At 34.5% G+C, this 131,164-nt stretch overlaps 5 protein-coding genes and 1 long non-coding RNA gene across 11 annotated transcripts; 5 read left to right on the top strand and 1 right to left on the bottom strand.

Moving 5' to 3' along the window:
• Nucleotides 1-21,020: 21,020 nt before the first annotated feature.
• On the top strand, nt 21,021-23,999 carry LOC123557119 (uncharacterized). Its single transcript, XR_008370988.1, has 3 exons — nt 21,021-21,206; nt 21,859-21,995; nt 23,034-23,999. It is a non-coding gene; the product is annotated as an uncharacterized LOC123557119 (long non-coding RNA).
• Nucleotides 24,000-29,078: 5,079 nt separating this feature from the next.
• LOC123557120 (ganglioside GM2 activator-like) lies at nt 29,079-41,206 on the top strand. Of its 2 annotated transcripts, XM_053543450.1 has the most exons (6): nt 29,079-29,224; nt 32,150-32,323; nt 33,373-33,501; nt 38,594-38,764; nt 39,060-39,236; nt 40,249-41,206. In XM_053543450.1, exons 1-6 carry the CDS (start codon nt 29,144-29,146, stop codon nt 40,381-40,383), a joined length of 867 nt encoding a protein of 288 aa, XP_053399425.1. In that variant the 5' UTR covers nt 29,079-29,143; the 3' UTR covers nt 40,384-41,206. The 2 variants fall into 2 exon arrangements, with proteins under 2 accessions (XP_053399425.1, XP_053399426.1); XM_053543451.1 differs by lacking the exon at nt 32,150-32,323 and having other exon boundaries at nt 29,129-29,224.
• Nucleotides 41,207-42,883: 1,677 nt separating this feature from the next.
• LOC123557121 (ganglioside GM2 activator-like) lies at nt 42,884-47,274 on the top strand. The gene is made up of 5 exons (XM_045348391.2): nt 42,884-43,075; nt 43,869-44,072; nt 44,686-44,841; nt 45,422-45,558; nt 46,996-47,274. Exons 1-5 carry the CDS (start codon nt 43,004-43,006, stop codon nt 47,018-47,020), a joined length of 594 nt encoding a protein of 197 aa, XP_045204326.2. The 5' UTR covers nt 42,884-43,003; the 3' UTR covers nt 47,021-47,274.
• Nucleotides 47,275-50,988: 3,714 nt separating this feature from the next.
• LOC123557125 (ganglioside GM2 activator-like) lies at nt 50,989-56,440 on the top strand. 2 transcript variants are annotated; one of them, XM_045348397.2, is made up of 5 exons: nt 50,989-51,163; nt 52,746-52,913; nt 54,197-54,379; nt 55,027-55,163; nt 56,117-56,440. In XM_045348397.2, the coding sequence occupies exons 1-5, from the start codon at nt 51,083-51,085 to the stop codon at nt 56,139-56,141; spliced, it is 594 nt and encodes a 197-aa protein (XP_045204332.2). In that variant the 5' UTR covers nt 50,989-51,082; the 3' UTR covers nt 56,142-56,440. The 2 variants fall into 2 exon arrangements, with proteins under 2 accessions (XP_045204332.2, XP_045204331.2); XM_045348396.2 differs by having other exon boundaries at nt 50,990-51,163; nt 52,743-52,913.
• Nucleotides 56,441-56,947: 507 nt separating this feature from the next.
• LOC123558376 (uncharacterized) lies at nt 56,948-58,763 on the bottom strand. The gene is made up of 2 exons (XM_045350257.2): nt 58,378-58,763; nt 56,948-57,934 (listed from the first exon to the last, which is right to left on the bottom strand). Exons 1-2 carry the CDS (start codon nt 58,741-58,743, stop codon nt 56,948-56,950), a joined length of 1,353 nt encoding a protein of 450 aa, XP_045206192.2. The 5' UTR covers nt 58,744-58,763.
• Nucleotides 58,764-65,292: 6,529 nt separating this feature from the next.
• LOC123557122 (ganglioside GM2 activator-like) lies at nt 65,293-99,316 on the top strand. 4 transcript variants are annotated; one of them, XR_008370987.1, is made up of 7 exons: nt 65,293-65,451; nt 66,283-66,456; nt 66,917-67,099; nt 67,507-67,646; nt 69,323-74,373; nt 76,221-76,394; nt 82,000-83,533. XR_008370987.1 is itself a non-coding variant. In XM_045348394.2 (5 exons), the coding sequence occupies exons 1-5, from the start codon at nt 74,293-74,295 to the stop codon at nt 82,025-82,027; spliced, it is 597 nt and encodes a 198-aa protein (XP_045204329.2). In that variant the 5' UTR covers nt 74,217-74,292; the 3' UTR covers nt 82,028-83,533. The 4 variants fall into 4 exon arrangements, 3 of the variants coding, with proteins under 3 accessions (XP_045204329.2, XP_045204328.2, XP_045204327.2); XM_045348394.2 differs by lacking the exons at nt 65,293-65,451; nt 66,283-66,456; nt 66,917-67,099; nt 67,507-67,646 and adding exons at nt 79,294-79,470; nt 80,053-80,189 and having other exon boundaries at nt 74,217-74,373; XM_045348393.2 differs by lacking the exons at nt 65,293-65,451; nt 66,283-66,456; nt 66,917-67,099; ... (1 more) ...; nt 76,221-76,394; nt 82,000-83,533 and adding exons at nt 92,462-92,635; nt 95,236-95,412; nt 97,615-97,748; nt 98,536-99,316 and having other exon boundaries at nt 74,253-74,373.
• Nucleotides 99,317-131,164: the final 31,848 nt, after the last annotated feature.

Below are 131,164 nucleotides of genomic sequence, written 5' to 3'. Positions count from 1 at the left end.
AATCTGTTAGTGCACCACATTTTGGTTACACAAGTACACGGATCAAATCAAATATTAAACTTTCTATATTTAGTTCAGTATTAATTTTCAAGTGAGAATATCGTATTACTTGGTATACATGGCTGTAACGACTATTAAGTCTTTTTTCTGGTAGATTTTTCTGCTTCAATTGCCTCGGTATGTTTCTACCTGGCCATTATTTTGGTCTTCATCTTTCGATTTGCCTCAGCTGTATGAATTACCAGGTTTTCCAGTAGAATCTAATCTCGGTTTAGTAATTATGTCAATCATTTTCATTTTCAAATAAGTTTGTTATATAAAATATGAAGTAGACAACAGCGTTAATATAGAACGATACGACATTACAATTTTGTGATGTTTGTGAGATATTTCAGTATCCTATTTCAGTTGGTGCGCGCGTTTCTGATCTCTTAATGCAAGTCGTCCTTAAAAGACGTGGTCTTTCAAGCAAGTTTGACTGACTAGTATACTTAAAATTAAAAATCCTTTACAGCACTGAAGGCTACCTTCCACCCTCCTCCCCACTCACATTCTTAAATGAAGTTTATTAGTACAGTGAGTGATAAAAACATTTCTGTTGCATACGCATATTAGAAACTCCAGGATACGGTCAAAATTTAAAACAGATGTTTTACCAGTATTAAAATAAACGGATGTCAGGTTAATAAACTTGATATAATTTCATGATTCAGACATAAAAAGTAGTAAAGAAATTTACCAGATATAATACTGACTCTAGTTTTGCAGAAAAAAAAGTTATTCATTAAGTTACATCACTTGCATGTAATCTAAACACTGCTAAATGCAAAACAAAATATCTACAATACTGGGAAAAATAATCTTAAAATGTATGAAGCGTAATGAACGCCGCAAATCAAGTAAGTTCTATTTTTTGTCTACCGTACCTTTATCTTTTATGCCTTTTAAGTTGCTGGGATGCCATTACTTGGTAATATGGGCATAAGTTGCAGCGTCATTGAATTTGTAAAATAAAACAGGAACAAAAAAAAAAGCACTTGATAACTCTGTTCGAATAATAGAAACCTTATACTGTAAATGGAGTTATTTAATGGAAGTTTAACGTTTCAGATATTAAATTCAAAAGACTGCCGCAGAGAGCGACGTGTAGAAAAGGGAGACGCATTTAGATATTTTTATACCACGAAGAGTAGCAAAATAAGTTTCCAGTCAAAATTCTTCGATGAAAATTATAGACTTAAACTACACAAATTAACAAAAAAAAAAAAAAAAAAAACAACAAAAAAAACTCTTTCGGTCAGAGGTGTTGAGTACAATTATGACTTTTTTACGCGCTACCATTGCTACATTGCATAACATGTATTGTTCAAGAGTGTTCGATTATTCTCTACGAATACAGATTTGTAAATTTATTAAAAAGTATATACGTATATTGCACTTTAAATTTTCATAGATTTACTTGGATTCAGTGTTGTTATATTTTCTGGTCTGGGATCATGGAGTCCATTCAACATATGTGTTATTGAGTTCCGCATAAGCCGGTGCTAAGGGGCGTGAAAGATGTTACACATTTCATTACCTCTCGCGAACAGACCCAAACAAACCAAGTATGTTATTATTCTTCTTGGTGGCATTCTTTGCTTCGAAAGGATCTTTTTGCAGATTTTTTTTCAATATATCCATTATTGTCTGTGTCAAACAAATTAAGTAATTCATTCTAGATACCAAATTCAAACATTGATCTTCCCAATTCAGTTTCAAATAAGCTCCCGTATTGTAGTATCAGAGCCAAGGATGTTGCCAATATATATATTATATATTCATTTTATTTTAAACCGCAACAACACCCACCCCCACTCCCCAGTCACTCCCCAGCCTTCTCACCAGCACCGCCTTCGTTTTATTTATCGAATTTCTTCTCTTTTCGTTTTCTTATTTGTAGCAAAAGAAATGAATATATGCCTTTGTGTTTGTTCGTATGTCGAGGGACGTGCCTATAATGAGCATTGTAGATCTATGTAGGACATACTAGCCACTTACTGTGACTAACAACCACCAATTATATTCCCTTTAGGGAGGTTCCTCAGATCCAAATAAGCGGAGGAGAGGACTGACCTTTTCACATCTTCCCGCTGTGTAAATTCAGAATTTGTTACGCAATGACTCTGACTTTCCTATATGTGTTATGATAGGCCTGTTAGACACACCAAAATACTGTTTCCAAACATTTACATTTTTGTAGTGCAACATTCGGATCCCGAATTGGAAAATCTTACCCTCCGATCGTCATTCCGTACACTCGGGCCCATAATTACAACCATACATAATTTGACAAAGGCTGGAGATCGGGTGATGGGATTGGTTGCATGCTCTCCCAGAAAAGTTTTTATACCTACATTCAATTACGTATGTTTTCCGGCCTTTTTATGTGTAATTCCCTACAATATTAAAACGTTAATAATGCCCGCCCTTCTTTTATCAAATTTAACATAATTTCAAAGTATGCTTAAACTAAAACAAGAGGGCCATGATGGCCCTATATCGCTCACCTGAGTTAAGTTGCTTGCTTAAACAAATTTCTTTCCCTAAGTTTCACTAGCAAAAAATAGGTGAGTAGGTCATGGTAAAGATTTTTATTCAAGGTAACTACTAAAATCTGTTGAAAAATTAAACTGGTTGTCTATTTTTTTTTTGCTGTAGCTTCAAAAACAAGAAAGTAGGTCAGCAGTTCAGGGTTAGGAATATTAAAGATGAGTATTGAAATCAGTATCAAAAGTTTTAAACGTGGTCAAAATTTCTATGCTGTACCTTCAAAAAAACAAGAAAGTAGGTCAGTAGGTCATGATTTAGACAATTCTAGATGAATATTGAAATCTGTTTCAAACATTATGCTTGTGATGTAAATGTCTTTGCCATTGCTTCAAAAACAAGTACGTTTATGTAAAACAAGGGACCACCTTGGTGTGGCCTATATTGACCCCCAAGGTCATGATTTGAACTATTTTGGTAGGGAATCACTAGATCATAACACATACTAAATATGTAAGCTCTGAGCCTTATGGTTTAAGACATTTTTTAAAAAAAAGGTTTTTCCCTGTACAAGTCTATTTAAACTATGTGACCCCCGGAGCGGGGCTATATTTGACCCCAGGGGGAGAATGTTTACAATCTTGGTGGAAGACCACTAGATGATGCTACATACCACATATCAAAGTCCTAGGCCCTGTGGTTTTTGACAAGAAGATTTGCAGAGTTTTTCCCTATTTAAGTCTATATAAACGATGTGACCCCCGGGGCAGGGCCATATTTGATCCCAGCGGAATAATTTGAATAAACTTGGTAGAGGACCATTAGGTGATGCTACATACCAAATATCAAAGCCCTAGGCCCAGTGGTTTTGGACAAGAATATTTTCAAAGTTTTTCCCTTAGCTATATAAGTCTGTCTAAACCATGTGACCCCTGGGGCGGGGCCATATTTGACCCTAGGGGGATAATTTGAACAAATTTTGTAGAGGACCACTAGATGATACTACATACCAATATCATAGCCCTAGGACATGTGGTTAATGAGAAGATTTTCAAAATTTTCCCTATATAAGTCTATGTTAACCATGTGACCTCAGTGGGGATAATTTGAACAAACTGAGTAGAGCACCACTAGATGATGACACATACCAAATATCAAAGCCCTATGACATGGCAACCAGAGTTCTGTATGGAATTCAATTCTTTGAACATTTTTTAAAGAAGACCATCCAAGGAACATACCTGGGAAGTTTCATTAAAATTTATCCTGGTGGTTAAAGAGGAGATGTTGTTTAGATGAAAGTGTGGACGGACGGACGCCGGACGATGAGCGGTCTCAATAGCTCATCCCGAGCACTTTGTGCTCAGGTGAGCTAAAAACAAGAAAGTAGGTCAGTAGGCCACATTCAAGGTCACTGAAAATCAGTTTAAAGATTTGTGTGCAAAACTGTACATGTCATTCAAATTTCAAGGCTGAATCTTAAGAAACAGGAAAGGAGGTCAGTAGGTCAAGGGTACAGTAATGTGACCCCTAATTACTTGGGGTCATAAGGTAATTATAATTAAACAGTCTAGGAAATATGATCAGATAATTTTTGAAGTAATTTTACTATATAACCCATATAAGACAATGCTATATACTGAATATCGAAAGCGTAAGCCTTGAACTTTCAGTCAATAAGATTTTTAAATGTTTTCTCCTATCTAAGTCTATGTAAAACTTGAGACCCCCAGGGCAGGGCCTCTTTTTTACCCAAGAGGCATAATTTGAACAATCTTGGTAAAGGACCACTAGGCAATGCAAAATACCAAAAATCAAAAGCCTAGGCCTTGCAGTTTCAGACAAAAAGACTATATAAAATTTGGGACCCCCGGGACAGGGCCTCTCTTCACCCCAGGGGCATAATTTGAAGAATCTTGGTAAAGAACCACAAGGCAATGCTTCATACAAACCATCAAATGCCTAGATCTTTTGGTTTCAGACAAATGAAGCCACGTATTCTATCTGATCTTCAAGTGACTTCGTTAAAATGTAGGCCTTGCAGTTTCAGACAAAAAGACTATAAAAAATTTGGGACCCCCGGGACAGGGCCTCTCTTCACCCCAGGGGCATAATTTGAAGAATCTTGGTAAAGAACCACGAGGCAATGCTTCATACAAACTATCAAATGCCTAGATCTTTTGGTTTCAGACAAATGAAGCCACGTATTCTATCTGATCTTCAAGTGACTTCGTTAAAATGTAGGATGAATTTGTAACTGGTAAACAGTTCGAATAAAGCAAATGGGATACAGCTGTAAAAATAAGAAAGTTACCTCAAAGTTACACCTGTAGAAATATTACAGGTGTTGGAAAAGAGGACATTATTTTAAGGGACGAAAGCAAAGATACAAAAAGTTTAGGATGAATTGTAATTCTCTAGAAAGGGTAGCAATTACTGCAAAAAAGAAGCTAAATATATGATCTTGTAAGTAAATGAGCCGCACCATGAGAAATCAAACACAGTGCGTTCGCTAACGGTTTCTCCAACTGCAATAGGCTTTGAAAGCGACCAGCACGGATCTTGACCAGTCTGCGCAAACGCACTAGGCCTATGTTGGTTTTCTCATGGTGCGGCTCAAATATGTTTAGAGTATAGCGTTTGCAAAATTCAAGAGAATGATACAAAGTAGAAACTATACATCAGATCTTTTTCATGAAAACATATGACGATTTTATATTATTTCTAAACTTATCAGCTTCAAATATAGTGTAATAGTTAATGCATATACTTATACATGTCCTTTTACAATTATACTACGTAATAGAATAGTAACTGTTGCACTTACTCCATAACAGTTAACATTCGAATATTTTAGAAGATGTGGTGTCTATGTGAACTTCGGTTATATCCCGCCAAAATACATTAAAGATGGCTGACAGTACTCATTTTTCCCTCCGAAAAAGTTACAGCTGTAATTTTGAGACATGATTGTTGTAACAAAAAGCTGTAACTTTCAACAGTATTTTTTTACAGCTGTATTTTTGAGAATTGCCTGTTTCACACCTGTAAATGTCAACTGTATTTTTCTGGGCATTTTCCACTTACAGGTCTTTTACAGCTGTAATTTCAAAATAAGTTCATTTACTGGTGTTTTACAGCTGTAAAACAGTTCCTATTTCCGTACAGGTTAGTAACATATATGTTAGATATTGCCGTCAGTTAAATTTATGATTTAAATAAATTATTTTGTTTTTTACGAGTATGTTCAAGTTTAAGAGCTAGAGATAAAGTATTCTTACAAGGCTAAAAAATGCATGTAACACGAAGTTGATGATATGGTACCAAAAGCGTACGTAACAATCTGGTGTTTTGTACAACTCTCAGAAATAAAACAATGTAAGTGCGTAAAAGAACTTGTACTACTTTAGCAACTATTGCATAGAATGTTAGTTATTAACCTTTAGCCTGCTTGTGGCATGTGGTTTTTCCTTTGCGACCAGTGCAGACCAAGATCAGCCTGCACGGATGTGCACTATTCGCTATTCAGTCAGTAAATTTCCAGAGAACACCCCTTTGAATAATAATTGGTGCTGCCCAGATTGAATGATGGACCAGTCCATTTTAGAAATTCAGCAGGGTAAAGGTTAATGGAAGTGAACAAAAATTTATTAACATGCAAAATCCGGAAGATAAATCTTTATCAAATATACGGGGATTTTATAGGGAAATTTAATAGCTCGATGTACATTTCATTTGCCAACTATTAGTCATTTTACGCCGTCTTGCTAAACGGTGCATGGTGTACTTCATTTAAAGCTCAAAGCAACTTGCTAACAGGAAGGTACTGAATTGAATTGAACTGAAACAGAATTTCTATCTCCGTAATAGAACATTTACACCACAAGAGGGCCCGAATGTCTTGTCTCTCTCATCTGATCTAGTTCCTATCCCAGTAAACATTGTATCTAGAATGACATAGATTTCATTAAAACAAACAAACTGACCGCGTTTTATACAAATCTGATAGACCCTTTACCAAGTTTTTAAATGATTTGACTTAGTGGGCTTGTGTATTACGCAAGTGGTTCACAATTTAATCATAATTCTTAAACAGGTAAACATACAGTTTTTGCGAAGATCAGGTTGACAAGTTTACCTACTATTTGACATAGTGACCAAGCTTTTTAACCTATAAAACCCACTTTCAAAAACCTACGCACGTAAAATAGTTTAAAAATGAATGCATAAAATATGTCATTAAGATAACTTGTTATAGCATATGTTTTGATATTTATATGATTTATTCATGTGCTTGCGTGTATCTATGTATGTATATAATTTGAAAAAAGAGGTCGTAGAACACGTAATGCCCCCCCCCCCCCTCCCACACACACACACACACCTTGATGAATTCAGTAACTGCATAAGGAACAAAAAATATTTTGTCACTGTACACTGGACATTTGACGTACCGACCTCAAATCAATAGTTAGGGGCATTTACCAGTCACAAGTGACCTCCGTATCAAATGTGATCTTAAACCGAAGCATTCTCTAGTTATTCGGCACAAAGTTCTATTGTTCTGGGTCAATGTGGCCTTGACCTTTGACCTACTGACCTCAAAATTAATAGGGTTATCTGCTGGATCATGATCAAACTCCCTATTAAGTTTCGTGATTTTAGGCCCAAGCCTTCCTTCTCAAGTTATCGTCCTGAAACAGTTTAACTGTTCCGGGTAACTGTGACATTGACCTTTGATTTACTGACCCCAAAATCAATAGGGATCATCTACTGGTCATGATCAACATCCCTATTATTTTGGTGATCCTAAGCCCAAGCGTCCGGAAACCGTTTAACTATAAATTCCAGGTCACTGTGACATTGACCATTGACCTCAAAATCAAAAGTCATGTGCTGGTCATGACCAACCTCCCTTTTAGCTTCATGATCCTAGGTCTAAGCGTATAGCGTCGCAGATATGCAAACCAAAGAATATAAGAGGTAATGTCAAGCTGCATATAGACAGAAGAAAAAGCAGTTAGTTCAGAACAGAGAAAATGATAATGCAAAAGCATATAGTGTCGAAAATATGCAAACCAAAGAATATGAGAGGAAACGTCAAGCTGCATATAGACAGAAGAAAAAGCAGTTCAGAACAAAGAAAATGATAGTGCAAAAGCATATAGTGTCGAAGGTATGCAAACTAAAGAATATGAGAGGAAATGTCAAGCTGCATATAGACAGAAGAAAAAACAGTTAGTTCAGAACAAAGAAAATGATAATGCAAAAGCATATAGCGTCGCAGATTGCAAACCAAAGAATATGAGAGGAAATGTAAAGGTGCATATAGACAGAAGAAAAAGCAGTTAGTTCAAAACAAAGAAAAATATAATGCAAAAGCATATAGTGTATAATATGAGAGAAAACGTCAAGCTGCATATAGACAGAAGACTGCTTATAGACAGAAGAAAAAGCAGTTAGTTCAGAACAAAGAAAATGATAATGCAAAAGCATATAGTGTCATTGATATGCAAACCAAAGAATATAAGAGGAAATGTAAAAGTGCATATAGACAGAAGAAAAAACAGTTAGTTCAAAACAAACAAAAAGAATAATGCAAACGCATATAGTTTCGAAGATATGCAAACCAAAGAATATGAGAGGAAATGTCAAGCTGCATATAGACTGAAGAAAAAACATTTCAGAACAGAAAAAAATAATAATGCAAAAGCATATAGTGTCGAAAGTATGCAAACCAAAGAATATAAGAGGAAACGTCAAGCTGCATATAGACAGAAGAAATGCAGTTAGTTCAGAACAAATAAAATGATAATGCAAAAGCACATAGTGTCGAAGATATGCAAACCAAAGGATATGAGAGGAAACGTCAAGCTGCATATAGACAGAAGAAAAAGCAGTTCAGAACAAAGAAAATGATAGTGCAAAAGCATATAGCGTCGCAGATATGCAAACCAAAGAATATGAGAGGAAACGTAAAAGTGCATGTAGACAGAAGTAAAAGCAGTTAGTTCAGAACAAAGAAAATGATAATGCAAAAGCATATAGTGTCGCAGATATGCAAACTAAAGAATATATGAGGAAACATCAAGCTGCATATAGACAGAAGAAAAAGAAGTTAGTTCAGAACAAAGAAAATGATAATGCAAAGGCATATAGTGTCGAAGATATGCAAACCAAAGAATATGAGAGAAAACGTCAAGCTGCCTATAGACAGAAGAAAAAGCAGTTAGCTCAAAACAATGTTAATGATATGCAAAAAAGTATGATTGTCTCTATAATTGCAGAGTTCCACAAAAAAGTTAAAGAAGACCCAACATATATTTGCTGTTCATGTCACATGCTTCTGTACAAAGAATGTAAAATTGTTTGTTGACAATGCTTACAAAACGTGCAGTGATTCAGTTTTGAGAAGTTGTACATCTTCTATGGAGAGTTTTGACAACCTCATTTACATTTGCAGAAGCTGTTCTTGTAGCCTGACTAAAGATACGATCCTCCATTATCTATTGGAAACAATTTAAATTTAAGATTCCAGAGGTACTAAAGCATTTATCCTCTTTGGAAGTGACCTTGTTCAGTAAACGTGTCCCGTTCATGAAATTTTTGGGATTACCAGGTGGTAAACAAAAGGCAGTTCATGGATGTGTTGTGAATGTTCCAGTGGATCCAGATTAAACATGTGGAGTTCTGCCTAGACTGATGACGCTATTGTAGTTTCAGAAGAACTGCATGATGAAAGACGACAAACTGAAGAACTACAGAGAAATGAAACAAGAAGATTTAGTAATGCCAAGAGTCTGACAGGTGATGAATCATGCGATGAAAACAGTGATGATGGTGAAATGCAGCAAGATATAAGAACTAAGCTAGCTGGGTTACCATATGATTCTTGCCTACAACCAAAGGACCTCAGTAGTGACTCTGATTTCGTACTGTCAATGGCCCCTAGAAAGGAAGTTTTCACACGGATCAGTACAGTGAAGAATTGTCATTTCCAAACCCTTTTCCGAATGGTTCTTTTGGATTCAGTTGTAAACGACCTACAAGAATTTCTGTGAAGCAATACTTCAAAAGTAGGATACTAAATCATGACAACAGCTTTTCATCATCAATAGGGTACCTCCTCTTTGTGCAGTACGAATGTGAGGCAAAGAAGATTTCTGATTGTTTAAATATATCAATGCGTAAGTGTAAAGGGGAAGTACACTGTAACAAAGTGTCTGCTGGACAGGTCAAAGATGCTCAAAGTATCAGAGAAATTAACTCGCAATGACCTTAGTTATCACTTTCTTCAGAAAGTCAGAGGGTCACCTGCCAACTACAACAAAATGATGTATGATCTATTTAGAATGATCAGACACCTTGGTGCATGCACATGGTTCCTGAAGTTATCTGCAGCTGATATGAAGTGGACGGACACAATACAGATAATAGGTGCACAACACGGAGAATTTTTTACAGATGACTATGTAGACAATATGACGTGGGAACAAAAAGGTTTTGGCTTAGAAGTAACCCTGTTACTGCAGCTCGTAATTTTGACCACAGACTTCAAGTGTTCATGAATAATGTTGCATGCAGCAATGCACATCCTGTTGGAGAGGTCCTTGACTTTAAATATAGAATCGAGTTTCAACAGAGGGGATCACCCCATGCACACATGATCATATGGGTGAAAGGTGCACCATCAATATCAAACGAAACGGAAGATGTTGCAAGGGACTTTGTAGACAAATATGTGACCTGTTCTCTCCCAAAAGATAATGACACACTACGCCAAACTGTAGAAACTGTGCAGATGCATACACAATCTATTGCATGCATAAAAACAACGGAAAATCAAGTAGATATGGCTTTCCATTACCAGCTATGTTAGACTACAGTAATTGTTCCATTAGAAAACCAGCCACCGGAAAATGTGACAGAAGTTTAGGAAATGTTGCATACAGTGCAAACAAAAGTAGATGAAGTTAAATCCGACTCCACTATACAATTGACAGGTATCCTCGCAGACATGAACATACCTATTCAAGGTTATCTCTCGTAGAGAAATTAGTGCGCAGGAGGCAATCTATAGACTGCTGCCCCTGCCTTTGTCAAGGAGTTCACGTGAGGTTCAGTTTCTACCAACCAACCCACCTGATGAACGTACTTGCCTGTTAAAACCACTCAAGATCATACAGACGATGGATGAGATGATGATGATGGTGACGACCTGCTACAAAAGGGAGTTATTGACCGCTACCAAAGTAGACCAGAGGTTCTTGAAAATTTTTGCTTTGCTGATTTCTGTTCCCACTATAAGTGTGATTATAGAAAGCAACAACAAACTGATGAAACAGAATTGAATATTGACATTGAGATAGATGTTGAACAACAACCCAGAGAAAAACATCACGTTGCTTGACAATGCAGGAAGAATGTCCTTGCGTAAAAGACCTGTGATATTACGTACACACCAGTTCTCAAAAAGCAAAGAAGAGGAGAAATACTACCATTCAAAGCTCTTGATCTATTACCCATGGCGGAATGAGGACCGTGACCTAAAAGCTGAAGATGGGACTTAAAAAACCAAATTTGAAAACTGTTATCAGCAACTGGAACCAAACATTTTATACATGAACTGAATTACGCAGATGTTGAAAGTGCAGCATGGGCTACACTTGCATCTCAAGTTGAGCAGCAACAAGACGATGACAGAATAGAAGGTGCATCATTACACAAGGACTTCACCCATCTTGCTCGTGAAAACAGTTTCAATCCTCAGGATATAGACCTTATCCAGTATCAATATGAGCTGAACATTGATCAAATAAGCAGAGAAAAATGGTAAGAAATGACCTGTTCACTGAATGAAGATCAGAGGAAAGTACATCAATTGTCCAGTGGTGTATAGATATGCCAAAGACATACAGGACAAGAAATCCACCTAAACCATTCGATCTATTCCTTTTGGGTGGGGCTAGGGTGGGCAAGAGTCATCTGGTTCGAACAATTTTCTAAACAGCCATCAGACTTTTCAGTATTGGTCAGACGGAAGAAGAGATACTTGTACTAGTTGCTGCATTCACTGGAGTTGCAGCCTTCAACATTGGAGGCCAGACTTTGCACTCTGTTTTCCAGATACCAGTATTTGAATCAAAATATTCTGACTAGATCCCATTAGCCAGTGAACAGCTTGGAAGAATAAGAGGGAAGCTTGGCAATCTGTGTCTCCTTATTATAGATGAAATATCATTTGTGTCTGCAGATTTCCTTTTGACCATTCATCGGAGACTTACTGATGTAATGCCAAGGAATGAGCCTTTTGGTGGGATATCAGTACTAGCCGTAGGAGATCTTTTCCAGCTGCCACCGGTAGCCCGACGACCGATATACATGCCATACTCCTGTGACTCTTTGGCAAACCTATATGGCTGTCTTTGGTGTGAACACTTTCAGTTGGTTCGGTTGGATACAATCAGGAGACAAAAAGATGATGTTAAGTTTGCTCAGACACTGAATAGAGTTAGAACAAATGAAACATCAGAAGTAGACATTACGTAACTACAATCCAGAGAAATTGACAAAATGTCTCCAGTATATCCAGCATATGCACTGAATATCTTTCCGACAAACAAGGATGTAGACGGGCATAACCTTGACACACTTCAGACACTGACTACCACTATTCTCACTTTAAAATCTGAAGATACCAAAACAGATAAGGAAACCGGACAATCAAAGAAATAACTCTTGAACAAAAAGAGGGACAGTTATTAGGGGAACTTAAAATAGCAATTGGAACACGTGTCTCACTCACTGTCAACATTGATCAGACAGATGGCCTTGTCAACTCTGCAACTTTCACAATAACAGGTTTTTATCCAGAAATCAACGTGAATGACCCATCCTACAAACCTAAGTATGTCTTGGTGAAATCTGATGATGAAAGATGTGGTATCAACGCTAGAGCCGAACTAAAATATCTTTGGAGACGATGTCTCCACACCAATAAAATCAATAACAGTTGATGTAAGAAAAAAACAGAATAACAGTTCAAAGAACACGGTTTCCCCTTACACTAGCATGGGCCTCCACAATTCATAAGGCACAAGGACAAACTCTTGATCAGCTAGTGGTTTGTAACATCTGAACTTATCAAGCAGGACAGATGTACACAGCTCTCAGTAAAGTAAAACCCCTACAAGGACTATATACTCAATGGTTTCTGTAGAAACAGTATCAAGGTTAAGCCTGATGTAGTGAGAGAACTGCACCGCCTTTCATCTACAAGAATCTTCAAAATTCCGGAATCACATATTCAAAATCTAACAGAGGTTTACTTGAAACTGAGTTTGCTCAACGTTAACTCCCTTAGTCCACATTTTGAGTGCCTTAAAACTGATTGTGTTCCTCACTGAAACATGGCTACAATCTAAAGACTACCTACAGTCATATGAACTCAGTCAAGACTTCACGGTCTTCCGGTGTGAGAGGAAAACCCAGAAAACGTCTGTAAACCCGCATGGTGGTGTTGCTGTACAAGTTCATCACATGTCAGACACCAATTTGTTGTTGATATGTGTTTGTCGCCTATTTAGGCTCAGGAGACCCCTATGCGTAGGGGATCACAGCAACATACGTTACAAGTTATTACTTATTGTAATAATTGAATATTTGGTATCAAAGAATGTATATAGTGTATATGGAAACATGGAGTTTCGTATTATTGCACTCGCGACGCTGAACGCACAATTTTGAATATGCCTGATACGATGAGTGACATTTTAATGCACCGCGATAAAAATGTAGCACGTGGTATTATATATTCATAACCATTTCACACCCTACAAATTTAGTTTTATATGGTACTGAATTCATTCAGTTTTCTCGGTCACCCTATCGTGATATACATGATGGCTACATTATGAATTTTTAAATTAAATGTAGACCTTGAGTTTTCAGGAGTTTAAATCTTTTTTCAAGTTCCCTGAAGCAGAATAACTATACATAACATATATGCATATGTTCGAAATGGTACTCGACTAAAAAAGGCTTTGTCAATAATGATAGCTCCACTACTAAGCTGATTGTATCAGATGACCAAACAGAATTGCTCAAATGGTGTAATTGGAGTTGACTAAGTCAAAAATATAATTTTGTTGACATTCTATGCATGTACTGGCCATAAAACATTTTTGGAACATGATTGAAATTTTGACCTTGGACGCTTCCCAGACCCTTTGTTCACAAAATAATTGTCGGTCTCAGCTGTGTTTTAGATTGAAATTTTGACAGCTAGTTTAACGGTACTTAAAGATTAAATTCCAGTCGAGAAATGACAAAAATGACAATCCTTACTGAATAGTTACTTGAAAATAGTCATGAATTTAAAACTTAAATTTTAACATGCAATTTTGATAGCAATGGAAGTGTTTCTTTATCAAATTCAGCTGAGACTAAAATGTTCTGAAGCCCGCCCACTTAGCTCAATAGGGAGAGCGCAGATCTACGGATTTCGGGGTCGTGAGTTCGAGCCCATGGTATGTTCTCCATGACGATTGTGTCTGAAATCATTCGTTCTCTACCTCTGATTCATGTGGGGAAGTTGGCAGTTACTTGCGGAGAACAGGTTTGTACTGGTAGAGAATCCAGGAACACTGGTTAGGTTAACTGCCCGCCGTTACATAACTGAAATACTGTTGGAAAACGGCGTTAAACCCAAAAATAAACAAACAAACAAAATGTTTTGTAAACAGAAGTCCAGGAATCCAATCAGTCATCAAGACTGAGCTTGTCTTGATAATTTTTTTTTAATCTGATATCAAATTATGTTAATACGAAGTGGCTATTCTTTTTTATTATTTTCAAACATGCTGATACATAACTAATTCAGGATGTTGTCGCTAAATTATGGTAATGTATCAGATATGCTATTCTTTTTTTTTATTTTCAAATATGCTGATACATAACTAATTCAGGATGTTGTAGCTAAATTATGGCAATGTATCAGATCTCGTTTCATACAGGTATGAGAACTTCCTGTATGTTTAGACAAAATGTTGAACGAAGTCATTCAAGATATTGCATTTAAACTTCTGTTTCATGGAACATCCTACAATTATCAAAATTATGAACAACAATGACGTCTACTAGAACACTGTATTTATACTATGCAACAAAAATTAAACGGACGTTCATTTTATTCAGAATATTTAATTATCTTTAACAATAATATTTTGCACCGCATTTTTCTTATCTTGTTGCTAGGAAGAACAAGTCTAGGAATCGTATGGACAAACAAATTAAAACCAAACTGTTTTTTTAGGAAGCGCCGGTATCTTCAAATCCATGTTTCAAGTAGTACTTTTTGCATGAACATACTAAGGTGAAGTATTATCGCGGGACTGTGGGTTCGAATCTTCTCATGTCGTGTCGTTCGAGTCGCGCGGAAGATAGGTAACGACAGAAATGTCTCAATATCAAAACAAAATGTTAAAGCATACAGAAATTTGAAGAACATGCTAAAGGCAAGTAAAATGCGACAGAGTATTTAGATGACATCTGAAAATTGCGATTATGTGTGTTAAAGCAGCATGCCTCCAGATCGTTCGACAACAAAAATTTTTTTTAAGATATCTTGAAATAAATACTATATTTCTTAAGAAGGCTTTAAAACTTAATTACTTGTTACGGAAACACATGAGAATTTGTTGTTTTTTTCCCTACTTTTTACGATGAAAATCGAAAAGCGTTTGTCACGCTTTTACTCCAGGTAAACTGTCTCGATTATAAATATCTATATTTTGAAGTCATTATTCACTACTTCAGCTATAGCGCTATTGGTTACGACGACGGGAAAATGTCTTTATTGCCGCGGCGGTCCGCGGTTCGATTCCCGGCGCAGTCATATTTTTTTCTTGATTTGAAACTTTTGAAATATTTTAGAAACAAACATTCATATTCCAATGTTCATAATATGACCAAACTTCAATTTGAAAGAAAGATTATTTTTAGCCAAATCTGGAGGCATGCTGCTTTAATAGTAGATAATTATATCACAACAATGAAGGTCAAGGTTACTTAACATAATAGGTAAAAGAAACATATAAATGTATACCCTAGATATTTTTTCTTTCTCGCGAACCTTTGAGTATTTTAAGAAAACCCCTACTATAAGTACGCACTCCGCTGTCCGCAGTCCGCGTCGAAGTAAGTTGATAATCTCCACTACGTCTATGTTACACTTTCTCCTATTATGTTTTATTCGCTCATGCGCCTCGGGTAATCCAGGTCTATCATAATCCGTTGGAGCCTAACACAACATATATATTATACCGGATTTATACAATCAAGCTACTTTAATAATAACCGTATTATATATTTTAGTTGCATTATACTTATGTAGAGATAGTTATCACAAGTCACGTGCAAATTATGATACACGTGTGAGCATCGGGCGAAAAAAGATTTATCAGTCGGTCTCCATTAACTTATCAGCTATACTTTGTGCCAGATACAGTAATTAATCTGTGCTCGTTTAATCCGGAAGGTAACACTTGCGACGATTACTCACATACCCTATGAAATTTAAAAGCACACTCCAGACTGCAAATGTCAACAGAAATGTACGATATAAAAAAAATAGTTCAATGAACAGAAACAAAAAGAAAATACCAAACTTTTTGTAAAAATTCTGACTTGTCTGACTGGCAGTTTCAAGAGTAAAATAAGACTAAAGCATTTTACGGAAAGAAAGAAAAATAAAACGTTTCAGTTCGCATTACCGTAAACTATTCATGAATGATTTGAACATACTAGTATTTATGTTTTAACTTTGTTCCTGGACATCGCTGCTCTGATGCACAATAAAAGTTCAAACTTGATAAAATGATAAATCAGGGATTTTCTTATAACTGAAATCGGCGGTAACCGTTATAAATAACTAAAAATTCTACGCTCTATAACCGCTCTCTGGACTTCATACCAGTTATTTAAGTCAAATAGAAATCTGGTATAATAACAATCATCAAAACTTTAATATGGATATTTGAGCCTGGTATCCACCCTGGCTGAATTCCATATACCCCAACGAACATTTTGATGTATGATACCATATTGTACTAAAAATGCCTACGGATTTTTTTCTCGGGGCTTTCGCCGTCTATCTGGTGAAATCAAGGTTCCACAATGATCTGACCTAGTGGCCTAATTGCAAGACCTCGGAAAACAGTAACTTTAACTTGACTAGATTCCATATTGACAACTATTTTCTGGCAAAAGATTTATGATGATCAAGTAGCGAATATGATCGGTAGAGTGTTAGTGTGTGAACAAGGTGTTTCTATGAACTGACCAAGTTGCCTAGCTTTTGAACATAGAAAACCTAGTTTTGAACATAACCTAAAATCATAGTAACAAATATTCTGATAATAAGGAGGTCAGGTTAAAATTAAGATTTCTACGTTGTTTGCAAGTTTCCAAATGATTTTCATCAAAAATGGACACCTCTTGAGAACTCAAGAGTGTTAGCAGAAAAGATATAAATGACGGGCACGGATATCACAATAACTCATTTGGAGCATGTTTTACTCTAGTGAGCTTACAGGTAAGCATGCAATGGGCAAACGTTCAAAGTCTTATAGATCAGGCGACACTGTTAATCCGAAACACAGCTCCCTTCTCACAAAAAGAACTAGAGCACCGCCTTGCGGGTGCAGACTGATTTTTTTGTATCTGTATAACAAAACTAACTGCTCCAAGTTTTAAAGCAATAGCTTTGAAAGTTGACCTAAACATAAACCTTAACTAAGAAATCTGATATTTTCTAAGTCCAAAAGTGGCCATAATTCTTGCAAAAAGCAGGATGGAGTTATATTTCTTGCTGTACAGAGTCAGCTTTTGATGGTGAACAAGTGTTGCAAGTGTCAACATAAAACTTAACAAAGAAATCTGATATATTCTAAGTCCAATAGGGGCCATAGTTCTTGCAAAAAGCAGGATGGAGTGTTGCAAGTTTCAGAGCAATAGCTTTGACAGTTTAGGAAAAAAGTTGACCTTAACATAAAACTTAACCAAGAAATCTGATATTTTCTGAATCCAAAAGGGGCCATAGTTCTTGCAAAAAGCAGGATGGAGTTATGTTATGTTATGAGTCAGCTATTGATGGTGAACAAGTGTTGCAAGTTTTAAAGCAATTGCTTTGATAGTTTAGGAGAAAAGCTGACCCAAACATAAAACTTAACCAGGCAAGAAAAAAAAGAAACAAGAAATCTTAAAAATATATTTAATCTGATTGAATTTCAAGCAAAGCATGAGTTAAATAAAACAAGAGGGCCAAGTAGGCCCTAGGTCGCTCACCCGAGTAACCCACCATAACAATATAAACATGTTTGACCTAATGACCCAGCTTTTAAACCACATGGCCCAATGCCAAACTCGTTTTCAAAGAGATAAATATTACTGAAAAGTTTCAAGATGGAGCAAAGGACCAAAAATGCGGCCTCTAGAATGTAAACAGCATTTTTCTTCTATTTGGCCAACTGACCTAGTTTTTGTCAAACCGTCTAAGATTTCATGGCAAAAAATAATGTGGCCTCTAGTGTGTAAACAAAACTTTCCTTTTGATTTAACCTAATGACATAGTTTTTGACCCCACGTTGCCCAGAATCGAAATCAACCAAGACTTTATGATAATAAACATTCCGATTAATTTTATGAAGATTAAATAAAAATGTGGCCCCTAGAGTGTAGACAAGCTTTTTCTCTAATCTGACCTGGTGTCCTAGTTTTTCTGATTAAGTTTCATGTACATCGGATGCAAATGCAGCCCCTCTTGCACACAATGTTTTTCTTTGATTTAAGCAAGTGACCTAGTATTTAACCCTAGATGACCGATATTGAAACCTTACCTAGATTTGACTAAGACAAACAATCTGATCAAATTCCACGAATTTCAAGTGAAAAATGCAGCCCCTATTGCATACACAATTTTTTTCTCCGATTTTCCCGGGGTGACTTTGCTTTTGACCCCCAGAAGACCCATATTTGAACCTGACAGATTTTTTCAAGACAAATATTCTGATCAAATTCCACGAATATACAGCGAAAATGCAGCCCCTATTGCATACACAAAGTTTTTCTTCGATTTGACAGGGTGACCTAGTTTTTGAACCTTGATGACCCATATTCGAACTTGACCTAGATTTCATTAAAACAAACATTTCGATCAAATTTCATGAAGACAAAGTGAAAATGCAGCCCATATAGCATACACAAGGTTTTTCTTCGATTTCACCGGGTGACCTAGTTTTTGAGCCCTGATGACCCATTTCAAACTTGACCTAGATTTCATCAAGACAAACACTGTGATCACATTTCATGAATATCCAGTATAAAATGCAGCCCCAATAGCATACAAAATATTTTTCTTTGATTTCACCTAGCGGCCTTGTTCTTGACCCCAGATGACCAATATTCGAACCTGAACTAGGTTTCATCAAGGCAATCATTTCGATCAAATTACATGAAGATCAAGTAAAAAATGCAGCCTCTATTGCATACACAAGGTAAGTGTGGACAGACGGCGGACGATGGACATCGAGCGATCACAGCAACTCAGGTGAACTAAAAACCTGACCTGCTGAGAGGACACACGACTATTCAAAAATCCTTGCCCAAAGAGGAAAACAGTGAATACAACAGAAAACTTGTACAGCTTGTTTTTCTTCTTATGTGATGTGATGTTGGAATGGCGATGTACAAAGAAATATTAGGGTGAACACAGACGCAACTGATGATGAGGGAGTAACGTGAGAAAAGGATAGTAGCATGAAGTCAAAAATAAAATAAAAAAGTTTACACGGGTGGTAGGAGGTGGTGGTAGGGGCTACGAGGCTACTACGAGCTGTCAAGTATCTTCTGACAAAAGTTTAGGGCAAATTTTAAGGCGATTTTAAATAAAAATAGGGCTAAAATTAGGAATTTGTTACAATTTCTAAAGATATTTTCGGGCTAAAACTAAGAAATTTTACTAAAATGTAAATCTTCAGAATTCACACAATACCATCCAATTCCAGACTTAGTAGTTCAAAACGTTACTGGAAGTCTGAAGCTTGACATAAAACCTTAATCTTTTGCACCCTTAACCTCTTACCAAGATCAATCTATATGTGCGGTCTGATGATTACAGGGCAGTTATTAAAAGGATATGGTAAACTTGAGAAGCTAGCCATAAAGCCTTAACCTTAAAGCAACGGCGATGCCGGCACCGGGTGCAACAACCCTCCTTATTATTTGAATTGTCAAGCTAACAGCTAAATCACTGAATTTACAGAATTTACATAAATCATTGCAAAATTACAGAAGGCATAAGCGTCTATTGAAATATGCGTTTGGTAGTGAAATATTTCATCTTTGACTCATTTAATTTATCATGAGCTTGCGAGTTCGCTTCAAAACTAAAAACTAGACAATTTAAAACTGATGGTCAGATTCTTGATCGGACGATTGTAATGTTTTACAAAGTTTGTACAAAATTAATCATAATGAATTGAACAGATTCCATCATAAATTTCACTATCCACCATTAACGGTTTAGGTAAAAACACATACATGTATTCTTTAACAGTGAGTCTGTTTTAAAATGTTTATCTTAATATTAAGAAATAACGATTATGTGTTACAGTGAAAAATTCAGCATGAGGTTTATAAGTATATTCGCAGCATGTCTATTTCATCATTCTTTTCAAAAGCATCCAGGTATTTTTTATCCTTTAACAATTCATGGAAGGGGAAGCGTAAAAAGTTTTCAAAAAATAAAATGTTCTAATTAAAAAAATTTTAAATGCCAGTGATATGTTTTTGTGTTATGGGTAAGGGCAAGAGAGCACATTAATCCTTAGCCTGCTAAATTTCTAAAATGGACTGGTCCATCATTCAATTTGGACAATACCATTTATTATTCGAAGGTGTGTTTACTGACAGACTGAATAGCGAACAGTGCAAACCATTATCAGCCTGCACGGATGTGCAGGCTGGTCTTGGTCTGCACTGGTCGCAAAGGAAGAATCATTTTCCGCCAGCAGGCTAAAGGTTAATACATGGTAAAGTAAAATGGAAACAAATAGTATATCTACAATTTCTACGGTGTAAGTTAAACTGTGTGTTCAACAGACAGCTTTGCCAGTTAAATAGCTTTTCAAAACACATTTTATTAGACAGTGCAGTCCATTTCATTAAAAAAGTACATACACGTCTACAGATGTTCACACTCTATGTTTGTATGTCTAGGTTGACATCTAAATCACAGTCACTAAAATCTGTATCTTTTCACAAATTGAAACGAATTTGACACTGTTAAATTGTAATGTGACTACGACACGCATATGTACTCACGCACGTATGCACGCACACGGAGAGTCAGTTTAGTAGGAGAATCTTTCTACCTGATATTATCGTTCTATAGAGCAAAATGGAGTACTGCACTGACATGAACCTTTCAAATATTTTCTTTTTATTTTATATAGATTGATCTTGCCGCCAAACTAGATACACAAGGAACCACGATCGATGTATGCGACTATCTCACTTGTCACTTCCCGGACTTTTGCAACATATTGAAACAGTACAAAAGTAAATGTCCCGGTGTAATCAAGAAGCTTGTTCCACAATGCCAGTGTCCTTTGAAGAAGGTAAAGCTGCTTTTGTCTATTCATAGGTCGATGCAGTATTTGTAATTTTTCTTGACACTTAACATATGGTTATGTACTAATTGTTGCTAAACTATATCGCCGTGATTTCTGTTATAATAGTTAATGATAATATGATATTTTTTATATCCTTGTTTTATATAACATTGCCAGTCTTGAGGAATATAAAGGAAACATTTTTATGTGTTTTTGTATTCAGATGAAATGTTAAGGTAAATTATGTATCAATAAAAGCCATGACCCGCCCGCTTAGCTCAATAGGGAGAGCGCAGAACTACGGATCATGGGGTTACGAGTTCGATCCCCGGGCGGGCCGTATGTTGTCAGTGACGATTTTATAAAAGACATTGTGTCTGAAATCATTCGTCCTCCACCTCTGATTCATGTGGGGAAGTTGGAAGTTACTTGCGGAGAACAAGTTTGTACTGGTACAGAATCAAGGAGCACTGGTTAGGTTGACTGTCCGCCGTTACATAACTGAAATGTTGTTAAAAAACGGCGTTAAACCCAAAACAATAAAAAACATATCTTAAGGTGATTTTAAGTATTACTAATAGTTTGACATATTTAGTATATAACTTTTATTTCATGTTTAATATATATATATATATATATATATACATTGTGATTGAAGAACGAATATACCGTTACCAAAGCAACAATACCGCTTCCATCTCCACCAATAGCTGTAGATGGACTACTCCATGCAACGGTGAATGTAAAAGAGTCCGGCAAGCAGATGGGGTGCATAGACATGACAATTTGTATTGGGTAAGACTATTATACTTTTCTTACTATGATGTGAAATCACACCATTTTATGGTTTCCTTAAACACTTAACATATTGTCAACTGTCAGCATTTGTTGTACATGAGATGTTTCCATGCGAAACGGTTTTATGGAACACACTATTACAGAATACGTTAAACAGGGCCCGTATTGATGAACGTATAAAGTCCGAAACCTAAGCTCTAAGATGCTATTTTTCTTTTTGCTCTGTCATTGTCAAATTAGAACGAAGAATAACGGAAGTTTGCATGAATAAATGCATATTAACAATTAGATTACTTACTACTATATGTACACTTTTTGAAAATGTTACATTATCTTGTTAATAATATATTGTCATTCCTTGATATATATATATATATATATATATATATATATAATATATATATATATATAAAACAAGGATGAATAACAAAGTTTGCCTTTATCATGGCATTATGATTTTTAAGATGAATCTCTGTTACCTTTAAAACTTTTGTATTTGAATCTTCAATAATTAACTGTTATTTCCACCTCTTTGAATGTTATTTACTGGCCGAGTCTCTTTGGAAATTCAGGTATCATTTGATCCAGTTAATTAATGACGAGTTTATGTGTATTATCTTAATTATAACGTCTACAACTATTTACATTGAAAAATAGTGTAATAATGTATAGTATTGAACACACATAGACGTATTATTTTATGATGCACTTTTATCAGCCATTTGTGGCGTCTAAACGTCGACGTCCATTTGGCGCGTCGACAGCATTTCCGTATTTCATGTATCATTGTGTATTTTATTGTCAGCTGAAGAAGCTAAGCCTATTAAAGCGAAACATATTTTGACAAAACTGTGTTGGTTTATGAATTTACAAAATCATAAATAAACCGACAGCTCTTCAGTTTTTAGGTATAGATTTGCTATAAAGATAGTTATGACAACTTGAATATTTGACATTCTTACGTATAAGTTTAAGTTATTGCTCTATTCGGATCGTTCCAGCAGTCTAATTCATCTTGTTTTTTATTAATTTCAGCTCCTGTTAAAAAAACGACAAGAAGAAGAAGAAATATTGCAATTTTACAAAACAGACGTATGAAATCAATCGTAAAAAAATATATAGCTGGCTAAATGAGATGATCATTCTTGCGAAATAACCAGTTTCGTTTCTTCGCAATTTTGAAGTCATGATTGTCAAAAGGATTGTTACAAAGACTCTGACAATCACTACTGCATACACATGCCATTAAAAGGGTCATGAAATTGGCCTTATTTTTTTCAAACGTTTCTAACAGAGTTTTAACAGGTCACCATTAAAATTCACCCATTAGTTCTTACTATTTAATGGGATTTTCATGACCATAGTTTTAATGCCATACATTAAAAAGCCATGAAATATGTATATTAAAACCCTGGTAAAATATACCTTGTTAAAATGACTTTGATGGCCATGAAAAGCTGCCTAAAATAAACCATTAAAATAAGTTAAGAGGCTCCTTAAAACTCCGTGAAAAATTTTAATTGGCATGAAATTGATGTGCCATTAAAAAATATCCCTTAATTCCCCATTAATAAGTAAGAACTAATGGGGCCATTAATTCTTTTAATACTCTGTTAATACCTGTTAATTATTAAAAAATCGATTTATGGTCTCATTAAATATGCGAGATTCAATTTTAATGGGTTCGTAACTTCGTAATATTTTAATGGTATTTCAAATTAAGGGCCATGAAAATTTGCCATAGGAATTAGACATCTTAAGATAATCAGCTTCATATTTATTTTTGCCGTATTGATTTAAACTACGTATTTATACACGTATAATAATACCTATACATATGTACTGTTTTTTAAAATGCTAGAAGAATATTTGTTTCTTCTTTTTTCTCTCATTATTTTGTAATGTAAACACATGTAACAGCCTCGTACATATTGTCATATTGTATCCTTATTCTGTCATATGTTCATATGAAATGAGAAAATAAATGGATTTTGTATTGAATTGTTTTGTACTGAGAAAGGTTTACAGGTACCGGTTTAATAGATCAAGTGACCATGTGGGTAGTTTTAACTATTCAACATTATAATATTGACCAACATTCTGACCAAGTTTTTATTGGTACAGACATTAGGCATCAGGTGTATTCAAAAAGCAACTGTTGATGACAATGTCAGCGCACAATGGGCAATTACAACTTAGCTCTACTTCAGTACTTTGTGCTCTGGTGCATGCACTTAAACAGCTAAGAGCAAATATTTGAGGGATTGCATCACAAGCTCCCCCCTCCCCAATCAAGCGTACCACACTCTTTGATTTATCGGAACGAAGAAGCGATTGATCTGCCCATGCCCCAAATGAATTTAAGTCAGACTGTAAATCTTCACAATCATGTGTACTGTGCACTTCTCTATAAACCTTAGTTTCTACTCAAGGACTGGAAAATTAATTTGAAAATCTAAACGGGTCTGAGCACATTTTATAATGTAAATTCCTTACCCCACCCTTTTTCTTATACAAATGCTAATTATTTAGACAGGAAAAACAAATAAAACAGAAAAGTGGCATGCATCAGTACATATTTACCTTTACCAAAATAATGTAGACTAATGTTATCAAATAAATTAATATGTTTTCATCCGACTTTCATTGAAATAAATCCGATTTTTTGTACGAACACAATTTGGCAAACATTTGAAAAACAATGGCGTAACTGCATCAAGGGGAATTAACTTAAATGCAACTAAATATAACATCATGATAAATTATAGATAATGTGTGCACAGTATGTATTTATTGTGATTAAAGTCCATTTTAGAACAATATCGGACTGGAATTATTAGCATTCAATGGGAGTACAAGCCAAAAACCAAAAAAAGCAAATACAAGAATCACATTTGAAGGATTTAATGGGCATCACATTGCTGTTAAGGGCCATTAAGTTTACTGTTAAATGAAATCGTACAGAACCTAAACATTTAATGATCATTAAATCAATTTTTAAGGGCCATGAATAATCCTGTTAAATTCAAAATATACAGAATTTCACATTTTTTCAAAGCCATTAACTTTTTTAGCTACCAAACTTATTTTTAATGGCATGATTCATGGTAATAAATGGGTGTTTTAATGGTATTTTAACATGTAACCCATTAATATTGTGAAACCTGTTAAATAAAGTGATGCAAGAATTAATGGGGTTAATTAACGGTTTTTCCTATTTTAATGGGTATTTTACAGGGTTTTAAACCATGTTTAATGGTATGTGCATCCAGTAGTGAATATGCAAGGAAGTTGGCACATTTCTCGAGAAATCCTACAATGTATATTAAGCACTTCTTTTTCAGTTTTTAAGAAGCACTGTACATGTGTTTGACTGTAACTAGTGTTTTCCGTTGAATCTCTTAGACCTGGCCCCGTGTTCACAAAACATTTTTCGGTCTCAGCTGAGTTTGAGTTTAAAATTTTAATATCAGTTTTACGAAAACTTCAAGGTTAAATTCCAACTGAGACTGACCATCAATACCAAATAGCCACTTGAAAATAGTTATAAACTTAAAATTTAGTTTTAAACATGATATTTAGATACAAATGACAAATAAAGTTTCATTATCAAACTCAGCTGAGACTTAAAATGTTTGTGAACACGGGGCATGTGTATGAATTTCTGAGTTTAGTCAGAAAACATCTTTTTATTTCTTATCGTTTCGTATTTGTACTCGCCATTTTCTCTTTGGCCACTATCATAAATATTACTGACAATACTTTATTCAATTAAACATTTATTTAGGTCAAAATGTAGTTAATAACAAATCGAATTGTCAAGGGGTAGATTTTGACACTTTTTTAGAAAATGGCTAACAGTCATACAAATATCAAATTAAAGTTTTCAATAGGATATGACAACGATATTATGCTGTTTCTGGTGTCATTTTCAGGCGTCATAACCTTTATCACTAGTTCGTAGATTCGAGACATTTTAGTGTATTATTGTGACTTTTCAAAAAGGGGTTAAAGTATTAAAATTTAATAAACTTATACGAGGTGATTTCACATTTGGAATATTGTACTCTTTGGTACAACAGTAAATAAGGCTTTGACAGTGCTAAGCAGGCCTTTTACGACCTTTCTACGAGTTGCACTGTTTACCTTTCATAACCAAGGTCAGATTAGAATTACCGTTTTACTGTTGGAAATGCATCCAGTCTGTTTGACTGAGATTGTCCCAGTAGACAAGGTATGAGATCTGAGGGAACCACACACGGATGCTCTGTTGTTTCATTTAAAAATATAGGCCCTAGTCCTTAGATGTTTTAACATAAATCTATAAACAGTTCATTTTAGATATTTTATGCTTTATTTTAAAACACAACAATTGAGTAAATTGTGGTTCGTGGAACTCTGTCAGCTGTATATTTGTTCTTTCCTTTAATAAAAATTTGGATTTATATACACTTTTTACGTAATATACATATTTTTATTGTATTTTGTGAGTATCATGGTGATTTGTAGTGACATTTTTGTGTTTTGAAAATACTTGTATAACGCAATTGAATTGAATGTATACTTGTATAGAAATAGGCATTTAATCAAATAAACGAGTTACAGTTTCAGTTTTCAAACTGTTTTTGTTGAAAAGTTGAAATGTTATCAGCGACATATTGTTTTATAAATGCAATTGTTGAATGTCGAGAAAATATTTTCAGTCATTTCACAAGATATTGGAAAAATAACAAATGAATTCACTCTTTTTAGTTTTTGAAATTCGTCATTCTAGGAAGTTGTTGTCCCTTTGAGAAACGAAAAAGCACAATTCCCAAACAGAATTCACTATTCCCGACTTGTAACTCTTTCACGGGATCGATATGATACTTGACAATTCTGTCTGTTATATCTCCAACTTTTTAATACTTTACATACTTGTGTACATCTAAAAGTTTAGAAAAGTCACATGCACTTGGTCATTTGTGCATGTAAAGTTTCCGAACCATTTGCTTTTTATTTTGTCACGTGTTTATACAATTTTAAGCAAAAATGTTTCTGCACAATGAATGACCGAAACAAGTGGGAGCTGAATTGAAAAGAATATAAGGCTGAACATTGAGTGACCTTACTTACGTGAGATACATAACATCTCCAGCTTTGCATCATGGCTATGTTGGTGTTGTACATAAGGATATCAATCTTCGTGAAAGAAACCTACATTTAATTTAATAGTTCAGCCAGTAAATCAGGCTTGCTGCTTTATCCGTTAGACGTAAACAAACCAAAATAGCTTTTATATGCGACTGTTGTAATATATTTATTCCATTCCATTTATTATTTGAAGGTGTGTTCACTGAAAATTTACTGACCGAATAGCGAACAGTGCAGACCATGATCAGCTTGCACAGCTGATCTTGGTCTGCACTGGTCGCAAAGGCAGAATCACTTGCGAACCAAATAAAGCTAAATCTACCGCTGTTGATAGCGCAACGCTATTGATATTTATTATACTGAAATTTATCCTGTCACTTGCAGTATTTTCGACCCGATATCAGGGTACCGTATATCTTTCTTGATATACCGTCAGTTGATCATGTGACCAGTGATATACGGTCAGTTGATCATGTGACCTATTGATCGATATTGTTGTCATAAGAAATTTTGCAACGAAACCATCATCATTGTGTTGGAAATGTCCGAACTAAGAAAATGAATGGTCAAATAATGAGTTTTTATTCAAAAACAAAGAAGTTATTGCGATTTTTTAATTGTAACCACATTACTGTGTCGGTGATTACGTCATTATATAAGTGACGTCATTACGAATATGACGTCATTAAAACGGTTTTCGCACACTAATTTTGGTAAAATAAATTGCCAAATATCGGAAAATGAAGTAATGACAAGATAAATAGAATAATAGGTTAGTGCCTAAGATGGAGAAAGTTTATCTGGCTCGGTTCCGGACGTTATCAGGTTCGCCTTCGGCTCACCCGATAACCTCCTCCACCTCGCCAGATAAACTTTCTCATCTACGGCACTAACCTATTATTCTCTATATATGGGCCGTTCCGTCAGAAAACCTGTACATAAGTGGAATGATATAATGGTTGCGTAATAAATAGTTTCAAATACTAGAAAATCACTGATTTTCATGCTAGAAACTAGTTTCCTCCATTATATATAAATTATTCCTATGCCAAAAGATAGTAAAACAACATTTCAAAAGCATTATTAGAATAATAGTCTTACTGACTTATAAATGTGGGCGGCCGTAAACAAGTTTTGATCTCTACGAAGGATTATGCTAACATGTAGTTAGGATTCAGCAGTGACATCGAAAAATACAAAATCTCTGAAAAGATCTTCTGAAGGTATAGAACGTATAGAACTCAACCAAACCACATTTTAGAAGACTCTGCTTGATTGAATCTGACATAAAAGTATGACGTAATAAAGATAGGACATAAAATACAACTTAACACTGGATCAGATTTAAAAAAAAAAAAAGCTCTGCATTTCCTTTAGTTGAAACATCTACCCATGAATAGTTTACCAGATTACTAGCTTGTAGATACTTCAAAGAAGCAAATATCGGAAGATTCCGTTACTGATGCAAGGTTTACAAACCTGGATAAATTGTAACAGCATATGGCCCGAATAACCTACCGAGCTGAAAATTTAGTACTGTAAAATGCAAATTATAAGCGTTGCTAGAATTTTAGAAAATTAAAAATGTTCCAATAATTTTATCAGTTAATGAAATATGGACAGTCGTTCGAATGCGAACAATTAAATAACTCGTGCTATGCAGTCGGGATTTTTTTTAAATTATTACACATCCGAACTCCTGTCCATATTTTATCAACAGATAAAATATAGGCACATGTTTATTATTTTTAAAATAAACTTGTAGATTTCAAAATGGTTATACTTGACAAAACGTATTTTGTTAATCATTAGCACATTTACCAAATTGCCTTCTTGCGTGCTTGTTATGATAATTTTATTCGATGTAACAATACGTACTCGTACCCGTTCTTTAACAGCTATAAACTGGACACTGCAATAGAATTGTTTCCGTGATATAATGATAGCCGGACAGAAACCGCCGTGTTGAAGGTTTCGATTATCATATGTGAAAAGGTGCCTGTGAAAACAACATGGAGTCGTCTGCATTATGGTTTTGTTTTTTTCTTGTTGCATTCAGAATTGTGATAGGAGATCATGTCCATGAAATGATGGTATGTTGATTTTTCTCCTGTCTTTCGATCTATAGCAATTAGAGAAACTGTTAGCGAACAGCATGGATTCTCATGGCGCGGCTCATTTTTGGTTGCGTTTGACGTTTTTGAAGGTAGAGGAAACTGCTCCAGGTGCCTTGCCCAACATTGTTTCAGTCGCGGTTTGGCAACTGGGTATAACCACTGGCGCCAGACCAGAAAGAAAATGCCTTTGTACATATTATACTCTACCCATAGGTATTCTATAAGAACCATGGTCATGAACGGGAAAATATACTAACCCGTTTCAATCGTAAATTTCTCAACTTAAACGCGCAATTCGGTGAATGGGTACCTAGTATATTGAACATGCGATAATTTATCTTCCATCGTGCACCAGTCACATTGTCTCAATATTCCATATTGCTGAGATTATCAACATATTTTATGCTTTCGTCAACGTTACAGAAAAAACTTGCTTGACCTTCCCTAATGAACATCCGGTCTAGAGGTCACGGCAGTGTGCACATGTTTGGCGAAATGTAAACAAACAAAAACAGAATTTAAAAAAACAACACATTTTTACAATAAAACCCGAAATGATGAATGAAATTCATCTTGTATATGGTCTTCAATTTGAAATCGTACATTGGTCTATATCTGTTCTGTATATTTTATTCATTTTGCACATTTATGCTGCATTTTCACATTTTAGCGAACACGTGTAGTAAAATAACGATAGACAAATATTTTCACATTAGCCAATCAAAATGGTTTTGTAATCTAGAACGGAACTTCACCAGGGAAGTTCAAGCAAGTTTTTTGTGTAACGTTGAAATAACTATAAACTACGCGTTGTTTTTCTAAGATAAGATGTATTGAAGATATGTGACCGGTACTCAATGGAAGATAAATTACCACATGTTTGATATCCATAGTACACATTTACCGAAATGCGTGCTTTAGGTATGAAATGCGCGATTGAAACGGGTAAGTATATTTTCCCCTTCATGACCATGGTTCTTATAGAATACCTACGGGGTTGCTATTATGTAACAGAGGCATTTTCTTTCTGTTCTGGTGCCAGTGGGTAGAACCTCCAACCGCTTGATAACTTCCTCATATGATAGAATTCTAGACGAAAAGTGAGGTTTGGAACCTAGAACGTCGAGAGGCAAAAAAAGAGCAATGTCATACCCTTCGGATATAGACCCCATGTGCAAATCCGAATATGACCCCCTTTACATGGATTAAAATGCTATGACAGTGTGGTAAGAGTTTTATTTTGACCATGGAGAAGCCTGATATGCATACTGATTTGCTCTTTTCCGTCCGTGCATACGAATGAGTAAGAAAGAGAGCGTTCGCAGGTACGTACGTCCCGAAAATAGGCACCATTTGATTGACAGCCACCAAACTTTACAAAAATATAGCCATCAAGTAAAATAGGCACACTGGTTTTATCTTTTGCATCTTGTCCGGCAGTTGCGGTCCTTGACTGACATTACTTGATCATACTATAACAGCCCGCCCGCTTTAAATTAGCTCAATAGGGAGAGCGCATATCTACGCAGTCCTCCGTGACGATATGATAATAGACATTGTGTCGAAATCATTCGTCCTCTACCTCTGATTCATGTGGGGAAGTTGGCAGTTACTTGCGGAGAACAGGTTTGTACTGGTACAGAATCCAGGAACACTGGTTAGGTTAACTGCCCGCCGTAACATAACTGGGATACTGTTGAAAAACGGCGTTAAACCCAAAACAAACAAACAAACAAACAAACAAATACTATAACAGGCATGTACATGTATCTTCTGAACTATGTGAAAGGGTCACCAAATTTGAAACAGATGTTGAGTAAGCGTAAGTGACGAATTCATTTTTGTATCTGACCAGTAACTTCACAATTATAGCACTTGACGAAATAAAGTAATTACCTCAAGAGTACACAAGTACTGACTGGCAAATAGTGGTTAAGTTACAACCCTTACATTATATTTAAGCCATCATATGTGAAATACTGTGATACAAACTGGTCACCAGATTTAACACAAATTTCATGTAGTTTCAAAGAAGAATAAACATCAATGCTTTTATGAAAAAGCGTCAAATTGGGACATCCTTATCCTATCGGTTTAGTTTTAGTTTTTTATGTGTAGAAACATATACTTTCTCTGTAAATGCGAAAAAAATGTCTACGTGACACATTGAACATGATCTCAAGGTTTAGACAATCAAATGCCGACAGCCGAGCTCTTGCATTCTAGCTCCACATTCATTTATTACTATGAATTTCAGTTACCGAGCTCGGCATTCCAGCTCTGTATTCTTTTTGTTTTGTGAATGCCGATAGCCAATCTCAGAGCCAACTTCACACACTGAAAATATAGTGCGGATCCGGACTATTTTGTATTTCACTGTGCTTTTCATTATCTTAAATGAATTAGCAACTACGTGGTCTATGTTGTATAAAGAGATCGAGGAACTATTTGCGGAACAGAGCTACAGGTGTTCCGAGTATAGCTCCAATTTTAGTCAGGGAGCTACTTGTATATACGGAGAATATATCTCCAAAGACTCTATATACGAACACGTGCTCCGAATACAACTCCCAGAGGAGCTATATCCGAAGGGAGCCCTATAGGGTGTGACAGAGCTACCTTTACAATGTTTAGTTTGAAGAGATGGTAACGAGCTCTTCATTCCTAAATGTATTTGTTAACCTTTAAACAAATGGTAGTTATAATTTCGTTTTGTTTTCTGTTAACATACACGGGTTTTAGTAAGACATATGATGTACTTTAAAGCGTTCACATACGGACTCGGTCTAAAGATATATATGTTAACAGAAAACCTACGAGAATATTTGCAAGTGTGGAACGAACCCGCTGAATTAGAACACAGCGGCATATCATTCTTATGCATTTTATTTTGCATTTTAGATTGCTAAAAGGCCATCTAAGTTTTCATGGAATAATTGCAATACGACTACACCACTACCTTTGAACTTTACTTCGTTCTCATTGATTCCTGACCAGGTTCAATTGGGATCCAAAGTCCAAATATCATTCACAGCACAAGTGAGCAAAGACATTGGAACACCCGGCACTGTCCAGGTTTGAAATTAGATCTTTCCCTAGTACATTAACGTGCAGGAAGTACATCAGGTGTTAAATAACGAACTGCAAAGTGTGGGAGGGGGCAAAACAACTGAGCTAGCCATTAAGCGACATTTTCTCAAGTTATGCAGTTCAACAGAGTTAACGATGTTCCAAACATATAAACATTTTGTTATTTAACATTGGAAAACATTAACAGCGGTAATGATAAATGCAGCCCACAAACTACACAATTTCATCTTACAGCTTAAAGCTTAATTATTTCAAGCAAACAGCGGTTGTTTTATATTTATGATAAAAACACAACTCTACATTGCTAAAATATTTTACCAGAGTATGTTAGTATATATGTTAGCAATATCAGTTTACGATCTCAATTAACGATCTGAAGTAAAAGACAATAGCACAGATATGATTGTCATCGATGTTATATATACCCTGATGACAATACATCTTGTTGCCGAGGTAGAAATCTTAAAAAGGCATTTTCTTCATATAATAGTAAAAATAGTTTGCATATTTCTTCTGTGGGTAAAAAAAAATATAAAATCTGAAAAGTAGATCCCTCGGAAGCACCGAGAACAAACGTGGAGAGTTAGCTTTACAGATTGTTTATGCCTCGTTATGATTCCAGGAGAGAGACGAAGGCCTACATTTCATGAAAACCCTTTAGTAATTACTTTAGTTAAGTCTGTTATTTTGCTTAAGTCATTATTATTCAATGTCGACTTTTTGTCTGTAAAAATGTATTTAAAGCTAAAATATACTTTCGTTAGCAGTATGTGTCTGCAGTACTTATTCAGACTCGCAAATGTGACATTTCTATCTAAGCACGATGTAACGAACTTATGTATTTGTAAGTATTTATATAAGCATATTCCTTTACTTCGTTTTCTGTAAAATTCAGAATTGTTTTTTTTATCTATGAAAGAGTCATATGCGGTTCTGATATAGATGAAAAAAAGTCAACACTGAAGACACATAAAAGGCAAAAATAAGCATTTAAAACTGAAGCAGAAAATTCAGTTTTATTTGTATACCCGCAGGTTGATGTGGACGCTTTACTACATACACAAGGTACCACCCTAGATGTTTGTAAATTTACAAAGTATTGTCATATCAAGGATGTTTGCAGCATCGTTAGGACTACCAAATATAAATGTCCTTTGAAGAAGGTAAAGTTATTATCCTTGTCGTTAGACAATATTCCGATTCTTTAACGGTCATCTGTATTTACATTTTGTGAACTGACGACGAGCAGAACAATTTATGCTTTAATATCATAGCATATTGATTTCTAATCTAATTATGCTTGTTTCTGTTAAAACACGCTTAAATGCTAAAATGACGTCACGTTAACGTGCAGTGACGTCAATGTTTTTGTTTTGCAATTATAAAGTAACAAACACAACTATACCGGTTCCTCCATCACCAGTTATTATCAACGGTGTACTGCACGCAAAGGTTAATATGACGGAAGCCGGCAAAGAGATAGGCTGCCTGGAAATGCAAATATGTATTGGGTAAGATTGTAATATTTTACCATGATTTTAGAAAAGTTTATCGTAAGATGGGATCAGTAAAATCACACCACCTTTGCATACCATGACTTCCTTCCATATGAAACTTCTTGCTGCACGCGCCCTTCAATGCACATTCCTATCATTACTGTAGATAAAATGTTTTCATGCGAAGCGGGCAAAGAACGTAAGTCTGTTGCTAGACATTTTATTAAGAATACAGACAAGGCAGCAATTTAACAAGACACGTCAAATAACATCAGTACAAATACCATTATTTGATGAAATACTGCTTAAATCAAAGACCGACCAGACACTAAGAATAGCAGAGTTGTCACTTTTCTCATTAAATGGCCAGTTTGCTTTGTTTAATATACTGTGTTATTCATTTCAGTTCTTGTAAGACAAGAAGTCACTAAGAAACTACACGTCACAATACAGACGTACAAACGTTGTATAAAGGCATGATGCAAGTACAGAAACTGACTATATGAGACGGCTTTTGATGTGAAATAATTCTTTAAAAGATCAGAAATTATAAGTTGATTGTAACAATGACTGTTACCATACATTTTCACTATATACCACACAATAAAACAACTTCCATTTAAGTCTAGATTTTGACAAAAATGAAGTAAAGAAATTATCTTTGTTGTTTCTTTTATATTCCACATATCGCAAACATGTCTTTAGCAATATTGCTGTTATCGCCAATATTTCTCCCTAATACACCTGTTACATTTGTACTTCAATTTTAGAATGTAGACAGAACTTTAAAATAGTACTACTAGCAAACAATAAGGAGCAGGAAAAACCAAGAAAAACAATGAAATTGAAAAAAATAAATGACTAACATTGGTAAATTGCTAGATACCGGCGACTGTAAAGTAATTTAAACCAGAAGCATTGCCTTCAGTTTAAATCCAGAGAATACAAGAAATGTGCTTATAGGAAACATTCTCTTGTAAGATGATGAGAATATGTGTCGAAATAGTTATTCGGTTTTCATCGTTGTTGCATACATAGCCCGTATGTTTGCAATCCAGGTGCGGCATGCACTTGGTTATTCCTTCCAGCTTTTTTCCTATGTGCGTTTTACATTCGTCATTTCTGCTTTTCTAACACATCTATTTGCCTACATATCTGCTAATAGCTATAAAGCCATCAACATCGAGCAGCTTTAAGGATATAAAATGGATGGTATATTATTTTTTTGCAATAGGCTCGACCGCATTTTATGAAATTCCGATGCGATATATTTTTTTGCTGCTTCTTTTTCGATTTCCGTTTTCAGTTTGCTTTAAGTTTTGCGTTTTGTTGAGCCTGTTCATCAGGGATAATGAAATATTCAACTCTCCTCACCCCCTTGTCCCGTCTTAGGTGAAGTCTTCAATTTTAGAAGAGAACTTAATCGTATTCGAATAATTTACACTTATGACCGTCGGAAAAAAGCAAAATGCAAAAAAGTTAAAGATTATCAGCAAAACACGAAACGCAAGTAGCAGCAAAGCAACTTAGCAAAAAGCATTCCAAACCGGTATTCTATATCCGCGTACCTGTTCAATAAGTATAAAAGCCGATATTCACCAAGTGTGCATTGTGATACAAGCGATGTAAAACGAAGGTCATGTGCAAATGATTAAACTTCCTTGCTTAAACCCCGGTATAACTTAACTTCCTTATTTCACATAACCCATTCGTATCTATGAGGTCTCTGGATGAAAAAAAAATCCTATTGAGACATTGTGTCTTTATTGGATATATTTAACACGCAACAAATTAACATTGAACTTTGAAACTGCACGAACCATAACTTAAATCAAACTCATACAGAACACAAATAGTTTCATAATCTTTTTTATATTTATTTTATTCTCAATTAATCATATTTCTTTTCATTCGAATGAATAATGCAGAATTTAATGGACACAATCGACCCTTTTTCAATGCGTTCAATTAAAGAATATTCATGCAAACAAAAGTACATGTACTTGGTTAATGAAACAACAAAAAACGTTTGGTGAACGCAGGTACGATTTTACCTGCGTATGAGTACACCAGTTTATGAAATGCATATCAAAGGTGTTTTTATGCATATTTCCAAGAGTGGACCACCCAGTGGTCCAATGGTAACGCTGTCTAACTTAAATTTAAGTAAAATTACTAACATTGAAGTAAGAGTCCTCTGTATGGGTGCTTTGCACCTTACGCACAAAGAACCAGGGACGCTTCTGGAACTGGGGCGTATTCTGTATCATTCTCAAACTTAAATTACTAAAACAGTGTGATCTGGAGGAGTCACCCATTTTGGTTTCAAACAATATAACCAAATGTGGCTCGACACAGCGGGTGACGGCACTACTTTTGTCTGCATACCGTATTAGACGTATTACGCGACCCGTCTTTCTGAAATCGCTAATTAAAGCCAATTACGCGCACAATGTACCGAAACCACTCCTTTTCACGGAAAGAACTGATAAGAGCAATAGAAAGGGCAGCGCTTTTCATATTACGCATTCTAAAAAGACTGGTTTTAAAAACTCATACTTCCATTCGGGAAGCTTTTGAAGGTTTTTGGAGTTACAACCAGGTACAATATTTAATATTTAGGGTATATAACCATTTATTAAAGTAGAATGCATCAGAAAATAACATTAAAAGAAATAGTTCCATCTTTGTGCACAATCACTTTCCGTGAAATTAATCAATGCTGAAGTTAATATAATTGTCTATAAATAACTAATTAAAAATTGTAATTATCTGGAATAGTCAATGCATAATGCTAGTGTAAACGCATATTTTTCAGCCTCGTATGACATATACATGTACAATTTTGCTTGCAGATAACATGTAGTAACATGATAGGGGTTTAAGAGTGAACTTTGGCACCAATAACTCAGTTTACTCCCTCCTCCGCCCAGAATGATTGTTTTGCCGCGGACCGTTCCAACATTGTGCCTTGATCATTGACGTGTTCCGTATTTATGTTTGTACTTGTGTTTTACAGTCTTGTGTTTCTTTTTTATTTATCATTCATCTGTGTATATGTGTGTATGCAAGTGAATACAATGGAATGTAGAGTACTTTATGTGTGACTGTATTTTATGTGGCTTTTTCTGATGGAAAATGATGAACTGTAGATGAATTTACTCTAGATATGAAAACCCTTTGTATTTTGTTGATAGTTTCTTATTTATCTTATAACATGCAGCATATCATATATGTTTAGGAAGCAGACTTGCTCGGTTCACTGTATTGGATCATAAAAATGTAAATGTTAGAGTCTTGGAGCTAGTCTACTTTACCTACTAAAGTGTCATTTTTTTCAATTTACACACTAGTTGTGCAGATTTATGGAGAGCCGCAAATACATTTTAACAATAATCGTCTAAGACACATTGACCAGGTATAGCTTAAACATACCATACGCATTTGCTGAATTAATCCCCAGTGGTTATGATGTCCTATAAATTTTTTGAATACAATCGCCGGTAATCTCATGTTTGTCTTTTTTATTCAGTCAATCTTTAAATAACATTATAAAACTTCCGTGTTGAAAGTTTCAGTTGTTAGATCTTACTTATTAACGACTAAAACAGCATGTTATCTACGGATAATTACGTTTTGTTTTTATTTCTTGCTTCACCACTAGTATTTGGTAAAGATGCAGTAATAGAAATGGAGGTAATAGTTTATCATTCATAATTTACGATTTCAAACTATTATTGCATACAAGTTTGTATCGTATGATTAAATATCTGGTGTTAATATCGACTTCTTTTGAATAGCTTACATTATGTGTTAAACTTACGTTCAATATAACCGTTACAAAGAGCGTATGAGTATACTCGCTAATGTGTAATATATTTTGAATGAAATAGTTATGTGAATCAAATAAAGTATAGGCAAGAGGGTATAATTTAGTCAACAAATAATTCAGAACTTTAATTTATCACTGTGGTAAATCAAAGGTTGTAATAGTTGTAGTGCAGTACGCTGTGATTGTTTTCCCTTCTTTGATTAAAAACGAAACAAAAGTCATTAGGATAAGTATATGTTTCGTTTCATCGTAGTGTTTGTCCAGCATAATTATCCTATATGTTTGGACTCTTAACACTGATCCTTGCCTGTACTCGGCTCCCACGATTTTTTCATAGGAGATAACTACAGAGGCTATGCAAATTTTATACAATTATTATCAGTGTTAGAGGAACTACTCTCTTAAAATAGTAATTTACATTAGTTAAGAAGTTATACGGCAGGTATTTATTAGGTAGCCAGACTAGAATGAGACATGAAAAACCAATATGGTAATAATTATTTTTGTCTCAGAAGGGGACAAAGAATTAGTGATACTAAATCCTGGCGTAATATTGTGGCTTCGAAACATGGCGTGTTATCGCGATGAAAAATGTTTCGCTAATTTTACTGTTTATTAATTTGCAAAGCTTAATCATCGCTAAAATTTAATTTAGATTTAAACATTTTCATGAGAAAAAAAATGTAACGACTCGCGCGAAAAATAAACATCACTTCACTCAACTGTTTAAGATTTACAAAAATTGATATGATCACATTCTTGACAATCATGTCTGTCAGCATGCGTTTACATACTTTCTTTCAAACGATTCTGTACTAACTTGAACCGTTTTAAAAGAGTTTTATTTAAAATCGTATCGTATCATATTCACCCATACAATGAAATAAGCAATACAAGATTCATCCTTTACATACGTAATTTTTCCAGGTTGGTAAGGTGCACGGTGATTTCCAGTGGGAAAACTGCAATAAGACAGCCGTTCCTTATTTTTTTAGCTCATTTTCAGTTCAGCCGGATCCTGTTAAACCTGGAAGCAATGTGTATGTAGACTTCGATTCAGAGTTGACACAGGATATTGGAACGACAAATACACTTCGGGTAAATACTATCGTTAATAGTTTGTATTTCGTAGAATGCTTTCAAGATAAAAGGTATTCAGTAATGATAAACATGTACAAGTATGTATTTATTTGGCACTTTTAAAATATTTGGGAGTTTTTATTTGCTTTGCAATAAATATGCAGGAGAAAAACAGCTGATTCTTTTCTTCTTTCTTTTAACTACAAAGCCGGGCAGGAATTAGTAAAACCGAACAGTAGCTTCAATCGAAAATAAAGTTTCACTATCTTAAGACTAGTACTGCATTTTGAAGTTTTGTTTTTCATGTTGAAAGGCAGATCTTGAACTTACACTGACAACTCAAGGAACACCAATAGATCTTTGCAGCTATAAACCGTTTTCTGCATACTGTCACATAGAAAACTTATGCAAAGTGCTCGAACAACATAGAGAGAAATGTAAAAACCTGATCAAAATACTACACATGGACTGTAAATGCCCCTTTAAAAAGGTAAGGGTTAACATACGCTATGAAGAATTTATTTATTTTATTTTGCTAGGTTTAACGTCGCACAGACACAATTTTAGGTCATATGGCGAATTTCCAGCTTTGACGGTGGAGGAAGACTCCAGGTGCCTCTCCGTGCATTATTTCATCACGGGCGGGCACCTGGGTAAAACCACCGGCCTTCCGTTAGCCAGCTGGATGGCTTCCTCATATGAAGAATTCAACGCCCCGAGTGAGGCTCGAACCCACATCGATGACGGGCAAGTGATTTGAAGTCAGCGAACTACTCGACCACGGAGCCCCAACACTATGAAGAAAGTAATGTATCAAATATACAGCGAAATACATTTTTTGTTAGTTTTTATATTTCAAATTATGAACAATTAATGAATCATAATACAATAATTAAATAAAGCAAAATGAAATAGATAAATAGAAATAAAAAGAATTCAAAATTAAATTAATATATTTAATATAACCTGAACCACACTCGATTAATCCAACTGTCCGTAATATACAAATATGGAGTATTTTATAATAATCATGATTCAACATTTTTGTTGACAAACATGAATAATAATGACAGTCACTAACTGGAATGCTAATTTTTGTTGGGTTTTGGGTCCAGCGACTCAATTAAGATCCGATTACGACATTTCCTGATTATGATGGCGGCAGAAAATCCCAAGTGCCACTAGACACAGGCGGGAATCCGGGTAAAATCATCAACCATCCGCAGACAAGCTAGATAGCTACCTCACATGAAGAAGTCTACACACCAAGCGTGGTTTCGAATCCATATCGATGAGGGGCAGGTGATTGGATGTCAGCGACCATTTTAATACAGCCCCTTACCCCTCCCGAACACAAATGTTGAGAAAAACAAAATGTAATAACAGCCATCCAGGTTTAATTTTATTTTATACTTAATACTAGTACTGTTTAAGAAAATTTAAATATGAGTAATTTGGCAGTGTAAACAAATTTTACATGTATTTAATTTGTTGTCTTGCAGAACAAATACAATGTGCCCAAGTTGCCATATAATCTCCCCGAAGTACCAATAGATGGAATTTTCCATGTAAAAGCGAGTCTGACAGAATCTAATAACACTATTGGGTGTCTGGATGTAAAGATCTGCATTGGGTAATTGAATTTAGTCTCAAGATGGTGTAGACTATATAACTGAAATTGTGTTTGCTAAATTTAGCAGGTGTTTGCTTTTCATTATCTTTAAAAAGTAAACAGTATTCCCGATGTAGACGGAAAACTGTCACAGATTCATATTATTTATCTACAAACTATGTCCGTGAATGTTCAGAATCTTACACCATTTCAGTCATACATAATATTGAAAATAATAGTTTGAAATGGAACATGATTTCCTGTTAAATGCAGTAAAACAATTACCCCTGGTACACGTATTGTTAAAATACATAATTATGACGATGGTGTATTAGATAGGTTATTCTTTTGATACTGAGACAATTTATAAATATGAATGGGACATGGGGTAACCGATATTTCAACATATGCTACTTTTAGCGTTTAATTTAAAGAACATTTCAATATCCGACAGTTCTGAAAATTAATTATAATACACATCGTACTTCTAGATTTATTAGATTATTTATTATTGTATACGAATCATATATTCCAGGTCGTGCTGAGTTTCGTGTCACACCACTTCACTCTTGTACTGCTAAACGATGAATTCCTTCGTATTCTTGCCAACCAGGCGTCTGTTATATAGATCAGTCTCCCTTGAAGTCATACGTTTCACATGATAAAACATTTCAACGTTGGATGAACATTGTACCGCATTCAGATACGAAGTATCCGTTCAGATACGAAGTGTCCGAATTTTTGCAACATAAACAGTCATTATGCAGTGCACAATATATTTTAGATATTGAAGTGTATTTAAATGAAATTAATATTGCATTGACATTGATGATAAAACATATGATTGATCTGGAACTTCGTGTTATCTCTATCTGCCTAAAGGGAATTGGAGCATTTAATGTGCTTCTCACGTTAATACTTCAGATCTAGAGTCGTTACTCTATATCGACCATTTTGTTTTATGATGCTATGGAAACAAATTTCGGTCATTTTGATCAAATATATAAATGTATTAAGGTATTAGATCACTAATAGTAATGTTTACAAAATGGCCTTTGCATGGTATATTCTGAAAGGTAACCGTGTTTTTTGCACTATTTTGCAATTTTTAAACAACTTTTACCATGCCGTTTATTATGAATTTTGTATAACTTATGGTATCTCCTCAAGCTCAAGTAGAGACAAATTTCAAAGTGATAGCCATTATCCAAAACGTTTGCAGAGAACTCATTTTACCCTTAATTTTAATAAAAGAAACATCAAACTATTGGTAAACAATTATAAAACACAAAATAGAAATGTCAATATCATTTTTTTTCTATCATAATGGTGCCTCAAGTAAACAGATTTAATGAGACAGAATTCATACTTCAACATTGAAAAAATAAGGTCGAATGCTGTGTTTCTGTTTTGAATTTTGTTTTCCATTTAAAAATAACCTTAGGGCAGACATAAAACCTACCTAAATTTCATTCACAATATATAATCTAAGAGTAAAAGCAAATTAGAGAACTTTCACCGCGTGTAACTTAATATTTTTAAAGACGTGTAACTCTATCCCTTCTGTTTAGGTAGTAAATTCACTTTGAACATGAAGAAATCGCTTATAAGATTCATCTTTTTCCATTTTTGTACAAGAAATCAATGATAAGTCTTGAAGGAAGTAAAAACTTACTAGAAAAAAGGAAAATAAGGGGAAAAAATGGTCCCAGTAGGGCTTGAACCTACGCCCCAGTAAAAGTAGGTTTATGGTAGGAATTGAAAACTCTTCAAAAAGGAGGTTCTCTATTAGTGATCTAATACCTTAAACAATTTAAACTGGTGTTGGAAGTTCGATTAAAGAACACCTGTAATTATTTACGTCAGAACAATATTACTTTCCCACTGTGTCAGACACGCACATTTACCACAACAGGTCATTGCTATTCAATTATCATCTCTGTTTATTGAAAGGTATAAATACAACAAAAAGAGAACTTATCTAAGGCAAATAATAATTTGTATGTGCCGGAAAGAAATGAATAGGAAGATAAATCACTTAAGACATTGTTTATTTGTAATCAATTTTGTACAGGAAAAAAACTCTCAACGGTTTACCTGTAAATGAAACTTCCGCATGGCCACATGATTCACAAGAAGGAAATTATATCATATGACCAATCGTAATCATTATAAAAAGACTAAAAAAAGGACTAATGAAATATCTTCCTTGTATATGGCTAAGATACACAAATCTCCCTTTTCGTTTGCTAAGCCAAAATAAAACAGAATGAAGAATTGCGCAAAATGTACAGTCCAATGCAATTCATCCGCATAAATAAACCAATAAGCAGAGTAGAATCACTGGTACCGATCATTCTAATGCAAATCACTACTAATAAGAATATTTCGGATGAACTGTTCACTATCATCAACATATTCATAATCTTTATCATCATCATCACTACCATCCATTTCATAGTACAATGCAATACAATTTGCTACAAGTATGACACAAATGATAGTATCTGTGTTGTACTAAATAACAATGCGTTATATTTAATTTACATCTATACCTTTAACTTCCTTGTCTAATTCTACGGGGGCTTTCGTCATTTTCCTTCTATTGCTAGTTTAAATATGTTACCACGTATTATTCGGTCAACATGAATGTTCAATGGCTTTTTATCTTGGCTAGCTTCGGCCGATTGAATGCAAACGGAAATGTTGATTTAACAGTAAGTTATCGTTTGATTATTGTGTCGCATTTTTGCATTTCTGCCTTAACTTTTAGCAGCTCACATGTCATTTAAGGCGATATTATTTAATTCGTCATGCAGCAAACTTTACAAAAATTCCAGTTTTCAGGAATAACGAATCAAATTTTACGTTGGTGTTAATGTTCACGTTAAAGGTGGTTAATTACATGTCTTTGTATTAAGCAATATTTAATAACATTTTCCACTTAAATTTCATAGATGCCATTTGAAATTTACTCAAATTAAAATAAAGAACAAAAAAGGCTTGTTACATATAATTAGATTCCTTTAAGAAGGGTACGATATTTTATTAGTTTGGTAGATTTTGTTATTAGCGCCTCCAGCCCCAAGCAACATCCACTCCCACATACTTATACCTTTAACACCAAAGCATTCAGATACTTCTAATTTTCTCTGACTGTAATATTCGCAACAAGGATAAATATCAAACAGGAATGTCACGTTCCAAAAGCGCAGCCTCCCCGTAAGTTTAACATTCCGCGTTTACATAAGAATAGTACAGGAAGATGCATCTGAAATCTAATGATAATCGAATAAACATTTAAAGAAAACTTGTTTCGTGTTTATTTTAACCAAAACTCGAAACACTGAGTTTTACTAACTTGATACTTACGTTGTGATAGAATATAACTTCTCAACAGACATATTATTGAAGAGTAGACCTTTATTAAATGATGATTCATACTTGTATTGTTGCAAATATTCATAAACTGTGCAAGGTTTATTTCGTATGTTACCTTTATAATCAAAGGTTGAAAATGTCCTGAAATTCTACGGAGCTAGTGAAGACGAACCTTTTATGGCACGTAATTGTGACACAACAGACCAGAAAAAAGCTCCAATCGTTCTCAATTCCATAGAAATGTCTCCACACCCAATACAACTCGGAAGGTTCCTCTTTGTGAATGTTTCAGTATATCTTAACAAAGAAATAGGCGTCTACAGTAAAATTGAGGTAACAACCTTGAACTGTTATATATAATTTATTATGACTATGTGCTTATCTGCTACAAGTTTAACACTTTAATGTTAGTATTTTCATTTTCGTTTGCATACTTTCAGTCGACCTTAAAACGCAGAAATATAAGTAACAATGTTTAAAGAAAACTTGTTACTTTTTATCTCTTCTAACAGTAACATAATAATGCAGCATTCAGAATGTTATATGTATGTATAGAACTGAGCATGGTGTGTTTATTTTTTTTTATTTTTGTTGTTATTACAGAACAATTCAAATGTATATAATCAAAGTTTCTGCAACAAGGAAATTAGACTTACGGAAACAATAGAAATATCAATAACATATTTAAAAGTGATAAACATAGGTTACCGTGGCCCAACTGTGTTAACATAATATCTTCTATTACCCATAAAACACTATAAATGGATCTGTTGCAACGGTAGCTAAAGCAAATATTTCCTGCACACAATATTAATATCTTATTTTCAAGTTATTTTACATATTACCGTCACAATCTAGAATTCGAACATTTGATAAATAGAAACTTTACAATGTTTATTAAAATGCATGCTTAAACTATTTACCGACACATTTATCTTGATTGTAGATTGGAATGAGCATCAGACTGAAAACACCTCTGGGTTATACTGAGTTGTGTGATTTTGTCGGTGAAGAATTCTGTCACACTAACGACTTATGCGACCATATTGCCAAATACAAAGACCGCTGTCCTGTTGCCAAATGTACATGTCCTTTACCTCAGGTATCATGAATGAAACGCACCTTTTTCTTATTAGGGTTTAAAGTTGTATTAGTGCACTTGTGGAAAGGTTTATGTTAGTAAAAATTCAATCGTTATACAAACCAAAACTAGCGTGGAGATGACAAATTATCCGTTTGTAACATTGATAGATAGTTTTTCAATGCTTAGAAGAAGACATAATAAGAATCTTGTTGAGAGTAAACTGGTACCATTTCGATATCGACCATACGTACTTAATCAAAGCATTGTAATATAGCTGAACTATGTTGTGTATATTAAGATATTTGCAATGTAATTTAGCTAGAATGTGTTATGTGTATTGATGTATTTGTAAATGCAATTCAGCTAGAAAGTGTTGTATGCACTAAGAGTACAAATTAATCGCAATTTATCTGGATCGTGTTGTGTGTATTGAGATATTTGTTTCCCAACATGCAATCTACCATCCAAAACAATGCTGTTTAACTAACTTGTGTATTGAGATATATATATATAAACCAACTTGATACCTACAGTATACTAGTAAATTGCGTAATTTAGCCAGACAATTTTGTGTAAATTAAGATATTTATATCTACAGGGACAATACAATCTAACACAATTCCCAATTGTCGTGAAAAAACTTCCATTTGATTTGTACGGGTCATTCGAAACTACCATCAAAATATCAGAGCGAGGAAAACATCTCGGCTGTATAGAATCACACTTTTGTATTGGGTAATTTCAATTGTATACACTATTTGCACCATTTGCATGCCAATGAGCAATGAAAGAAGTGACAGTTGATTCACCTGTTTTATACATATATAATGACAGTGGTTTAATGCTCCTTTAGTAGCGTGGAAACGAACTGCCAAAGGTTAAAAAATAAACTTTTCAAACCTTTTATGATGTTCTTTTTACAACGGACCTGTGAATGTATTAGGTAGAGTACACGGTCATTAATACAGGGAGTGGTCGACAGTTTGATCTCGGGGCGAGACAATTTTTACCATAGGAGGCTTTATCACAATACAGGATAGACGTTCAAAAATCCCGTCTTAATTACTGGTTCAGTGGTAGTTATCCGTCACATGTGCCTCCATGTTCCACTCTAAAGCAGTTTATAATATCATGGTGCCAATTGTACGCCAAGTACAGGCCATTTTCATGCCAAAATAGTTACCACAACTTGATTATTTTCGATTTATAGTATTCAAAAGAAACGTTTGTTTGTCTATGTAGGTATTGTCCGTAAGTATTGACCTGGCACTCATTAATCTTCGCCAATATTTTCGGGCGTTTTCGTTATTTCACGTGATATTCGTGTCCTGAAAATATCTAGATTTATCGAAATAATCAACTTAGAGAACCAACGACACAGTGGTGTAGTGGTAAGCTCTCCGACTTGAAAACACATTACCATGGGTTCGAATTCTTTTCTAACCATTTTTTAAAATATAATTCCTTGTGTTTGTATTTGTATCTATGATTATATATTTTTATGACACATTGCATTTTGTATCGCTAACAACAGTTCTTTGAATTGTCCGTTGAATGAATGAATGAATGAATGAATGAATGAATGCTTGTCCGGTCCTCAAGATTTTAAACGACATTTTGTAGAACGGTTTTTTGTACGTAGAAGAATGGTAATCGATAGTAGAGTATTTCGTTGATAAAACATGATAAGTGTGACAAGTTTCCGTCTTTTACAGATAAAATCATAAAAAAATAATTTGGTCAGACAGAGGACTCGAACACTCAACCCTGAGATTAGTGGCAAAACGCTTTGTCCGCACAGCTATATCCGCACATGTTACGTGATGGTATATAATTAGCTTTTCAATAGCTATATCATTGTTTGGGTTCGTACACCGAAAATTAATTTACGGAAACATACGGAATATTCATGAGTGCCAGGTCAATACTTACGGACAATACATTCTTTACTTAGGTAAAATAGAACTAAATGTGCCCTATTGTTCTTTATCGTTTTAACAGAATGTGTTAACTTGTTCTATGCCGTTTAAAATTTTTGACAAGATAAAAGACTAACACACAAAACTTTCATCTTGCAGAAAAAAACAGAGTATCTTGTTGTTTAAGATGTATTTCAGTAAAAATTTTAAAATATGTTTGTTATAACGTTGTTGTTATTATCTATTTATTAAGGAGCTGCGTACCACCAATATTTTAACCTTACACGCCAAGTATGGTCAAGTACTATACAGCTGATGTGCCGAAACGTCGAAGAGGTTTACTTGTTAAATAAAGAAAATGGCGTTCCAAACATTTAATAAATGTCAATGAAACTTAACAAGACATTATCAACTGGTTTCCAGTTTCATTTCCTCTCATGCTTTTGATCATTTTTATTGAATGTATGTTGTGTATTATTTTTTGTAAATACCATGTAATATAATGATATAATTAAATCTCTTTCTTATGATACATCTCACGTTTATATGGCACGTATGTGCAATCGGAATAGAGAAAGCGTTCTGAAATAAAGTAAAAATGAAAAAGGAAGTAAAATAACATAACTGGTGTAGTCACAAATAAATTTCCTGTAAGCAAAATATGTCTTTGTTTATTAAAAAAGAGACATGTAGCGCATGTCTCATTAGCATTGTTAACATGTGCTGACAAATCATTGTTTAAATTCTTATTCTCAAAAGCGGTAACACCTGATAGAAGGTTACAATTTCGACTTGTGTTAATGATACCGCTCATTAGTAAAAACAGGACATATCTAGCAGAAGAAAAACTAGAAATACATTCTGAATGCCCACGGGCAGAATGTCGAGCCCGCCGGCTGTCTAAAAAAACTGTAACATTTATTATACTACTTGGCGGTGTCAGGACTGATTTAGGCTAGCACCTGTATTTTCATATGGAATGTTTTGACCAATTACAAAAAAAAATCTATATAATGTAAGTCCGCATAAAACTTCTTATCAGGTAGAGATAGGTCAAAATGCACCTAACAATTGGATGTAACATGCATGTTGTACCACAGAAAAGTGGTCTCAATTTTTCCAGACTGCCAGTAATACAAAAGTTACAATATAAGCTATGCATAGTAACAACAAAGGGAAGTAATTCCAGAAACAAGGTTGCCTCATAAAGTTGAACATATGTGCCAAGTTACATTAAAATCCCCTTGAGCATGAAGAAGACATGCTCCAGACAATGTCATTCTTGTATGGCATTTGGCCTCTAAGTTTGACCTTGACCTTAGACCTAAGGACCTGGTTCTTGCGCATGACACACATGTAAGTCAAAGTTATGGTTCGGACAAACTTCAATTTGACCTTTGACCTCCAACTGTAACCTTGACCTTTGAGAGAGGAACATGGGGTTTGCGCATGACACGCCTTCTCGTTAAGTTTAACATTCATGCCAAATAAAAACAAGATTGGTCCATGCATGTCAAAGTTATGGTCCGGACAACATCGGACGGACGCACGCACATACAACGATCCGCCCGTCAAAGTGACGACTATATCGAGCTCACCGCCAGTAGGCTCGACAACAATATACGGTCCCATAATACATATGAACTGAAATGGGTCTCTTGTCAGCTAACAAAATATGTTTGAACTATTTACAGAATCACCATTGTAGTGCAAGAGATAGGGCATTTTTATTTACTTTTTTGAGCAAAGGCTTATTTGACAGCTAAACTATGATGCTGCTTCAAGAAATCTATTTCTAAATCAGTTTATGAATTAAGGGAACCTGTGAATTGATTGATTAAAATGGCACTGTTACTATCTTTCTAAAGTTAAAATATCATATGAAAACATGTGACACGTTAAATGATTAAAAATAATGTCTTAAATATAGCTTGAAATGGGCATTTCATTTTAGTCATGGCCAAATATCTCAAAAGTAAGCACACGGACCTATACATTTTATTTCACCATATTATAGGCCATATGTTTATTTACCTTTGTGAGAAGTTTCACTAAAATCTACATTTTAGAAAAATTTCTATTCGCGAAAATGTTATGAAAGTTGCGATTTTCCCATAGACTCCCATTATGAAAAATTACGTAAGATCCAAATTTTTCATATCAGTCTAGCAAAAAATCAAGCACAGGACCCTATCTTTTTTATTTGCTGAATTTTCTTAATATATTCTGAAGTTTTGAAAACTCAGAGTTTAATCAAATTCTACATTGTAGAAAAAATTTCGATCCAAAAGTGCAGAACTACCTTAAACCATCTATATCTAAAAGGAAACGATTAAAATGTGTGTATTGTTATTAAAAGGTGCTTTAAGCTGATTGTTACAGAAAATATTATGTAAAAAAACAGGGTTTAGGCAGTCTTTTTTCATAAGAAGAAGCGTTTATTCTGCAAAATATTTATACAAGCTCTCAACTGTGTTAAATAAAATCTGAAAAGTAGATCCCTCGGAAGCACCGAGAACAAAGCAAAAAGTGAAAATTGCAGACTCGGTTTGATTGAGTCTGTTCATGAACAGTAATGGAAAATGCAACACTGCTCACGCCCCCTAGCACAAACTTAACCTGTATTCAATCTTCAAATATGAATGAGTTAAAATCAATGATCCCGAAGGACCAGAAAATATAACAACACTGAGATGAAGTCGGGGCGACTTTTTATGGCCGCCGCAAAACCCTTAACACCCGCTGTTGTGAAGTAAATAAAATCTGAAAACTAATTCCCTCGGAGTCACCAAGAACAAAGCAAAAAGTGAAAATTGCAGACTCAGTTTGCCTCAGTTTTCAAGAGCAGTAATGGAAAAGTAACATTGCCCACGCCATCTAGCACTGGCTTAAGCAGTATTCAATTTTCAAATCTAAATGGGTTGAAATCGATGATCCCAAAGGACCAGAAAATATAACAACACTGACACAAAGTCGGGGCGACTTTTTACGAAGTCGTACAGATACTCGAGAACATAATGTTTAGAATGCAGTCTTTGTCACTGATGTACATCTCTATTTCAAAGAAATGTATACTTGAATGCAAATCTTTTTCTTAAAATAATTATGTTGTCCTTTTAAATGTGATATTTTCAGTTGTCAATTATCTTCTGCATCAATCATCATGACTATGACCCTACAATAACAATACATAAACAAAACACGAAAGTCACATCTGTAACACAAGAGCGGCATTACATTATGTTCACTTGTTTACGATAGCAGACAAATTGTCAAAACTGCTTATGACAGACTTGATAAAAATGATTAAATCAACGAAAAACTTACTTACTTTCACATTTAGGATTCAGGCATTATTGCAAGTACATACTAAAATGTACTCGTTTTGCGGTTTTGCGACTATAGCATCAGAAATCAACTTTGAAGTATCCGGAAGTGATTCCCCTTCCTGGACTTATTTCATAGGTCAGCCAGCTACCTTATAAAGCTGAATAGACAGACATATGTCCCAACATAGGACTTTACAAAAGACAACCGCCTCGATAGCTTAGTTGTAGAGCGTCCGCTTCGCGTGCGGGAGGTCGTGGTTCCGATCCCCGGCTGCGTTATACCAAAGACGTGAAAAATGGTACCAGTAGCTCCATTGCTTGGCGCTCAGCATTAAAAGGGAAACTGGCCTCTTCTCTCATACCCTCGTGGCGATGGATTCCATCAGGAATGATGTGTCGAGAGTGATTAATATACGTTGTAGAACGTCCTTCACAATCGACCTAAAATAAATTATGTATAAATTTCAAAAGACAAAATGCAGTCAACATTAGGAGTTACTAATCTATAAAATGCAACGGTCTTACAGCGCAAATGTTTAATTTAGTACAATATAACTCCGCCAAAGAACGGTATTTTATATTTCATTTTTCGTTTCAAAGCAAATTATTTTTATCAAATTAATCAACACTAAAATCTTTAAGTTTCATTCGACATTAACACAAAATAAAAAATAGAACGTCTCAAATGGGAACGTTAATATGAAAATATTAGTGTTTCAGGCTCTGTTGTGATGAAGTTACAAATAGGCATGTAATAATCTGTGTTGTGTAAAGTAGTTTGTGTTCAGTTAATTTACGTTCAGTTAAACAGGAAGAATTCATAAACAGCTAAGGTCTATACCAAGCGGCAGGTAAATTTTCTGTCCCATATATTGAAATGAAAAAAGAGATCTATTTTGTTTACTTCCTTTTACAAAATATATTGCTGTTAACAACAAATTAATTTCCTGTTTCGCTCGTTCTCTACCTTACTTTTTTACTTTTAGTAAAGGTTTACATATACTTTATGGAATGGCGGCTACAACTCTAGTTCTTTTGGTTACATATTCATTGTTTTTACTTCATGTTTCAACGCAGAGACTGGAATTTCAGGTATATTAGAACTATTTTTATCTATTCATTTTTGCTGTTACAAGTAACAAAGATTTTGCAATACTCATATTTTAGCTTGTAGTATATATAAAGTACAGTGTCTAAGATCTGTCATATGTATAAATGTACTATTTGGGCGGGTACAAAGGATAGGGTCATCCACATTTCGCAAACCGGTAGGTCTGGAGTGATCTTCACGTATAAGTGGAGAATATAAAGAAATTGAAATTCAGCGATCTTGAAATGCCGCTCCCAGTAGGTTCTGACATAACTGGTCTTAAATGCATCATACCTCCAGATTTGGCTAATAATAATCTGAAGTTTTGGTCATATTATGAACATTAGAATAATTATGAATTTGTTTCTAAAATATTTTAAAAATTCGAAATCAAGAAAATAAAGATGACCGCTTCGAGAATCGAACCCCAGACCGCCGCGGCAATAAAGACATTTTCCCGCCGTCGCAACCAATAACGCTGTAGCTGAAGTAGTGAATAATGACTTCAAAATGTAGAAATTTATAATCGAGACAGTTTGCTTGGAATAAAAGCGTGACAAACGCTTTTCGATTTTCATCGTAAAAAGTAGTAAAAACAGCAAATTCTCGTGTGTTTCCGTAACATAAAGTTTGTCAGTAATTAAGTTTTAAAGCCTTCTTAAGAAATATAGCATTTATTTCAAGATATCTAAAAAAATATTTTTTTTTGTTGTCGAACGGTCTAGAGGCATGCCGCTTTAACTCAATGTATTTTCAACCGATTTTATCTGAGCAATTTTTATATTGCTTGAATTTATAAATTATTTTCCACTAGTAAGGTCAGTTCGCCAAATGCCGACATGTTTATATATTTTGTAGATAAAAAAGTCTTCGTGATGTAAAATATCACCATACTAGCTTAATCAATGTTCGAAAAGGATCATGTCTATATCAGCCGCGCCACGAGAAACCAACATAGTGCATTTCTGACCAGCATGGATCCAGACCAGCCTGCGCCACCGGAATCGCAGGCAGGCCTGGATCCATACTTGTCGCAAACGCACTATGTTGGTTTTCTCATGGCGCGGCTCATAAATATCTTTAACGCAAAGACGGACCTCACTTATTGTCAATGTGTCAAAACATCCGACAAAAGTCATTGATACTTCGCTAAAGTTTATAATAATGAGGAATTCACACGAAGTTTAAAATGTGGTATTACGGTAAGCAGCTTTGTATAAAGGTAGTAAATATACATGCTGTCGTGCTTTTAAATAAGTTTAAATCAAATAAAAGTATGAATTTGAAACAATTCCTGTCCGATGACCTGTAATGATATGCAATACTCGCATTGAAATAATCCAGTCTTTTTCTAAATCTTGAGAACCCATTGTGCCGAAACAATATGTTTTTTCTTAAAGTTATTAAAACTATGAAGTTGTTTAGATCCATATTTGCTCGTCATCAGAATCTTGCAATAAATATCAAGTGTAGAGTCATCCGTCAGTCTAGATATAAGAATAGACGATTATATTGCTGCAAGACATTGTTCGATTCCTGACTCTATGATATAATTTGCATACACGGATACTTTGTTTGTAGAAGTTCAGGAATCAGACCAATTTTAACTTCACTAACTGCAACAGGTCTGCTGTACCTTTCTACGTTACCTCCCTTGAATTACATCCCGATCCAGTTCAACTTGGTGAGCTAATCGTACTTGGGGCAGCGTTTGTTATCGAAAAGGATATTGGAGATAATAGTAGAGTTGAGGTAAGTACTAGAATATTAGAATAAAATACTTAGCCGGATATATCGTTTCTAACACCCTTTTTAGTGAATGAAATCAGGTCAGGATCCATGCTGTTCGCTTTTAAAGCCTTGCAATTAGAGAAAGTGTTAGCGAACAGCATAGATCCTGACCAGAATGCGCGGATGCGCTGGCTTGTCCGGATCCATGCTGGTCAAAAATGCACCATGTTGGTTTTCTCATGGCGCGGTTCAACTACAATGTATATTCCTCAGTTTAGAAGTAATCTTCGGAGGTATATGTGCAAAGTTCATTCACTTTTTCAATATCTAACTGAAGGTATAGAACAGAATTCGAAAACTTGGGTTTGTAAAGTGACATCGTAATATAGTATACACAATAGAAGTACTAAAGGCCATAACTCGTGTGCTTCTAGATAAATGTTAATGATAATTCTACATAGTAGGTAACATTTCTACCAAGTTTTTCTTCTAATTACATCCAGCCATATTTAGGTACGGCTCCTGATAGAAGGATAAGAAATGAAGATTAAACATACAAAACGTTGGATAAGTCAAAACTGTATCACTTCGCCTTCACCGGTGTATTTTAACCTGTACACATAAAAAAGAGGTAAACAAGCGGAAAAGACATTATGTATAACATCAATATAAAACTTGATACAGTGCAAAAAGAACATATACTAAAGCTGTGATATTCAAATTACATATTTTAGTCAGCAGCCGATAATGACTGCTCTAATTGATTAACATTGTGTTTTATAGCGCGGACCTTTCTCTTTACTCGCAATACGCATAGCTTTTATCAGTAACAATTTCATAGCATTTTCTAAAATCCAAGCGTAAAAGGTACTGTAGGTAATTAATATCAGACATTCTAACATGACTCGCTTTGATTTCCAGTTAAACAAAGAAGGAAATCAAGCTCTGTATATTCTACGATAAACAACGGTTGACGAGCGGACCGGTAAGGGAATATTATGACGTCACTTATGACGTCAAATTGCCGCATGACGTCCGATACATTACTCCTCGGGTAAATGAAGTCCAGCATAATATTTATCAAAATATTTCAATGAGCATGTTCAATGCCTTCTTGTGATTTATCGTCTAATTTACCACGGTTCATCGTTCAGATGTTTCAGTATTTCCTACGCATCTGAACTCTGAACCGTGGTAAATCAGACGGTAAATCGCTCGAAGGCCTTGATTATTTATTAATTCTATAGAGCTGTTAAATTGTTTATTATCTTGAAAATATTATATTTTTCTTAATGTTCTGTTAGGTTGAACTAAATCTGAGACTGAAGACAAGTAAAGGCTACACAGAATTGTGCGAAATCCTCGGCGCGGATAAATGTCATTACAACGATTTGTGTGAAAAACTAAAAACATTGATGAAGCGGAATACATGTCCAGATTTCATGAAGGAAAAGTATCACAATAACTGCTCTTGTCCATTCTTAAAGGTCTGAATCTTATTCTCTTGTCTCTTATCGTTGTTTTGCTTTTTTCATCAGTTCGCAAAATAACTTTATTCACTATTATTTGTTGATCGCTGTTGACTTAAAAATTTAATTCCTTTCCAACGAAAGTTTTATTTTCAGCTTTAGTTTAGTGAGTATTTCTCCTGATAAAGTTACCACTTTAGACGTGATTCTACCGAGTTTACAGAAAAATATAATTCAGTATACTAACCTTTCGCTTGCATATTAATGCTGAGACAATTTTGAACATGTCGGAAATGTACCTATGGTCGTTGGACTTTGCTGCAAACCTATGCATTTAAGCATTTTATTTTTATTTTTCGTTAACATTCGTTAACAAATGACTCGATTTACCCAGATCACTATTAAATTACATGTTTTTAAATTCCTTTTATGTATCAAAAAGTACTGTTGCAAGTATTTACAGAACTTTAACTTTTATATCAATACACATTCTTCATAAATATCAATAATGCTGTTAGTTAAGTAAACTACAATTTACACTGTCCAAGCTAGTTTATTTAATGCCGTATCATGGTTCTATCAGATGCAATGTTGATTTCGTGAAAAGAGATTATTTATGAATATTTTTCAATGATATCCGATTATATTTTTGTTTTATCTTCTAGGGGGAGTACAATATAGGGCGAGTGCCGTTATTTTTACCCGGGTTGCCGTTTCAACTTCGAGGTGCATTCGACATCACAGTTAATTTACAAGAAAAAGGGACACACATAGGCTGCATTAATCTTCAGTTCTGTATCACGTACGTCTTTTTATTTATAATAAATATGTTTGATATGCTTACGTTGAATTAAACTTTATCTTGCTAAAATGGATTGGTCCATCATTCAATTTGGGCAGTACCACTTATTATTTAAAGTGTTCTCTGAAATTATACTGATTGAATAGCGAACAGTGCAGACAATGATCAGATTGCACGAATGTGCAGGCTAATCTTGGTCTGCACTAATCGCAAAGATAAATTCACTTGCCGCCAGCAGACTAAAGGTTAAGACTCAGTAATGAAGTACCTTATGGAATTTCTACTGGAATTTACTGTACATTCACTTTTTAAGTCACGTGTGCGTCCCAGTATTGTTGAACAAAGGATGAAACATCTTAATAATGCTTGACAAACATCTAACAAGCAACAGTAATTTTAACACAGAAATCGCTTGTTCACACAAACATAAACTGAGTCGCACAAGGAGAAAACCAACATAGTGGTTTTGCGACCAGCATGGATCCAGACCAGCCTGCGCATCCGCACAGTCTGGTCAGGATCCATGCTGTTCGCTTTCAAAGCATATTGCAATTAGAAAGCATCCGCACAGTCTGGTCAGGATCCATGCTCTATTGCAATTAGAGAAACTGTTAGCGAACAGCATGGATCCTGACCAGACTTCGCGGATGCGCAGGCTGGTCTGGATCCATGCTGGTCGCAAAGCCACTATATTGGTTTTCTCATGACGCGGTTCAACTAGAATGATGATGTTTAATATTCGAGTTGTATTACCTTTTATATTTTCACGTGAAATATCAGCCGACTGATACGGGTCGCAAAATATATGTTACCTGTCCTAGCCTTCTCTTTTGTGTGCATACACTTAACAAAAATGGTACCACTATTGTAGAAACGATCATAGAATATTTCTGTTGTTTTCTTCTGAATAGGTAAGCGTATAGTTACATTTTATATAAAATTATTGTTTCCAGTAACTGCAAACCGCTGAGTGGATAGTAAAGCATTGCTTTACTGAAAATTCCGGAAAACAGAGCCCTTTGAATAAATCAACCGTGAAGGTATTTGGGAAACACTGCACATGTCATTACGTCATGTCAACAGACTTAATCAAAACGAAGCTGTTATTAGTTTTTTCATACAGACTTACTTTTTTGTGTTGTGACTTTTTAATGTGAAAACAGAAGTTAAGCACCATCAGAAAAGATTTCTTATGACATGTTATCATAAGTATTTATATGTCTTTTGTATCTGCTGTTAATAAGGCTGACAATATGCAATAAATTGTAACAAATGAATATACGAGTTTTGTATTGAATAAAATGAATAAAGAGCTACTGAAATAGATTTCAGAGTGAAGCTTTAATTGTTACTGAAGTAGACTTTAACGACAGTCCTAATCTGCCGTGTAGCAGCCCCATATATTATATTTGGCAATATCCGGTTTTCTCACCCTGGGGGAAGATTACTACAATGATCGATCTGGGTCATTGAGACGCTTGAATGACGCATGCGTAGTAATATAACCTTTACTTACCCATAATGCTCCGTTTCCCATGGCAACTGTCAAACTATTGTATTGTATTTACAGCAATGCAAAAGTTCGAAGTGTTCAGTAATGCCTTTACGGTATAAAGATATGTCATTGTATTTAAATTAGCGTCCTCGCTATTGTTTCTATTGCTTGTAGTTTCTACTGTTTGTAGATTTAGTAACAATTGCTTACTTAGCAATTTAAAATAAGCGGATCTGTGACTGTCTACTGAAAGTCGTCATCAGATGACGACCAAACCAAAAAGTTTGATTTACTGTACGGATTTTTGCTTCTTTTTTTCTGATGTCGATTTTCCTTTCCGTTTCCCTTTTGGCTTTGATGATGTGGGAGCATATCCTTCGGGATGGCATACATTATCAGTTCTATTCTTTTTTCTAATTTGCCCTTCTTTCCGCCTAACATCGGCACACGCGCCTGTAGAAGGTTGACATCTCACGTGTTCAGGTGATGGTAAAACTGCTGGCTCAACAATTGTATCATCTAAAGAACTGTCAGAAAATAACTCTGAAATTAAGGCCACAGTTTCAGGCTTTAGTGTTCTCGTAGATCTTTGTCTTTGACCAGCTGTAAGATTGTCTTCATCTGATGTTGAACTTAGCATCAATGGATTTTCTACAGAGGCGGAAGGTGCAGATGTAGATGGTACCCTTTCAACAGGTCTGGATTCAGCTTCATCCTCATCAGAAGAAGTTGTAACTTCGCTTCCAGCGTCAGTTACTTCTGGCTGTAAAGTCCAGTTGTTGAGGTCACTGCATACTAGTCCCGGCCAAGAGTCAAACAGAGGTGTTGTATACTGGTAATGCGGTGGGCCTTCTAAAGTGTACACAGACCTTAGCAGATCAAAGAAATTCTCGTATTTTCTCCCCTTCACCTCAGCCCTCCACATTACTTCTGCCAAATGACCTTCCCACTGGGAGGCTTGAGTGCCGGACATTTTCCTGAAATAATCCTTAGCATGCTTCCATGCTCCTTCAATCCTATTTGTGTGGACTGTAATTATTTCACCAGTTTCCACATGCTTGTATTCCTTTTTAAAGGAGTATTTATGCAACACGGAGAAATGATGGTACCCCAAATCGTTTAAGGCGCAATACGCAGTCCATCCGTCACTGTATATTGTAGACCCCTTTTCTACATGGCGTTCAATGATAGGAATTAAAACCGCATTTGAGCGGTTCTCTACCGGGTATACTATAATTGTATTAGACGATCTTTCCACCATGCCAAAGACCCATACCTGTTAAAATAATATAAATATTAACGCTTAAAAATGGTTTATCGGTCAGCAGAGCTATTCCTCCATCACATTTTTAACATGTTACACGAAAGATGTTTTTACTGGTAAGTATATGAGCCGCGCCATGAGAAAATCTACATAGTGGATTTGCCATTAGTATGGATCCAGAACAGCCTCCGCATCCGCCCAATCTCATCCGGATACATGCTGTTGGCTTTAAAAGCCTATTACAAATTACAGAAATCTTTAGCGAACAGCATGGATCCTGAGCAGACTGCACGCATGGGCAGGCTGGTCTGGATATATGCTGCTGGAAAATGCACTGTGTAGGTTTTGTTATGGCGCGGCTCAATTATGCAATTGCAGACAAATAGTAATTTATAAAATTTTAAAAACCATTATTCAATTAAGGTAAGTGATACTTTAAAGAAACGGCTACGTACCTTTAATCCTTTGTTCGGATTTCCTCTGTGAAATTTAACCCGGCGTCCAAACAATGACTCGTCTATTTCAACTTCACCGGTCAATTTTCTGTGCCTGATACTCCTGTGGAAGTGCTCTTTGAACAGCTCCCTTACGAACGACGCCCAATCTACTGCTGTTGATTTGTAGTGGACGCCAGTGAATGAGGAAGTCTGGCTTAAGGACAAACCGTCAAGGTAACACTTGATAAACATGAAAATATCCTGATTGCAAAGTTTTGATGCTTCAAAAAACGAGTATGTCCTGATTGCAATTTCATGATTGCGATTTTTGTTACATCGTAACGTAGCACCAGAAATTCTTCCCGCCCGTTGGCTTACTCGCATAGTGCCAGTACAAGCAGACAATCCACTGGAAGCTTCATTGGAAGTAAGGTTCTTTCTACAAGGGATGGTTCCAACAAGCAGTCTATTACTAATAAGCCATCTGTTTAAACTAGCATCATTTTGATTCATGAGAGTAAAAAAATTCCAAGGATTATACAAATCACTGATGGTTATTTCCTCTGGATTTACAATTCTTTTGCGAAAATTTCCAGCATTTGGAGTTGCAGAGGAGTGGTCGTCGACGTCCATCTTGCAAAGCGTTCGCTCAATTTATGAAGATTGACCACGAGGTTGGATAAAGCACGCACCTTTACATATAACGGGTAAAAGGAGTGGTCATTTTGTAGTAAGGGGTAACAGAAGGGAAAATTAATAAAACCAGTTTCAATACTTCGTACATATCGTTATTTTATAAAATTAAGTTAAGCGTACAAGGTATGTTCCCTGGTGAAAATGTATAATATGATGTATGTGTTAATACCTCAGTAATAGTATATACTGAACTTTGTATATTATAGAAAAAGAAATATGGCCCGGATGATTTCAATACCAGTAGAATATTAATCGGTTGATATGTGTTATGTAACATAATGGAAATGTACTAAATATGCATTTACGGAATGAAGGTCATTCTGTAATGAAACTGAAATATTACTTGCTTTATATGTATATTAACGGAATGAACATTATTCATTAAAAAAGGAATCTGCCCCGGGGGATTTTCCTACCTGTAATTGTACGTATAAGAAATCTTCCCCGGGAGAGTAACCTTATGTGAAAATTGCGTTCATTCCGTATATAATCATTAAGACATTTCCCCCAAAAGATTGCCGAGCCCCATTTTCTGAAGCATTGAAACCCCCAAAGAAAACCCTTTTCCCGGGGAGAACTTCCCCTCCAGTGGCATATTAGTAGTGAAAGAGAAATATCTGTCGCTATATATATACTCCGGTTATCTCACCCGGGGCAGATAACCGGAGTATATATATGACAGCTATTCTATTTTCAACTTATGTCTTTTACTATTATAACATGCTACTAAAAGGGAAGTTCTCCGGGGAAAAGGGTTTTCTTTGGGGGCTTCAATGCTTCAGAAAATGGGGCTCGGCATTCTTTTGGGGGAACTGTCTTAATAATTATACATACGGAATGAATGCAGTTTTCATATAAGGCAACTGTCCCGGGGAAGATTCCTTATAGCGACAATTACAGGTAGAAAAATCACCTGGGAGTGATTACTTTTAATGTATATTGTTTATTCCGTAAATGTAAATAATAATGAACATAATGAAATAATTTTGTACAGTGCATTTAGTAACGAAATTCATTCTATCGTTACAAGTTACAGAACCATTAATTAAACACGTTTTATTGCTTATACGTTTATATTACAAGGTAATTTTCCCTATATGAACCCTTATCAATGCATTTCAAATTTTAATACCATATATGGATAAAGATATATAAACGTTAGAAAAGTTCAGTCACAATATTTTCGTGCGTGTCGCAATTTTTTTTTTCTTACATAAACTAAACAGGTTGAAAATGACGAACAGAAATCGTGATATATATAATCAATGGACAGTGATTCAAGATATCATTGGACCAGCAAATCTTTGGCCGCATAATATAAGGCGTTAATTCTGGACATTAAACTTAACACATTTTCAAAGAATATTAATATCTGCGTTTGTGTATGTGAATGGTTTAAATCCTGTAATTTTTCTAGAGTGGGTAGACTTGATAGGTTTAGCGCGTGACCGCGCGGCCTTCAGACATTTTGAAGCATTATTTAGACTGTTTGAACGTGGTAATTACAGCAGAGCTTTGTACGCGTTCAATATAGTTAACAACAGGTACGAATATCTCGACATGTTTGTACATATCTAAATATTACGTTATTACCCAAGGTGCACCCCCCACCCCCCCCCCGCCCCCCGCGCATTATTTCATCACGAGCGGGCACCTGTGCGGTTCCACCGGCCTTCCGTAAGCCAACTGGATGGCTTCTTCAATTGAAGAATTCAACAATCCGAGTGAGGCTCGAACCCATATCGATAAGAGGCAAGTGGTTTATAGTCAAGAGACCTTAACCACTCGACCACGGAGACCCATGTTACAAAACTTTCCTATCATTTCAACATATCATTGTTTCATCACGTAAGGTGTTAATTTCATAAAACATGTTTAGTTTTAATTGATAATGACACATACAATTGTCAGTTATCTTCTAAAGACTCGCACGTGTCTACGCCATAATTTACTGATACAATGCCAAAGTGAACGAACGTCATGTAGGTGATTTACAGTTGACTCCATGGAGAAATCATGACACATCCGCAAGTCAAAGAGTATAGTAGTCCACCAGCAAACAAAACTTTTAGTGGAAAGATATAACAGACGTAGTGTTTCATATACACATCAGAGATTGAGATACATTTTGTATTTGATTGTATTGGTAGTTATAAGGTGGGTGGGGTATATTAAACGGTGTGGCGGAATGGCCGGAGGAGAGGAAGATACAAAACAAACATACACCACATGGTAGATAATACCTGAAAAGGTACGGACAACAAGCAAGTTGAAAATACTTGTATCGCTTGCATCGCCTTGGACGGCCAGTAATAAAGACAAAGGTAAGTAATGTCAGTTACATTAATTTTTGAATTAGTCTCACTGTATATTAGATTAATTGCGATGAGTTTTCGCTGACAAAATGGAATAACAGAAGCGTGTTGACCCACCAGTCACCAACTACATCGTATTTTCTGTTTTTTAGGACGATAACAAAATATAGGTTTGCAGATTTTAACAATCTCACGCAAAGTTGATAATCGTGTCATCTTATCGCCAGAAGTACCATCATAATGACGTCATCGGTGAAAATGTATAATTTTCATTTCAAAATTATATGCGCACTAAGCATAAATGTACGGTGGTATGTTTAGGACATGCAATTATTTTTTTAGGATTAAATTATCTTGAGCGATCAACATCTTATTTCGTGCGCACGACATCTTATCTTGAGCGATCAACATCTTATCTCGAGCGATCAACATATTATCTTGAGCGGTCAACATCTTATCTTGAGCGATCAACATCTTATTTCGTGCGCACGACATCTTATCTTGAGCGATCAACATCTTATCTCGTGCGCACGACATCTTATCTTGAGCGATCAACATCTTATCTCGAGCGATCAACATATTACCTTGAGCGATCAACATCTTATCTTGAGCGATCAAAATCTTATTTCGTGCGCACGACATCTTATCTTGAGCGATCAACATCTTATCTCGAGCGATCAACATATTATCTTGAGCGATCAACATCTTATCTTGAGCGATCAACATCTTATTTCGTGCGCACGACATCTTATCTTGGGCGATCAACATCTTATCTCGTGCGCACAACATCTTATCTTGAGCGGTCAACATTTTATCTCGAGTGATCAACATATTATCTTGAGCGATCAACATCTTATCTCGAGCGATCAACATATTATCTTGAGCGATCAACATCTTATTTCGTGCGCACGACATCTTATCTTAAGCGATCAACATCTTATCTCGAGCGATCAACATATTATCTTGAGCGATCAACATATCACCTTGAGCGATCAACATCTTATCTTGAGCGATCAACATCTTATCTCGTGCGCACGACATCTTATCTTGAGCGATCAACATATTATCTTGAGCGATCAACATCTTATCTCGAGCGGTCAACATATTATCTTGAGCGATCAACATATTATCTTGAGCGATCAACATCTTATCTTGAGCGATCAACATCTTATCTCGTGCGCACGAAATCTTATCTTGAGCGATCAACATCTTATCTTGAGCGATCAACATATTATCTTGAGCGATCAGCATCTTATTTCGAGCGATCAACATATTATCTTGAGCGATCAACATATTATCTCGAGCGATCAACTTCTTTTCTCGGTCATCTTATCAATATCTATTAAGGACCTTCGTGTGAATTCAGATCATTAGTAAAAACAAACGGCCGCCACCGTTTTTGTTTTTATTTAAATTATACTTATAACCATTTCACATGTTTGCAGGGTTAGACATTTAAATACGGAAACTGATAAAAAGAGGCAGCAAAATATCAGTAATGATGTAAAGAAATAAATTTAAGTCCTTGACAAAAAAAAATAGTATGTAGGCTTCGCTATGGAAGCCCTGGAGGGACAATTGATTTCCGTACTTCCCACTTCTGACTTCTAACTTTTGCACTTCTCGCTTCCAACTTCTTGACTTCCTACTTCTAACTTCCACACTTCTGACTTCTAACTTCCGCACTTCTCACTTCCAACTTCCCGACTTTCGACTTCTGATTTCCAACTTCCACACTTCTTACTTCTGACTTTTGACTTCTTACTCCTTCTTCTAACTTTCGCACTTTTGACTTCTAACTTCCGCACTTCTGACTTCCAGCTTCCTGACTTCATACTTCCGACTTCCAAACTTCTTACTTCCGACTTCCAAAAAAGGAAAGTTGGCTGTCAGAAGTGCGGAAGTTGGAAATTGGAAGTCAGGAAGTTAGAAGTCAGAAGTGTGGAAGTTAGAAGTCAGAAGTGCGATAGTTAGAAGAGGGAAGTAAGAAGTCAAGAAATCGGAAGTAAGAAGTGTGGAAGTTGGAAATCAGAAGTCGAAAGGCAAGAAGTTAGAAGTCAGAAGTGCGGAAGTTAGAAGTCAGAAGTGCGGAAGTTAGAAGAGGGAAGTAAGAAGTCAAAAAGTCGGAAGTAAGAAGTGTGGAAGTTGGAAATCAGAAGTCGAAAGTTTGGAATTAGAAGTGCGGAAGTTAGAAGTCAGAAGTGCGGAAGTTAGAAAAAGGAAGTAAGAAGTCAAGAAGTCGGAAGTAAGAAGTGTGGAAGTTGGAAATCAGAAGTCGAAAGTCAGGAAGTTGGAAGTCAGAAGTGTGGAAGTTAGAAGTCAGAAGTGCGGAAGTTAGAAGTAGGAAGTAGGAAGTCAAGAAGTTGGAAGTGAGAAGTGCAAAAGTTAGAAGTCAGAAGTGGGAAGTACGGAAATCAATTGTCCCTTCAGGGCTTCCATATTTCGCCCATATATTAAACGATTTTCCTTGTTTTCCTTTAATTCATACATGCAACTTTTCTGCGCGAATTTATCAGTCGAACTGAAATTTGTTGCTGTTCTAACATGCAGTATGCATCATTGGTTTGTTCATTTGATTTTGAAGATAGGGTGACCAATTATATGCATTGCTTTCCCAACTGATGTGATAAACTTGTACACGTACTTGTAGGAAGTTTAAATAACAGCGGAATAGGCGGGACCCTAATTAACAACTTGTCCGTATGTTTTACTGATGACCTAAATGCACACACAAAGGGCCTTAATATATATAGATAAGATGTCGTGCGCTCCAGATAAGATGTTGATCGCACAAGATAAGATGTTGATCGCTCAAGATAAGATGTTGATCGCTCAAGATAATATGTTGATCGCTCGAGATAATATGTTGATCTCTCAAGATAAGATGTCGTGCGCACGAAATAAGATATTCATCGCTCGAGATAAGATGTTGATCGCTCAAGATAATATGTTGATCGCTCGAGATAAGATGTTGATCGTTCAAGATAATATGTTGATCGCTCAAAATAATATGTTGATCACTCAAGATAATATTTTGATCCCTCAAGATAAGATGTTGATCGCTCAAGATAATATGTTGATCGCTCAAGATGATATGTTGATCGCTCGAGATAAGATGTCGTGCGCACGAGATAAGATGTTGATCGCTTAAGATAAGATGTCGTGCGCACGAAATAAGATGTTGATCGCTCAAGATAATATGTTGATCGCTCGAGATAAGATGTTGTGCGCACGAGATAATATGTTGATCGCTCGAGATAAGATGTCGTGCGCACGAGATAAGATGTTGATCGCTCAAGATAAGATGTCGTGCGCACGAGATAATTTAATCTTAAAAAAAAGTAACATACGTCCTAAACATACCACCGTATAAATGAGAGGGCTAGATGAATAAAGAAAAACTGAAAACTGACCAAACAGTAACCAGTGTTGTAATTAGATGTTATATGTTATGGATCACGACGTTATTGATTAAAGTGAATAAGTTACTTGGGAAAGAACTTACATATGGAAGGCCGGGAATGTAAAAAGTTTATGTTACAGGAAAGTTAGAACAATCGAATTATTTTCATATTTGTGATATTTGATTTCTTTGTACTCTCCGATAGACAGATGCCTTTAAGGTCTAAAGGCACTGATCTCTAGAGTTTAGCTAAACGTACTCTTTCTTTAAAATTGTACTCTGGTCATATTATGAACATTACATATTGAGTTATTGTTTCTAAACAATCTGAAAAAATGCCAAATCAAGAAAAAAATATACATATCACCTTAATCATGCTTAAACCTAAAAACCCCTTTAAACAATTCGCTTCAAATAAAATATGATGTGTATGCTAGTTTGGTTTCATATCCAGTCCAAAATTAAACTTCCTTGTCACATTCAAGTAGACAGTTAAGTAGACTTTTAAGATGCTAATAAACTTCCGGTGTCATTTACACTTATCTATTAAAACCTAAAACTCACACAAAAAAAACATCTTCATTTCCATTTTATACCATGGAATCATTTTATCTGTTAAAACTGAATGTATTTACAGTTATATTATTTTTTGTGTCATCTCAACGGCTTGACTTCCAGGTAATACTTTGATTTCTTTAAACATGTTTTAAATTAAATAGTTTCTGGGTGTTCCGTTCTGAAATAAATCAATCAAGCTCTAATTAAGTAAAGAAAGTACGTTTCAGTTTCAATTGTGGCTTGATGGGAGTATAAAAGGCTACACTACAAAGACTATATAATATTATATTCTTCTCCTGATAGTAGTAAACACGTTGATATGAAGAAGATATGAGCCGTGCCATGGGAAAACCAACATAGTGGCTTTGCGACCAGCGTGGATCCAGACCAGCCTGCGCATCCGCGCAGTCTGGTCAGTATCCATGCTGTTCGCTAACGGTTTCTCTAATTGCTATAGGTTTTGAAAGCGAACAGCATCGATCCTGACCAGACTGCGCGGATGCGCAGGCTGGTCTGGATCCATGCTGGTCGCAAAGCCACTATGTTGGTATTCTCATGGCACGGCTCATATAGACTTACTTCGAAGACCGGAACATAGGTCTTTTTTTTTTAATCCAAAGTTATTTGTTATAATTTCATGTTAACTTCTTACATCATTAGTTCCGAGCTTACAATTGTTCGTAGCGTTATTTACATTATCTCCAATGCGCTTCTAAACCCTGATTTGTCACCTATCTCGTTTACAGTTGAAATTCATATGTTATTGTAAATTAGACAGTTTACTATGATTTTGCAGTGGCCTAACAGAGTTACTGAAGCTTGATGTATTAATGTTTTCAAGTTGCGCGAAAATTGCGAAACTGTCAGTGATGCTATAATCTACATACTTCAAATACTTTTACAGATTCTTCTTATTGCCTGAAGACATAATAATTATATTCCATATTCCAGAAATCATTGGAAGGGAAACATTTCAACTATTATAACTGCAACAGAACAGCGGTTCCACTTTATGTGAAATTTCTCAATATTTCACCCGATCCCATCCGGATGGGTGAGGTTATAAATGTTACATTGAACTTTGACCTTGAGAGAGATGCAGGAGTAAACCACAACAGGATAGAGGTACCTAGATTATAAAGTATCTGCTTAAAAAAAAATAACAAAAACATTTTGTATATTTAAGCTACTGATATATGTTAATATTGTCTATTCGTCTTTAACATTTTTTTATGCCAATAGTATCTTAAAAGACGAGGAAATTACAAAGAATATTCAATAGCTTCTCGAAACTCATGACTTCAGAATGGTACAAATTTTAACATGAGCCGCACCATTTTAACATAGTGCATTTGCAACCAGCATAAATCTAGGCCAGCCTGCGCATCCGCGCATACTGTTCGCTTTCAAACCGTATTGCAATTAGAGAAACCGTTAGAAAACGTAGCGGATGCGAAGGCTGGTCTGGATCCATACTGGTCGCAAATGCACTATGTTGGTTTTCTCATGGTGCTGCTCATTTGTTAAACAAAAATAGTATATGTTCAAATATTGTGTGCTTTGAAGTTTTTCTTTTACATGGTAGGTAGATTTCAGTTTGAGACTGAAGACAAAGGAAGGGTATACGGAGTTGTGTGACGTAATTGGAGAGGAGGCATGCCATTATAATGATTTTTGTGCAGTCCTAGCTGAATACATGAAAAACAAAGAGTGTCCATGGTTTATACCACCTCTCTTTGGGAATAACTGTTCGTGTCCTTTCCTGAAAGTATGTACGCTTACGTTTGCCTAACTATGTTTTTAATTTCTGTTGCCATATGTGATCGTTATTTACGAATGAAATGAAAACATTTGAATAGAGTATTCTTGCCAGCCTGCATAAGGTTTTGACATTTGTTTGACATATTTTTTACAGTTGGTAAATGTGCATATATTGTGCTGGTGCAGGATTAAACAAAGCAAACGAAAGTTTGATTTCAGAAAGTTAGTATAACATAAAAAACCAGCTGAAAGACAAACAAGCACTTGAATACTGACTTATCACAATGAATAATAATGATTAAAAACAACACGGTAAGACGAGTTACAAAAGTATTGGTAAGAAAAGATATTGTCGTTAGTAATGCGTTTATTTGACATCTTTGTAACTCCAGATCTATTTCTTTCTCTTTACAGAGAGACTACAACTGCAAATTTCCTATTCCATTTAGATTACCTCGACTTTCATTTGAGATTCGTGGTACATTTGACATGACAATGAATATTCACGAGCAAGGAAAATATTTGGGCTGTGTTGAGATTCACTTTTGTGTAACGTAAGTCATAGGCCTTTGTTCTTCCTACTTAAGGTAACCAATCATTCGAAAGAGTATTGTCTACTGAAAATGAAAATATAAATTACATGACAAAAATATGTTACAAAAATATTTATTATTTTACTTTATAGTCTTAAATGATCATTAAACAGAAATCCAGTTATTGCAGTGTAAGATTTGTCATTCCGCAGTCAAAAATATCTGACATGACTCTTGCATATTATGTATGGTCATCTTATTTATTTATTGTAACTCAGCAGACACAACTCTTTCAAATGATACCAAATCACATAGTGTCACCAGGCATCGAAACGTTATCTCTTTGTGCCGGTTTACATACTATGTGATTATCACAGCAAGAGGGCCATTGCATTCAATTGCACCGTGCTTTTACTTATATAACGGTGGGCAGTTAAGCTAACCAGTGTTCCTGGACTCTGTACCAGTACAAACCTGTTCTCCGCAAGTAACTGCCAACTTCCCCAAATAAATCAGAGGTGGAGGACGAATGATTTCAGAGACAATGTCTTCTATCAAATCGCACGGAGAACATACGCCTCGCCAAGATATCGAACTCACGATCCGGCGATCCGTAGATCTGCGCGCTCCCTGCTGAACTAAGAGGGAGGGCTATATACATTTTGTACTAGATGGAGATACCTGGTACATGTTTTATTCATGTTTATAATGAATATAATGTTGTTATTTTAAATATTTTTCAACCATAAAACTTTGGAATCACACACAGTTAACCACTAGAAGTATGTGGACACTGATATTTATTTATAATTCTACCTAAACTTAAACAGAGAAAGGAAATATATTTTCTATTAATTGTACAACTTTGGGATTATTTCTTCACGAGTTTGGTATTGCCATTAAATATACTGTAAAAGAGTTTTGCTCTGAATTACTGACATACAAACAATGATAAAACATTGACAAAACTCTAGAGGACAGTTCTTTTAAATAAGTGACAATTATAATGTATATGGGCCGTTCCATGTCAAAACCTGTATTAGTGAAAAATAATCAAAATTGACATAACAAAAATGTTTTTGAAGACTTTCAAATCTGAAAATTGGAATGAATTATCTTCACTACGTCAAGACTTAAACTGCTTTTAGGCAGATAACCAAATTCATTTAGAGACGTGACGTCAAGGACGTCGCGAGAGCAGTATTACGTCGTCCTACATGGCGTGTACTAGGTTAGAGACCACCAATTGTTTTCCCATAGACTAACATTATAGCATTATGGCGTGTAACATTTATTTGTGCAATATGGTAGAATTTGATTTGCCTTAGATAACCGTATTACAATAAATTAGTTCCTAGTTTCTGCATGAACATAAGAAAAACAATGATTTTCCGGTAATTTAACTATTCACTGTATAATAATTAAAATATAATGTCACTAATACAAGTTTTCTCGTGGAATTGCCCGTATATAAAAATAGAGAAACAAAAAACAAAAAAAAAAACAAAAAAAAAAAAAAACAATCCAAAAAGATGAATATAATGAAAATAAGGCGGTTGGTGAATGTACTAGGTAGAGGTATAGTTTGCTTCGTTTAAACCTTTGTCTTACACGAATATGAGCAATGTTACTTTATCTTCACACTGTGTTGCTGTTCTTACCACATGCGATAATATTTTTCTGATTTTCTTTTTCAGCAACTGTGAACCCTTAGGATCAGAGAAGATCATAACAAAAGCACAGACATTTTCAAAAACTCCTTAACATAACAAATACGAAGGGAAATAATCCTTGCAATTCTTATAAATCAGGATTTATTCAGTACTCCCTCTTTTCTTGATGACTTTGCTGTATTATAGTTGTGTATTTTCTTTCGTACATAATATCTCAGAATATTAGACGTGATTAAGGTAGTTTGAACCTTGCACAGAGGTACGACTGAATGAGAGAAACAACCATGTTTAAATAACCATGTGAAAATGATTGAAGTTTACAAAACAATTTCCAATTCCCAAAGATCTAGTTATCTACCAAAATTTATAAATAGGGAAACTGGGGCATTTAATAGAAACACTTTAGTGACACGTTGACACCATGGTTTGACACAGTGTGGTACTTATTTAGAACTTGCTTTTATGTTAACAATACGTGCTAATCAATGCCAAATACTATTAAGAAAGGTACAGACTAATTTCAAGAATGCTATAAAACGTTGGCTAAATTAACCTTTCCAAGCTTTACTGTTATCGCCGGTATTATTAGAAAATACTCGTATTATAATAATGATCTGTTTTAAATGTATACGTTTACACACATTCCAGTCACTCTTAAATATACGTGTGCACCCATATATTAACAAGTTTACGCGTAAATATATGCGTGGAGGTAAAATTCTACGCGTAAACGCGTAATTCTGGATGCTCGTATATACATGTGTATGTACATTGTATGCACCTTTATATTTAACAGTGTATGCGTAAAAATATAACATGACGTATAATTTTACGCTTACACGCGTTATTCTGGGTGCTCGTTTATATACGCGTTCATGCATAGATTTTGCGCGGAGTTGAAAATTTATACGTGCACGCGTAATTAAAAGTGTATATATTTATAAACGCGCACGTACATATAAACGCGCATCTACATATTTATGCGCGCACGTATAAAATGTACAGGTAGACATATAGATTTAGGTGTGCATGTATATTTTAAAATGTGCGCTTACGCAAATCAGACTTTCGGTCCAAACGGTACACCGATGGCTTAGTGCAATACTTGTCAAACTAAATTTTCTAAAATTATTCAGGAGGGACAAAAAACTGATCCTATAAAAAGTTATTTTGACTGGAAAAATATAAATTAACATATTGGCATGAAATGCCTTAAGAAATTATGGTTTAAATTCATTTTTGGCAAAAAGCAGTTAAAATAGTGTATTTGAGAGTTGGACCAATATTGCATTCAGTTTTTCAGTGCAATACAAGACCAACTTGAGTTAGACCATTTTCACATTGTATTTGTGCTGTTTCAGAGCTAATTAAACTGCAGTTGGACTTCTATTACACTGAAAAGAAAACATGTTTTGTAATTACACCCCCCAAAAATATATTTTTAAGTGAGGAGATGAAGATAACATTATTTTGTCTTGCCTATCCAAAACATTTTAGACAAAACATAATCGGTTTTCAACTGGCCATTCCTATTGCGGCTATGTTTCTAGTGGCAAAGTTGTTATATACCTTCAGATAAGGCATAAAGAAAGTAATTGTAACAATCCAGATAAAACAGGGAGCAGGTTACCAGATCAACTCAGTACAACTGAAATAGGGAAAACGTGCACCTCAGACTCAGCACACTCCAAATAGGGAAATTGGGCACCTGTGTAAAACTGGAAACCTCAGTACAACTAAAATAGGGAAATAGGCACCTACTAGTAAGTACAACTGAGATAGGGTAAAAATGCACCTCAGTACAACTGGAATGGGGGTAAAATGCACCTCAGTACAACTGGAAGAGGGAAAATAGGCAACTCGGTACAACTGTAATAGGGTAAAAATGCATTACTGGAATAGGGAAGATGGGCACCTCAGTACAACTGGAATAGGGAAAATATGTACTTCAGTAGAACTAAACTAGGGGAAATAGGTGTTGCACATTAAACATACAGACAGAGACCTAAGTATTATTACTGCATGTATTTCGGAGAAAGTAACAGAATCCTTCAACTTGTATGAAAACACAACCTACAAGTAATTACGTATCTTACAATTACTAGTAGTTCACTTCCAACCCTTGAACATGGAATTCAACATCAGCAATAACATGTAATATATAAAACTAAATTTGCAAATCAAACAAATTATCCATAGCTACTTAAATTCATTAGGGAAATGGAGCTGTCATCATTTCTGTGGTGAAGCTATGGCAAGATGTTAATTACATTTGTATATGAGAAAAATAATGCAACCAGACTGAAGCTCAAACCTGTGGCCTTGGAATACTGTTTCTATGCTCTACAGACTGAGCAACCAGGCTGTTTACAAATTTTCTTCCAGATTTACGTTACATGTTTCTCATCTATACTAGTATTGAAACTCAGCCTCAAATTTCAGTCATATGAATTTATTACAGGTGTCGTAACCAAGTCAAAGTCACATTTATGATACAATATGTTACAGGGCCGGATAAATGTGCAGAAGGACTTTGACTCAGACCCAGGGTTTTTGCTGACCAAATTACTTGGCCTCCTGCACATTTTCTTGCAGAGTTTTTTAACTTTTAGGAATGAGTTGTTAAAACATGCAAAATATGGTAAAAGCGAATTGTGAAAACATGCTGTTTTTAAATTTTGTAAAAAGTGTTGATTTCTAAGAATATTCTGCATAATGCAAGAAATTGTTAATGACTGAAGTGAGCATACTACCTATTTTTGCACACAAAACTAATGAATCTTAGCAGAAATTATTTAGACAAATTGGTAGATACTGGTAATTCTGACAAAATGCATAATTATCAAAATTATGGTTCTTGACCTACATAGTCATCTAATGATGATAAACATGTGTGCCAAGATTCAAAGCTATACCTCTTATAGATTTTGAGAAAAGGTGGACCTAAACAAAAAATTTAACCAAGAAACTCAAATTTACTTAGTACAAAAAGGGCCACAATTTTGACAAAATGCATATCAGAGTTATGGGTTTTTAGCCTACTAAGTCATCTAATGATGACAAACAAGTGTGCAAAGTTTAAAAGCTATAGCTTTTATGGGTTTTGAGAAAAGATGGACCTAATCAAACATTTTAACCAACAACGTCGCAGATCAAGTGACGACAAAACCTCGTAGATTTTTATCAAAAATCAGTTTTGCTATAGCACCAAAAAAAATGTTCGTAATGTTTTTATCCGATTAACAAAAGCAAAACAAGGGAAAACAGTCTGGGTTTGAATTTCCGTCTTTGGTATGGTAAAAATCTAATTACACAAGTAAACTTATAGGCTCTTTTTCTCATATCATATTTGTTCGTCTTGGCCACTTTCAGGACTAAGGGAATTAATACATTGGCGATGGACTCACTTCAGCTTCTGTAGAGTTAAAAAGAAATTTTAGACGGACTTGCCAGACTATTTGCCTGCTCCAAGTATTAGAAGTTTTGATTATAATTCTTGATCAATATGATCAAGCACTTCTTGCTCTTATTACATTACTTACCTATGCAGTACCTAACTTGAACGAAATCACAACATTTTTGTTCATTGATAGGTTTAACTAAAGCATATTGGTAAAATCAAACAATTTTATCAGTGCAACAAGTCCAACTCAAGTTAGACTTGTCACAAAACAAATTTTTCAGTGAAATATAAGTCCAACTCAAGTTAGACTTTTATTGCAGTGATGAAAACCAACATTCTGAGATAGACCTATATGTTTCTTGAGAGTAAAAGTGGGCAAAAAAGGGTAAATTACCCTAATAACTTCACAGACTGTGTATTTGACATTAGTTTATAAAATATGTAAAAAAGTGATTTTGTGAAAATGTCACTTGGACCAGTATTGCGCTAAGCCATCGATATCGCACATAGACACATCACAAGGTATGTCACCGTATGATTTGGTCATGATCTGGTCATGTACATACCGGTATTTTAGTCCAGGAGCTTCGAATGGAATCAATCAACAGTCTGTCAGTCAGACTCTTACGACATGATCAGTTATTAGAATGTTAGAGCGAAAGTTCTGATACGTTCACACTAGAAAAGTATCAAACATTCTTTTCAATGTGCGAAAAATGTCGAATGTACAATTGCTTGAAAACAATAAAGTAAAATAAGAAATATTAAAAATTGTTTGTTGTTTATATTGTTTTGCAAATTCTAATTTAATCTGGATTTCACTCGGTGAAAGATTTTTTTAATCTTACACAAACAAATATCGTCTCTGTATTTGCACAGGCCAGGATTTACCGTTCGTGGTGGTAGTTTATAATCCTTGAAAAGACAAATGTTTATAATTATGTTCAAGTTAAATAGATACTTTATAATTTAGCACCATCGATTTTTTCCCTTAATTGATTAATATAATGTTTATAATTAAGAGTTAGTTTCCACGTTCTTAAAGACATAAATGAGCCGTGCCATGAGAAAACCAACATAGTGGCTTTGCGACCAGCATGGATCCAGACCAGCCTGCGCATCCGCGCAGTCTGGTCAGGATCCATGCTGTTCGCTAACAGTTTCTCCAATTCCAATAGGCTTTAAAAGCGAACAGCATGGAGCCTGACCAGACTGCGCGGATGCGCAGGCTGGTCTGGATCCATGCTGGTCGCACACCCACTATGTTGGTTTTGTCATGGCACGGCTCAAATATCTTATTACAATGCATTATCTAAGTTAGACTGATGTTTATTTAGGTTATTAACACAAGTAAATTTATAATAAATATCATTCGTGAATACGACTCTCAGCATATGGATTAAATATTTTTAAAGCAGTCATTCTTTTGTTTATGAACCCTAATCGAAACATTGTACTTCCTTGTTGAATCATTATGCTGACAATAGCGATTTAGATAACTTTCTAAAGTAAATAAATTTAAATTTCCGGTTTCGTGTCATTCAGTAAGATATTGTAGCTTTATCCATGCAGGATACATATATTTTGTACCATGGAAAACGTTATTTTGTTCCGATTGAGTATATTCGTAGTTATAGTATATTGTGTTTCATTACAGAGACTTGATTTCCAGGTAACATGCTTTCTTTTCAGATATTTGATAGGGTTTTGTCTTACCTTGATCAAAAGTAGTTATCTTTTCGAGATAGATTACTTAACCTTAACAATGCTTCTAATGTTAATATAGTCAAATCGCAACGACAAAATTCGTTTCAGTTGTAATTCGATTCATGAATACATAACAAGAAATATCTTTAAAAATGATGGTCGGCGAATTGTAATAAGGAAATAAGTTTATATATTTTTCATCTAACATTCATCTTTCATCTAACATTTTTCAAATTGCAAAACTAAACACCGCACTTTAACAATTTAGATGGTTCTCTTTTATTTTTTCGCAAAGGTTTCGTAGGGTTGCAATTTTGTTTCGTTTATCCTTAGACGAATAATTACAGCAGTAGTTTGATGAAGATTCATGAAGCGGTTAATGAGAAGAGGTCATTACACGTGTTTATATTTTTAGCTAAATTGGTCCCTATCCCCATTTGTAACAAAATATCAGGAGAACTTACGATATTGTTACACATCGAGTTTGATAAAAATCCATTACATTTTAGTGGTTAATGCGAAGAAAGGCATATCTACTTTTAGCTATAGTGGTCCCTAATAGGGCTCAAGTTCCTATATAAATAAATTTGGAAGAGGACCTTATAATGATGCTCCAGACCAAATATGACAAAGATCCACCAAGCTGTTCATGAGACCCTGTATAAAGGCATTTCTAGTTTTAGCTCTAGCAGCCCCTAAAAGGGGTCAAATGTCCCAGCTGAACAAAGTTGGCTGCGGGCCTAATAAAGATGCTACAAATCAAGTTTGATTAGAATACATGAGAAAAAAAAATCAATTAAAGGATTTTTTTATTTATTATTTTTATTTATTTCTAAAATAGGCCAACTGATCCCGCTTTAACAAATGCATATTCACTATTCATGAATCTTTGGACAATGACGTCACACATATAAAAAAAGTGAAGGTCAAGCAAAACATACAATTGTAATTATTTCAATATTTCTGTTTCATAAGCAAAATTTGAACGTAGTCATATCACATAGATAAACTGTATGCAGCGTACCTTCATTTCAGTGTAATGAGATTCAGTCATTATATAGCATATATATAATGAAACAGATTTCAACTGAGTTCAATATTTGCATACCATACTAAAGAAAAATATTCATAATAAATCAGTTAAATAATTTATAACAAATATATCAAAGCAAACAAGTACTCATTTTAATATGCAATCTGAATAAGTCACAAAAGCAAGACATCTTTTCATATACAGACAATTGTAACAAGAAAAATCTTTTAAAAAGCACTTCTCTACATAAAAGACTCTTATCACACCCTTATTCATGTGATACGCAGACCGTATTCAGCTCTTTCTTCAGTTTGATATATGTTGGTATTTGAACAGGTTTTTATCATATTTATTAAACTTACTTATCATTTTGAGATATATCAATATTCTTGCTAAAGTTAGCTTTAAAACTGTGAACAGCGTCGCTTAGGATAAACGCTTTGTCTACATTTCACTCAGCGTAGCACAATCAACAGAGTGAAAGAAATTGACACTCTCGTCCAATCAGGCAGAGTGTTGCATAAATCTTCCATTTTGATAAATTATCTATAAAGCGTTATCAAGTAGTTTGATTTGAAAACTGAAGTCACGTGGCATAGATAACGAAAACGAATTTAGACGGCGTCGCCGAAAAAATGTTAAATAAATAGTACAGGCGCGTCCCTTTGCTATTACACCACCGAAGTATTTCAAACTTTGAACGAAATGCAATTATATTCTACATGTATTACATGTACGCCTTGTAATTTATTCTTAGCAGAATATATTTTTCATTTCAGAAACAAAAGGAAGAGGAAAATTTCAGCTTTTATAACTGCAATAGGTCAGCTGTTCCATTATATGTAAAATTACTCAAAGTCACACCCGATCCCATTCGGTTTGGCGAAAACGTATTTGTTGCCTTAATCCTTGACCTTGAGAGAGATGCGGGTGTCAACCATAACACGATAGAGGTATTTAGATTATTAAGTCATTTAAAAATTTGGAACTGATTAAATAAATTTCAATGGCAAGTCGGTTTTGTTTAACTAGAATACAAATGTAAAATTAGACGCTATCAGTAGAAGCCTCATACATTGTTATGAATCCAGTTGTTATAAAAAACTTTGACACTACAGCTAAAACAACTCGAAGTCTTGATAAAATAACACTTTCAGTAGAAAAAAAAACAGTTTTATATAGTATGGTTATACATGTATGTCAGGCGACAAAATTATAGGTCGTATGGCGACATTCCAGCTGCTAATTTAAGAGGAAGACCCAAGGTGCCCCTGCGAGTGTTTGTTAGGCACGGGCGGGCACCTTGGTTGAATTACCGACCGTCTACACTTCATCATATGAATAAATTGTCATCCTATTTCATGTTTTGAACAAACAGTGGCGAATTGTAGGTGATTCGATGTAAGCGACCTTTCCTACTCGACAACGGAGGCCACATTGTCAAATGTAGAAAATTAAAACATTTCTTTTATATTGAGTTTGTAGTCAGATTTGCAAAGAATGGTGTTGCTTGTTTGATAAATTATTTTGATATGTTTTCTCTGTTAAAACACTCTTACGCTACAATGACGTCACGTTACGTGTGGTGACGTCAATATTTTTGTTGCCACCAAGAAAGAGCGCTATTTTATCTACTGTTTTAGATAAAGGGCATCAAAATAATTTATAGCAAAGCCATGTTTTAACACTATTTATACACTCGGGTGGTAAAACGTCGCATCAATAATTAAATAAAAATAAATTATTACGCCCGACGTATAACCGCCCATCGTGCATAAATAGTGTTAGAGCACACTTTTGCTATATGTTATTTCTTAATGTATGCATTAAATTTGACAATTACACATGATTTCAAATGATTGGTTTCGCGATATTTTATATACCTATATAACGTTTGTCAAATACAATGTATACGACTTGAATTTCACAAGTATATATTTAAATTCGCCCTATTATTTCCATTGAAACTTTTGACGTGCTTTTCGTATGAACAGCAAAAGGAAAGGCGCGAAAGTTACGTCATCACTGCTTAGTGATAACCGACCGCTGTTTTGACGACGTCCGCGTATAGTCAATGAGAACGTTCCTTTGATGACGTCGCAGTTGTTCCGTCTGGTGAACAGAATGGCCGGGAAGCTGATTTTAATGTTAAATGCTACATATTATATACAATTCATAATATTATATAGTTTACAAATGGAAAGAATATATAATGAAACTATTTTTTTCGGTGTTCATGCGAAAGGAACGACAGAATAGGATCGGCAAATTAGCGCGATTCATGGATTTGCCGATCCTATTCTGTCGTTAATTTTCCATGAACACCGAAACAATCATTTCATAGCGTACACGAATAAAAATCCGTATTGTACCTAATGAATTGTACGTCGCCAGACTACTTACATTTTACTTTACAATGCACAAAACTACGCTCGGTTCCATTTTAACATCGGTAAACATTGAGGACTTCGAATACAGCAACCCAGATTGAGCTAATATTATTATAAAACTATTTTATTACATATATGGCCATTATTATCATTTTGTTAAGAGTAGAATTCAATGTCTACGAAACGAAAGTTACATTACGGTACATTAATGATATTTTAAACATGGACAACGTTATTGTATCAAACACAGTAGAATAAACTATATACTTTTTTTTTAATATTAGAAATATTTCGTATTACAGAGCTTTTGTTACCACACGGTAACATCTATACAAATTACAAACAAAGAAAGGTCAGCAGAAGACCTATCGACAGGAATGTCTTATTTGAAAATGTTACAAGCAAATCCTAAAATTGAACTTAAACTAGTTCTCTACACTAGTAAAATTGCCAATGCTATTTATAAATGTAAATCAATTGATTTTGAAAACTATTAAAAAAAACAAACAACAACAACAAAAAACCCGGAAACAATGCAAACAAAGCACAGCACGGTTAGATACATCAAATTTTGTTGGGTCTTGCATCGCATCAACACAAATATAGGTCATATGGCGACATTCCAGCTTTGACGGTGGACGAAGACCCCAGGTGCTCATCCGTGCATCATTTAGTCACGGGCGGACACCTGGGTAGAGCCACCGACATACCGTAAGCCAGTTTGATGACTTCTTCGCATGAAAATTCAACGCCCAGAGTGAGGTTCGAACCCACACCGGTTAGTGGTCAGTGATTCGAGGTTAGCTACCTTAACTACTCGGTCATGGAGGACCACTTAGACACAATTAATTACTAACATATGGTGCCATGACTACCAATGATGTTTTACCCTAAAATCATGTACAGTGGAAGTTGTTGATTTTTATTGTTATAAGGGTATATAAATTCTATAAATAGTACAGATTGTATTTCACAAGTAAATACGAGCAAGCAGAATATGACATCCAATCCTGTTGTTTCACAGTCTCATTTAAACAGGGTCTGCTATTATTTGGCACGGTTAAGACAAGTATATTACCATTAATGTGAACGAATACTGTAGCGTCAACATTTGATAGGTATGTTAAAAATATATTTAACTTACCTATTGTTGTACCATTTTCTTGTTTATTATCATCAGACGCTTTATGCTCACATACTTTTCATTTTTCGGACTGTCTGATTTAGGTTGGAGTCTGTTTTCTACTATACCACATTCTCGCAGATTCCAACTTTGTCTTCAATCATCCGTTTACATTTTATCAAGACAAATATAATCCTAAAAGTAAATTTATGAATTAATGTTTTAATAGTTACTCGAGGATAGAGTACATATTTGTAAAATGGCGAGTTTAGCATTGCTTAAAAGACCACTTCAACATACACACCCTGTATATAGTTAATTTATCTTTTTACATGGTAGGTAGACTTTAGTTTGAGATTGAAGACGAACAAAGGATACACAGAGCTGTGTGAAATAATTGGAGAGGAGAAGTGCCATTACAATGATTTTTGTGCAGTATTGGAACAGTACATGGAACACCATAAGTGTAACGTTCCACCAAGATATAAAATTAACTGTTCGTGTCCTTTCCTAAAAGTATGTATGTACGTTTATATTTGCTTTTTGACTAGTATTCCTCTTTTATCTATTTCTTTAGATAACTTTTTTTATTTACAAATCTAAAAGAACGCTTTGGTGAAAAATCAGTTTAAAAGGGTTATAAATGTATAAATGTGCTGTTTGTAGCTGTTCCTTTTACTTTGAATATTTAACGAACGAACGCGCTCATGTAAATAAAAGCAATTTTTACATAAAAGTATTAGATCGACAGTAAGTGACCCATGTACGAGGATTCGCATACAGCAAGTTAAATGTATTATAATTCAAGAGCAGTCAGTGACTAGTCTCTAGACTGATAATAAAGAATTTGTCACAAAATTTCAATTTTTTTGATTTTCTTTAACATTTTGTGTAAATGACAGACGCCATTCTATTTTGAGAGAACTGATTCGTATATTGATATTGGACCTAGGATAAACACTGGCTATATAAAAAAAATGAAAAGGAAAATATATATCATAGTCTAGAATCTAGTCTAGAAAGACCAATACTGTTGTTAGTAAATTGATTTATCGTTTAATTGTTGTAACCCTAAATGCTTTTTTATTTGCCTTGAAGAATGAGTACAATATCACCCTTCCTTCTGTAAAACTGCCTACACTTTCATTTGGACTTCGTGGTACTTTCAACATGACAATGAACATTCACGAGGAAGGAAAAGTCTTAGGCTGTGTCGAAATTCACTTCTGTGTTACGTAAGGCATATAGAGTTTTTTTGTGTTTTTTTTTCCTATTATATGTCATTTCAAAAGAATGGCCATGATAAGTATGACTACATACATAACTGTAAAGTAGCTTGTAAAATAATAATACCATAAAATTATAAATTTCAACAGATGAAAGCGCCTCTGAAGTAATAAAGTAGACATTAATTATTCACGTGAATGTTTTTAGCGTTTTGTAAAAACGGACTTTCTATCAAAGTTCTGCTGGAATCATTAGGATAATCTTTATCTGTTCAACGTCGCACCGACACCATTATAAGTCGTATGGCGACTTTGGAACTATTGTAATGTAAAATGGATCTACTGACAAAATTTTATAAGGCATTCTTTGTTTTGCCATTTCTGATACTGTTTGTTTGTTTTCTTATTACAGATTTTATTTAATATTACAACAGCAATCTTTAAGTGCCGTGTGACGGCTGTAAAAAGTCTCCCCGTACTCTGGTCCTTTGGGATCAAGGAGTCCATTTAATAAATGTGTAATAGGGTTCCGCTTAAGCTGGTGCTAGGGAGCATGAGAGGTGTTGTACACTTTATTACCTCTCATGAACATACTCAATCAAACTGAGTCTGCTATTACTATTTTTTGGTTGCATTCTATGCTTCAAAGAGGCGTTTTTACAGATTGTATTATAATGTGGCCACATTATGTAAAAAGTATATATATTCATCATAAAGTGAAAACTCAATATTTTAGTCAATATCAAAAGAAGGAAAATTGTCATATCAGTAAAAGTGACTTTATGCAAATTTTACAAAAGAAAGCTTAAACAATTTTATCATAAACGTACAGTCAAAGTTGTTGGATTATAACATAACAGGATAAAGCGGGATTACCAAATTTCACCTGACTGTACAAATTTCAACACTGACTTTGATAGATATGAAAGAATAGCGAAGATAAAACATATTTATCACAGTACGTCTCTGGAAGTAATTAGAAAATAATCAAATGATTTATATGTATGCAAACTACATAGAAACTTGTGTATCTTAGATTTCATTTTATTGATTTTTAAGTCAGTATATACATATCATGCATATTAGGAGATGAAATAAACTGAAAGGTTTAAAAGTAAGGAATGCTTTGAAATAAAGGGAAGTAATACATGTACAAAAATATACAAATACCATTATAGTGGAAAATAATATGATAAAATGTTTGAATCACATTAAATGTACCTTAGAATACCACATAAATGATGCTAATCAATCAAATACGCACATATACATGTAATATGTTAACTGTAATGCTAACACAAAACGTAGATGAAATCAGTTGTCTATGTTCCTTCCATCTTCAATTCTCGAGTGCACTCCTGCCTTTTTATCTGTCGGTAGTACCTTCTGCTCCCTTTTTGTTATCATTCATTTGCATATTTTGATCGTTGAAATTTCGACTACAAGTATAAGAAACGAAAACTAGGAGCGAGTCGATTATTTCAAAAGTTGCACTATTAACTCCGAACATACAAAAGAAAAGTCAAACGTTTCTTTATATACTAGGTATTCCTTTCAATACGCAAGATTTTGTAAGATTATATTTTATTCAGGTCTTTATAAGTAAATACTTGTACCGGTGGTAACGTGAAAAAATGCAAAATCCGCGGTCCAGGGACTGTAGAGTTGAAGTAAAAACCTTGTTATAAATAAACTAAAAATCAAATATATTTTGCCTTCAAGTTCATTTTTTCTAAATCTGATTCTTTGTCCGAATATAACAAATACGAAATGTTTTGTATGCTTACCCGAATATATTACTTTTTTATTTTATTTGCAGCAATTGCGAACCATTAGGATCTGAATAGATCAAGACAAGAACATAAATGATTTCAACAACTGGTACACTGGGGGATAATCTTTAAAATCCAATATGTAGTGACTTGTTGAGTAGTTCTTCTTTTTCCTTTATTCTGGAACAGACGTTCACTGGTTAACATCACTTTATTTGGGAAACTGATTCGAAGATGTCAGCGTAACGAATAACAGCCTACATCTGCATGATAATTTTTACTTTGTTGCCGTAGATATCATCATACCAGTATCATTTTAAAGCAAAACTATTAAATGAAATGTGATGTAATAGTTCTGGTGACTGCTGTATATATATTCGTTTTGTCCCTCAATTATTCTTCATAATGATGAAAGGATGACAGTGGATATCAAGAATCATTTGACGCTTTTCTATTTTTAACAATCATTGTTAATGCCTTATTCACATTTGACCTGAGCGCCGTGCAATAAATTAGTCTACGATTTTCCTTGCGGTTTTAGGGCATCGTAGATGGCTACAGCTACGATGTATGTTATATACGAGCATTGTGCCATGTTTTTGTATAAGCTCTCGGCGGGGGGGGGGGGGGGGGGCGGGAGAAGGCCGGGAGAAATCCGTAAGGACGCTGCGCGGAGATTAGACGGACATCGTGAAATTTCAGTGCAGTTTCCGTGCAGTCTCCGCAAGTTTCCCAAGACGGGTACTGCACGGACAGCCAGCGGTAACCTTGCGGCAGCTGTGCCAGGGCCGTGCGAAGGTCCCACGAGTCTACAATCTCCGTACGATTCCGTGCGTTGGCTAGCGATCAGCGCGCGGCCTCCTAACGATTCCCGTGCGGGGATTGTGCAATGCCACCTGCGACATGTCTACGGACTACAGGGTTACGATGTTTTCAAATTTGTATAACTTTTCGCTAAACAAAATTATAGAGGATGCGGAGCCCGTGAATCCGTACGAAAATCGTACTGTCACCTTTTTCCTCCGCACGGAAATGAGGATACGGGCAGTCTATTGGCTCCGCAGAGGCATCGCAGGCCAAATGTGAACTAGGCATTAGTTATCGAAATACATTCAGTTTACTTGCTATTCCGTAAAAACAATACATCAATTCATACAACATGAACGCCTCAATAGTAAATACATATAGTAATGGATACAGACAAAACTTGAAAGATCTCAAGCAAACAGCAATATAGAACTGCATCGTTTAAAAACAAAAGGACATTGTGAACAAACAGGATGGGTGGTCTGAATCCATGCTGGTCGCATATGCACTATGTTGGTTTTCTCATGGCGCGGCTCATTTTATGTTCCAGAAAGTATGATAGAAGAAACAACCGCGACGGCAACCATATATCACGTTCTGAAACACAGTAGTATAGATATGTCTTTTTAAACATATAATATATTGTTAACGGACGGTTTTTGTATACGTTCGTTTTGTTTTTGATTTATTTTTGACAGAGCGGGAGAAATAAACATGTTAAAAAGTGTATGAGGTGAAATGCTAATGTTAAAAAAATAAAATTTAATAAACTGATTTGTACTCTCACAGTTGTATATGGTCTATACGAAGCAAGTTTTCCTTTCATTGCTTAAAGGAATTATTAAAAAGTTCTCAACGTTCGTTCTTTAGCTTGAAGGATATTTGAAAAACCAAAACTATTTTTTTCTGGAATAGAAAAAGTGGAAAACCACAGGTCCCCCAACACAACATAAATAAAAATGTTGCATGCTCGGTTTGATTTAGCCTGTTCATGGTCGGAAATGCAAGCTACCGTCCACGCTCTCTATCCCCAGGCTGAGTAGAACTAAACATCTATACATGTTAAAGTACAAAATAGAAATTAGAGGCATCCGAAGACGTATTCATTCGGCGGTGTACATGGAACCTTATGCAGTTCCATGAAAAGTGGCTTATGGTTAAAATGAGTTTGCTCTAAACGAGAAAACAATGGGTAGAACTAAACAAATGTCGTGCTGAACGATCTGAAGAGATCGAAATATAACAGTTTAACGTCAAACAACGCTACTGTGATAAAATGGAATAAATGGAAACCCATAGATCGCCCAAAGTTTATATCAACCAGCAAGTTGTATTGTGAAATTAAATTTTATTGCTATGAAACAAAAACATATTGAATAAATGTAAAATGCTTGAATAATTACTTAAATGCTTTTACATGCATATTACAAAAATCATAACGATTGGATTGAGAAATATTGCATTTGTGATATTGAGCAAGCTTTTATTGTAATAACAGTTTTAACCGCCTGTACAATTACCAGTTTAGATCTCCTTTATAATTTTGATAATATGAACAGAGTTGATTATTTGTCGATAGTTAATTAAAAGCATATAAGCAAATTTTGCTTTGAAATTGAGAAATGAAACAAAGAAGTTTCTGTTGCTACATTTTGAACATCAGACGTCGCGTTATATTACATTTATTACATTTCAGACGTAACAAACGTTAAAACATATTTCTAAAAAGAGAAATTAGAGCCATTTCGTGACTTAAAACTACTTACATGGTGGCAAATTTGTTATGTCTTTTTCGCTATTATGAACAAGTCAACTGTGAAATTATAGCGTGTAACTACAAGGTACATGGCGTGTGACTTATAAATTAATGTAATATCATATACGTTGACAATATGTTTTATGGAACAATACAGAAAATGGAGAAAAACACATGTTTTCCTATTCTAAAATTGCGAAAAGAAGTCATAAGCGGTGTTCTATTTGTCTATTTACGATGTTACTTGCCGATTAGGTCATTGTAAGTGCTAAGTTGCTAACTATCAAAACATTGAACGTTAAAGAACAATATAACTTGCCTGGTCCAACCTTTTCAAAAGTCGAACATGTTCGATTAAAGGGGATTTTTTTCTTTCTATGCCAATTTCTTAAAACTAACCTATGTCTGACAAATATTTCATGTGTATTAGCAAAGATACCTGCTAATGTGAGTAGTTATTTCTTTAATCAGTTCTAAATTACATCACATAATTGATTGGTTATTTTAATAGTGAGTAAATTCGTTAGCAGAAATATATTCAAAAAGGACAGAGTTGAAAAAAATCTTTTCATAAATCAAGCTGATTTATTTTAAACAAATTGCCCATTGACAACTGTAGTATACCTTGATCAAAGAGGCAATATTTTTTTTAAAAATAAACATAACATGTGCAGACTTAAAGTTCACCTACTCATCTACGCTGCTTTCCGTGAAAACCATTTTTTGTACAGTACTTCTCACCAAATCACTTCAATATATATAAAAAGGTAAGTTGAATTATCATATGATATCATATATTCGCTTTAAAGGAGAGAAACAATCAGTCTAAGAACAACATCCCAATTAGTTCGATACATTTGTTGATTCGAAGATTTATTCAATGTGTCAGGCATTCACAGTTACATCCAACGTCTCTTTCGAAGTAGAAATCGTAAGTATTATTTTAGTAATTAATGAACAGCAAGCGCTATATCTGCCCGAGGGCTGAGTTTAGAGCAGAGGTTCCAATATGACCAAAAATTTACGCAGCCAATTATGAAACGTTTAGTTATATACATTGCTATATACGACGTAAGAATGTGAAGGCGTTACGCCAGGGTGCAGAAGTATAACATTTATTGACATACAGTAACAGTATCACGCGAATAAATCAAGAGGTACTTGTTTAAATTATATCGTTTGTGTCTTTTTATAGTAATGTATAGTATAATATGTATAGTACAAGTGTATTTTCTTTGCATTGTATAAAGCAAGAGTTGTATAGGTTTCAGAAAAAAAGGGGCATCTTCTTTGTCAGAGTGCCGCCGGTATTGCCCTACAAATAATTTCTCAGCGTATCAAGCTCATGTAGAACATATTACTGAAAACAATGTGCAAGAATACCGCACATCTCAGCACATATTTTCACGTGCGCAATATTATGAGTTTACTACATGACAAATGCTATGCAGTTGAAACAACCTATGGATAAGCTAAACTGTGATTTTTAATTCATCAAGTTTGGGGCTTGTTACAAGCCTTTTATCAATACACCTCTGTAATACTATCATGGTGCATGGGTGCTTTGGAATGTCGATTGCCACGACAACACAATTTCTGCATGTACATAAGAAAAATAATGATTTTACAGTATTTTTAACTATTCACTGTGCATACTTATATCATGGCACTAATATAGGTTTTCTCATGGAATGGCATATATATGAAAATAAAGAAATAAGAAACAAACAATCTAAAGAGATGAATATTACAAAAACAAGGCGGTTGGTGAATGCACTAATTACAGGTATTGTTTTCTTTATTTAAACTTTTATCAAACTATTAATTTATCTTCCCACTGAATTGCTGTTCTGAACACATGTATACGATACTATTTTTCTGATTTTGTTTTTCAGCAGCTTTGAACCCGTAGGATCAGAGAAGATCACAACAAAGAGTATAAATAGTTTCAATAAATCTTTAACATAACAGATACGAAGGGAAATAATTCATTCAATTCTTATAAAGTAGTCCCTATTTCCTTGATGGCGTTGCGGTATTATAGCGGTACATAATATCTCAGAATATTAGACGTGATTTAGATAGTTTGAACCTTGCATAGAGGTACGACTTAATGAGTGAAACATCATGATTAAATAACAATGTGCAAATTATAGCAGTTTACAAAATAATGTCCAACACTTAGAGATCTAGTTCTCTGCCAAATAATATAACTAGGGGCTGAGACCTTTAGTGAGACGTTGACACCATGGTTTGAAACAGTGTGATACTTACTTAGAACTTGCTTTTGTGTAAACAAATACGTGCTAATCAATGCCAAACACGACTAAAATGCACAAACCCACTACAAGAAAGCTATAAATCTTTGGTTATAGTAACCTTTCAAAGCTTTACTGTTTGTTATAGCCGGCTTTATTAGAAAATACTCGTATTATAATAATGATCTGTTTTGAATTTGAGCCGTGCCATGAGAAAACCAACATAGTGGGTGTGCGACCAGCATGGATCCAGACCAGCCTGCGCATCCGCGCAGTCTGGTCAGGATCCATGCTGTTCGCTTTTAAAGCCTATTGGAATTAGAGAAACTATTAGCGAACAGCATGGATCCTGACCAGAATGGGCTGGTCTGGATCCATGCTGGTCGCATACCCACTATGTTGGTTTTCCCATGGCACGGCTCATTTAATCATGGCATGTTAACCGGCAGGTGATTCTGCCTTTGCGACCAGTGCAGACCAAGCTCAGCATGCACACCCTCGCAGGCTGATCATGGTCTGCACTGTTCCCGATTCATTCATTAAATACTTAGTAAACACCCCTTTGAATAATAAATGGTATTGCCCAAATATAATGATGGACCAGTCCATTTTAGAAGTTTAGCGGGCTAAGGGTAAATAGTTCACAATGTGCATGAGATTATGCTCATAATGCTGTGAAATATTTGTGCTGCTATACAATCGGTCAAAGAAAACATGTAGACGTTGATTATTAAACTCAGCATTACGCAATTACATTTCATTTTAGGAAAAAAAAACACTATAAATTTCATTACCTAGAAACACAACTATTTATTATTCAATATCATTTTCCGAGCCCACAGGTGCTGAGTATTTGTGATGGCTTTTGATCTACAAACTCTTAAACATGTGAATGTGCATTTCTAAAGCACATATTGGAGGCTTACGAATATTATTCTTAATGTAAGAGTATCCAAATATTTTGTTCACTGTATTGCAATAATTACCGTTTAATGATATTATTTAGGCATAGGAAATAGAGATCAATACAATTGCACCTTACTAATCCTACCAGGTGTTCTGTATTACAAAAGTGCTTCTATTGTGACATTTTGATACAAGCAAAACTGTATTATCTGCACTATAAAATAATTACTGGTACTTCATTTTATTATCGGCTTGTTAATAGTAATTTTTTACCATAAGTAAGTCGACAAAATCAAAGGAAACAGGTTTTGAGGGGTAAATCAAATACATATGAATAAATCCTAAATGTTTTTGTTGTGCAAAAAAAAAAGGATGATATTGTGTCTTAAACCGTTTTCATGTTCCACTCAGTTGTGTAATTGCAAGGGAAGTAAACTAATAGATATCTGTGCTTATAAGTACTAGCCAAAGGCAAGAGTTGTCATTCTTTGGAGATCACAAGTTTAAATTAAATATTTAAACTTCTGTTATTGATATTAACAAAACTATCAAAAACTTCACATTTGTCGAATCATTTTTGGTTATTTCAAGGACTTGAAAATCAATTTCTAGACTTTATTTAATGTATTTCTATCATTAAAAATTTTAGGGTCTATCTCTACATTATTTGGTAGCAGTTGCGAAAATGTATCGCGCAAATAAAATGTATCGCGCAAATAAACAATATTTGATTTAAGACATACTGGGTTTATCTTAATAATTTGTGAAACTTTCAGCCTGCTGGCGGCAAGTGATTCTGCCTTTTCGACCAGTGTAGACCATGATCAGCCTGCACATCCGTACAGTCTGATAAAGGTTTGCACTGTTCGCTATTCAGTCAGTTTTGTGAAATCGCCTTAAAATAATAAATGGTATTGCCCAAAGTGAATACTGGACAAGTCCATTTTAGAAAAATAGCAGGGTAAGGGTTAATAATACAAATGACAAATACCAGATATGATTGATGATGTACATTGTCCGAGCCGTTCTGTTTTAAGTGTACATTAATTTAAATAATAAAAAAGTGATCCATATATTTATGCAGTTATTTGAAGAAGATACTAACGTCCTTGGTAGTTTACGTACTATGTCTTTAAAAGTTGTTTTAGAGTTACTTTTCGTTATCCAAGGTGTATTTTATATACCTTTTAAAGCTTTTATAGTTTAACTTTTAAAAACTGAAATTGTAACTTTCACAATCACAGGAATAAAACATCAAATCCTCATAAGTTTTCTGAGTAGTTTTTCATAAAATTTTATTAATTATACCAAGGACATAATTAACGTCCTTATATATAATCTTATTTTTGTGTGGCGTTATAGTTTAAGTTTAATCTATGCAAATTGGTAATCTAAATAACCACACTGGTTTTCCCTACAAACTGTGAGTTTCACAACTCTTTTCGCATCAGTCATGAGACACCATCAGACAGTCTGTTTACCTACAGTCAAGAACAAAGACACCAGCATTGTTATATCACCTCCTGTTCTATCAGTACTACATACAAGTTTCCCTTTACTGCATCTTGCAGTAACTTTCGTGCATGTATGAAAAAGTAATAAATTATTTTGTTTTGATTCAGTTATCACAATATTGTCGGGGTCCAGGGACGATGAACTTAAAAACAATCATTAAAAAATGTGCGGTTCAAATCCTAGTTCATGCAAGGCTACTTAAGCAATTTTACCTAAGGAGCCGTACCCTAAATCCCCTATATACCTATAATATACAACCTGAAGAATGAGAGACATGAGGGATGAAGTACAAGCCATATCTGATAAGTTTCAACAATATAATTGAAAAATACGAGCATAACCCGCATATCGCCCAATTCACAAAGATAAAAACATCAGTTAGGCTAAACATTCATCTTTATGCATAGTTAAATAATCGTTTCTGTACATCAAGTTAATTCATGAATCAGTCAACATCAGCAACTCAGAATATAACAGAACTGTAAAAACCATTGAAGTAACAAGTTTTCATAACGATCGGCAGCTGACAGTACTCCCAGGATCATCACAGCATTTCTTTCTGTCTATCCGTCAAAACGAAAGAAGAACATGTGCAAAACATAAACAAAATAAACGTCATCGGCGCTGAGCATTCTGATTGGCTGACCGCATCACACACCGTTGTATAAACAAAATAGTCCAAGAACTGTATCAATCTTCAGGATAAATAATCATCGTCCGCCATGTTTTTGTACACGATGTTAAAAAAAATAGAAAATAGAAATTCAAAACAAGAAATAACTTAACTGAACTCCAGAAACTCCAACTTGAATCCAAACATCGAACGCCATCCTTACTTTCACTTTCGAAATGTTCCTGTTCCGAGTACTAGTGTAAATAACTTTAAAAAAAATCACTAAATCTAATGAATTGACTTGTTTGAATGTTTCCAAAGCGTTTCGTTATATACCATGCGATGCTGGATTTGCTGGAAAGTCGGTCAGAATTGCTGGAACTCAAGGTCTCGGCTCTTCCGCCATTACTATCGTCAAATCGTCAACGCACTTGTTCCACAAGTCTTTCGGGATCGATTCTACCTCCAGATAACTTGTGTTGTACCTAAAATAAATCTTTTAAACACATGCAAGACAAAAATAATATATTTGTGATAAAATCCTCAATTTCTGGCCTGATCTATGAGTTTTACCGACTACCGGAAGGGGTTACTCAAAGATGGAATGTCGTAAACTCCAACATTTCCAGCCACTGTACCCACAAAATCTACAGAAGTTATGAATATTTATCAAATGGCCTAACAGAGACACCTAGCGTTAAAAATGACAATCTGTTCATCTGTCTGTACGTTGTTCATCAGGTAAACTATGCAGAAACAGCGTATTAACACCGTTAGCAGAAAATAGGCGGACAATAACATTTAAAGTTGCACAAATTCGGATAAGCCTTAAGAACGGATTCGAACCATAACAGAGTATCACATTACTATTCTTGTATCCAACAACCATGGTCACCTGGGCCCCACAATATTCCTTATTTGGTCTTCTTGTCCAACCTTTTCTAGAAGCAAACCTTTCTCATCAAAGGAATGCACTAAAACACGTGGACGTATAAATTTACGCGTGCACGCACATTCTAGTAGCACTTTGCACCAATATATTTACCAGCGTACGCGTAAACATATTAGTTGACGTTTAATTTTACACGTGCCACGCGTAATTCTGGGTGCTCGTATATAAAAGTGTGCAAGCTTATATGTACGTACGCATGATACTTTATAGGTGCACACGTAATTATAGGTGCACGTATATATACGTGTACACGCATATATGGGTGCGCACGCGCACATTTATACGTGCACGCTTAATTACAGGTGCACGTATATATACACGCACACGTACATATAAACTTGCATATACACATTTACGAGAGCACGTATGAAATATACAGGTACACGTATATATTTACGCGTGCACGTATATTTGAAATGTGCGCGCACGCACAGCAGGCTTTCGACCCAAATGGTAGACGATATCGCAGCTTTACACATCACAAGGTATGCTACCATATGATTTGGACATTTAAATATTTTAGTCCAGGAGCTTCTAATGGAAGCAATCATCAGTCTGTCAGTAAGATTCTGATTACATGATTTTCAATCAGTTATGAGAATGTTAGAGTAAAAGATCTGGAAAGGTACCAAACATTCTTTTTAATGTGCGATAACTGTTGAATGTACAATTGCTTGAAAACAATAAAGTAAAATAAAAAATATTAAAAATTGATTGTTGTTTAGAAATTCTAATTTTATCTGGATTTCACTTGGTGAAAGATCTTTTAATCTATCATCCCTGTATTTACACAGGCCATGATTTACGCTTCATGGGGGTAAAGATAAATGTTTATTATGTTCAAGTTAAATAGATACAAAAAATTTAGCAACATCGATTGTTTCCATTAATTGATTAATACAATGTAGATAATTAAGGACTAGTTTTCACGTTGTATCTTATTACACAGCATTATTTAAGTTAGATAACTTAGATGTTTATTAAGGTTATTAACTCAGGTAAAATTATGATAAATATTTATCATGAATTCGACACTGGGCATACATGTTAAAACATTTTAAAGCGGTTGTAACAAGCAAATGTGGTATACTACACATGTATTTAATATAATGTTAATTTAATCGAAACACACATTACTTCCTTGTTGATTCGCCGATTAAAAACCTTTCTGAAGTAAATAAATTTAAATTTCCGGTTTCGTGTCTGTTTGTAAAAAGATTGTAGCTTTACCCGGTCATGATACATAAATTTTGTACCATGGCAAACGATATTTTGTTCCGATTGAGTATATTCGTAGTTATGGTATATTGTGTTTCATTACAGCGACTTGATTTCCAGGTAACATGTTTTCTTCGTAAAATATTTGATAGTTTTGTCCAACATTGAAATCGAAATAAATTACCGAGTCGTTGGGGTTTTTTTGTCAATGTTCACAATGCTAGTAACGTTAGTATAATCAAATCGCAAAGACAAAAATCGTTTCAGTTGTAATTCGATTCATAAATACATAACGTTACTATAACTTAAGTAGTGCAGATAAATTGTTTAATAAGTAGTACAGGTGCGTCCCTTTGCTATTATACCACCGAAATATTTCAAACTCTGAACGAAACGCAGCTCTTCTCTGCATTGTATTACATGTACATCTTGCAATTCACATTTAACTTTCTTGTACAGATTCTGAATAGTTTCTTAATTTCAGAAACAAATGGAAGAGAAACATTTTAACTTTAGTAATTGCAATAGGACAGCTGTTCCATTAATTGTGAATTTACTTGAAGTCACACCAGATCCCATTCAGTTTGGTGGAAACGTATTGGTTAGATTAAACCTTGACCTTGAGAGAGATGCTGGTGTCAACCATAATAGGATAGAGGTAGAAAATAAAACATTTTTATACTGATTGTATAGTTAGATAAGCAATGAATGATGTTGCATGTTTGATAACTTAATTATGCTAAACAAATTGGCAATTACACGTGAATTCAAATGATTGGTTTCGCAATCTCTTATATACCAATATAAAGTCTGTCAATTATACGACTTGCATTTCTATGTAGGCATATTGCACGTTTTGTATTGTATGTTGCCAGACTACTTACATTTATTATACATTACACATAAACTACGCTTGGTTCAATTTGAAAGGGCAAGGAAAGCCTAACAGTAAGTAATTTGATATGAAAGCCATCGTCAAGCCTTTCATAACGCTAAATGAATTTTCAAAATCGGATAACTATTGAAAAAGATATCATGGCAGTTTGAAATTAAAGAAAATAACAGATAATGGAGGCAGCCATTTTAGTGTGTATATGACGTCATTTACACACTCCTGAATTCTTTATTAAGGGAATAACCTTTTAAATAGATTAATATCATATGTCTCTTGAGTGTAAGTTGTAAAAAGTGGAGAAATTGTTTTACAGAAATAGGTAAATACAGTTCAAATATGTATCTAGAAACAGAATAAATCCGCCATTTTGTTTTTATTGACATGGAAACAAAATGGCCGCCATTTTTATCAAATATTTGAATGCTCATAACTTTCTCATTTTTAAGCAGATTTTGATAATTCTTTCACTTCTTTAAATGATTTAAGAAACCCTAGCCTGGGAATCTAGTCTGACAAGTTCTAACATTTTCTACCTGCAAATTGACAGCCTGGGGAAACCTGTTTTCCGATCGTAGCACCACCTATATTACACCCGAAATATGTGGGTGCCTGATAAAGAACGATAACTTCTGAAAGCAATAATCCATGGCTAAAAATAGAAACGGAATTCTCACGGAAAAGACAGATCGGAATCGTATACTTCCGAAGGTTTCCGAACATTTCCGGCCCATAGACAAATACCAGTTTTTTTCCTCCTTTAGCTTTTCCAGCAAGTTGTAATAACTTTTAAATATGCCAGTAAACTTAAGTTTGCGTCATAGCCATCAAGATGCTATATAAATGCAGACCTAGTGATCTACGAAAATTGCCGAATTTGCGGCAAAATTGCCTCGTTTTCGTTTCAAACAAGCGCAAATATGATCACATGTTAATTAGGCTAATTACAGAAAATTGATAATCAGTAGTGACATGGAAACTCCTTCAGATTTCCCCAGGTGTTGATAATATCAGAAACTCGATGAATGCTAACTCACACTAATTAGCGCAAATTAAGTCGGATCTTCAATGCATAGATATTATGTATTATTTCTTTTGACAAAGCACAAATATCATCAACGGCTTCCCAGGCTAAAGAAACCCTAGCAGACGGAATTATCATAAGAACAACATTGCCTTTTCCTTTAACATATAAACATTAAAGCCTTCGTTAGATAACAAAACGGTAAACTAAAAGGTGGAGGTACATAAAAACGGGTTTGCGCGCCTCATGTGATTCGAGCTTGCAATATCCACTCGAGCCGAATACAGCATCCCAGACTGAGCTAATAGTATCATAACCCTATCTATATCACATATATGACAGTTGAAATATGATCCTATGTTTTGTTAGTCTACGAAATAGAGTTACATTAATGATGTTTTAAAGATGGGCAACGTTATTGTATCAAACATAATAGAATAAACTATTTTTTTTTCAATATCAAAAATATTTCGTATTACAGAGCTTTTGTTACCACAAGGTAACATCTATTACCAACAAAGAAGAAAGTCAACAGAAGACCTATTGATAGGAATTTCTTATTTGAAACAAGCAAATCTTAAACTTGATGTGTCTCTACACTAATAATACTAAGTGCAGATTATTTATAACATGTAAATCCACTATTTTTGAAAACTATTTAAAAAGAGGAAACAAGCAAATAAAGCACAACCCATGATTAGAGTCAGACACATCCTTTTTTCGTTTAACGTCGCACCAACACAACTATAGGTCATATGGCGACTTTCCAACTTTGATTGTGAAAGAAGACTCTATGTGCCCATCCGTGCATTATCTAATCACTGGCGGACACCGACCTTCCGTAAGCCAGCTGGATGGCTTCTACACATGAACAATTCAACGCCCAGAGTGAGGTTCGAACCCAGATCGGTTAGGGGTTAGCTACCTTAACCACTCGGCCACGGAGGTCTATTTAGACACAATTAATTACCAACATATGGTGCGATGACTTCCAATTATGTTTTACCCTAAAACCATGTACAGTAGAATTTTATGATTTTTTTTATCGTTATAAGGCTATATAAATTCTGTAAATAGTACGACTTGTATTTCTCAAGTAAATACGAACAAGCAGAAATAAATTCCGAACTGATCTATAATGAAAACCAATCAAGTTGGTGTTTTATCAACTCGCATTTACATTCTCATTCAAACAGAGTCTGCTATCATTTTTCATGGTTAATTAATATTTTAACTGTTACTCGAGGATATAGTACATATTCGGAAAATGGCGAGTTAGCATTACTTAAAAGACGACTTTCACACACACAGTATATAGTTAATTTTATCTTTTACATGGTAGGTAGACTTTAGTTTGAGACTGGAGACGAAGGAAGGGTATACAGAGCTGTGTGAAATAATTGGAGAGGCGATGTGTCATTACAATGATTTTTGTGCAGTATTGAAACAGTACATGGAACACAAGAAGTGTGAAGTACCACCAAGCTTTAAATTTAACTGCTCATGTCCTTTCCTAAAAGTATGTATGTACGTTTATACTTGCTCTTTGACTAGTATTCCCCCTTTTCTATTGAGATAGCCTTTTTCATGTACAAATCAAAAGAATGTTTTGGTGAAAAATCAGTTTAAAAGGGTTATAAATGTGCTGTTTGTAGCTGTTCCTTATACTTTAACGAACAAACACGCTCATATAAAGTGAGCAAATTTGTTGAAATTTTTACTTAAGAATATTAGCACGACAGTAAGTGTCCCATTCACGGGATTCGCCTACAGCAAGTTAATACTATTATTATTCAAGAGCATAGACTAGCCACTAGACTGATAATAACGAATTTGTCACAAAATTTCAATATTTTGTGATTTTTCTTAACTATTATGTATAAGTGAGGGATGCCAGTCTATTTTTCAGAGAGGTCTGATTCTTATATTGATACGAGGATTGTTCAAATATAAATGCATCTAGAACGTTATCTCGCTCAATAATGCGAACATCACGAGGAAATTAAGATTATTGGGTAGATAAACATGTTAGCTTTACATTGATACCAAATCCATTAAAATCCGTTCACTTTAGCTGTGTCTAAACATTTCCTACTCGTGTATACTAATACAAAAATGGTTGGAAGAAGGTCAGCATACGGTCCTATATTAAGAATCGTTGTATTCTTGGCATAGGGTGTAAAGACATTTTTGTTGAAATATGTTCTGTTTATAGGCATAAGATATGTCTTTTTCGACAGTTATTCGTTGGTTTAAGCAGTTCTGCCCATTCTTTTCTCGTTTGGGGCAAACCCTTTACTTTATCTGGGGACCAAACGCCGCTCTTCATGGAATTACACGCCTCAACACGTGTATCATTGAAGGTTCCATGTTCACCGCCGTTTGAATACATCTGCGGATGTCTCTAAATTGCTTTTTGTACTTTTAGCATGTGTAAATGTTGAGTTCTGCTCAACCCGGGGCTAGAGGGCGTGGACGGTAGCATGCATTTCCACTACCGTCCATGAACAGGCTCAATCAAACCGAGCCTGCAACATTTTCGTTTCTGTCGTGTTGAGCGACCTGTGAATTTTCCACTTTTCTCTATTTTAAGAAATTCAAATGTGGGTTCGTTTCAACAAATGATGCACCACATGGCCGTCGGCCGAAAACAGCAACGTCTGCCAAGATGGTTGCTAGAGTGAAAGAAATATTTGCTACTGATGCAAGATACACCGCTAGGCAAATAGCTAGTATGGCTGGCATCTCATTAGGAGCAGCTAATGCAATTCTGAAACGTAATTTGAAAATGAGAAAGATCTGTGCTAGATGGATTCTCCATCTGTTGACAGATGAACAGAAAAAGGCACACGTGCAATGCGCAAAATTGTTGCTTAAACAGGTTCCAAATGACAATGCACGGTCTTTCGCAAATGCCGTCACTTGTGACGAGACATGGATTCATTTTTTTGAGCCCAAACGAAAGATTCAGAACAAAATATGGGCAACAAAGTCTGGCAAAAGACCATGCATTGCAAAGCGGACCATGAGTGTGAAGAAGGTAATGTATGCCATATTCTTCACAACTCATGCCATTCAGGTTGCTGTACCTAAAGGCAAATCCGTAAATGCGAAGTTTTACAAGACTAAAGTTCTTCGAAAACTGAAGAAATATTTCAAAAATCGAAGACCCGCAACTGGTTTGGCCAATGTCAGATTGCTACATGACAATGCATCATCGCACAAGGCGTTTATTGTACAAGACTTTCTGAAGCAGGAAAAGGTTGTTGTGCTCCCTCACCCTCCTTATTCGCCTGACCTTGCCCCGTTTGACTTCTTTTTGTTCCCAAGGCTCAAAAAATACCTTTCTGGTCGAAAATTTGTGCAGCGCAAACACCTCGGTTCTGCAATATTCCAGTGTTTTCATAGTATACCTAGAAATGGCTATGAAAATGCCTTCAAGGATTGGATTAGAAGACTGAAACTTTGCACATCAGTTGGAGGTGAATACTTCGAGGGGACCAAATAAAAATTTTATTGAAATCTATCAAGGATACATTTTTATGTGCTTAGATGCATTCATATTTGAACAATCGTCGTACTTGACCTTTGGCTATATTAAAAAGCTGAAAAACATGTATCATAGTCTAGAAGCTAGTCTAGCAAGAACAATGCTGTTCTTAGTAAGTTAATTTATCAGTTAATTGTTGTAACCCTAAATGCTTTTTTGTTTTCCTTGAAGAATGAATACAATATCATCTTTCCTGTAAAAGTGCCTACACTTTCATTTGGACTTCGTGGTACTTTCGACATGACAATAAATATTCACGAGGAAGGAAAAGTGTTAGGCTGTGTCGAAATTCACTTCTGTGTTACGTAAGGCGTATTCTTTTTTATTTTCTACATATTATATGTCATTCAAGAGAATGGCCATGATAAGTATGATTACATACGTAACTATAAAGTAGCTGGTAAAATATTAATACCATAACAGATGAATTGATATAAGCGCCTTTGAAGTAATACAACATAAATTAATTATTCAAATGAATGTTTCAGCGATCTGCTTGAGTCATAAGGATACTCTTTATCTGTTCAACGTCCCACCGACACCATTATAAGTCGTATGGTGACTTTGGAGCTAACAAGTATTTTCTTATGAAATTAACATTGACTATAACACATACCAGACTTTTGCTGTTTTCAATTTTTATAAAATTCTATTACTGATATAAAGAGTGATTTTAAATTTTTTAAAACAGTCAAAAGTACCTGGAGACAATATAGTGTGTATTTATAGAGTAATAATAATGCACGTGTAAACTACAGAGTACAGAACCTTGCTTGCGGATTTTTTAAAGTCCGTGCTACGAAAGAATTTGTAAGATTATATTTTAGTCCGGTCTTTATCAGTAAATATTTGAGCCGGTAGCTAAACTATCCACGGGCAAGGGACTGTACAGTTACAATGTAAAGTAAGGATTTTTGTTATAAATCAACTAAAAATCAAAATTATTATATTTTGCCTTTAGTTTCATTTTTTTCTAAATCTTAAACTTTGTCCAAATATGAAAATTACAAAATGTTTTGTATGGTGCTTTTATAAGCAAATGCACTGAACGCTTTCTGCAAGTGAACTGAATATTCATTATTATATTTGCAGCAACTGCGAACCATTAGGATCTGAAGAGATTAAGAAAAGAACACAAATGATTTCAACAACTCCGTAACGCAGCTGGTACACAGGGAAAGAACCTATAAAATTTTACATGTAGTGGTTTCTTAAGATTGTCCCTCTTTTTCTATATTCCAGTGTGTTCGTTTTGCAACATACATTCTGGTAAACATTACTACATTTCGGCAAAATGATTCGAAGATGTCACCGTAACGAATAACAGACTACATCTGTATGATGATTTTTTTTTGCCGTAGATATCATCATACCAGAATCATTTTATAAAAATGTTACATGAAAGGTAATGCAACTGTTCTGGTATTAGCTGCATATATTTGTTTCGTCCTTCACATTTTCTTCATATTAATGAAAGAATAAAGATGGATATCATGAATCATTTTGACGCTTTTTTATCTTAAATAATCATTGTTTAGTTATCGAAATACATTCCGTTTACTTGCTATTCCATCTGAACAATACATCAATTTATACAATACTACATGCGAAAAAGAATGACACGAAAATATGAACGCTTATATATTGTAATGAATACAGAAAAAAACTAAAAAAAAACTATTTCAGTGGTAGAGAGATGTCTTTCTAAACATATAATATACTGTTAATGGACGGCTTTTGTTGACGTTCGTTTTGTTTTGTTTAGTTTTGATTTGTTTTTGACAGAGCGGGTGAAATAAACATGTTACATAGAGCATGAAGTGAAATGCTTATGTTAATAAAATAATGTTTAATAAACTGACTTGTATCCTCACAGTTGTATATGGTCATATTTTATGTGATACGAAGCAAGTTTTCCTTTCATTGCTTTAAGTAATATTAAAATTTGTGGACAGCATCACTTAATTTATTTTAAAGATGAAATGTTTTGCTAACCAAATCATATGATTGATAAAACAACGTTCCTTAGCTTGAAGAATATTTGGAAAACCAAAACTCTTAATTCTGGAATAGAAGAAGTGGAAAACCACAGGTCGCCCAACACGACATAAATGAAAATGTTGCAGGTTAGGTTTTCTTTTTATACTTTTAGCATGTGTAAATGTTGAGTTCTGTTCAACCCGGGGCTAGATGGTCTATGGGCCAGTTTCTGAAAGTCCTCTAGTTTTTCGATTTCGTAACCCAGAAATTAGGCAAAGGTTCATCCACTTTAGCCATTAATACATTCATTCCGGGATTGTTTAAGACCGGATGTCGCTTTCTACCGTATGTCAAATAAAAATTATACACATTTTAGTAAACCTTGTGTATGAAAAATGCGGAATTCTCTCTCTTTGAAAGTATTGTTGGCTACACACGAATTCTTAACAGATTGTTTCAATACTGACTTTCAGATATTAGAGTTTTGCTTATGTAACTGTTCTAAATCAATTAAAGCTTCACTGTAACAAAGTTTTCCAAATTTTGACGATTTCTACCAAAATTTAGGGGTCAAAATACCCCACCCACCCGAGCTACATTCTTGCCATTTTGAATATCTCATAAAATTATCAAAATTACTATATTTTTTAATAAGACATCATCAAATAATTGTGTTAAGATTCACAATTTTATATATTTTCATGAGAGAATATGAAATATTGCAATCACTTTAGGTTATAGACAACGTGCATGCAAATGTAATACATATAAATCACATACTGTTTCTCAATAAATCAAGCCTATTTGTGTTTCATTCAGAAAGGTTTTGGGTACCAATAATTTTCTTCTATTTTAGATGTCAAAGTAAGCTTACATGTATAATTTTAACCTTTATTTGATAAAGATACTTTAAAATGTAACATACGTAACAGCCGCCACTCAAATTTTCCACCTTGAAGAATTTGCAACATTGAAAATACTCAAGCAATTGCATTTGTATGCTTTTAATTAAAATAAACTATGCACACATGACCGTTATAATTTTGTTGGACTTAACCCTGTAACTATTCTTAATTATAGGATGTCGACAAACTGCAGTAAAACGACGGTGCCTCTTTCAGCATCACTGTAAAGATAGCATAGATTTAATAGCATTTTATGGATTCTGCTTCAAAAGATAGCATATTGATAATTAACAATAGACTTGGTTACAGTTTGTACGCAGTCTGAATATTTTTGTCTTTCATTCAAAATAAATACAGAACGTGAGGGTATCTAAGAATCAAATGTACGTTACCTAGGTTTTAGTTTATACTTATTTGTTATAGCTCGATTGTAATGAAAGCTTCAAGCCTTTTGAAACCACTCTTTGAGTCCGCTTCCTGGAGAAACCAATACTGGTGCCATATGAGAGGTCATGGTCGTGATCCTAGTGAGGCTCGAAACCAGAACCACTGGATTGAGCGGCCGGCACCTTATCCACTAGACCACCTCTCCTACCTAGGTTTTAAAGGTCACCTATTCAATTTTATATTTCGTATATAATCATTCTAGGCTAATACATAAATCATGCTTACTGGCATCGCAAAGCACCAACTCAGTCAGTTTTTACAGCATTACAAAGATGAAATGAATAATATATTATGAAACATACGTTACCAAGATTACACAGAACATTAAGTAATATTAAAGCTACATTAAGTAACATTAAAGCTATTATAGTTTTGGGGTTTCGATGGACTTAGGCGGTTTCAAGACAGAGGATTTTATATTTTAATGCGTTGTTTTGATATTTACGGAAGGTAAGATTGTATTCATCACTGAAATTATCGGTTTATATGCATTATGTGTTCAAAGTTGCTGATATAATTCCTGAAGTAAATAAACACGGCACATTTTGAACTTATGGAGCATCATACATATACAGTACAACATGGGTACATGTAGTGAAACAAATGACACTTTTTGTAAAACATGCTTTTTAAAATAGTTCTGTTTCTGACCATGATGATTTTCAAATATCACTTTAAATGTGGGACGGAATTACTGAACTACGAATTCATATTACATTCCCTTAACGGAAACATAGATAAGACTCCTTGTTCATATCCTGATTGTGGTATCATTATTGTCAGTTCTGCGTTCTTACTAAAATTCAATATTCTATTTTCAAAACTATTAACAAATACAAAGAAACTAGTTCGTTCAAAAATTGGTGTATTTCAACTGTTACATTTAGATTAACTTGGTATGTAACTGTGTTTCAACCATTTAGTCTAGTAACTACCTTAATCTAATTTCGGTAACGTATGTTTCAGAACTACACAAGAGGACACATTATAACACCTATGTACACCATATGACAGAAATATACTCTAAATTTTGATATGAGAGGTTGCGTGGAAGTCACTTTTCGGTATCAGTATCAGAATAAGTTCATCATACACATACATACTTACAGAGTCTGTACTATTTGCTTGGAAAACGCCAGTGGTAATTTGATATCTTCATGACATATCTGTAAAAACTCTTTTCAGTTATGTGCTTTATTCCGTAGTAAAATCATTAAGCTACATCCTAAAAGGGATTGAAACATACGTTACTTTAAATATTAATTACAACAATACCAATAATTATTGCTTATACAACCAAAAAAAAAAAAAAAACAGATACGATACACGACTTTTTGATTCCAGGACTTGCTCAATTTATAGCTGCGAAGCTCTGTACTACCTGTTCATTATGTCAAGCAAATGCATTACTACAGATATATTCATAACAGTTTGGCACTATTTCAGAGGAATACGCATTGAAAGGATTTTGTTGAATGATGTATGATATATCTGACTATTTCTATTTCAAACAAAACAGATAAAACTTTCAAGCACAACCTAAAGGTACATCAATATATATGCATCTTAAATTGCTTTGATAGGTTTAGAACTGTATATGCTCATTTCTAGGAAACACTGTATATGTAACATCTATCAGGCAGCCATTCTGATACAAATTAATATTACATTTTAGCTACATTCAAAATCCTTTGAATGAAAATTGAGAGTAACATGTTTAGTTTTAAAAGAAATAAAAGCAGTATTTAAATCATATTACTATTATGTCTTTTATGGTACGCATTTTGAAAATGGCGCCATCTTGATTAAAACAAAAGAAGTAGTTCATATTGGTAATGTAGTTTTCCATTGAACATTATAAATCCTTTAAAATGTTTTAAAAGACATAAGTGTTTGTACAATGATCTTTTTCACTACCTCAGAAGAAAGTGATAATTTCATGATATGTTCCATTCTCCATTTCTCATTATTCCACTAGGATACACTGTATGTAACATATATCAGGCAGCCATTCTGATACAAATTAATATTACATTTTAACTACATTCAAAATCCTTTGAATGAAAATTGAGAGTAACATGTTTAGATTTAAAAGAAATAAAATCAGTATTTAAATCATATTACTGTTATGTCTTTTATGGTACGCATTTTGAAAATGGCGCCATCTTGATTAAAACAATAGAAGTAGTTCATATTGGTAACGTAGTTTTCAATTGAAATTATTTTAACTTCTATTACAGCAATGATTACTTAAATCTTATCCATATGTATGTTTGCAAACTTACTTTTGGCGACCAGTTTGAAAATGACAGGACAGTATCTTTATTAGATTGATCTGGATAACCAAACTTCAATCCTTGGAAACTTATTTGGTTTGTTTTATAATACTGAATATCTAAACAGTAGTAGCTCATCAATATTTGTACATGTAGCCGATTTCAGGTGGTCATTTTGTGAGCGGTAAAATCCTCTGTAACATGTTTCAATCAATATCAAGTGATTCGTGTTATAGTTTTGACTTTTAAAGAGCTACACCTCTTTCATATGTGCATGTGTGATCAAATTTAAAGCAGTTATTTGGAAATTTGGAAAGTGGTGGCCGTCTAAATTTGTATAGTCTGCGTAACTAAATAACCTAATTTGTTGGTAGTTTAACAAACATAAATTTTGGGTGATTTAATAACTACGTACAAAATGACTACTAAGAAGACCTAAGCTAGAAGAGAACTAAAGTCATCAAAATATAAAAACTTTTGTTGCATTAACTCATATGTATAATAATTTTGGATTAATTTGAAATAGCTGTCATCTTGAATAAAGACTTATATTGCTGGATCTGCTTCCATTTTGATGTTCTCCATAGGGAACTTCCATAAAACGTTTGCGGTCGTTTTAGTTTTTGCAATACTTTCATCATTTTTACTGCACTAGCAAAGAATACGTCTGTCAGTATGCAATTCGCCAAGAAATAAAACATAAACAATAGGTTTAGCCAACTGATATTAAAGTGTAAAGGTGTCTGAAATTTTAGTTAATTATTCATTCATTTCGTTTTCATTACTGTAAACATTAGGATTCTGTTCCTTTATAAAGGATTAAAAGTTCTAAAGATTTCCCGCATAAATATATGTACTAATGTGGTGGGTGGGGTACATCAACCCCTACTTTTTACATTTTATTCAGTATATAATACATATCGTAGCATTCTTTGACAACAAAAGTAAATTATTGATTATTTCAGACATTAAAAGATAAGATTTGTTATAAGAAATGTCGCATAAATGTCTCTTTTACCATCCAAATCGGCGATATCCCTATGCAATGCTAAATCGTATTTATTAGACACCAACGTTTTTAAAATCGTCATTAAATTTTACTGACATGTCGCTCAGACCGACATCCACCCTTAAAAGTTTCCTGAATGATAGTATAACATCATGGTATAGCTCAACCTTTGCCTAATTTCTGGGTTACGACTTTCAAATTTTTTGACGTTGGCCCACGGACCAAGAGGGCGTGGACGATAGCATGCATTTCCACTACCGTCCATGAACAGGCTCAATCAAACCGAGCCTGCAACATTTTCGTTTTTGTCGTGTTGAGCGACCTGTGAAGTTTCCACTTTTCTCTATTTTAATAGTGCCTATTCATGGTCGGTAGTGGAAATGCAAGCTACCGTCCGCGCCCTCTAGCCCCAGGTTGAGCAGAACTCAACATTTATACATGTTGCAAGTAAAAAATACAATTTAGAGACATCTGCAGACGTATTCATACGGTAGTGTACATGGAATTTCAATTATACACAGAATACAATTCCATGAAAAGCGGCGTATGGTCCCTAGTTAAAAATGAGAAAACAATGGGAAGAATTTAACAAGCTGGAATTAAGAGGGGGGATCTGAGGATATTGAGCCTGCATAACAAAGAAACTGCCAAAAGACAAAATGAACAAGAGTGCCAGAATGTCACAATATACGCCCATCATGTAAATGCTACAGTAAAACATAGATGTGTATATTAGGTAGACAGTAAGCCAAAACAATAACATATCGAATTCTAACAAGCAGGTTAAAAAGTTTCAAGAATAAGCTATTTATAGTATCAACAAAAGGAAGTAAGTCCACAAGAAATCAATATTTTGTTCTTCTAAGTCCACAAAAAACTCCTTACCAGGTATAGATATCTTAAGATACACCTAAAATTTAAAAGTAACAACTATGTTGTACCACAGAAAAGTGGGCTTGGTTTTTCCCTACGGTCAATTATATAAAAGTTTCAATATAAGCTATTTATATTAGCAACAAAGGGAAAAAATTCTTTAAAAAATATATATAAGGCCACAAAAAGATCATCCTTACCATGTAACAATATATAAAAAAGCACACAAAAATTGGATGTAACATGCATGTTGTACTACTGAAAAGTGGTCTCGATTTTTCCCTACGGCCAGTAATAAAAAAGTTACAATTGAAGCTATTTATAGTAACAACAAAGGGAAGTAATTTTAAACTAGGTAACTGGTTCTTGCGCATTACACTCTAATTCATGGTGTTGAACATTTGTGCCAAGTTAGGGATCTGTCTATGCATGAAGAAGAATTGCTCTGGACAATATCTTTCTTGTATCTGACCTTTGGCCGCTAAGTGTGCGTTTGTATGCTTGTGAATCTATAAGGGTGACCTACTGTTTCCTTATGTGTTGCTTGTTCATTTTTCTATGTTATTCAGTTAGTCGTGGTTGTATGTTTATCTTTGGTACACGCGTGTCTGTGCTATCGTGGTGTACGTTGTAGTGTGATTGTTATTACGGAACGTGGCATTCCCTTTGTATATTCGTCCTTGTTCAACTTTCCCCTTCGGGTTCCCCCCTTCTCCACCCCCGCGGCCCAATTTTGCCCCTTACCGTTTCCTTCTCCTCCATCTATATTTAGCATAAATTTATATGTACTTGTTGGATGTTTGAAGAAACCCGTCTGAAATATTTTTCCATTACAGCTTCTTTTTGTAGTGGGCCTACTATGCAAATGCGTGGCTCTGTGGCTGTGTTTTTGGTGCTCTGTGCTTTCGAGAAATCTACCCTTACCTCTTTTCTTTTGACGTTAGACCTAAGGACCTGGTTCCAGCGCATGACACTCCGTCTCAAGGTGGTGAACAATTGTGCCAAGTTACATAAAAATCCAAGTTGATTTTTTGTCGGTAGTTAGGTAAAAACGTACGAAAATTGTTAAACACGTGATTTGCGTTGAAATTGAGAAATGAAAATAAAAACGTTTCTGTTGCTACACTTTGAACATCAGGCATCGCATTATATTACATTTATTCAGACGCAACAACCGTTAATACATATTTCTAAGAAAGACTTTTAAAGCCATTTCGTTCCTTAAAGCTACTTACGTCATGGCGAATTGAAATGTCCTTTTCGCTATTTGAAGCAAGCCACCTTTAAAATTTTAACTACAAATTACAAGGCGTGTATTTAGAACATCTGACTTGTTTGTCAATAATATAATATTATATTAGTGGACACCATGTTATATGGAATAATACAGAGAATGGAGAAATACACGTGTATTCTTGTTAACTAAAAAGAAGTCGTAAGCGGTGTGTTTTTTGTCTATTTACTATGGTACTGACCGATTAGGCCATTGTGAGTGCTAGATATCAAACCATTGAACGTTAAAGGCAAAATGACTTGCCTGGTCCAACCTTTTCAAAGGTCAAAGGTGATTGTCTTCTGTTTCATGCTAATTTCTTAGAACTGACCTATGTTTCACAAATATTTCATGGGTATTAGCAGAGCATCTTGCTAGTATGACATGAGTAATTATTGCTTTAATCATTTCGAAATTACAACATATAACTGATGGTTAATTCAATACTGAGTAAATTCGTAAGCGAAAGGGGAGAGGTGGAATTTAAGCTGAAATCAAATACTGTATCCCTGGAGTGTAATCAAAACTAATATTCCATCAAACCTTCAAGTAAACGGATTGAAAAATAAATGGTAACAGAACAAAATCTTATCACAAATCGAGCTGATTTATTTGAAACAAATTGCTCATTGACAACAGTAGTATACCTTGATGAAAGAGGCAATTATTTTTGCAATGGAAACGCGCGTAATTTACGAATCTAATCTGTGGTAATAATTTGTTTCAGGACAATTGATTAATACGTTAATTTACTGAAATATAATTAAATATATATTTTCAGACATACTTTATAACTAATTTAACAGTCAGTTGTCATTATATCTAACAGATAATCGATGTCCTGCAGTTTTCTACCTTGAAACGGACACAAAATTAGTACAGAAGGCAATGGAGATAAATTTTATCCAATATTGAAGCACCATCTCATTTCAGACCTCCCATAAGACAGAAATCTAATGATGACCTATTAGACCGTAGGGAGCGAATGGGTTTTCTGTATCATTTATTTTTCAATCCACTTAATTGAAGGTTTGATGGAATATTAGTTTAGATTACACTCCAGGGAAACAGGATTTGGTTTCAGCTAGCCAAACAAATGTTAAGGCTATCGCGTCCAAAAATAAATATAAGGGGAGCGGTGGTCTAGTGGTTAAGGTGTCGGCCGCTCAAAACGGGGTTCGGGGGTTCGAGTCCAGCTGGAGTAATATAACACCGATACTGGTTTTTCCAGGAAGCGGATTCAAGAGTGATTCAAATAAGCATAAAGTTTTCATCACGATATTATGTTGACTCGAATATTTATTCAATGTGTGTCAGACATGAATAAAATCTGGAAAGTAGATCCCTCGGAAGCACCGAAAACAAAGCTAACAGTGAAAATTGCAGACTCGGTTTAATTGAGTCTGTTCATGAGCAGTAATGGAAAATTCAACACTGCCCACGCCCCCAGCACCGGCTTAAGCAGTATTCAATCTTCAAATCTAAATGAGTTGAAATCAATGATCCCGAAGGACCAGAAAATATAACAACACTGAAATGAAGTCGGGGCGACTTTTTACGGACGCCACACAGCACTTAACACCCGCTGTTGTGAAGTAAATATAATCTGGAAAGTAGATCTCTCGGAAGCACCGAAAACAAAGCAAACAGTGAAAATTGCAAACTCGGTTTGATTGAGTGTGTTCATGAGCAGTAATGGAAAATGCAACACTGCCCATGCCCCCTAGCACCGGCTTAAGCAGTATTCAATCTTCAAATCTAAATGAGTTGAAATCAATGATCCCGAAGGACCAGAAAATATAACAACACTGAGATGAAGTCGGGGCGACTTTTTACGGCCGCCACACACTTACATCAAACGTCTCGTTTGAAGTAGAAATCGTGGGTATCATTTAAATAATTAATCTACAGTAAGCAATTTATTTGCCCGAGGACTGAGTTTAGAATAGAGGCTCCAATATGATCAAAAATCTACCCAGCCAATTATGTAACAATTATCTATATACATTGCTTTACGACGTCAGAATGTGAAAGCGTTTCGCCAGGGTGCAGAAGTACAGTATAAAAGTTATTGACATAGGGTAACACTATCACACAAGCAGATCAAGAGGTACTTGTTCACTTGTATCGTTTGTGTCTTTTTATAGTAATGTATAGTATAAGTGTATTTCCTTTGAGTAGTATAAAGCAAGAGTGGTATAGGTTTCAGAAAATATGGGCTTCTTCTTTGTCAGACAGCCGATATTGCCCTACAAATATTTCCTCAGCGTTACAAGCTCATGTAGGACATATTACTAAAATCAATGTGCAACAGTACCCCACATCTTTGCACATATTTTCACGTTCGTAATATCATGATTTTAAATGGTCATTGACAAATGTTATGCAGTTGAAACAACCTATGGATAAGCTTAAATGTGTTGTTTCATTCATCAAGTTGGGGATGCTAAAAATATTGCTTATTTAAGGTATCAAACTTTCTTACTTAAACTTAAGACAATATTAATTAAATGTTCAAGCTTGGTCTAACATGTTTGTAACAGGTACATGTTTCGAAATGATATTTGCAGATACACATTTGAGAAATTTTCGTTAGCAAGATAAACAAAAGAATAGCTTAGTAACAACTAAATTACGCAACCGATTGAGCTGTAAAATCCTCTTATGCAATAACGTTGCATTGATTTTCTTTTAAAGATATATAAGATGCAAATTTCATCTTTAAGACACGAACAATTACTTCAGGTCGTTTACGTAAACATAAAATTAGCAAGTTTATGTGTATAATCAGAACTATACATAATGTTTAAAATAGTACATACAGTATACATGTGCGAATAAACACAGTATAAATGTGTACTTTAACTAAAAAACGGGTTGTTTTCTATAAGAATTTTAAGTACGCATTTGACGGTGTGTACCTGTTTGACTGATGTTTCATTAGGGTATGTAGTTCTGATGGCACTGACATGAACATTGCATTTAAAGTTTGTAACAATTTTATGTTGAGATTAAGTAAATAAATATTTATTATTTAAAATAATTTATAAAAATTGTATACCAGAAACATAAAAGTATATTTAGAAGTTGTGTATTAGTAATTTGGTATCGCCAGCTGCAATCTCATGACCTAGTCATACGGACTATTACTTTTTAAAAGGATCGCATGCAATTGCCTGTTTGAGGTATGGGCTTAGCGATATTGCATGGTGCTGTGGTTTGTTAAGAGAGTGCCAATGGCCCAGCACCTCTGTCTTCAACTCTCTAGGTTTCTTTCGGGGTTACCTCACCCTTAGTTCCCAGTTAAAACCCTATCCTGGGAACACAGGAGCTATTTGTCCCATAGCTGGGGTTCTGTTCATAGGCATCAGGGCGTGTCCACACACCGGTGGGCCTGGCATACCACATATCTGAGGGCAGACCTCCTCCGAGTCCCCTGCAGTTCTGCCTGAGGCCGCAAGGTGCTCAGTTACCGTGTGGCGCCAACTCGGAGGCACTGCAAAAGGGCTTGTCTGCAGAGAGGCTATGTACTGGCAGGGAAGACTTACGCACTCGGCTCCTTTTTCACCAGAAGGCTAGCCAGCGGTGGAGGCTGAAAGCGGAAGGTGACAAGCACACAACACACAGCACACCACACTTGACCCATCAGCAGACCAATCGCCACACCAATGTTCACATGTACAAGAAATAAAGATAGACATCATCGCCAGCTTATCCATGTGGTGAAGATCAGACTGCAGAGCATATACTTCAGAGATGTAAAATGCATGACCAGGAGCGAGTTGCGACTTGGCCGATAGATACCTCAATCCACCAGAAACTGTATGGAGGCATTGAGGGTCTTCGACAAACCACAAGTTTCATCGAGGCTACTGGTCTGACAGTGTAGATGCGAACGACAAGAAGAAGAAGAAGAAGAGGCATGGGCTAACCTTTTACAATATGAACATTGGCAAGACGACGCATGAAAATGCATTACTGTTACCGTTGCAACACTCCTTAAACTAGATTGTCGTTAAGGTATGCTGAATAAAGTCAGAAGCAATAAAACAACATTTACTGCCAATTACCACGCATCATAATTATTACTAGATACCAGCCGAGACACAGATATATCTTGCTACAACAGACAGGAAATATTGTCGTGTGTTCCATTTCCATGTGTTCAGAGATATTGTTCCGAAAGTAGAAAACTGTCACCAGATGTCGGTTAATCCTAAATATAACAAAAATTAACTGCTAGGCAAATACATTTCCTAATTAACGGAAATGACCGAGCTTCTTTGTTTTAAAATATCTTATTACATATAATAACAAACTGGTAATAATTAATGTTTCTAACTTATTTTGGGAATATAAGTAAATCACAATATGAGATTGTAACTTGCACCATGGATGTTAAGATTTTTTAGAAGAAAGAATTAAATAAAAACCCAAATGCAGTCGTTTTAATCAATTACAGGAACTATACCTTCCTCACAGAAAAAAATCAGCTGGTGATATTTAGCTTTTTACTTTTAATACATGAAAAACAGACGCACATCCAGTATTCAAGTATAAATGTTATCGAAGAGAATTAAGACAGATCTACTTAAGCCATGGGTATTTAAGAAATGAAGTTCACAGATCATTGTTATCAAGCACAGAAACGTATGTTAAATGCAAAATTTCAATTACTGACTTATCGGCTTCTATTGTCCCTAATTATTTAAAACATTTAATGACCAAGTGATGATGCTCTCTCACAAACACAAATTTCAAGGTATTTACGTTTCTTAGTGCAATAAATGCTACATAGAAATAACGTTGTTGAACTCATATTGTCATGTGCATACGTATCTGTTTGAGTGATCATGTAAGAGTGTGTTGTGTTGTTGCCCCACTTGGAATTGTAAATGAATGTAATAAATTAAATTTGCAAGGTCATTGCAATATCATGAATTACTTTTCCGAAATTCCTGTAATTATAACTGAATTAAACGTTTCGCAATGTAAGTATTATTTAATCAATTACATTTTAAAGTAATTGGCCAAAGTCTGACTGCCACTGCCTGTCGAGCGTCTGTTTAAATCAGCCGAAGTTGTTGTTACAAGACCTATCAGACAACAAATATATCGTAGACAACAGACAGGAAATGTGTCATAGTATTCGGTGTCCGTGTATCCATGGAAACCGTCGCCAAGAGCATAAGACTGCGACTGCCTGTCAACAACTATGTGTCATTTGCAAGTCGGTTTAACACCACAGCCGAATAAAAAGATATTTTGTCCCTTATAGAAGTCAGGGTAGATGTCTGTCAAACTTTTATTATTTGGGAATTTAGATAATTCGTATGTATTGTACACATGGTATTACATTCTAAAAGCAGGTGATGATATTAATTTTCAACCGGTTTCGTCACATGTAAATATGTTAAACAAATACACATGAAAATATGTTGACACGTTTATGTCATTTTCATTTTGAATAGTTTATTCATCTTTGGAGCTATACCATTTTCTTGTCAGACACATATCGTTGTTTCATTATCATAATTACATTTAAATCTTGGTTTATGCGTTTATTACAACATTAAAATTTGAGATGCCAACATTCATTATTTTTGTTTTCTTATAATGATTACATTTAATCTTGGTTTAAGCATTTATTACAAGTGTTGCATTAAAAGTTGCAATGCCCATAGTAGCTCCATTTTCAAAAAGAACGGATCATTTAGTGATACCTAATACGGATTATAATTAAACTTTCCTTCAATCGATTTTTTTTCTACAAATTTAAGTTCAGTAGTAGCAAAAATAGTCTAGGCCATAACAGCATAGCCTTTTTTTCATTCATCGTAACATTGTAATATGTGACGCACCGTATCCGCTGGGTCACAAAAGGTCCCAGTATATTATACTTTTCCATGCTTCCTTTGCAAGCCCATATTTGTTTCCAAGATATTTTTAACTTTCATATTACAAAATCGGTATGCATAGTTACCAGTAATGTGGGTCAAAAGGCATACAAATTTGAAATGTGTTTGCCCTCGGCTAGTTATGCTTGTTTGTGTACGCAATACATTACCTAAACCCCTAATTGATACCATTGGCAAACATAACCAGATAAATGGTCGGTTTTTATATGAGAAAGCATTACATCATTATTCATGTTGTTTAGTCAACATTTAGAATCATTCTCTCGTACAAGATACCTTTCAGACTTTACTAGACCCTTCCTGTTCTGGATGAGTCAGTTAGAATTTGCCGATAAACCTGCACACTTTCAATTAACTGAAATAGTCATTGTAAAGGAAAAGTCGTTTTTACTAAAGTAAAATTTTATTGGACTTATTTCATAATCATGAATGTAATTTCCTGTCAGGGCGTCATGTGTCTGAAGATTTTTTTTATTTTCAATTAAAAATATGTATGAGCATATAGCAGTATGTGCACATACTTTCGTTTTTAATCATGATCCAAAATCTGTAAATGTATAAGGTCAATATTATTGAAAGTTATGTACATTAAGCACATACTGAGGAAATTTATTATACTTGTGTATGTAACAAAACATTGAAAACACAAGCAAAAAAATAAAACACTTGGAATGTATGATGTAAACAATTTACAAGAAGTTTACGCTAGATAAAATGATTGATACCTTAGCGTTATGAGAAGAAACACATGATTTGCCAGTAGATATAATACCAAGCTCAGGGAGAGTTTTATTATTCAAACAAAATATACAAAATATTTACAAAAAAATATTTTTCATTAAGCGTAGCATAATTTGAAAATGGCCTTGATAAATATACTTCTTTACAATAAATCAAGATATGGGTAATTTGCAAAACGATTTTGACGTTATCTGCATTACATATTGTTCAAGAAATAAATCGTTTCAAATAACGATGAAAACCTTGTGAAGAAAATTCTAGGACAAACGCCCCAAAATATACAAGTGCCTTTGAGGACATGTCAATGGCGATGAAAATTAATACAGCTTCCGTGTCAAATAAGAAGATGATAAATAAAGTGTACTATAACTATTTACACCACAACATATAATTTATGTATTCCCATAACGTTTTTCTTTAACTACGTTGGAAACAAAGTTCCTGCAGCTAAGAGAAATTACAGGATTGAGTAGTCAGTAAGCTACCGAAAACTAGTTATCGACGCATTTTATCTAATTTTGCCGATACGCATTTTTCCATGTAAATTGTGGAGAACTTCCTGGAGACAACAGTTTTCATGTCATTCTGAAATATTATTGTCGAATAATCAAATATATATGGAAATGAGTGTGATATAATTCATCAAGGAATATTTAGGTCAGTTAGACAATTGGTGAATTTATGCTCACTTTCTTTAGGCATTTCTAAATGTTTGGATGAAACATTTGATTAAACCCTGATATTTCAAAACAAAACACTATACGTTTTTGAAAAATAAAAAGTATGGCCGTATGCTTGACATTTTGCAGGATGAATTTGAAAATTTTGAACCTCATGAGTGTATATGGGAAAATTACTATTCTGGTAATATTTTTGTGATACAAAGCCAATATGATTGAAACCTTTCATTATTGCACGTCAATATCTTGTCCATATCAAATGAAAAAAAAATGTACAGGTCTGTGTGCTTGTTTTAGATATTTGCCCGTGACTCTGACAACCCGCTTTGACTACGTTAATTTTACGTGTCATCTTTTTGTTGTAATTATTTTTGCAAGAAAGTAATGTGGTTGTTACAGATATAACTGTACACACGAGATGTCATTTATACAAAGGATAAATGTTCTTTCCGTAATTTTCTTGCTTTGTTTAACGTTATATATATGTAACTGACTTAACGTCATGACTTACGGTTTACAAACGTGCATAACTACCTTGAAGGAAAAATCTATGTTTGTTTATAGCAGTGCAAGTTTTGACAAAAGTACTAAGATAGGTAGATAACATTGAGTAAGTGGACTTTCTTTTTGCCTTTCTGTTTTAGCTATATTTTACAGATTTTTACCTTAGTATCATAATTTTGTCTAACAAATCAATCTGAAACAATTGTTAAAGTGTTGCGTGCTTCCAAAGGATCTTTCCACAGGTTTTATTGCTGATATACTACAACCTTCTTTCTTTGCGATCTGCTTACATGTATTACCTTTCAGAATTAAGAGCGATATGACCTAGTATGAATTTGATCTTTAGATAAATAAGGCATTTTACACATACTATTTCAAAACTCGAAAAGTAGCTCTCATACATAAGTTTGAATCTTAAAATATATCATCTCTGTACAATACATTTTAGTACAGAGAAACAATAGGAACAAAAATATCAAAATGTTTGCTTTATGTATTTACTGTATGTATATTCAACGCCATGTTCTATTAATTTACAATGATGTTAACGTTTGAAACAGTATAGTTTTATCATTAATTAAATGAAATACGGTTGCTAAAATTTCAGATACTTATAAATTTTACGAACACAGATACCAAATAAAATGACCATCTTGTTTCGTAGAAGTACTGCAAGTGAGAAAAATGCCGCCGTGGGTTTACATGTACATCATTAATGAGAAATAAACATGTTTTTGATGTTAATTATTGTTTTATTCCATTAAGTTATGCACCACCGATAGTTTCTACATAACGTCTATCATTTGAAAACCTGAAAGCATCAATGATTGTATTTCAAGTACAAAGTAGTATGGTTTCTTGTTATATGTTTTAGAATTCTTTAAAATAAATAGTTAATTTGAATAACGAACGTAGCTATGCGAAATCTGCATAAATCGATGTGTATTACAAATGTATTACTATTTCCTTTTCAAACTTCTGTTAACATTTCATGTGTTCCTGTGTACACTGAAATAAAACAAACAGATTACAATGACTGTATAGAATATGAAATGATTTAAAGAAAAATAATCAAACTATGATAACAGTCAGAAAATTTCTGATGACTGTAGAATTTAACAACTTGGTTATTTTGTAAGACTGTTGATAGTGGCAAATGCATTAACTTAAGAATCAAAGATTTTTATAAGGGTAAATTTTGTGTTTGAAATGATTCTACTATACGATGTTAAAATTCAACAACAATATGTGAATATTGATCTTTTAGCAATGTTTCGGCGCTGGAGGAAACATTGTTTAATTAAATGATTTTACTGAATTTCCAAAGTGTTTATTATGCAATTTACCTGACCAGTGTTCTGGAATGTGTACAGTGTTCAGTTCTATATAGGACTGTAATTGCAAATTTCCGCAGATGGCTTCCTAGACATTATTGTCCTTTTTCGATAATTAACTGAGTGTAAGCAAGAAGTCATTTCAGCGCAACATGCAAAACATCTGAGATAGATTACCTTATTTGTTAAGCTAGCTTTTAAATAACAGTGGTAATAGAGTATCTTTATCATTTAAAAGATGTCCATAAAGCAAAAACAATACACAAAAAAGGTTTAATTGTAATCTGTGTCTAGACAATTGAGCATTCAGACAATATTGACAAAGTAATGTTTTAGCCAGGATGTTTGATATCTATTGCACGTTTGTAAAGGTCTTAAATTTGTTTTCTATGTTTGAGTTTTAGTAACTAATAACGTTCAAACGCGCTTCATATAGCGCAAAGGCAGTCACTCAGGGCACCAAATTCATCCTCTACTAGTGCAGACACAGAGCGATCTGACCAGAGGGACAGAGTGACACAAAGAGATAAATCCTTCCTTGGGAAGAACCAGTACTCGCCCCTTAGCTAGGAGGGAGACACTTGAGAGCATCTCAAAAAATAAATGAAAATAAAAATAATAGTAATGATAATGATAAAATAATAATAATAACTGTATTAATAATCAATTAAAAGCCTTTTACGTATGATTTCTTACAGCTTAACTCCGTAGGAAAGTGCACATCTACGGATCGCTGGCTCTTTAGATCAAGCGTATGTTTTCTGTGACGACTTTATAATACACATTGTGTCAGGAGTCATGTGGTCCTTGAGGAGAAGTTGATAATTATTTGCGGAGATAGGTAAGTAATGCTTCCGAATCCAGAACCTCTAGTTAGTTTGACTGCCCACCCTTACATGACTGAAATATTGTTGAAAAACGGAGCTAAACCAAGAGAAGATAGGACAGCCACTGAAGTGATGTGTGATATAACAGACCAAAACGATTAGCTATGCAAGATTCGTTATAATCAACAAGTAAATTTTCTAATTTCATTCGCTATGCTATAGCCATCTTTGCCTTAAGTACACCGTAACGGCATATTTATGTAAGCAGAAAGAAAGAGCTTTGACTTTACAGGACACTTAAGAAGCTTGACAATTGGAAAGTGGCATAATTAAAAGCAGCCATGCATTCACCTCGATTGTCTGATGGGTCGTTTAGAAAGTCAGGTTGGAGTGAGCGTCTTGAGAAATCATCAGAAGTAATAAACAATATCGATTGTCTATTATTACCTTAATAGTATTGCTAGATACTTCAAAGTTTAAACAACCGAGATGTCGTTGTTATAAGTCTGAATCAAATACCAGATATATACTGACACACAGAAGAGAGAAGCTGCTGAAGTATTCCATTTCCGTGTAACCTTAGAAACAGTTTCCTACCACAGGCAGCTGCCACTGTTTATCTACTGACAAGTCTCTTCCACATTTGAAAGTAAATGAAGAAACAACTGTAAAGAGAAGTTTATACATGCGTTATTCCAAATTCAAGTTAAAGTTTTGTTTGGTTAACTAATCAAACTGAGTCTTTTATGAGTTTGTTAGTGAGTCGCGGGTCAAAGATAGGAAATACGTTTCATTCGACAATCTCTTGTTAATTTTCTGAGTTAAATTCTTTAATACTAAATATGAAGTTTTAAGGAATCCTATTTAAAATTTTTATGGAGGCCATTTATAACGAATAAAGGATTCACTACAACGCTTTTTCATGAAATTGTTCAACCGGACCCAAAATATGTAAACAGAAGAGAGTCCTGGGGCCCAATATCTCCTGAGATTTAGTTTGACTTTCAAAATCAAAGAAAAGATTACAGTTGCAAAACTTGAATTATAAATATATTAGGAACTCTGTAAGACTGACATCACCGCCCCCTTCGTATTATTCGTTTAAGTCTCATTAAATTATCGCTGGTGGACTGACTTTGTTTTCATGTAATACGTGCTACTGTCTTAGTGGATGATAAATCATGTCGTGTTTTACTTTGTAAGACTATGCATTGATTCGTGTCGATTCTTTACATCAATTTGATGATATGTTAATGCATTTCATAACAGTAATTTGTGCTAACGAAGGCTAAGGTCATCTAGTCAAATCAAATTACAGTTATGTTAGTCCCAAACTTCCAGTCATATTGGTGTAGACTAGACAGTTGGACAGGAGCATGTCTACTGCCTGATGTTTCAAGTTGTTGTCACACAATGCAATCTTTTGAACTAATTATGACGTCAGCATTTCGAATGATACTAAAATAAATTTGCAAATATATGAACAGCAAAAGTATCCCATGAATACAAAACTCTTTTTTAGAGTTAAAAATTTAAATAGCAACTACCTACTTGTTATGCTCCCATTTAAAAAAACGTGGGGGTATATTTGCTTTGCACCTACCGGTCGTGTCGGCCGGTCACTATATCAGTCGGTTGGTCCGTCAGACGGTAGAGCGAACGTTTTCAGCCCAATAACTTGTCATGAGAACCACCTAATCCAAAACATTTAAACTTGACAGTCTGACTGTGCTCATAAACCCTTATAGATTTTGGAGTCAGCAGGTCAAAGGTCAAGGTCGCAGGTGCCTTAATCTTGAAAACAGTTTCTGCTCAGTAACTTGAGAACCACTTGACCCAGACTTTCAAAGTTTATAGCATAAATGGGCTTAATGAAGTAAAAGCAAAGTATTGATTAGAAGTCAGTAATTTAAAGATCAAGATCGCAGGGGTCTGAACCTTGAAAATCGTTTACCCTCAATAACTGAGGACCACTCGACCCAGAACCTTCAAACTTGAAAATATTATTATTTTTATGAAGTAGATGACCCTGTAGTGTTTAGGCCAATAGATTAAAGGTCAAGGTCACATGAATATGAACATTGAATCACTTGACCAAGAGCCGTCAAACCTTATAGCACCATTGGGCTTAATGAAGTTGAAGAACCATATTGTTTTGGGGGTCAGTAAGACATAGATCAACGATCAAGGTCACATGGGACTGAACGTTGAAAACCATTAAGCTCAATAACTTGAGAACTACTTTACCCAGTATGATAACTTGATAGCATGATTGAACTTACGAAGATTAACCCATATTGTTTTGGGGGTCAGTAGGTCAAACGTCAAGGTTATAATGATCACGGGACTGAAAATAGGGCAACCCATATGAGAAGCATACGTGTTGTGCAGACAGTTTTTGTTTTAACGAAATGTTATAACATAAAGGTCATACCTACAGAAGTGTTTACATTTGGTATTTATGGTGAATACTCGAAACAAAATTTATCTGCTTTTTCCTGTCTAACATATTTTCAGCTTAAACTTCGCATTAAATTTCATGATCAAGCCGTTTAGATATTTCAAACTGTTATGGAAAATTGCAATTTGACAAATAACAAACAAAAGGTATAAAATCAAGTTGATACCCTTTAAACGTGCGATATCGCGTGATGTTACAATCATTCAGCTGTAACGTTTTACAATCATTTCCTCACTTAAAGATGCTTACATGGGGACGAGTCGGTAAATGACACAGGACATGTCTATTTCATTCTCTGGAGCAAGCCAGCTCTGAAATAGCGTGTAAAACAAGTTACAATGCGTGTATTTAGAAAATGTGATTTGTGTGTCTTTAGCCATATGTACAACATTTTGTTTTTCTAACTATTAAGGCTTCATATGCATGATCGAACAAAATACAAACGCTGAACATTTAGCTCAACATTGCAAATAGAATTTCAATTAATTTAACATTTTGTTGTGGACAACAAAAACATGACAATAACACCTGTTTCATATCTACCACAAATCAAGTTCCTCAATATCAAAAGAAATGAACGTTAAAAATGACAGAGCTGTTTAAATTCAAATCTTAGCTCTTTGCTTTGACTATATGATTTTCTAATTTTAAACAATTCATCTACGACTTCATTGGTCTTAAGAGCGTACAAAAATATTAGATGTTTTACTTTTCTGCCAACCAAGTAAAAGTGTGATCAACATGGAATAATGCACAAGAAGAAGACAAACATTTATACCCTTATTAACTGCGAATAACCCCGACACGTTGTTTTATTTCACCATTCACGAAGTTACTGGCTAATTAGGTTATTATGCTTACTGCTTAGCATACTATTGCATCTGTAAAGCAAATTTGACTTGGGTAGTTTTACCTTTTCAAGGTCGAGCATAATTGTTTTCTGTTCCATACCGATTCCTTAAAAGTGACCTATGTTAACTGTGTAACAAACATGTCGTAGGTATTAGCAAAGCACCCTGCTATTTGAATATTCATTATTTTCTTAATTAGTTGATACAGTTAAAAGAGTAAAGACGTTAGCAGAGAAGAGTTAAATAAGCGAGAAGTAGAAGGGCGACATTTAAAGAAATGAAGTCTACTCATAAATCAAACTGATATATTTCAAATACAATTGCTCACTGGTAACTGAAGTATACTTTAAATTTTGAGCAAGGATGCAATTACTTTTCCAGTGGAAGCGCATGTATAATTAACGAACCTAATATGTTTCTGCTAATAATTCGTTGCAGGACCATTAGTGAATCAGTTAAATTACTGAAATATAATTAAGTATCCCCAGACATAATTTATAACAAATTTAACAATTACTTATCATCGTATCTTACAGATTACTGATATTCTGCACTTTTGCTATTTTGAAACATACACAATAATAGTACAGAAGGACACCATGATAAATGACGCACAATTTCATTTCAGGCCTCCTATTAGACAAGAATCTAATGATTACCAATTAGTCCGTAGTGAAGGAATGTGTCTACAGTATCATTTATTTTGCATTTAATTGAAGCTTATATGATATATTAGTTAGGATTACACTCCGGGGATATAATATTTAGTTTCAGCTGAAAAATCTCTACGCAGTCAAACAAATGTATAATATCGGGTCCGGAGACAGACATATATGTAGAATTTTCAAGGATTAAGCATTGCACTCACGTACTGTTATACCATGCTCTCCCTGAAAATTATTATTTGCACGTTACTTTTTACTATGTAATTACGGTATATGTAAAAAGAAAAGAAATTAAATATGTTTGCTTTAATCAAATGTAAATGCAGCTTATGACACGGTGTATTTTCAGGGTGTAGATATTTATACATGCATGCATTTTTTTGAAGTAGAGATGTTGTGTATTATTTACTGATTAATATTTAGCTAGCACCATATTTGCTTTAGGGCTATTCTGAAACAAGATGCTTCAATACGACCAAAAATTCTACCTAGTTAGTCATGGAGCTATAACTATATTCATTGCTATATGACACCAGAACGCACAAGGAACCATAAGTATATATAGTTATTGGCATACGGTGACCTTGTGTGATTGTATCGTTTGTATACAATAAAGCATAAGTGTACTTTGTTTGCATTATAAAAGCAAGAGTGATAAATACTGTTAGAAAATGGCATTAAAGCCAAAACAAACAAAGATACATGTTTCAGAAAATAAGTACTTGTTTAGTGCCATACAGTTGATTTTGCCCTCTATAAATTTTCTCGCCATCACATGTGAGACTTACACATCAATGCACCAACAATGTGCAATACATTTCATGAACAGACTCAATTAAACCGAGTCTGCTATTATTTTGCATGGTTGCATTTTGTGATTCTAAAGGATCATCATATAGATTTCATTTCTTAATATTATTTTCTTTTCATTTATATCATAGGTGCATGACATGTCATGTCATTATAAGTAGAGGGTATGAGTACAGTAGTAACGTAACAGGTTTTATCTAATATCCAGCAACCAATGAAATGAAAACCTGTCAATGTAATATTATTTTCAATAGGAATATTTTGAAGTATGCTGAAAATGTATCTGATTTCCCCTGACAACTAGATTTTCCAAGTAAAATGTATTATTAATGGTGTTTGGAATAGGAAAAATAACAGTCTATTAAAGTCACAAAGCTAACCCAACGTAATTTACTAAATCAATTCTCGTTATCCCTATTTCCTTGACACCTTGCAAAACAACAAGTTGCAAGTAACTTCAAAGGTAGAAAATGCATCCTTATCCCGAAAGGTTTAAACCGATTTCTTGTCAACGAACGCAACGCATGCAACAAATACATATCAGCGGTTGTAACAGCAAACTAGTTTCGAGTTTCATGACTTCTGAAAACTTCAGTAAAGGTGGCAGTCAAATGAATGGCGAGTGATTGGTGAATTTCTATAATGATATGATCATTAAGTCCCTTCTAGTATATGTCCTTCAAATTATACGGGGTCATCAATTTCTCAGAAAATTGTTTATAACAAACGTTTGTGGCGTATAATTAAACCTAAACGCTAATGACACAGAGGTCATTTTCATATCTCAATATGTCAAACATTAAACAGACAATATACGAACAGTGTAAGCTATAATGATTAGTTTCTACACGATTGATTTATCTATGTACCTTGATATATTTAATTAAAAATCCTATGGTATATATCTCATATAACTACTAGTTGTCGTAGGAACTTATGGATGATCAAGCGAAAGATAATGTAATATATTAAAGAAAATAATATATTAGAATAAAGATAAAGCTAAATTAAATAAGTCCTTCAGCACAAACCAATTTATAATATAGTCTTAAGTACCTGATTAGATTTTTGGGAAAAGATCGTTTTGCTATATTAATATAATTTCAGTTTTGCCCATGCACTTTTGGCATGAATTTTAGTTCTGACAACATTGTAAATATACACAAGCTTAACCAATAGTGTGTTTAGATATATTTGCATGTTTTGGTTCAACGTCTTCTGTGACTTTGTCTCACCTCCACCGTCATGATCTGCTGAATATGATAATTATTCTATTGTAAGTCAAAAGTAGAAAGTCGGCAACACGGTGATGAAAGACGAAACTACGATACTGAAAGTCGAAACTACGAAGACGAAAACATAAAACCACGATGGTGAAAACGCAAAATGATACCGCGTTTTCATCATCGTGATTTCGTGATTTCGACTTTTACCATTATAGTTTCGACTTTCATCATCGTAGTTTCAAATTGGTGATTTCGACTTTCGAGGTATGGGGATCAGGAATAAAATTCTCGATGGTCCAAACGGAAGACTGTAACATTTTGTTACCACGGAGAGGAAATGTTGCTTTGTTTTCCATTTCCATGTATTCATAGAAATTTGATAATTGTCTTATTGAAATTTAAATGGTCATGGTCATGTTCATCACTCTGGTTTTGAAATAATGATTTAATAATAAATTAAATGTTTCATAATAATTTCCCCCATTGCTGAGAAGTTTAATAAAAAACGAGTTCAGTCAGTATTATTCATTACGGAAACTTTATCTCAAAACAGACAATGGTAAAGTCAGCTGGCGATATTTAGCTTTTTGCCTTTTTGTACCATAAACCAACGCGCATTCAGTTTTAAAGTACAAATGCTATCAAAGAGAATCGAGGATCCCTAGAATTCAAGTGTAGATATCATCAAAGAGAATTAAAGACCGCTAGACAGACCCACTCTAGACATAGGTATTTGTTACGAAGTTCACAGCTCTTTTAAACTAGCAAAGAAAAAGCTGTCTGTACCGACAGCAGAAAGTTCTTGTACTGATGGCAAATAGTACATGCAATTACTGTCAGTTTTTTGTCCCATCAAAATACTAAGAACCGAGTGTTCACTTCCAGACACAAATTTCAAGACACGTATGTTTCAAAGCGCAATAATGCAATATAGAAATAAATTAGCTACAGTTCCATTAATCATGTGCTTACATACACGTTTGACTGATTACTCCTCGATACTGAAACAATGTTCGGGCAAACGACATGCTGTGCGTTGCCCAATTTGGTATTGTAAATGAATGTAACTACTTACATTTGCAAAGTTAATGCAATATAATAACTTACTTTTCCAAATTTCATATTATTGTAATCATAATTTAATTGAACAGTTTGCAATGAAATTGTAACTAAATTAGTCATGTTTTCAAGCAGTTGATGCCAGGTCTGCAATCCCTTCCTGACAACCCGTTTTAATCGCCCAAGATTGTTACTTCAAGACGTATCGGACAGCAGTTACATCCTGTAACAACAGACAGGGAATGTTTAATTGTGTTCCGCTTCCGTGTATCCATGGAAACCGTTCCCTAGAGTAGAAAACTGTCTCTGCCTGTCATCTGCCAGGCCTCATATACAAGTCGGTTTAAAACCATATCTGATGAATAGTAAAATGATAATATATCCTTTATATAAGTCAATAAAATAAGTCTATCAGTCTTTTATTATTTGGTTTTTATTTTTATAATTCTTATGTATTATGTAAATGTAGACATGACATTACTTTCTGGAAACAGGTAATGATATTAACTTTCATAAGTTCACGACATTAACAATTGGAAAACTAACTTATGAATGTATTTTGTATAAATATTATCAGTGTACTACTATATAACATGTGAAAGACTTTGATTTTAATTAAAATATAAATTCTGTTATCTTATAAGAGCAATGTCGCATCCGAACACATTTCCTAATATACACAACACACCAGGAATTTTAATGAAAACGTCTGAGAATTCAAAGTTATAAATAATGATCAGTATTCATTATATGCATTCAATTTCTTAGAGTGGACAGCACTTAATTTACTGCTTTAATTCTAAACTTCAATTACTACTTTAAGTTTTACAAAACACAGTAAAGTTGAATTGTTATGTAGAAAACATGAACATTAAGCACACACAGATGAACTCTTTAATACTGCTATGTGAAACAAAAACAATCAAAACATTTGCAAAGAATGTGAAGTGTATACAAATTTAGATGAAGTTTGCTATAGATAAACTGATTGACATCTGAACTTTATGAAAGAAAACATATGCTTAGCAAGTAGCGATATGACACCAAGCCCAAACTCAGATCATGTTTTGTGTTTGCAACAAAGTGTACGATATATTTACAAATATTAGTAAACTGTAAAGCGTAGCTTAGTTTTAGACTTAAAACCGAAGGAAGCCTTGATCCTTTACTACATACAGTGCAAGAATTTTTACAATGATGAAAAATATCAGTTGTCCTCAACACATGAATAATAAATCATATTTCTGCTTTTATAACAAATTGCTTAAGAAATCATTTAAAATAACGAGAAAACCTAGTAAACGAAATGTAATGAAAAGCTTCCATGATAATTTACTAATGGTTTTAGCTATCAATGGCGAAAAAAGTACAGCTTCCGTGCCAAAAACGATTAAAACTAAACAGTACTTATTCTTTAACCATTCGTGTGTTCTTTTATTATTTAATTTTATTTTTGCTTTACAGTATTCTTTTATGAAATTACGATAGTGATTTTTGTAGTAGGTGTCCGAAAAAGGATCATATCAAAATTGTATAAAACCTAAGTAAACATCAATGATACAAGCGAAACAGAATAAATATGTTCAAATAATCTTGAAACGCGTATGTGCAACTGAACGTGGAAAGGCATTAAACTGTCATTCACTCAGGACATTTTCATTACTTTTAACTCTTTTGTTAGTCTTGAACAATGACAGTTGTAATAGAATCTTTTTTTTACGCAAACGTATGTATCTGTCTCAAAATCAGTGTGACATAGCACCTCTGCGAGAACTCTGTGTTTAACTCTATATAAATATTTTAATACGTTAACTTTAATATTTTGTATGATCATGAAAAAAATACAGAATATGTTAAAGTCAAGACATATGGAACAATGCTCTTAATATGAAATATTTCGTATATTTTTATCAGCAGTGTCCAAATGTACTATTTCATGTGTTTGTTTTGCCCTTGTTGTCATACTATATATCACTGTTTAATTGTCAATCACTTACATAACCATACATCAAGTAGTGTGGTATTTTGTTCCAGACATGCTACGTTCTTGGAGCACGGCTATTTATAAAGGATCTTTGTCCCGGCCTGCGTGATTAAGTACAATAATCGTTCAAGTTTCAAAAAGTGTTCATCGGAATTATGTGTAAACGTTATTTGCTCTCATCGTACGTTTTGCCGGAAGCACACATCACTCCAAATACAGCCACAAAAATAGCCCCGCAACAAAAAAATCTGTCACGGAAAAATTAAAGTAGACAAGTTGCTTTAAAAATCCAACAACAAAATATAAAAAAGGAGGTAAGGGCTAGTTAAAAGGTTAGGGTCTTTATGGAAAGTAGAAAAATTCAAGGATGAATGTGAAACAGGGAAAGCCACGTTCTTAAAACGCAGTCTCCCTACAACGTATACCACAGCTGCGCAAACACGCACGTAAACAAGACAAACAAACACGCACACGCACACGCGCACGCGCGCACACAGACACACACACACACACTAACAAACAAACAAACACAAGGAAAAAAACAACACAGTGGTGCACCGCCCAGGGACAAACTGGTTCCAAGAGGTTGAACACATTGAAGGATGCAATCTCGGCGACTTTAACATTTATTTGCACGTTGTCTAATTACATGCAAAGTTTGTACCGATTTGTGCAAAAATCCTCCAAGGGAGTAAAATGGAACTAGCAAGTAACAATCCGGACTGCAAAGTTTATTACACGATCATAACATGTAAACAGAATCATGTAAAAAATCGATGGGTTATAATTGCCTTTATTTCAGTTAGGTAAAGAATACCTTAGAATGTTGTAATTAAAACATTACAGTTCCTTATTTCATTTGCAATACAAATGTACAAAGCAGGTATATTTTCTAGAAAATATGAAATGCAAGCCTGTCAAAAAAGGAAAATGATTATTTGGGATAAACAAAGTTTGAAGCTCAAAGTATATCATCTCTGTAATACTTTGTATACTCTATAATACAGTCATCGCGCATTAATCAATGATTTCGCAAAGAAACAACAACACCTGTATGTGCAAAGCTATATTCTGCGAACTTTACTTATAAGTAAGGTACAATGACATTAAACGTTTTAAACACTATAGTATATTTACAATTGTGTGCAATAGCGCCACTTATATATCAGTTAATCATATATTTTACGAACACAGTTAACAATTCACACGACAATTTTGTTTTCTAGGAGAACTGTGCGTACAATAACTATCTTGGGGCTACATGTAGATCATCAATAAAAATTAAACACATTTTTTATGTTTCATTACATTAACTGATGCATAAAACTATCGAAGATGAACATAGGAATAACCCTTCGGCGACAGTATATTCTCAGAAATTACTTTCACACAAGAAATGTTTTGCTTTTGTGCTTTTGCTTCAATCAATATCAAGATTTCTATTACATTATATTCCAAATTAATGGAACATTGCAATTCTATTTTCAGTGCAAAGCAATCTGAACTATGCTTTGAGCTATTCTGATGTTATGGTATATCTTCCATACTTCTTTGTTTCTACATAACATCAATGATTTGAAAGCTCTTGTCAAAAAATGAAGACAAGTAGAGGTATTTTCAAAGTAGTGTAATAATATAATGGCTAATTGATACACGTTTCAAAGTTCTATGAGAAATCTATGAATTTGAAATACGAACATAGCTATGCAAAATCTGCATAAATTGAACTCCCTTTTCAAACTTCTGTGAACATTTTATTTTTTTTCTGAGCTTACTGAAGTTAAACAAACATATTATGCCTTTTAAGAATATGAAATAATTTAAGGATATGTCACGGACGATATATTTTAGAGTAATTGTAATACACAACAGGTATTGAAACTTTATAACCAATATATGTGCTTATTAGATAAATCCTCAATATATTATGTGTCAATAAGGGAATTACATTACTGTATTTAGTTTCTAATTAGCGTCAGATGGTTGAAACAATACGCATATTTTAGGATTTTGATAGAGAAAACGACATTAAGTTAACAGTCAGTTCTTTTCTTGTTTTAACTTATGTTGTAGACTAGAGAACTGAAAAACATTTTAAAGAAAATTGAACTGGAAGGTAGAAATAACAGCACACTTTTAATTAGGTCATCAGCGATTTTCTACCTGTCAAATTTTGTCATTAGTTTAGTCACTCAATTCTTCATATGCCTTCGTTTTGCAAGTATCTTGGTAGTACACTGTAGCTTGTAACATAACAAAACATTCATAACAATACTTATGTTAGATATTGTTTTGTTGCGCTTATTGAAGTCACATAATAATTTCTGTTTTTTTAGTAAACTGTTGGTAATGAGCGCACCAAACTCACTCTTCAGGTGTAAGAATGGTTCCTTTCTGATGGATGAAGAAAAATATTAGTGTTACCCTAAACGCTTTACTTTTGAAAACAATTGATTTTTTTTTTGTAATTTGTCATTCACCGGAAAATCAAAATGTGATACAGGTAATCAAAGTGTAATTACATATAAATTTCTGATAATATGCAAAATTTATCAACCTGAGTATTGCGTAGAAATAAGGATAATGGCAAATACGTTACCTCCGTAATAAAAAATGTTTTGACGACATTTGTATTTGATATTGGGTCTACTTAATTTTTTGGTGTTCTAACTGTGCGTCTGAAATGAAACGTAGACCATTTTACCGGACCAGTGTTCCTTGATTCGTTCTAGTAATCGCTTGTTCTCCGGAAGAACGACATCAGAAATATTGTGATCTTTCGTTGATGATCTAGGAGAGTATGGCATAAGGAGTTCTTTAAGGAATAAAATTCAATGTGCCCGAGATTGATTTTATTATTTCTAAAAGAAACTGTTGATAGCAAACTTATGAATATTAATGATGATAAAACATTCAATCCAGGGGAATCTTTATCACCTAGCAGAAGTACATAGAAAACATGTCAGAATAATTGAAGGTAGTAATTTAAAACGATTAAGAATTAATTTTAGGGAACAAAGTCATTGTTAATTATGGAAGAGCATTAGTGCCAGGTGTATGTTATTTATTAACATTACTCGAAATATCGAGTAACTAAGTCGAAATTTCGAGTTAATATCTCGAAATTTCAAGTTACATATCTATTACATTTTTTGCCTTTGACAGACGGACAGTCGTTCAAGTTTTGAGGATAAAAGGGCAATCAGGATATGAAGTCGAAATTTTGTGTTATTAACTCGAATTTTTGACGTATAAACTCGAAATTTCGAGAAACGTAACTCAAAATTTCGATTTAGTTACACGAAATTTCGACTTAGTAACTCGAAATTGTGAGATATGTGACTCAAAATTTCGAGATACGTGACTCGAAAGTTCGAGATAGTAACTCAAAATTTCGAGTTAATAAATAATATACACCTGGCACTAATGCTCTTTCGTTGTAAATCGTTAATGGTTTTATAAAAATATCCTACAAAATTAACCAATATCTAAGGTACTTTCAGTGTTGTCTACTTTTATAAATGCCTTTACACGGCACTGTTTACTATGGAATAGCATTAGTGCCAGGTGCGCTTTATTTATTAACTCGAAACTTCGAGAAACTAACTCGAAATATCGGGTTACTAACTCGAAATTTCAAGATATTTAATTCGAAATTTCGAGATAACAAGTGGAAGGTTCGAGTTAATATCTCGAAATTTCGAGTTGATAAAGTCGAAATCTCGAGCTAAGTACATGTAACTCAAAATTTCGAGTTAATAACACGAAATTTCGACTTCGTATCTTGCCCTTTTATCCGCAAAATTTGAACGTCTGTCCGTCTGTCAAATGCCAAAAATGTAATGGACGACTTTTGACTCTTCAAAGTAGAATCATCATTCTACACATCCATATATTGTACCCAACATGTAGCGACTTGAACATATACTACCATATATCAATGTATGGCCTACCCCATAGCCTCTAGAGCTACTATAGATTTCAAACTGTATCCAGGATATATAACTGCATTTAAATGCATAGTATGTTCAGGTTGTAGGGGCTCGAACTAGGTCAATAACCTTCCAGATATGGTCAAAATAGTATAATATTCTAGGTTTGAATACTTCCATGTCACCTTCTATGACCTCTCCTCAAAAACTCATAACTACCGTTCATGTAGGGTATGTCTATATTTCATTGCCATACGGGCTAAAACTAGGTCGGAAACCTTCCAGACTTAAACATGGTTTAAATAGTGAGATTTTTATAAGCAAACGATGCCCGGTCATCTTAATTATATGACATTGTAGGGCTACCCGATGGATAAACCAGGTACCTAATCTTGGCCAGGACCTATTATACATCAACGTAAACTATTGTAGTTAGTAACGCGAAATTTCGGGATACGTAACTCGAAATTTCTACTTAATAACTCAAAGTTTCGACATAGTAACTCGAAATTTCAAGATACGTAACTCGAAATTTCGTGTTAATAAATAACATACACCTGGCACTAATGCTCTTCCGTACGATTTGTAACCAGTGCGTACTTATTCTGCCGAAGACAAACGTGTTTAAACCTCAAGTTTCCTTTATAAAGATTTCTTACTGCACCATGGCGATGCCACTAGTTTCAACGTGATTATTGGCTATTTCGTTATTATTCGTATAAACAGATAGAAGTTTTCATATAATCTGCAAGTAGAATTTTCTGTTTTGAAATTCATTTCTTTGCATTTAGTTACGCATGAAGTGCATTATAATGCCCTATATATTTCGGCGGAAAGAAACAGGTTTTGGCGTTACAGGCCATTTAAGAAGCTTGACAACTGGAAAGTGGTGCAATTTAGTTATGCAGCGATGCATTCAACTCGAATGTTTGGCGGGTCGTTTGGATAGTCGGGTTGATGTCAATGCAATTAGAAATAATCAGAAGAAATAAACAATATCGATTGATCATTATCACCTTACTACGGAAGCCTATTAGGGACATTCTGTCTTAGTTTTTATGTATTACCTCTTATGTTTGATGTATTATGCGTTACGTATTATTTATTACCTCTTAGATTATACTCGTAAGGTAGAGGTAAAGCGGGAAACATGAACTGAATCCTTTACTGATATGTGGAATATATAAAGTTGTCTTTCACAAAGCTCGACCGAATAGCTCTGTTAACTTGAATTTACATTCCGCATGGTCTAATGTACTTTGTTACCAAAGTATTTGATCCGTATGATTTTGGCAAGGAAGTACGCTAAGAAGATGTCAATATATGCTGTCCATAGGAAGATATATAGCCAAGACTTAGAATGTCCAGTAAGACTGCACAAACCAATAGTGTTCAAATTTCCAAACATGTACAAGATGCTATATAGAAAGCAATTAACACTTGTTGAAGAAAAGCTTGATTTAATCACTTATTAACATAATGAAAATATCTTTCATTTCATCATATTTGTTTTCTTTGCATCTGTGAAAATAAAGATACTATTGGATATGATACAAATTTGGTTAGGGGACACTTCTATGACGTTTGAACCAATTCCTTTGCCTCAGGGAAGTTTTATGTAAATTTAACTTGGGTTTACGCAGAACATTGATTTGTACACTAAACTGCTGAAGTGATAAATGTTTTGTTTTTAAACGTTGGTGTAAGGTGTTAAATAGCTCTTAATAGACCTTTCTAACGTAAACGTAATTACGAAACGGAATACTGAATCCGTAAAATTTTAGGCTAATTTGTGGTCTAAGGGAGATATTATTGCATTACTATTGGATGAAATTGTCTCCCCTAGACCACAAATTAGCCTAAAATTTTACGGATTCAGTATTCCGTTTCGTAATTACGTTTACGTTAGAAAGGTCTAATACTAGTGAAGTTATAAATACGCTGGAAAAAACTTCAGTCCTTAGTA

Source organism: Mercenaria mercenaria, chromosome 5 (assembly GCF_021730395.1).
Source record: "Mercenaria mercenaria strain notata chromosome 5, MADL_Memer_1, whole genome shotgun sequence".
NCBI lineage: Eukaryota > Metazoa > Mollusca > Bivalvia > Venerida > Veneridae > Mercenaria > Mercenaria mercenaria.
Note: the sequence above shows the minus strand (reverse complement) of the source record. Positions and strands in the feature narration are given on the sequence as shown.

Coding starts and splice junctions, on each gene's coding strand:
- LOC123557120 (XM_053543450.1), top strand. CDS start 29,144: ATGGAGTCGTCTGCATTATGGTTTTGTTTTTTTCTTGTTGCATTCAGA. Junction 32,324..33,372: donor GAACACCCGGCACTGTCCAG/GTTTGAAATTAG, acceptor GTATACCCGCAG/GTTGATGTGGACGCTTTACT. Junction 33,502..38,593: donor ATAAATGTCCTTTGAAGAAG/GTAAAGTTATTA, acceptor TAATTTTTCCAG/GTTGGTAAGGTGCACGGTGA.
- LOC123557121 (XM_045348391.2), top strand. CDS start 43,004: ATGAATGTTCAATGGCTTTTTATCTTGGCTAGCTTCGGCCGATTGAAT. Junction 43,076..43,868: donor ACGGAAATGTTGATTTAACA/GTAAGTTATCGT, acceptor TTATAATCAAAG/GTTGAAAATGTCCTGAAATT. Junction 44,073..44,685: donor GCGTCTACAGTAAAATTGAG/GTAACAACCTTG, acceptor TCTTGATTGTAG/ATTGGAATGAGCATCAGACT.
- LOC123557125 (XM_045348396.2), top strand. CDS start 51,083: ATGGCGGCTACAACTCTAGTTCTTTTGGTTACATATTCATTGTTTTTA. Junction 54,380..55,026: donor GCTCTTGTCCATTCTTAAAG/GTCTGAATCTTA, acceptor TTTATCTTCTAG/GGGGAGTACAATATAGGGCG. Junction 55,164..56,116: donor AATCTTCAGTTCTGTATCAC/GTACGTCTTTTT, acceptor TATTGTTTCCAG/TAACTGCAAACCGCTGAGTG.
- LOC123558376 (XM_045350257.2), bottom strand. CDS start 58,743: ATGCGAGTAAGCCAACGGGCGGGAAGAATTTCTGGTGCTACGTTACGA. Junction 57,935..58,377: donor ATCCGAACAAAGGATTAAAG/GTACGTAGCCGT, acceptor TTATTTTAACAG/GTATGGGTCTTTGGCATGGT.
- LOC123557122 (XM_045348392.2), top strand. CDS start 91,996: ATGATACATAAATTTTGTACCATGGCAAACGATATTTTGTTCCGATTG. Junction 92,098..92,461: donor TACAGCGACTTGATTTCCAG/GTAACATGTTTT, acceptor TCTTAATTTCAG/AAACAAATGGAAGAGAAACA. Junction 97,749..98,535: donor GAAATTCACTTCTGTGTTAC/GTAAGGCGTATT, acceptor TTATATTTGCAG/CAACTGCGAACCATTAGGAT.